We start from the raw sequence: 141,610 nt of genomic DNA, 5'->3' as shown, positions 1-141,610 counted from the left end.
TCCCCTTATTCTAAGAATTTGATATCTCACATATCAAAGTACAATACCTAAATTGAGCAGCTAGATCGATACTATTCAACTTCAATCTCTTTCACACATGCATGTATGCTAATTTCTAGAAAATCCGCATATCATCAATTAGAGGATAAGGCATATCAAAGTTAACTAACATATCTCTTAAAAAATATATGATAAAATGATGGTTTGACATAAAAAAAATGTGTAAACTCACCTGATCCTTTAGCTCTTCTTCAAAACGAAGTTGTGTGGTAGAAAGAAAAAACATCACCAAGTGAAATTCTTCCATTCGAAAAAAATGAAATTAGGACATTTATCTGAACAAAACGCACATCAATTGGGGGAAATACAGAAATTAATTCATGTATCTAATCAAATCACGCAAATATTAGATTTAAATAAAGAAATTAGGTCATGTATCTGGTTAATGCTCTGACTCGCCATGGTGAAATAACGAAGTAATTGTCGTACCTGTGACTTCAAGAAGATAGCCATGGATGCTCTGGCTAGCCATGGATGCAGATTAGATTTGTTAACGAATCAATTTTGAGAACCCTTTTGATGGTGTGAGAACCTTAATTTCGGTGTTTGTGAATTCTGGCCAGATCTGCACCACCGCCGCCCCACGTTTCCTTCATCGATTATGATTGCCAGTGTGTGTTCAGTAGAAGATGGTGATGGATTGGAGGATAAGATGAATCATAGAATAAGATGAATAGTGTTGGAGAAGTTTTTTTTAAGAAACGGTTTTAAAATCGGATCTGTCTTGAAATAAGGAGAAGAAAGATAATGAGGAGAGAGGGGAAATGATTTTGCCGCCCATGTACCAATTATCTCCTCAAAGAGAGATGCCACATCAAATAAAAATGGTTTAAGAAAAGGACATGTGGCATTAAGAAAAGGACACCATGTTTGAGTGTTCCTTCCATATCGAGTTCCTCCTCATTCGCATGAATTCTGAACTCATAGTTTTGTTATGTTAAGTTATGTTAGTGGGTCAAATCAACCGACCCGTATTGAAAAGAAATCGATTCCAACACAAACCCCTTACCAATCTAGTACATCTAATATCTAGTCTTTATGTCCTAAAGTAACAATGTTTACATCTAATAATCCATTCCAGGCTTAAAGCCAAAAGTAGACTCCTTACGATGCGTGAGTACCATAAAGATAAAGAAAAAGCCGAAAACCGTACCTCCAAGTGAACATTTTGGTTTGGTTACTGGTGCTCGACTGAATTTGAGAGACCCCCCTTCTTCCCCTCTTGCCTTATTTCGACAAACCATGTGTACAATTGCTCCTCTGGTATCATATTCAAAACAATAAAAAAATGAAACATTTGAGAATCCATGCAAAATACTGTATGTCCAAGAAAATTAATCGAACATTATACTCTCAAATTCAAACATAATACTCTCTTGTCAGTGTTATTAAAAATCCTTTTTTGTCAATTATAGATTATTAAGAAAAATTACAACTTTTTTAATAAGATAAAATACCTCGATGCAAGACCTTACACAGTGGCATAACTGATTCCAGAATTAGCTCCGGTAACTATGCAATTCTTTCCATCTATCCGTCTAACCATATCTTCTGGATTAAAATTCATCTAGCCAATTCTTTCCATCTACATCAACAAATATCCCCTTATTCTAAGAATTTGATATCTCACATATCAAAGTACAATACCTAAATTGAGCCTCTAGATCGATACTATTCAACTTCAATCTCTTTCACACATGCATGTATGCTAATTTCTAGAAAATCCGCATATCATCAATTAGAGGATAAGGCATATCAAAGTTAACTAACATATCTCTTAAAAAATATATGATAAAATGATGGTTTGACATAAAAAAAAATGTGTAAACTCACCTGATCCTTTAGCTCTTCTTCAAAACGAAGTTGTGTGGTAGAAAGAAAAAACATCACCAAGTGAAATTCTTCCATTCGAAAAAAATGAAATTAGGACATTTATCTGAACAAAACGCACATCAATTGGGGGAAATACAGAAATTAATTCATGTATCTGATCAAATCACGCAAATATTAGATTTAAATAAAGAAATTAGGTCATGTATCTGGTTAATGCTCTGACTCGCCATGGAGAAATAACGAGGTAATTGTCGTACCTGTGACTTCAAGAAGATAGCCATGGATGCTCTGGCTAGCCATGGATGCAGATTAGATTTGTTAACGAATCAATTTTGAGAACCCTTTTGATGGTGTGAGAACTTTAATTTCGGTTTGTGAATTCTGGCCAGATCTGCACCACCGCCGCCCCACGTTTCCTTCATCGATTATGATTGCCAATGTGTGTTCAGTAGAAGATGGTGATGGATTGGAGGATAAGATGAATCATAGAATAAGATGAATAGTGTTGGAGAAGTTTTTTTTTTAAGAAACGACTTCAAAATCGGATCTGTCTTGAAATAAGGAGAAGAAAGATAATGAGGAGAGAGGGGAAATGATTTTGCCGCCCATGTACCAATTATCTCCTCAAAGAGAGATGCCACATCAAATAAAAATGGTTTAAGAAAAGGACATGTGGCATTAAGAAAAGGACACCATGTTTGAGTGTTCCTTCCATATCGAGTTCCTCCTCATTCGCATGAATTCTGAACTCATAGTTTTGTTATGTTAAGTTATGTTAGTGGGTCAAATCAACCGACCCGTATTGAAAAGAAGTCGATTCCAACACAAACCCCTTACCAATCTAGTCACATCTAATATCTAGTCTTTATGTCCTAAAGTAACAATGTTTACATCTAATAATCCATTCCAGGCTTAAAGCCAAAAGTAGACTCCTTACGATGCGTGAGTACCATAAAGATAAAGAAAAAGCCGAAAACCGTACCTCCAAGTGAACATTTTGGTTTGGTTACTGGTGCTCGACTGAATTTGAGAGACCCCCCTTCTTCCCCTCTTGCCTTATTTCGACAAACCATGTATACAATTGCTCCTCTGGTATCATATTCAAAACAATAAAAAAAATGAAACATTTGAGAATCCATGCAAAATACTGTATGTCCAAGAAAATTAATCGAACATTAGACTCTCAAATTCAAACATAATACTCTCTTGTCAGTGTTATTAAAAATCCTTTTTTGTCAATTATAGATTATTAAGAAAAATTGCAACTTTTTTAATAAGATAAAATACCTCGATGCAAGACCTTACACAGTGGCATAACTGATTCCAGAATTAGCTCCGGTAACTATGCAATTCTTTCCATCTATTCGTCTAACCATATCTTCTGGAGTAAAATTCATCTAGCCAATTCTTTCCATCTACATCAACAAATATCCCTTTATTCTAAGAATTTGATATCTCACATATCAAAGTACAATACCTAAATTGAGCAGCTAGATCGATACTATTCAACTTCAATCTCTTTCACACATGCATGTATGCTAATTTCTAGAAAATCCGCATATCATCAATTAGAGGATAAGGCATATCAAAGTTAACTAACATATCTCTTAAAAAATATATGATAAAATGATGGTTTGACAAAAAAAAATGTGTAAATTCACCTGATCCTTTAGCTCTTCTTCAAAACGAAGTTGTGTGGTAGAAAGAAAAAACATCACCAAGTGAAATTCTTCCATTCGAAAAAAATGAAATTAGGACATTTATCTGAACAAAACGCACATCAATTGGGGGAAATACAGAAATTAATTCATGTATCTGATCAAATCACGCAAATATTAGATTTAAATAAAGAAATTAGGTCATGTATCTGGTTAATGCTCTGACTCGCCATGGTGAAATAACGAAGTAATTGTCGTACCTGTGACTTCAAGAAGATAGCCATGGATGCTCTGGCTAGCCATGGATGCAGATTAGATTTGTTAACGAATCAATTTTGAGAACCCTTTTGATGGTGTGAGAACCTTAATTTCGGTGTTTGTGAATTCTGGCCAGATCTGCACCACCGCCGCCCCACGTTTCCTTCATCGATTATGATTGCCAATGTGTGTTCAGTAGAAGATGGTGATGGATTGGAGGATAAGATGAATCATAGAATAAGATGAATAGTGTTGGAGAAGTTTTTTTTTTAAGAAACGGTTTCAAAATCGGATCTGTCTTGAAATAAGGAGAAGAAAGATAATGAGGAGAGAGGGGAAATGATTTTGCCGCCCATGTACCAATTATCTCCTCAAAGAGAGATGCCACATCAAATAAAAATGGTTTAAGAAAAGGACATGTGGCATTAAGAAAAGGACACCATGTTTGAGTGTTCCTTCCATATCGAGTTCCTCCTCATTCGCATGAATTCTGAACTCATAGTTTTGTTATGTTAAGTTATGTTAGTGGGTCAAATCAACCGACCCGTATTGAAAAGAAATCGATTCCAACACAAACCCCTTACCAATCTAGTCACATCTAATATCTAGTCTTTATGTCCTAAAGTAACAATGTTTACATCTAATAATCCATTCCAGGCTTAAAGCCAAAAGTAGACTCCTTACGATGCGTGAGTACCATAAAGATAAAGAAAAAGCCGAAAACCGTACCTCCAAGTGAACATTTTGGTTTGGTTACTGGTGCTCGACTGAATTTGAGAGACCCCCCTTCTTCCCCTCTTGCCTTATTTCGACAAACCATGTATACAATTGCTCCTCTGGTATCATATTCAAAACAATAAAAAAATGAAACATTTGAGAATCCATGCAAAATACTGTATGTCCAAGAAAATTAATCGAACATTAGACTCTCAAATTCAAACATAATACTCTCTTGTCAGTGTTATTAAAAATCCTTTTTTGTCAATTATAGATTATTAAGAAAAATTACAACTTTTTTAATAAGATAAAATACCTCGATGCAAGACCTTACACAGTGGCATAACTGATTCCAGAATTAGCTTCAGTAACTATGCAATTCTTTCCATCTATTCGTCTAACCATATCTTCTGGATTAAAATTCATCTAGCCAATTCTTTCCATCTACATCAACAAATATCCCCTTATTCTAAGAATTTGATATCTCACATATCAAAGTACAATACCTAAATTGAGCAGCTAGATCGATACTATTCAACTTCAATCTCTTTCACACATGCATGTATGCTAATTTCTAGAAAATCCGCATATCATCAATTAGAGGATAAGGCATATCAAAGTTAACTAACATATCTCTTAAAAAATATATGATAAAATGATGGTTTGACATAAAAAAAAATGTGTAAACTCACCTGATCCTTTAGCTCTTCTTCAAAACGAAGTTGTGTGGTAGAAAGAAAAAACATCACCAAGTGAAATTCTTCCATTCGAAAAAAATGAAATTAAGACATTTATCTGAACAAAACGCACATCAATTGGGGGAAATACAGAAATTAATTCATGTATCTGATCAAATCACGCAAATATTAGATTTAAATAAAGAAATTAGGTCATGTATCTGGTTAATGCTCTGACTCGCCATGGAGAAATAACGAGGTAATTGTCGTACCTGTGACTTCAAGAAGATAGCCATGGATGCTCTGGCTAGCCATGGATGCAGATTAGATTTGTTAACGAATCAATTTTGAGAACCCTTTTGATGGTGTGAGAACTTTAATTTCGGTTTGTGAATTCTGGCCAGATCTGCACCACCGCCGCCCCACGTTTCCTTCATCGATTATGATTGCCAATGTGTGTTCAGTAGAAGATGGTGATGGATTGGAGGATAAGATGAATCATAGAATAAGATGAATAGTGTTGGAGAAGTTTTTTTTTAAGAAACGACTTCAAAATCGGATCTGTCTTGAAATAAGGAGAAGAAAGATAATGAGGAGAGAGGGGAAATGATTTTGCCGCCCAGGTACCAATTATCTCCTCAAAGAGAGATGCCACATCAAATAAAAATGGTTTAAGAAAAGGACATGTGGCATTAAGAAAAGGACACCATGTTTGAGTGTTCCTTCCATATCGAGTTCCTCCTCATTCGCATGAATTCTGAACTCATAGTTTTGTTATGTTAAGTTATGTTAGTGGGTCAAATCAACCGACCCGTATTGAAAAGAAATCGATTCCAACACAAACCCCTTACCAATCTAGTCACATCTAATATCTAGTCTTTATGTCCTAAAGTAACAATGTTTACATCTAATAATCCATTCGAGGCTTAAAGCCAAAAGTAGACTCCTTACGATGCGTGAGTACCATAAAGATAAAGAAAAAGCCGAAAACCGTACCTCCAAGTGAACATTTTGGTTTGGTTACTGGTGCTCGACTGAATTTGAGAGACCCCCCTTCTTCCCCTCTTGCCTTATTTCGACAAACCATGTATACAATTGCTCCTCTGGTATCATATTCAAAACAATAAAAAAAATGAAACATTTGAGAATCCATGCAAAATACTGTATGTCCAAGAAAATTAATCGAACATTAGACTCTCAAATTCAAACATAATACTCTCTTGTCAGTGTTATTAAAAATCCTTTTTTGTCAATTATAGATTATTAAGAAAAATTACAACTTTTTTAATAAGATAAAATACCTCGATGCAAGACCTTACACAGTGGCATAACTGATTCCAGAATTAGCTTCGGTAACTATGCAATTCTTTCCATCTATTCGTCTAACCATATCTTCTGGATTAAAATTCATCTAGCCAATTCTTTCCATCTACATCAACAAATATCCCCTTATTCTAAGAATTTGATATCTCACATATCAAAGTACAATACCTAAATTGAGCAGCTAGATCGATACTATTCAACTTCAATCTCTTTCACACATGCATGTATGCTAATTTCTAGAAAATCCGCATATCATCAATTAGAGGATAAGGCATATCAAAGTTAACTAACATATCTCTTAAAAAATATATGATAAAATGATGGTTTGACATAAAAAAAAATGTGTAAACTCACCTGATCCTTTAGCTCTTCTTCAAAACGAAGTTGTGTGGTAGAAAGAAAAAACATCACCAAGTGAAATTCTTCCATTCGAAAAAAATGAAATTAAGACATTTATCTGAACAAAACGCACATCAATTGGGGGAAATACAAAAATTAATTCATGTATCTGATCAAATCACGCAAATATTAGATTTAAATAAAGAAATTAGGTCATGTATCTGGTTAATGCTCTGACTCGCCATGGAGAAATAACGAGGTAATTGTCGTACCTGTGACTTCAAGAAGATAGCCATGGATGCTCTGGCTAGCCATGGATGCAGATTAGATTTGTTAACGAATCAATTTTGAGAACCCTTTTGATGGTGTGAGAACTTTAATTTCGGTTTGTGAATTCTGGCCAGATCTGCACCACCGCCGCCCCACGTTTCCTTCATCGATTATGATTGCCAATGTGTGTTCAGTAGAAGTAGAAGATGGTGATGGATTGGAGGATAAGATGAATCATAGAATAAGATGAATAGTGTTGGAGAAGTTTTTTTTTTAAGAAACGACTTCAAAATCGGATCTGTCTTGAAATAAGGAGAAGAAAGATAATGAGGAGAGAGGGGAAATGATTTTGCCGCCCATGTACCAATTATCTCCTCAAAGAGAGATGCCACATCAAATAAAAATGGTTTAAGAAAAGGACATGTGGCATTAAGAAAAGGACACCATGTTTGAGTGTTCCTTCCATATCGAGTTCCTCCTCATTCGCATGAATTCTGAACTCATAGTTTTGTTATGTTAAGTTATGTTAGTGGGTCAAATCAACCGACCCGTATTGAAAAGAAATCGATTCCAACACAAACCCCTTACCAATCTAGTCACATCTAATATCTAGTCTTTATGTCCTAAAGTAACAATGTTTACATCTAATAATCCATTCCAGGCTTAAAGCCAAAAGTAGACTCCTTACGATGCGTGAGTACCATAAAGATAAAGAAAAAGCCGAAAACCGTACCTCCAAGTGAACATTTTGGTTTGGTTACTGGTGCTCGACTGAATTTGAGAGACCCCCCTTCTTCCCCTCTTGCCTTATTTCGACAAACCATGTATACAATTGCTCCTCTGGTATCATATTCAAAACAATAAAAAAAATGAAACATTTGAGAATCCATGCAAAATACTGTATGTCCAAGAAAATTAATCGAACATTAGACTCTCAAATTCAAACATAATACTCTCTTGTCAGTGTTATTAAAAATCCTTTTTTGTCAATTATAGATTATTAAGAAAAATTACAACTTTTTTAATAAGATAAAATACCTCGATGCAAGACCTTACACAGTGGCATAACTGATTCCAGAATTAGCTTCGGTAACTATACAATTCTTTCCATCTATTCGTCTAACCATATCTTCTGGATTAAAATTCATCTAGCCAATTCTTTCCATCTACATCAACAAATATCCCCTTATTCTAAGAATTTGATATCTCACATATCAAAGTACAATACCTAAATTGAGCAGCTAGATCGATACTATTCAACTTCAATCTCTTTCACACATGCATGTATGCTAATTTCTAGAAAATCCGCATATCATCAATTAGAGGATAAGGCATATCAAAGTTAACTAACATATCTCTTAAAAAATATATGATAAAATGATGGTTTGACATAAAAAAAAATGTGTAAACTCACCTGATCCTTTAGCTCTTCTTCAAAACGAAGTTGTGTGGTAGAAAGAAAAAACATCACCAAGTGAAATTCTTCCATTCGAAAAAAATGAAATTAAGACATTTATCTGAACAAAACGCACATCAATTGGGGGAAATACAGAAATTAATTCATGTATCTGATCAAATCACGCAAATATTAGATTTAAATAAAGAAATTAGGTCATGTATCTGGTTAATGCTCTGACTCGCCATGGAGAAATAACGAGGTAATTGTCGTACCTGTGACTTCAAGAAGATAGCCATGGATGCTCTGGCTAGCCATGGATGCAGATTAGATTTGTTAACGAATCAATTTTGAGAACCCTTTTGATGGTGTGAGAACTTTAATTTCGGTTTGTGAATTCTGGCCAGATCTGCACCACCGCCGCCCCACGTTTCCTTCATCGATTATGATTGCCAATGTGTGTTCAGTAGAAGATGGTGATGGATTGGAGGATAAGATGAATCATAGAATAAGATGAATAGTGTTGGAGAAGTTTTTTTTTTAAGAAACGACTTCAAAATCGGATCTGTCTTGAAACAAGGAGAAGAAAGATAATGAGGAGAGAGGGGAAATGATTTTGCCGCCCATGTACCAATTATCTCCTCAAAGAGAGATGCCACATCAAATAAAAATGGTTTAAGAAAAGGACATGTGGCATTAAGAAAAGGACACCATGTTTGAGTGTTCCTTCCATATCGAGTTCCTCCTCATTCGCATGAATTCTGAACTCATAGTTTTGTTATGTTAAGTTATGTTAGTGGGTCAAATCAACCGACCCGTATTGAAAAGAAGTCGATTCCAACACAAACCCCTTACCAATCTAGTCACATCTAATATCTAGTCTTTATGTCCTAAAGTAACAATGTTTACATCTAATAATCCATTCGAGGCTTAAAGCCAAAAGTAGACTCCTTACGATGCGTGAGTACCATAAAGATAAAGAAAAAGCCGAAAACCGTACCTCCAAGTGAACATTTTGGTTTGGTTACTGGTGCTCGACTGAATTTGAGAGACCCCCCTTCTTCCCCTCTTGCCTTATTTCGACAAACCATGTATACAATTGCTCCTCTGGTATCATATTCAAAACAATAAAAAAAATGAAACATTTGAGAATCCATGCAAAATACTGTATGTCCAAGAAAATTAATCGAACATTAGACTCTCAAATTCAAACATAATACTCTCTTGTCAGTGTTATTAAAAATCCTTTTTTTGTCAATTATAGATTATTAAGAAAAATTACAACTTTTTTAATAAGATAAAATACCTCGATGCAAGACCTTACACAGTGGCATAACTGATTCCAGAATTAGCTTCGGTAACTATGCAATTCTTTCCATCTATTCGTCTAACCATATCTTCTGGATTAAAATTCATCTAGCCAATTCTTTCCATCTACATCAACAAATATCCCCTTATTCTAAGAATTTGATATCTCACATATCAAAGTACAATACCTAAATTGAGCAGCTAGATCGATACTATTCAACTTCAATCTCTTTCACACATGCATGTATGCTAATTTCTAGAAAATCCGCATATCATCAATTAGAGGATAAGGCATATCAAAGTTAACTAACATATCTCTTAAAAAATATATGATAAAATGATGGTTTGACATAAAAAAAAATGTGTAAACTCACCTGATCCTTTAGCTCTTCTTCAAAACGAAGTTGTGTGGTAGAAAGAAAAAACATCACCAAGTGAAATTCTTCCATTCGAAAAAAATGAAATTAAGACATTTATCTGAACAAAACGCACATCAATTGGGGGAAATACAGAAATTAATTCATGTATCTGATCAAATCACGCAAATATTAGATTTAAATAAAGAAATTAGGTCATGTATCTGGTTAATGCTCTGACTCGCCATGGAGAAATAACGAGGTAATTGTCGTACCTGTGACTTCAAGAAGATAGCCATGGATGCTCTGGCTAGCCATGGATGCAGATTAGATTTGTTAACGAATCAATTTTGAGAACCCTTTTGATGGTGTGAGAACTTTAATTTCGGTTTGTGAATTCTGGCCAGATCTGCACCACCGCCGCCCCACGTTTCCTTCATCGATTATGATTGCCAATGTGTGTTCAGTAGAAGATGGTGATGGATTGGAGGATAAGATGAATCATAGAATAAGATGAATAGTGTTGGAGAAGTTTTTTTTTAAGAAACGACTTCAAAATCGGATCTGTCTTGAAACAAGGAGAAGAAAGATAATGAGGAGAGAGGGGAAATGATTTTGCCGCCCATGTACCAATTATCTCCTCAAAGAGAGATGCCACATCAAATAAAAATGGTTTAAGAAAAGGACATGTGGCATTAAGAAAAGGACACCATGTTTGAGTGTTCCTTCCATATCGAGTTCCTCCTCATTCGCATGAATTCTGAACTCATAGTTTTGTTATGTTAAGTTATGTTAGTGGGTCAAATCAACCGACCCGTATTGAAAAGAAGTCGATTCCAACACAAACCCCTTACCAATCTAGTCACATCTAATATCTAGTCTTTATGTCCTAAAGTAACAATGTTTACATCTAATAATCCATTCGAGGCTTAAAGCCAAAAGTAGACTCCTTACGATGCGTGAGTACCATAAAGATAAAGAAAAAGCCGAAAACCGTACCTCCAAGTGAACATTTTGGTTTGGTTACTGGTGCTCGACTGAATTTGAGAGACCCCCCTTCTTCCCCTCTTGCCTTATTTCGACAAACCATGTATACAATTGCTCCTCTGGTATCATATTCAAAACAATAAAAAAAATGAAACATTTGAGAATCCATGCAAAATACTGTATGTCCAAGAAAATTAATCGAACATTAGACTCTCAAATTCAAACATAATACTCTCTTGTCAGTGTTATTAAAAATCCTTTTTTTGTCAATTATAGATTATTAAGAAAAATTACAACTTTTTTAATAAGATAAAATACCTCGATGCAAGACCTTACACAGTGGCATAACTGATTCCAGAATTAGCTTCGGTAACTATGCAATTCTTTCCATCTATTCGTCTAACCATATCTTCTGGATTAAAATTCATCTAGCCAATTCTTTCCATCTACATCAACAAATATCCCCTTATTCTAAGAATTTGATATCTCACATATCAAAGTACAATACCTAAATTGAGCAGCTAGATCGATACTATTCAACTTCAATCTCTTTCACACATGCATGTATGCTAATTTCTAGAAAATCCGCATATCATCAATTAGAGGATAAGGCATATCAAAGTTAACTAACATATCTCTTAAAAAATATATGATAAAATGATGGTTTGACATAAAAAAAAATGTGTAAACTCACCTGATCCTTTAGCTCTTCTTCAAAACGAAGTTGTGTGGTAGAAAGAAAAAACATCACCAAGTGAAATTCTTCCATTCGAAAAAAATGAAATTAAGACATTTATCTGAACAAAACGCACATCAATTGGGGGAAATACAGAAATTAATTCATGTATCTGATCAAATCACGCAAATATTAGATTTAAATAAAGAAATTAGGTCATGTATCTGGTTAATGCTCTGACTCGCCATGGAGAAATAACGAGGTAATTGTCGTACCTGTGACTTCAAGAAGATAGCCATGGATGCTCTGGCTAGCCATGGATGCAGATTAGATTTGTTAACGAATCAATTTTGAGAACCCTTTTGATGGTGTGAGAACTTTAATTTCGGTTTGTGAATTCTGGCCAGATCTGCACCACCGCCGCCCCACGTTTCCTTCATCGATTATGATTGCCAATGTGTGTTCAGTAGAAGATGGTGATGGATTGGAGGATAAGATGAATCATAGAATAAGATGAATAGTGTTGGAGAAGTTTTTTTTTAAGAAACGACTTCAAAATCGGATCTGTCTTGAAATAAGGAGAAGAAAGATAATGAGGAGAGAGGGGAAATGATTTTGCCGCCCATGTACCAATTATCTCCTCAAAGAGAGATGCCACATCAAATAAAAATGGTTTAAGAAAAGGACATGTGGCATTAAGAAAAGGACACCATGTTTGAGTGTTCCTTCCATATCGAGTTCCTCCTCATTCGCATGAATTCTGAACTCATAGTTTTGTTATGTTAAGTTATGTTAGTGGGTCAAATCAACCGACCCGTATTGAAAAGAAGTCGATTCCAACACAAACCCCTTACCAATCTAGTCACATCTAATATCTAGTCTTTATGTCCTAAAGTAACAATGTTTACATCTAATAATCCATTCCAGGCTTAAAGCCAAAAGTAGACTCCTTACGATGCGTGAGTACCATAAAGATAAAGAAAAAGCCGAAAACCGTACCTCCAAGTGAACATTTTGGTTTGGTTACTAGTGCTCGACTGAATTTGAGAGACCCCCTTCTTCCCTCTTGCCTTATTTCGACAAACCATGTATACAATTGCTCCTCTGGTATCATATTCAAAACAATAAAAAAATGAAACATTTGAGAATCCATGCAAAATACTGTATGTCCAAGAAAATTAATCGAACATTAGACTCTCAAATTCAAACATAATACTCTCTTGTCAGTGTTATTAAAAATCCTTTTTTGTCAATTATAGATTATTAAGAAAAATTACAAATTTTTTAATAAGATAAAATACCTCGATGCAAGACCTTACACAGTGGCATAACTGATTCCAGAATTAGCTTCGGTAACTATGCAATTCTTTCCATCTATTCGTCTAACCATATCTTCTGGATTAAAATTCATCTAGCCAATTCTTTCCATCTACATCAACAAATATCCCCTTATTCTAAGAATTTGATATCTCACATATCAAAGTACAATACCTAAATTGAGCAGCTAGATCGATACTATTCAACTTCAATCTCTTTCACACATGCATGTATGCTAATTTCTAGAAAATCCGCATATCATCAATTAGAGGATAAGGCATATCAAAGTTAACTAACATATCTCTTAAAAAATATATGATAAAATGATGGTTGACATAAAAAAAATGTGTAAACTCACCTGATCCTTTAGCTCTTCTTCAAAACGAAGTTGTGTGGTAGAAAGAAAAAACATCACCAAGTTAAATTCTTCCATTCGAAAAAAATGAAATTAAGACATTTATCTGAACAAAACGCACATCAATTGGGGGAAATACAGAAATTAATTCATGTATCTGATCAAATCACGCAAATATTAGATTTAAATAAAGAAATTAGGTCATGTATCTGGTTAATGCTCTGACTCGCCATGGAGAAATAACGAGGTAATTGTCGTACCTGTGACTTCAAGAAGATAGCCATGGATGCTCTGGCTAGCCATGGATGCAGATTAGATTTGTTAACGAATCAATTTTGAGAACCCTTTTGATGGTGTGAGAACTTTAATTTCGGTTTGTGAATTCTGGCCAGATCTGCACCACCGCCGCCCCATGTTTCCTTCATCGATTATGATTGCCAATGTGTGTTCAGTAGAAGATGGTGATGGATTGGAGGATAAGATGAATCATAGAATAAGATGAATAGTGTTGGAGAAGTTTTTTTTTAAGGAACGACTTCAAAATCGGATCTGTCTTGAAATAAGGAGAAGAAAGATAAAGAGGAGAGAGGGGAAATGATTTTGCCGCCCATGTACCAATTATCTCCTCAAAGAGAGATGCCACATCAAATAAAAATGGTTTAAGAAAAGGACATGTGGCATTAAGAAAAGGACACCATGTTTGAGTGTTCCTTCCATATCGAGTTCCTCCTCATTCGCATGAATTCTGAACTCATAGTTTTGTTATGTTAAGTTATGTTAGTGGGTCAAATCAACCGACCCGTATTGAAAAGAAATCGATTCCAACACAAACCCTTACCAATCTAGTCACATCTAATATCTAGTCTTTATGTCCTAAAGTAACAATGTTTACATCTAATAATCCATTCCAGGCTTAAAGCCAAAAGTAGACTCCTTACGATGCGTGAGTACCATAAAGATAAAGAAAAAGCCGAAAACCGTACCTCCAAGTGAACATTTTGGTTTGGTTACTGGTGCTCGACTGAATTTGAGAGACCCCCCTTCTTCCCCTCTTGCCTTATTTCGACAAACCATGTATACAACTGCTCCTCTGGTATCATATTCAAAACAATAAAAAAAATGAAACATTTGAGAATCCATGCAAAATACTGTATGTCCAAGAAAATTAATCGAACATTAGACTCTCAAATTCAAACATAATACTCTCTTGTCAGTGTTATTAAAAATCCTTTTTTGTCAATTATAGATTATTAAGAAAAATTACAACTTTTTAATAAGATAAAATACCTCGATGCAAGACCTTACACAGTGGCATAACTGATTCCAGAATTAGCTTCGGTAACTATGCAATTCTTTCCATCTATTCGTCTAACCATATCTTCTGGATTAAAATTCATCTAGCCAATTCTTTCCATCTACATCAACAAATATCCCCTTATTCTAAGAATTTGATATCTCACATATCAAAGTACAATACCTAAATTGAGCAGCTAGATCGATACTATTCAACTTCAATCTCTTTCACACATGCATGTATGCTAATTTCTAGAAAATCCGCATATCATCAATTAGAGGATAAGGCATATCAAAGTTAACTAACATATCTCTTAAAAAATATATGATAAAATGATGGTTTGACATAAAAAAAAAATGTGTAAACTCACCTGATCCTTTAGCTCTTCTTCAAAACGAAGTTGTGTGGTAGAAAGAAAAAACATCACCAAGTGAAATTCTTCCATTCGAAAAAAATGAAATTAAGACATTTATCTGAACAAAACGCACATCAATTGGGGGAAATACAGAAATTAATTCATGTATCTGATCAAATCACGCAAATATTAGATTTAAATAAAGAAATTAGGTCATGTATCTGGTTAATGCTCTGACTCGCCATGGAGAAATAACGAGGTAATTGTCGTACCTGTGACTTCAAGAAGATAGCCATGGATGCTCTGGCTAGCCATGGATGCAGATTAGATTTGTTAACGAATCAATTTTGAGAACCCTTTTGATGGTGTGAGAACTTTAATTTCGGTTTGTGAATTCTGGCCAGATCTGCACCACCGCCGCCCCACGTTTCCTTCATCGATTATGATTGCCAATGTGTGTTCAGTAGAAGATGGTGATGGATTGGAGGATAAGATGAATCATAGAATAAGATGAATAGTGTTGGAGAAGTTTTTTTTTAAGAAACGACTTCAAAATCGGATCTGTCTTGAAATAAGGAGAAGAAAGATAATGAGGAGAGAGGGGAAATGATTTTGCCGCCCATGTACCAATTATCTCCTCAAAGAGAGATGCCACATCAAATAAAAATGGTTTAAGAAAAGGACATGTGGCATTAAGAAAAGGACACCATGTTTGAGTGTTCCTTCCATATCGAGTTCCTCCTCATTCGCATGAATTCTGAACTCATAGTTTTGTTATGTTAAGTTATGTTAGTGGGTCAAATCAACCGACCCGTATTGAAAAGAAATCGATTCCAACACAAACCCCTTACCAATCTAGTCACATCTAATATCTAGTCTTTATGTCCTAAAGTAACAATGTTTACATCTAATAATCCATTCCAGGCTTAAAGCCAAAAGTAGACTCCTTACGATGCGTGAGTACCATAAAGATAAAGAAAAAGCCGAAAACCGTACCTCCAAGTGAACATTTTGGTTTGGTTACTGGTGCTCGACTGAATTTGAGAGACCCCCCTTCTTCCCCTCTTGCCTTATTTCGACAAACCATGTATACAATTGCTCCTCTGGTATCATATTCAAAACAATAAAAAAATGAAACATTTGAGAATCCATGCAAAATACTGTATGTCCAAGAAAATTAATCGAACATTAGACTCTCAAATTCAAACATAATACTCTCTTGTCAGTGTTATTAAAAATCCTTTTTTGTCAATTATAGATTATTAAGAAAAATTACAACTTTTTTAATAAGATAAAATACCTCGATGCAAGACCTTACACAGTGGCATAACTGATTCCAGAATTAGCTTCGGTAACTATGCAATTCTTTCCATCTATTCGTCTAACCATATCTTCTGGATTAAAATTCATCTAGCCAATTCTTTCCATCTACATCAACAAATATCCCCTTATTCTAAGAATTTGATATCTCACATATCAAAGTACAATACCTAAATTGAGCAGCTAGATCGATACTATTCAACTTCAATCTCTTTCACACATGCATGTATGCTAATTTCTAGAAAATCCGCATATCATCAATTAGAGGATAAGGCATATCAAAGTTAACTAACATATCTCTTAAAAAATATATGATAAAATGATGGTTTGACATAAAAAAAAATGTGTAAACTCACCTGATCCTTTAGCTCTTCTTCAAAACGAAGTTGTGTGGTAGAAAGAAAAAACATCACCAAGTGAAATTCTTCCATTCGAAAAAATGAAATTAAGACATTTATCTGAACAAAACGCACATCAATTGGGGGAAATACAGAAATTAATTCATGTATCTGATCAAATCACGCAAATATTAGATTTAAATAAAGAAATTAGGTCATGTATCTGGTTAATGCTCTGACTCGCCATGGAGAAATAACGAGGTAATTGTCGTACCTGTGACTTCAAGAAGATAGCCATGGATGCTCTGGCTAGCCATGGATGCAGATTAGATTTGTTAACGAATCAATTTTGAGAACCCTTTTGATGGTGTGAGAACTTTAATTTCGGTTTGTGAATTCTGGCCAGATCTGCACCACCGCCGCCCCACGTTTCCTTCATCGATTATGATTGCCAATGTGTGTTCAGTAGAAGATGGTGATGGATTGGAGGATAAGATGAATCATAGAATAAGATGAATAGTGTTGGAGAAGTTTTTTTTTAAGAAACGACTTCAAAATCGGATCTGTCTTGAAATAAGGAGAAGAAAGATAATGAGGAGAGAGGGGAAATGATTTTGCCGCCCAGGTACCAATTATCTCCTCAAAGAGAGATGCCACATCAAATAAAAATGGTTTAAGAAAAGGACATGTGGCATTAAGAAAAGGACACCATGTTTGAGTGTTCCTTCCATATCGAGTTCCTCCTCATTCGCATGAATTCTGAACTCATAGTTTTGTTATGTTAAGTTATGTTAGTGGGTCAAATCAACCGACCCGTATTGAAAAGAAATCGATTCCAACACAAACCCCTTACCAATCTAGTCACATCTAATATCTAGTCTTTATGTCCTAAAGTAACAATGTTTACATCTAATAATCCATTCGAGGCTTAAAGCCAAAAGTAGACTCCTTACGATGCGTGAGTACCATAAAGATAAAGAAAAAGCCGAAAACCGTACCTCCAAGTGAACATTTGGTTTGGTTACTGGTGCTCGACTGAATTTGAGAGACCCCCCTTCTTCCCCTCTTGCCTTATTTCGACAAACCATGTATACAATTGCTCCTCTGGTATCATATTCAAAACAATAAAAAAAATGAAACATTTGAGAATCCATGCAAAATACTGTATGTCCAAGAAAATTAATCGAACATTAGACTCTCAAATTCAAACATAATACTCTCTTGTCAGTGTTATTAAAAATCCTTTTTTGTCAATTATAGATTATTAAGAAAAATTACAACTTTTTTAATAAGATAAAATACCTCGATGCAAGACCTTACACAGTGGCATAACTGATTCCAGAATTAGCTTCGGTAACTATGCAATTCTTTCCATCTATTCGTCTAACCATATCTTCTGGATTAAAATTCATCTAGCCAATTCTTTCCATCTACATCAACAAATATCCCCTTATTCTAAGAATTTGATATCTCACATATCAAAGTACAATACCTAAATTGAGCAGCTAGATCGATACTATTCAACTTCAATCTCTTTCACACATGCATGTATGCTAATTTCTAGAAAATCCGCATATCATCAATTAGAGGATAAGGCATATCAAAGTTAACTAACATATCTCTTAAAAAATATATGATAAAATGATGGTTTGACATAAAAAAAAATGTGTAAACTCACCTGATCCTTTAGCTCTTCTTCAAAACGAAGTTGTGTGGTAGAAAGAAAAAACATCACCAAGTGAAATTCTTCCATTCGAAAAAAATGAAATTAAGACATTTATCTGAACAAAACGCACATCAATTGGGGGAAATACAAAAATTAATTCATGTATCTGATCAAATCACGCAAATATTAGATTTAAATAAAGAAATTAGGTCATGTATCTGGTTAATGCTCTGACTCGCCATGGAGAAATAACGAGGTAATTGTCGTACCTGTGACTTCAAGAAGATAGCCATGGATGCTCTGGCTAGCCATGGATGCAGATTAGATTTGTTAACGAATCAATTTTGAGAACCCTTTTGATGGTGTGAGAACTTTAATTTCGGTTTGTGAATTCTGGCCAGATCTGCACCACCGCCGCCCCACGTTTCCTTCATCGATTATGATTGCCAATGTGTGTTCAGTAGAAGTAGAAGATGGTGATGGATTGGAGGATAAGATGAATCATAGAATAAGATGAATAGTGTTGGAGAAGTTTTTTTTTTAAGAAACGACTTCAAAATCGGATCTGTCTTGAAATAAGGAGAAGAAAGATAATGAGGAGAGAGGGGAAATGATTTTGCCGCCCATGTACCAATTATCTCCTCAAAGAGAGATGCCACATCAAATAAAAATGGTTTAAGAAAAGGACATGTGGCATTAAGAAAAGGACACCATGTTTGAGTGTTCCTTCCATATCGAGTTCCTCCTCATTCGCATGAATTCTGAACTCATAGTTTTGTTATGTTAAGTTATGTTAGTGGGTCAAATCAACCGACCCGTATTGAAAAGAAATCGATTCCAACACAAACCCCTTACCAATCTAGTCACATCTAATATCTAGTCTTTATGTCCTAAAGTAACAATGTTTACATCTAATAATCCATTCCAGGCTTAAAGCCAAAAGTAGACTCCTTACGATGCGTGAGTACCATAAAGATAAAGAAAAAGCCGAAAACCGTACCTCCAAGTGAACATTTTGGTTTGGTTACTGGTGCTCGACTGAATTTGAGAGACCCCCCTTCTTCCCCTCTTGCCTTATTTCGACAAACCATGTATACAATTGCTCCTCTGGTATCATATTCAAAACAATAAAAAAAATGAAACATTTGAGAATCCATGCAAAATACTGTATGTCCAAGAAAATTAATCGAACATTAGACTCTCAAATTCAAACATAATACTCTCTTGTCAGTGTTATTAAAAATCCTTTTTTGTCAATTATAGATTATTAAGAAAAATTACAACTTTTTTAATAAGATAAAATACCTCGATGCAAGACCTTACACAGTGGCATAACTGATTCCAGAATTAGCTTCGGTAACTATACAATTCTTTCCATCTATTCGTCTAACCATATCTTCTGGATTAAAATTCATCTAGCCAATTCTTTCCATCTACATCAACAAATATCCCCTTATTCTAAGAATTTGATATCTCACATATCAAAGTACAATACCTAAATTGAGCAGCTAGATCGATACTATTCAACTTCAATCTCTTTCACACATGCATGTATGCTAATTTCTAGAAAATCCGCATATCATCAATTAGAGGATAAGGCATATCAAAGTTAACTAACATATCTCTTAAAAAATATATGATAAAATGATGGTTTGACATAAAAAAAAATGTGTAAACTCACCTGATCCTTTAGCTCTTCTTCAAAACGAAGTTGTGTGGTAGAAAGAAAAAACATCACCAAGTGAAATTCTTCCATTCGAAAAAAATGAAATTAAGACATTTATCTGAACAAAACGCACATCAATTGGGGGAAATACAGAAATTAATTCATGTATCTGATCAAATCACGCAAATATTAGATTTAAATAAAGAAATTAGGTCATGTATCTGGTTAATGCTCTGACTCGCCATGGAGAAATAACGAGGTAATTGTCGTACCTGTGACTTCAAGAAGATAGCCATGGATGCTCTGGCTAGCCATGGATGCAGATTAGATTTGTTAACGAATCAATTTTGAGAACCCTTTTGATGGTGTGAGAACTTTAATTTCGGTTTGTGAATTCTGGCCAGATCTGCACCACCGCCGCCCCACGTTTCCTTCATCGATTATGATTGCCAATGTGTGTTCAGTAGAAGATGGTGATGGATTGGAGGATAAGATGAATCATAGAATAAGATGAATAGTGTTGGAGAAGTTTTTTTTTTAAGAAACGACTTCAAAATCGGATCTGTCTTGAAACAAGGAGAAGAAAGATAATGAGGAGAGAGGGGAAATGATTTTGCCGCCCATGTACCAATTATCTCCTCAAAGAGAGATGCCACATCAAATAAAAATGGTTTAAGAAAAGGACATGTGGCATTAAGAAAAGGACACCATGTTTGAGTGTTCCTTCCATATCGAGTTCCTCCTCATTCGCATGAATTCTGAACTCATAGTTTTGTTATGTTAAGTTATGTTAGTGGGTCAAATCAACCGACCCGTATTGAAAAGAAGTCGATTCCAACACAAACCCCTTACCAATCTAGTCACATCTAATATCTAGTCTTTATGTCCTAAAGTAACAATGTTTACATCTAATAATCCATTCGAGGCTTAAAGCCAAAAGTAGACTCCTTACGATGCGTGAGTACCATAAAGATAAAGAAAAAGCCGAAAACCGTACCTCCAAGTGAACATTTTGGTTTGGTTACTGGTGCTCGACTGAATTTGAGAGACCCCCCTTCTTCCCCTCTTGCCTTATTTCGACAAACCATGTATACAATTGCTCCTCTGGTATCATATTCAAAACAATAAAAAAAATGAAACATTTGAGAATCCATGCAAAATACTGTATGTCCAAGAAAATTAATCGAACATTAGACTCTCAAATTCAAACATAATACTCTCTTGTCAGTGTTATTAAAAATCCTTTTTTTGTCAATTATAGATTATTAAGAAAAATTACAACTTTTTTAATAAGATAAAATACCTCGATGCAAGACCTTACACAGTGGCATAACTGATTCCAGAATTAGCTTCGGTAACTATGCAATTCTTTCCATCTATTCGTCTAACCATATCTTCTGGATTAAAATTCATCTAGCCAATTCTTTCCATCTACATCAACAAATATCCCCTTATTCTAAGAATTTGATATCTCACATATCAAAGTACAATACCTAAATTGAGCAGCTAGATCGATACTATTCAACTTCAATCTCTTTCACACATGCATGTATGCTAATTTCTAGAAAATCCGCATATCATCAATTAGAGGATAAGGCATATCAAAGTTAACTAACATATCTCTTAAAAAATATATGATAAAATGATGGTTTGACATAAAAAAAAATGTGTAAACTCACCTGATCCTTTAGCTCTTCTTCAAAACGAAGTTGTGTGGTAGAAAGAAAAAACATCACCAAGTGAAATTCTTCCATTCGAAAAAAATGAAATTAAGACATTTATCTGAACAAAACGCACATCAATTGGGGGAAATACAGAAATTAATTCATGTATCTGATCAAATCACGCAAATATTAGATTTAAATAAAGAAATTAGGTCATGTATCTGGTTAATGCTCTGACTCGCCATGGAGAAATAACGAGGTAATTGTCGTACCTGTGACTTCAAGAAGATAGCCATGGATGCTCTGGCTAGCCATGGATGCAGATTAGATTTGTTAACGAATCAATTTTGAGAACCCTTTTGATGGTGTGAGAACTTTAATTTCGGTTTGTGAATTCTGGCCAGATCTGCACCACCGCCGCCCCACGTTTCCTTCATCGATTATGATTGCCAATGTGTGTTCAGTAGAAGATGGTGATGGATTGGAGGATAAGATGAATCATAGAATAAGATGAATAGTGTTGGAGAAGTTTTTTTTTAAGAAACGACTTCAAAATCGGATCTGTCTTGAAACAAGGAGAAGAAAGATAATGAGGAGAGAGGGGAAATGATTTTGCCGCCCATGTACCAATTATCTCCTCAAAGAGAGATGCCACATCAAATAAAAATGGTTTAAGAAAAGGACATGTGGCATTAAGAAAAGGACACCATGTTTGAGTGTTCCTTCCATATCGAGTTCCTCCTCATTCGCATGAATTCTGAACTCATAGTTTTGTTATGTTAAGTTATGTTAGTGGGTCAAATCAACCGACCCGTATTGAAAAGAAGTCGATTCCAACACAAACCCCTTACCAATCTAGTCACATCTAATATCTAGTCTTTATGTCCTAAAGTAACAATGTTTACATCTAATAATCCATTCGAGGCTTAAAGCCAAAAGTAGACTCCTTACGATGCGTGAGTACCATAAAGATAAAGAAAAAGCCGAAAACCGTACCTCCAAGTGAACATTTTGGTTTGGTTACTGGTGCTCGACTGAATTTGAGAGACCCCCCTTCTTCCCCTCTTGCCTTATTTCGACAAACCATGTATACAATTGCTCCTCTGGTATCATATTCAAAACAATAAAAAAAATGAAACATTTGAGAATCCATGCAAAATACTGTATGTCCAAGAAAATTAATCGAACATTAGACTCTCAAATTCAAACATAATACTCTCTTGTCAGTGTTATTAAAAATCCTTTTTTTGTCAATTATAGATTATTAAGAAAAATTACAACTTTTTTAATAAGATAAAATACCTCGATGCAAGACCTTACACAGTGGCATAACTGATTCCAGAATTAGCTTCGGTAACTATGCAATTCTTTCCATCTATTCGTCTAACCATATCTTCTGGATTAAAATTCATCTAGCCAATTCTTTCCATCTACATCAACAAATATCCCCTTATTCTAAGAATTTGATATCTCACATATCAAAGTACAATACCTAAATTGAGCAGCTAGATCGATACTATTCAACTTCAATCTCTTTCACACATGCATGTATGCTAATTTCTAGAAAATCCGCATATCATCAATTAGAGGATAAGGCATATCAAAGTTAACTAACATATCTCTTAAAAAATATATGATAAAATGATGGTTTGACATAAAAAAAAATGTGTAAACTCACCTGATCCTTTAGCTCTTCTTCAAAACGAAGTTGTGTGGTAGAAAGAAAAAACATCACCAAGTGAAATTCTTCCATTCGAAAAAAATGAAATTAAGACATTTATCTGAACAAAACGCACATCAATTGGGGGAAATACAGAAATTAATTCATGTATCTGATCAAATCACGCAAATATTAGATTTAAATAAAGAAATTAGGTCATGTATCTGGTTAATGCTCTGACTCGCCATGGAGAAATAACGAGGTAATTGTCGTACCTGTGACTTCAAGAAGATAGCCATGGATGCTCTGGCTAGCCATGGATGCAGATTAGATTTGTTAACGAATCAATTTTGAGAACCCTTTTGATGGTGTGAGAACTTTAATTTCGGTTTGTGAATTCTGGCCAGATCTGCACCACCGCCGCCCCACGTTTCCTTCATCGATTATGATTGCCAATGTGTGTTCAGTAGAAGATGGTGATGGATTGGAGGATAAGATGAATCATAGAATAAGATGAATAGTGTTGGAGAAGTTTTTTTTTTAAGAAACGACTTCAAAATCGGATCTGTCTTGAAATAAGGAGAAGAAAGATAATGAGGAGAGAGGGGAAATGATTTTGCCGCCCATGTACCAATTATCTCCTCAAAGAGAGATGCCACATCAAATAAAAATGGTTTAAGAAAAGGACATGTGGCATTAAGAAAAGGACACCATGTTTGAGTGTTCCTTCCATATCGAGTTCCTCCTCATTCGCATGAATTCTGAACTCATAGTTTTGTTATGTTAAGTTATGTTAGTGGGTCAAATCAACCGACCCGTATTGAAAAGAAGTCGATTCCAACACAAACCCCTTACCAATCTAGTCACATCTAATATCTAGTCTTTATGTCCTAAAGTAACAATGTTTACATCTAATAATCCATTCCAGGCTTAAAGCCAAAAGTAGACTCCTTACGATGCGTGAGTACCATAAAGATAAAGAAAAAGCCGAAAACCGTACCTCCAAGTGAACATTTTGGTTTGGTTACTAGTGCTCGACTGAATTTGAGAGACCCCCTTCTTCCCCTCTTGCCTTATTTCGACAAACCATGTATACAATTGCTCCTCTGGTATCATATTCAAAACAATAAAAAAATGAAACATTTGAGAATCCATGCAAAATACTGTATGTCCAAGAAAATTAATCGAACATTAGACTCTCAAATTCAAACATAATACTCTCTTGTCAGTGTTATTAAAAATCCTTTTTTGTCAATTATAGATTATTAAGAAAAATTACAAATTTTTTAATAAGATAAAATACCTCGATGCAAGACCTTACACAGTGGCATAACTGATTCCAGAATTAGCTTCGGTAACTATGCAATTCTTTCCATCTATTCGTCTAACCATATCTTCTGGATTAAAATTCATCTAGCCAATTCTTTCCATCTACATCAACAAATATCCCCTTATTCTAAGAATTTGATATCTCACATATCAAAGTACAATACCTAAATTGAGCAGCTAGATCGATACTATTCAACTTCAATCTCTTTCACACATGCATGTATGCTAATTTCTAGAAAATCCGCATATCATCAATTAGAGGATAAGGCATATCAAAGTTAACTAACATATCTCTTAAAAAATATATGATAAAATGATGGGTTGACATAAAAAAAAATGTGTAAACTCACCTGATCCTTTAGCTCTTCTTCAAAACGAAGTTGTGTGGTAGAAAGAAAAAACATCACCAAGTTAAATTCTTCCATTCGAAAAAAATGAAATTAAGACATTTATCTGAACAAAACGCACATCAATTGGGGGAAATACAGAAATTAATTCATGTATCTGATCAAATCACGCAAATATTAGATTTAAATAAAGAAATTAGGTCATGTATCTGGTTAATGCTCTGACTCGCCATGGAGAAATAACGAGGTAATTGTCGTACCTGTGACTTCAAGAAGATAGCCATGGATGCTCTGGCTAGCCATGGATGCAGATTAGATTTGTTAACGAATCAATTTTGAGAACCCTTTTGATGGTGTGAGAACTTTAATTTCGGTTTGTGAATTCTGGCCAGATCTGCACCACCGCCGCCCCATGTTTCCTTCATCGATTATGATTGCCAATGTGTGTTCAGTAGAAGATGGTGATGGATTGGAGGATAAGATGAATCATAGAATAAGATGAATAGTGTTGGAGAAGTTTTTTTTTAAGGAACGACTTCAAAATCGGATCTGTCTTGAAATAAGGAGAAGAAAGATAAAGAGGAGAGAGGGGAAATGATTTTGCCGCCCATGTACCAATTATCTCCTCAAAGAGAGATGCCACATCAAATAAAAATGGTTTAAGAAAAGGACATGTGGCATTAAGAAAAGGACACCATGTTTGAGTGTTCCTTCCATATCGAGTTCCTCCTCATTCGCATGAATTCTGAACTCATAGTTTTGTTATGTTAAGTTATGTTAGTGGGTCAAATCAACCGACCCGTATTGAAAAGAAATCGATTCCAACACAAACCCCTTACCAATCTAGTCACATCTAATATCTAGTCTTTATGTCCTAAAGTAACAATGTTTACATCTAATAATCCATTCCAGGCTTAAAGCCAAAAGTAGACTCCTTACGATGCGTGAGTACCATAAAGATAAAGAAAAAGCCGAAAACCGTACCTCCAAGTGAACATTTTGGTTTGGTTACTGGTGCTCGACTGAATTTGAGAGACCCCCCTTCTTCCCCTCTTGCCTTATTTCGACAAACCATGTATACAACTGCTCCTCTGGTATCATATTCAAAACAATAAAAAAAATGAAACATTTGAGAATCCATGCAAAATACTGTATGTCCAAGAAAATTAATCGAACATTAGACTCTCAAATTCAAACATAATACTCTCTTGTCAGTGTTATTAAAAATCCTTTTTTGTCAATTATAGATTATTAAGAAAAATTACAACTTTTTAATAAGATAAAATACCTCGATGCAAGACCTTACACAGTGGCATAACTGATTCCAGAATTAGCTTCGGTAACTATGCAATTCTTTCCATCTATTCGTCTAACCATATCTTCTGGATTAAAATTCATCTAGCCAATTCTTTCCATCTACATCAACAAATATCCCCTTATTCTAAGAATTTGATATCTCACATATCAAAGTACAATACCTAAATTGAGCAGCTAGATCGATACTATTCAACTTCAATCTCTTTCACACATGCATGTATGCTAATTTCTAGAAAATCCGCATATCATCAATTAGAGGATAAGGCATATCAAAGTTAACTAACATATCTCTTAAAAAATATATGATAAAATGATGGTTTGACATAAAAAAAAATGTGTTAACTCACCTGATCCTTTAGCTCTTCTTCAAAACGAAGTTGTGTGGTAGAAAGAAAAAACATCACCAAGTGAAATTCTTCCATTCGAAAAAAATGAAATTAAGACATTTATCTGAACAAAACGCACATCAATTGGGGGAAATACAGAAATTAATTCATGTATCTGATCAAATCACGCAAATATTAGATTTAAATAAAGAAATTAGGTCATGTATCTGGTTAATGCTCTGACTCGCCATGGAGAAATAACGAGGTAATTGTCGTACCTGTGACTTCAAGAAGATAGCCATGGATGCTCTGGCTAGCCATGGATGCAGATTAGATTTGTTAACGAATCAATTTTGAGAACCCTTTTGATGGTGTGAGAACTTTAATTTCGGTTTGTGAATTCTGGCCAGATCTGCACCACCGCCGCCCCACGTTTCCTTCATCGATTATGATTGCCAATGTGTGTTCAGTAGAAGATGGTGATGGATTGGAGGATAAGATGAATCATAGAATAAGATGAATAGTGTTGGAGAAGTTTTTTTTTAAGAAACGACTTCAAAATCGGATCTGTCTTGAAATAAGGAGAAGAAAGATAATGAGGAGAGAGGGGAAATGATTTTGCCGCCCATGTACCAATTATCTCCTCAAAGAGAGATGCCACATCAAATAAAAATGGTTTAAGAAAAGGACATGTGGCATTAAGAAAAGGACACCATGTTTGAGTGTTCCTTCCATATCGAGTTCCTCCTCATTCGCATGAATTCTGAACTCATAGTTTTGTTATGTTAAGTTATGTTAGTGGGTCAAATCAACCGACCCGTATTGAAAAGAAATCGATTCCAACACAAACCCCTTACCAATCTAGTCACATCTAATATCTAGTCTTTATGTCCTAAAGTAACAATGTTTACATCTAATAATCCATTCCAGGCTTAAAGCCAAAAGTAGACTCCTTACGATGCGTGAGTACCATAAAGATAAAGAAAAAGCCGAAAACCGTACCTCCAAGTGAACATTTTGGTTTGGTTACTGGTGCTCGACTGAATTTGAGAGACCCCCCTTCTTCCCCTCTTGCCTTATTTCGACAAACCATGTATACAACTGCTCCTCTGGTATCATATTCAAAACAATAAAAAAATGAAACATTTGAGAATCCATGCAAAATACTGTATGTCCAAGAAAATTAATCGAACATTAGACTCTCAAATTCAAACATAATACTCTCTTGTCAGTGTTATTAAAAATCCTTTTTTGTCAATTATAGATTATTAAGAAAAATTACAACTTTTTTAATAAGATAAAATACCTCGATGCAAGACCTTACACAGTGGCATAACTGATTCCAGAATTAGCTCCGGTAACTATGCAATTCTTTCCATCTATTCGTCTAACCATATCTTCTGGATTAAAATTCATCTAGCCAATTCTTTCCATCTACATCAACAAATATCCCCTTATTCTAAGAATTTGATATCTCACATATCAAAGTACAATACCTAAATTGAGCAGCTAGATCGATACTATTCAACTTCAATCTCTTTCACACATGCAAGTATGCTAATTTCTAGAAAATCCGCATATCATCAATTAGAGGATAAGGCATATCAAAGTTAACTAACATATCTCTTAAAAAATATATGATAAAATGATGGTTTGACATAAAAAAAATGTGTAAACTCACCTGATCCTTTAGCTCTTCTTCAAAACGAAGTTGTGTGGTAGAAAGAAAAAACATCACCAAGTGAAATTCTTCCATTCGAAAAAAATGAAATTAGGACATTTATCTGAACAAAACGCACATCAATTGGGGGAAATACAGAAATTAATTCATGTATCTGATCAAATCACGCAAATATTAGATTTAAATAAAGAAATTAGGTCATGTATATGGTTAATGCTCTGACTCGCCATGGAGAAATAACGAAGTAATTGTCGTACCTGTGACTTCAAGAAGATAGCCATGGATGCTCTGGCTAGCCATGGATGCAGATTAGATTTGTTAACGAATCAATTTTGAGAACCCTTTTGATGGGGTGAGAACCTTAATTTCGGTTTGTGAATTCTGGCTAGATCTGCACCACCGTTGCCCCACGTTTCCTTCATCGATTATGATTGCCAGTGTGTGTTCAGTAGAAGATGGTGATGGATTGGAGGATGTAACGCCCCAAAAACCGAATTATTAAATTTCGAGCATGTTTTGTTTTACACGATGTGACATGGTAACTAAGTTAGTTAACTTAGTTATAGTTACAAGTTAAATATAAGGGATGGAAAAATTTGTGACTAACAATTAACAAATTACAAGGGTTAAAAGAGGATAAATAAGAAAGTGTTTTATTTAAAGAAATGAAGTTGTGGCAAGTATGGGAATATGGTGAATCTTGAGGGGCCAAACTTGGGCAACTTGAAAGATGAAATTACATAAACTTAAAAAAATAAAACACACACATTAGAGAGGTGTGTGTGGGCGATGGATTGAGCAGGGGAGAAGACAAAGGGAGAAGACAAACCCTAAAAACCACAAAATTCCCCAAATTGGAAGAGAAAAATGAAGGTTTGATGGATGCATGAGCTATATTCCCAACCATCTACACAAGATAAACACATGGTAAGTTGTATTTTGTGATTTGGTGATTTTGTAAGAAGTGGGTTTTTGATCAATCCACGAATTTGTATGAAATTAAGCGTTATTATGTGTTAGAATCACCATACGAAACATGTGCTATGCATAATTTTGATTAATTAGGTGTTTGGAGATGAAACCCATCATAGGTTGATGGAAACGGCGACATGGGTATGTCACCCATGTCTAGTCTTTGTTCGATCCTAGATATGTTATGTTGTATGTGACCATCTTGCTAGTTAGATTGAGCATGGTATGAAATTGATTTGGCATTTTGCTTTGCTAATGTTTGAAAGTAAATAACTAGGAAGAAAAAGAATGAAAATGCTTGTACATTATGCTTAGATATTAGTACGCACGCCAAGTGTTCGATGAAATGCCTAAGAAAACAAAATTGTGAAATCGTATGAAAGTTGTGGGTAAGTATGTATAGAAGGTGTTTATGGTGTAGTCGTTAGCAAAATAATATGTTAAGTGTGCTTAAGGTGGAGTCCATATGAGAATTCGGATTGAATGTATGGTTTGGTAAAATTATGCATTAGGAGCTTGTACCTTGTGCTTGAATGGTGTAATGCTCGCCTTGTATTAGATGTGCTTGAATCATGGTAATTAAGAGCGAAGGTGTATGATATGTGAAAGTATATGTAAGCAAATGTGTATGCGAGTATGATTATGTGATCATGTGGTTGTAAGTACTTTAGCATCATAAGTACGAAATGTACATAGTGTCGTATGGTATGTGCTAAATTAATATGTGTTTTATGCGTTAACATGATGGATTTCATGAGTCTAAAAAGATGTGATTTTGGATGTATGCTTTATGTTTATTAGACTTGACCATGAAAGTCAAATGTGAGTTATGCTTTTGATATGATCATTTATATGTGTAATCGTGTACACTAACAAGGATGTGATTGCGGTAACACGAAAGCATTAGGGATCATGTGGAAGTGGACTCAAGCACGAAAGACTAACGGGTCAAGAGGGGACAAGGAAGCCAATGCGAAAATGGACGCTCAAGGTAAGTGATTCCGTAATCACTTCTTAGTTGTTTATGTAATGTTATATGCAATTTAATTATATGTGATAATTGAGGTCGAATAGGAATGAATTATATGATGTCAATGAAGTATTAAACGGATTTTAGTTTTGATCCGAGCAAGGTAGGTGTGATTAAGAAATTGTAGCTAAGTAGTGGAATTGGTTACTTATGTAAGGAATTCCTTTGTTATTAAGGATAGAGCATAGTTGACTAAAATGCCCTTGATAGGTATATCGGGCAAACGACCTTAGAAGTCGTTTGGAAACGAGCTATTCGATTAGAGTAATGTCTTGGACAAGTATGAAAGCGAAGTATAGGGTTTGGTATGTCATAGTCCACTTAATGCGCAAATACCCATAACGAGTCAAAAATAAGCTTTTGAGCGAAAATGGGTTAAGAGGATGCAAGACGTCCGAGAATTTAATCTTTTATGATAGGTGCCAATGAAATTATTAAAGTTCTTATGAGATTGAGGTCAAATAAACTGATTATGTTGATAAATGCACGAACGGGTCAAATAGTTAGAAAATGATAATATGTCGAACGCACGTAAGTTAAGAATTTCCTTAAACCGAACGTGGGATTTCAAGTCCATATGATAGATGATTAAATTACGATCACGTAGGAAAAAGAATCGGGTAAAACGGACAAGAAATGAGAAAGTTATGACCAAAACTGTAAAAATTCGTCATGCTGAAAGTTGCAGGTCTGAACCAGGCGCAAGGTTGCGCCCCCCTGGCACAAGGTTGCGCCCCTGACTGATGTCATCTGTATTGCGCCAGAACTGGCACAAGGTTGCGCCAGATTGGTTCCTTCTTGCGCCAATTGCTGGTTCTTTCATATTTTTCGCATTCTTCAACTCTAAACTTGTGTGAAGGCTATCTAAATACGTTATATGCATTATATAACTATATGTAAGAATGTACGTGTAGATGTGTTTATGTTTGCATGTATGTTTTCGGGTGTATTTAAATAGATGTATGACTATACATATATGAAAGTATGTACATATGTATTAAATGGGATTGAATGTACACAAAGGAATAAAGCTTGTATGTATGTATGTATGTAAATAAGTATGTATGTACATAAGTATGTATGCATGTATGTATGTATGTATGAAATGTGTATGAACATACGTGTGTAGGTACTTATCCATGAAGTAGGATTTGTTGTGCATGAAAAAAGGATCTTGTATATATGCTTATATATATGGCTCTAACATATTTGAATGGTCATGTTACTAATGGCGTGCCATGGTGAATGAAGTGTAACGCAGGAATAGCAAAGAAGTCTCACCGCGGGTCGTATGATCAGATGGAAAGCCGGAATGTAAAGAGTTAACGGAACGAAAAATAAACGTGAATGAATTTTACATGTTTACGATGCGTACTGATGTTTATGAATTTTATGTGGTGAGCGCAGGTAGTACGATATACGAAGGATCTTCAAGGGATAGAGATCAAGGACCGAGTCACAAGACAGATTGTACGGGAACGTTGGTGTTGAAATTTAGAAAACCCATGTCATGTATTTAATTGTAAATGAGTCGGTTGATGACTTCATGTGAAAAAGTTGTGTTAAAATGAAATTTTAAATAAGTTAAGGTATTTATAATGAAAGAAATTTTATAGCTTAAACTTCCGCTGCGACTTTTTGTCAATTACGAGTTACGGCGTAACAGAGGATAAGATGAATCATAGAATAAGATGAATAGTGTTGGAGAAGTTTTTTTTTTTAAGAAACGATTTCAAAATCGGATCTGTCTTGAAATAAGGAGAAGAAAGATAATGAGGAGAGAGGGGAAATGATTTTGCCGCCCATGTACCAATTATCTCCTCAAAGAGAGATACCACATCAAATAAAAATGGTTTAAGAAAAGGACATGTGGCATTAAGTGTATTTTTTTAGTATAATAGGTAGATTTAGCTCCTAGATTTCAGTTGTAAACTCTGTATATATATTTTCAGCATTATTCAATAAAGGGTAAGGAATTCAGTAACGTTTAGAAGCAAGAAATTATATCATATGTGTTATTATGTAAATTTTATAAGATTATGGATTAGGTTTACTATGAAACAGTATATTGTATCATGTACATGAAAACTTATTTTTATTGATTTCTGGCTTTTTGTGTCAACAAAAAAATATTTGGCTCCTTATCAAGTCATTGTTGGATTGTTGGGCATCTTGGAGTAACTATTTGGATTAAACCGAAAATGTATAAAACAATTAGATTTCAAGGGACATCATCATCATCATCGTCATAGTAAATCCCACCATAAGGACTTTACGGACCGTAAGGGAAAGTTCTCTTTAGAGTGTGTGTGCGCACGTGATGCTATGGCAAAGTTTGTGCATGGTGGTTTTGCAACCGGTTCCTGTGAAGACCAGTGATCAAGAAGGTAAACCCTTGACCTTATTTTAACCAGTCATCAAAAAACTAATTGAGTTAACATTCACTTAGGGGGATCGGGGCACCTGCGGTGACCCCTTGCGGGAAGCTGCTTGCCGATTAGGGGGGTGCCGCCATCAAGGCGGTGAGGTAGGAGAGAGGGAGGAAATCGGTGGGAAGTCACCGAAGAGCGAGGGAGGAGAGAGGGAGGAGTGGACCAATGAAATTTTTTTTTTTTTAATAAAAACCAAGTCACCTAAGAGGGGAGTGCCGCCATCAATTTAGGGTGTTAGGGGAGTTTAAGAGGGGAGTTGACGTGGCACACGAGGATTGGTTATGCGTAAGAGAGGGGACTCCCCTCTTCGAGGAGTGCCTCTTACACCCTTAGTATAAGATCGTTGAAGGGAAATACATTCAAAGTTATGACTGTGTATAAATATTTCTTTAGTGGGAATTAATCTCGACCAATAGATGAAAGCCAGGATCATTATTAAAATTCAATAACCTTATTTAATTCTTAAAGATAAAATATTAATTAAACATTTTGTGTTTACCAAGACCATTTCCAACCAATTGACTCAGTCAATTTACACGAGTTTTATGCAAACAAGGTTCGATGGTTGCGGAGAAGGTTACGACTGACATTGATTTCTAATATTTTATTAGAGAAATACAAGTGTTTGAATTAGATATCATTTGACAGTTTCTTATTGAAGTGGTTTAACGTTTTTAAAATCATTCAAATTTCTTTGCACGGCAATTTTACAGTAAAATATTGTATTAGTAGACTATAAGATTGCAAATGGGCGTCCTCGATCATAAAAGGTGTTAAAATAGTAAATACAATTTTATACATAAAAGGTGACAAAATGGATGAAACAGTGAGTTGGATAACATGTTAAAATAGATGATTTAGATTATTGTAACCCGTTCATAATTTATGATTCATCTTTTATAGGTAGTCAAAATAGTAAATACAATTAGAGATTATATATAATATAGTATTTTTTCAAATAAAAAAAATGTCAAGAGATCATAAGGGTGTGAATATACTTGTAGACAATTTCCAATATATTTGTCATATTATTTAAACATAGGTGTTTGAATACAATCCTTTTGTTTTATTATGTAACTTAAGATTGAGACCCTTTTATATGTTAGACTGTTTTGAGAAAAGAATCACAAAATGATCTTTTATTTTAAAATACACCATGGCCTATTTTTAATTAAATAACCGAACTTTTGTTATGTTCTAGTAAGACTAGTTACTATAACACATGTATATTTTAAATATTGAATGAAAGTCACATACGTATTTAATGAAAAAATGAAGGTAGGTGATTTTGTTTTATGAAAATAGAGTTAAATGCATGGGAATGCAATTTTTTATTGAAACACAAATTAACAAACAACAGAAAAAAAATGTGAAAAGAAGAAGAGCAAAAGTGTGAGGTGGGGTGAGTTACCTTTAAAAAAGAAATTATTCGTAAAAAATGTGAGAATACATAGAAATTGACATATAGGCATCATGTTTTGAATTTAGACATGATGTTTTGGGTTGTTTTGGCACGAAAAACAACAAACATAACAATTTAAAACACAATGTAATGTATTATGGGCGTGAAATTTAAAACACACTTCTTAACGTTCATGGCATGATGTTTTAAGTTTTAAACCTAAAATTCATTACACTGTGTCCTAAATTGTTATGTTTGATATTTTTCTTGCCAAAATAAGCCAAAACATTATGACCAAGTCTAAAACATACTGTCTACATGTAAATGGTTATGCCTTCTCACACTTCTCACGAAAAGTGTTCTTTTTACTGGACCCCAACCAGGGGCGTACCCACCCTAAGCCAAGGATGGGCAGGCGCACCCCATGAAAAAAATGTTTTTTAGTGTTATTTTTTGCCGGAAATCCCGACCGCACCCCTTGGAATTTTTCACCCGCACCCCTTGAAAATTTTCAACCACCCCAATTAGAAAAAAAATAATTATTAACCACTTATTCACTTAATTATTTAATCCAATCAAAACCCAATCTGCAATCAGTTTTTATTAACACAATCTCAAACCCAACCTAAAGAAATTTGAACTAAATAAAATATCCCAAACCCATCCACCCATTCCATTTCCAAATCCCGCCCCAAAAAAAAAAATTCCCAGCGACTGGACGCCACTGCTCACGACCTGGTGTCTTTTTTTTACCAGAAAAACCAAAATTCCGTTTGGACCGACCCATATTGCGTTAGAATTCCAATATAGAACTAGTATGGTTTATTTATTTCTTTATTTTGTTTTATGTGATGATAAAGGAGAAAATATAGATGTGTAAGGGTTTAATCTTTTTATATTTTTTTTTTATTTTTTTGTTGTTCTAGACTTGTAGTTAAATGATTTTGTTGTTTTATTTATAGCTTTGTTTGTTTAAATAATTAGTTACAAGTAATCAACATTTAATATTAGGGTTTGAATGTTTAAAAATATAATTGAAAGTTATGGGCTATGGTTGAACATGATTGTTTATTTTGTTTAAGTGTTTAGTGTTGTTTTATGAACTTATGGAGCAAATTATATGTGTTAGGAACAATGAGTAAAAATGTAATGAACTTATAGCGTGTTTAGTATTTTGGATGATATTTTGGATATATTTCAAAAAAAAAAAAAAAACTGTAGGGCACAGTTTTAAATACGTTTTTAATTTGTAATGACGTTTGACGTGTTTTTGATGATTTATAAATTTTAGTTTGATGTTCTTTTGTCTTACATGATCCGACCCGACCCGCTATGAACCGATATTTTTATACAGCTAGGGGCCTAAAATCTTTGTAAATATTCCGCACCCCCAGAAAAAAATTCCTGGGTCCGCCACTGACCCCAACACTGGTGGAGTTAACGCGTATTTGTGTGTGGGGGGGGGGAGTCATATGCATTATCAAACCAATTATATATCATGATTGATTTGGTTAACCTTTATTTTTTTTAATAAAAAATGTACACATATTATTTATATTGATAAATTTAGAAGATTTATTTGACGTACGTTATTAGTATCTGGTAAACATTTTAACATATAGAACAATAATATTGGATAAATGATGATCATAAACTTTATGTTATTTAGTCTTTTAATCAGAGGACGATTTAAAACTATAACTGAACAATATATTCAGACTTCTAATCTTGATATGTAGATAAAGTAATATGGAAATGTTATTGTTGACAATGTCAAAGCTCTTGAGTTTACTTTCCATATTAAAACTATAACCACTTTCATTTTATTATTAACTAAGAACGAACGCCCATGGCCTTATAGCCTAGTGGCATCTTGGTGGTGGAATAATGCTTATTACCATTAGGTCATGGGTTCGATTCCCATAAGGGGATTTTTCCCAAATATATTGGGTTTCCTCCTGAATTGGTGTATAGGCATTATTGCCTAGTGAAGATGGATATGATCGGGTGGTTTCCCTAGTGGCACAAGGATACTCTAGTGATCCGTCAGTGATCCAAATTTGCTATTAAAAAAAAAAAAAAAAACTAAGAACGAATTTTCAGAGCAGGATGGGTTTTCGTATTAAAAGTATTAAAATATAGTTTTTGTGGTATAGACTATAGTGAGTAAATAATAAACTTCTTTTATTAAAGAAAAAAAGTAATGTAAAAGAGGAAAGTAATTACTTAACAATAATAATTTTAAAAAGATATATTAGACCATATGTAATGGGGCTTTATAAGGGCATGAAAGATTTTGATAATGCCCTTACACCATTACTTATGGGCATTATAGGGGCATGAAGAGTGAGGGGCATTTCTATAATAATGCCCAAAGAGAAGAAAAATAATGAAAAGTAATAAATGAAATGGGCATTAACCATTACACCTTTTTTAAAAGGGCATTATGATGATGATGTGGTGAAAAATGCCCCTTAGTGGGCATTAACCATTACCTATGGTCTTACAAGGTTTCGAGTATTACCTACTTTCATGTCTATTCATAACAATCTATCTACTATACTAAAAGAATACACTTAATGCCACATGTCCTTTTCTTAAACAATCATTTATTGATGTGGCATGTCTCTTTGAGCAGATAATTGATACATGGGCGGGAATTTGTTTTCCCCTCTCTCCAGTGCCATCCCCTTTGTTCTCTCTATTAAAAAACCTCTGATCTTCTCAAATCTTCTCCTGTACTCCTCCTATATATCTCTACTACTACTGCGCTTCCTCATATCATATTTGATCTTCAACAATTTCTCTTCATCTCAATCCACTTCGTGCTTCCTTCATTCTTGAAGATCAATTGCATCAATACTTTATATTTGATCTTCAGATCTTCAGATACAGGTGGGATCTAGGGTTTTTACGGTCAACAATTTCATTTCTACCGTTGCTGCAGTTCAGATACAGGTGGGATCTAGGGTTTCTATACCTGAATTCTTCCTCTCTTACTCCATTATACCTTTTCATTGCCCTATGCTCTATCAATTGACCTATTTCTGTTCTTTTTTTTTTCAGTTCAAATGGAGGCTCTGCTCCTCACAACTGTTGATACTGAATGAAGATGTGCATCTGATTGTAATGAAAAAACAGGTTTGTTTTCGATTATCTGTATTATGAGTTGAAATCTTCTATTCTTTGTAACGTGATTTGGTTTGTAACTATGTTGCTTTGATGAGCAGAGCCGAGAGTTAGGGAAAACTTAAAGAGAGATCGAGCAGGTAAATCGTGCCAGAAGTCACCATATGCCCCTTCCTTTGATGTAAAATTTGTTACAAAATTAGGGTTAATTTTGATACTACCAAGTTTAGGGTTACACACCAAATCGTGGTTTAGAATTTGAAAGAAAGAAAAATAGGTGAAACAACTAGGTGATGGTCAAAACGGGTCGGGTATGGGTTAAAACGGTTGGGTTGGGCAAGGTTGGGTATGGGTCAAAACAGGTCGAATTGGTCTGCTGAAGTTTCCTCTTTTTACTCACAAATTTATAGGTTTTTTTTATAATAATTATTAAATAAAATAGTTATTTTTTTAATTATCAAGGATTTCAAAGTGCTCTATTTTTTGATTCTTTAACTGTTCAAGAAATAGTTGGTTTTCTTTAGTAAGTTCTCGGTGCTAATGAATATCTTTGTGCATGTTGTTATTCCTTTTTAGATCTTTTTTTGTAGGTATGAGCATTCAAAAATCGCACAATGATATCAGGCTACGCTCCATCACAGGGGCGCAAAGGATTCAAGCGTTTGTCAACAGACAATATAACATTTGGACCAATTGATTCAAGCACATGTCAACAGACAAAGTCCCGTTCCCATTGACCAGGAGCACTGCCAGGATGAGCCGACTTACATCTGGAGGATGCGATTGGTAATAGACTTTCATTGGTTCTTCCACCGCCACATTTATCCTCACCACGACCAATTTGGCATCACTTGCCTCATTCTACTTGGTCCCATCACACAATGCCTCGCTCTAAACTGGTAAGTTGTAATGGGGTGTGTTTGCAATATTAAGAGTTTATTTGAACAGACAGATTCTGAATTTGATTATGATTGCTTCTATATCACATCACTGTTTCCAAAACACACAACCAAACACCACCCAATGTCTTAGATAGAATTCTGATTGTTTGTTTGTGCAACTATGCTTAATGGTTGAAAATTAATGGAACATGTGTGGGAGATAATTAACAATTTGATAGCAGATACGACGAGACTGCAACAAGGATTGAGCCACATGACCTGGTTTCTAGAGGCATGTATGGACATCTAACACGAGCTGCAATGGTCTGTCAGACAGGAAGTTTCTGCTGCTTTGTATCTATCACGGGGTGGACAAGGTACTTTAACCCTGTTGGTGCTCCTGAGAGCAGGAAACTTGGTGAAGATCCAATTGGCATCCCGAATAATCTCATGCCTTACATACAACAAGTGGCTGTTGGTAGATTACCGGAGTTGAATGTTTATGGTCACGATTATCCCACAAAAGATGGTACTGCGGTATGTAAAAGTTAATTGAAATATCTCAGTTGGAATTTTAGTTATGTAAAATTTTATTAATAACGTTATATGATTCGTTATGATTGATAACAGGTTCGAGACTACATCCATGTGATGGATTTAGCTGATGGTCATGTTACTGCACTTCAAAAGCTGTTCACAAAAGAAGATATAGGTCAGCAACAACTGTTTATATTAACATGGTTATCATTCATTATCCAACCTTTTTTATGCTGAAATAGTATTAAAATGTTTATGAATTTAAAGGTCAGTACTTGCAAGTTTGCTTGAAGTGAACTAACAGGTCAAAATGATGAAGTAATAAATAATTGGATAAGAGGTTGATTTGAAATATCACTTACATAATGAGTTATTTTTATAATTTAAAATGTTTATGAATTTAAAGGTGAAACTTTTGAACGATTCCAATACTACAGATCGCTTAAAATTGTTTTTAAAAGTTCAAACTTGCTGAAAGCGTTTTATCATGTTCAAAAAATGGTTATCGGAAATTGTTTTGACTAATTTTCAGATCTGAATCGAATATGCGGCTTATGCGCATCATTGTTATGGTGTTTTGGATTTAATTGCACTGAGTTAACATAGTCTTATATGAAACGCATCAGTTCTACAAGTTTTCGATAGAGTTACGGGTGAAATTAGAACTTCTCGAACATTGTACATTGAATACAGACTGACTCGGTTGAATTTTTCTGACTAATTTGTGTTTTGTGATAAGTACAGATCTATAAAAATACAAAACTGAATCGGATCGATTTCGGATTGATTTAGTGTGTTTCGGTGAGGTTTTTGAAACGTTTCAGACATTATACATTGTTTTTAGTTTACATCATATTTCGATGAAAATTTCGATCATTTCGGATATTTCAGAATTATTATGAATTGTTTCGAGCAATTTTCTAAAGTTTTCGGACATCGTTTTCATAACGTCAGTAAAAAATAACATGATTAAAATCATAAAAGCTGATAGTATGACACGAAATTGTTTGAAACCTTTTTGGCAGCAATTTTGCTTAGCATAATATATATTGAGATTTGTCAAAGACTAAAGTTGACCATTGTCGGGTCTCGGGTAGGTGAAGACTTCTTGATTTGGCCCAAAACAGGGAACCTAGAGGTACATTTGGCTTTAGAGTGATATATATTGTAACATAACAATGACATGAATATATAATCAAATAATTTACATAATGAAATATGAACAATGAATACTTTTTGTGTCACAGGTGCTTTTTAAGGTAAATTCGGGACATAGCTTATTTGGGATTGTTAACGGATGGTGTGTTGAGGACCTGAAATCAATGGCGTCTGACTTAACCTGCAATTCACTTCCGAGTCTTGACATTGCTACAATCCGGGACATAATAGGGATATATCTTGCTAATTTGATTGTAAGTTAAACTACGTAAATTATGTGATAAACTTCATTTATTTGTCATTTTTCTTAATTTTCTAAAAAATTTTGTAGCGGCTTCATTGGAAATGCGGATCAAGAATTAACCATGGATTGATGTTGACTTCTCCTCTCAGACGAGTGCATGATGATAACGGGAAATGGAGTAAGATCAATGGTTCTAATATGCACTGGTTATGTGTCATGGGTTAACGGGTCATAGAGATAGATAGATATATAGTCGGGTCGTGGGTTTGAACAGGTCAAAGTAGCATGTGATTTTTAACTGTAAGGTTTGTATTGTTTTTAAAAGCAAGTAAGTTGCTGATTAAATATAAAGCAAGTAGGTTGCTCAAGAATTTTACAACAATCACCAAAATTTGATGTATGACCTTTCACAGCTACCTTTGGCTACGTTTGGTTGGTGGTTTTTTAAGATGATTATATATGGATCTAATAATTATTCATGAAATAATTGTAATCTCAGTTCACTTTAATGTCATTATAGGTTGAAGTTTATCTATTTAGTTTACTCGAGAGGGAGGGTGAGTTAATACAAGAAAAAGGCTTCCGGTTAAAAAAAAAACCTTTGCAATTTTATTTTTCTACAGCAAGGTTTGTGGAGTTAGGTAAGTGGGACATCTGATTCTATTTTTTTCAGTTAGCCTATCAAATTTTTGGCAACTTTTTTTTCTTTCTTTCATATACCATTCTTCACTTTAACAGTGTGGTTTCAATCAAGGTTTATACACATTTTTTGTTCCTATATTTAATATTTCAGTTCTAATTTGGGTTTTGGTTCTGATTAGGTCCTGCTTATCGCAATCTCACTGTGCTTCCAAAAAAAATATGTTTTGCTTTCGTTTCTGATTCAGGCGTCTCAATTTGCTTCTCAACTACAGGTTCGTTTTGCCGTTAAAATTAGATACATATGCTTTATTTATTCTTAAGTTTTAAATTGTTTTTTGCATATAACATTGATGTGTTTATTTACTAATCACTGAATTATTAATCATTAAATTTTGGGATAGGTTAGAATGATGCTCAAGGTGTATTTGGGTTTATGGTTTGACAATGGGATGTGTAATGTGTAATATGTTGGGCCTGTTGATATCTAAAATTTTGTGATGACTATAGAATTTGCTTCCCATGTTTTTTATCAAACACCATCTTTGAGATTAAATTTCTTATTATTAGTTTTGATGACTCGTGTCATGATGAAAGTTTAATCCAAAATATGTTGTTGGTGCTTTAACTCAAAAAAATTGGATTATACGTATCTCAAGTAAGACTTGGCATGAGTTAGTAACCGGACCGAACCAAAAACACAAAAAAGGAAAAAGAAATGGACCGGAGATCAGACCTAATGTGATCGGTCAGTTTTAGTTCTGTGCGGGGTGGTAGGACCGTTCTTACATGGGTTTGGGCATGCAATTTTCAGTTATTTGGGTTAAACGAGTTATTAGTTTTGGGCTAAATAGTTTCATTAACTTTGGGCTAGATTTTTGTTCCTTTGGTTTTGGACTTTTGGCTACAAGTTTTTATCATTTTTGCTAAACAAATTTGATTATTTTGACTACATATTTATTTGAAAAAACAATTTTATATGTGTTAAAAAATGACAATTATAAAAACCAATAATTCTAATCCTTATTCATAAAAAAAAATAATTCAAATATTCATTCGACAAACTAACAATCCATAAAAAACAAAATATGTGTGATATTTGTCGTGCAATAATGGGAACTGAGTGTTAAGTGGTTTTGTTGGAGTTCAAATTTTTCATTAGAGTTGTTAGACTCAAGGTTTGAGTGAAGATGCAATAAAGTTATGCTTTTTGGCTGCTCAACAAATTCATTAGTTAATAAAAACAGGCACCTTTAGTCATTTGCAGATGGTGGGATTCAATTTCCATGTTGAAGTGAGTTGTCCTGTTTTGACCACCGCAATTAATGTCCTCTATGCACTTTTAAATAAAACGAGTCCGAGTAATCATGATATAGAGCAAGAAGATCCAAGACACATGGATAAGACAAACGTAGCCTATAAAGAAAATCTTTTAAGAACTTGTGATTTTTTTTCGTATTTTCTTTTTTAGTTCATTATAATTAATATTTACCTAAGTAATGGAAGGGTTTTTTTCATTTAAAAGTTTATGTGAACACTGTTTAATAATATAATTAATTTGAGACTACCCGTGTAATACACGGGTTCTTAAACTAGTTTAGCTTATATGAATTCATGCTCGTCATTACGGAGGTAATTAAGGGTCCAAATTTCTCGAGCTAGTTCCGGCGAATCACTTTCTTTGATATGGTGATAAAATATCGATAAAGTGTATGGTAAACCTATAGTTAGTCACTAAATTATTTTTTATTTATCTTTATCAGATCAGTTTTGATTCAACTCATTTTCTTCCAAATAATGAATTTCTTTTACCCGTTTTTGATAAGAGGCTACAAGTTCAGAAATGGCTAATGGGTCAAAACTAGGGGTGGCAAAATGGGTGGGTTGGGTAGGTTTGAGTAATAGGTTAGGATGGGTATGGGTTAGAATGGGTTTGGGTTAAGATGGGTTTATTAAGAGATGGGTTAGAATGGGTTTAGGTCAAGATGGGTTTTTGTCAAAAAATTAAAAAAAATTAAAAAAAAAATCAAAAAAATTTAAAAAAATCAAAAAAATTAAAAAAAAAATAAAAAAAATAAAAATGAATCAAAAAAATTCAAAAAAATCAAAAAAATCAAAAAAAAAAAAATAAAAAAAATAAAAAAAATAAAAATAAATAAAAAAAACTTTGTGATTGCAGGGCCATCATCAGAAAATTAAAAAAAATTAAAAAAATCAGTGTGTAAATGTGTAATAGTTCCAAGACTGAACTGGACTGTACCAAGACTGGAAAATTTGATAACATTAAGTCGGTGTGTATTTTTGGCACTTTTTATGCAGTGAAATAACATTTATTTCACTTGTTTGTATATGGACTATATATCTACAGTCTACTGATTTGTTCATACAGAAATCTAGGGTGATGGAAATGGTCCCTGATATAACATCATTTAATATATCATACAGTGTGTAATAGTCTCATGTAGCCTGATGTACTAAATAGTGTACTCATATAGAAAGTAAAACTAAATAGAGCACTAAATAGCCAAAACAGGGGCAACCGGTAGAACACAGACCCCATATAATCTCATGTAGCCTGATGTACTAAATAGAACACAGACGCCATATATACACATAATCTTGGTACATGCCAGCAATAACTTCAATTGTTGGATCAGATCCAACCACACTGTATCTACCCTGCAAATTAACATCAACTGCCAAGGGTGGAAGAAGCTCGAAAAAGGAATGATCCAAACAATGTGATTCACTGTATGGAGATTCGTCTGTAGACGAATCGCACCAAAATAACCACTGGACGCAGCAGAAACGAATTTTAGATTATCGTCTGTAATCTGTATGAAGATTCGTTTGAAGACTTGAAGTTGATGATGCGTATTTTAGGTTTAGGGAGTAAAAACCCATCTTGACCCATGTGAAAATTTAGATGGGTATTTTAAAACCCATTCTAACCCATCTTGATTAAATTCCCAGCCCAATCTAACTTATTTTCTTTTTTAAAGAGGCCCAAAATAACCCAAAATATCATGGTTGGGTTTTGTTTACCACCTCTAGTCAAAACAATTTTTTTTATGTAATTTATACTAATTTGACCCTGTTATCTACAACTAATCATTCAAAAATATACCTATAACTTTTTAATTTTTTATAGGCTATTTGCTGCAATAGTTAGTTTTTTAACCATCCAAAACCAAAACAATAAAATTTTAAGAAACACGAGACAACGGAATTTTCATTGCAAACCTAAAATGATATAACCTCTGAACTTTTACAAATTATTCCTGGATATAGTTATTCATAATATCTTATTATGAAGTAAACGTTTAGAAAAATGTCCCAAAATAACAAAAGGAAAATGAAAATTATATTGGCTATTATTTATTAAATTAAAACCTTATTAATAAGCAATTACTTTGTGCATATGGTAGTTGTCCCATTGACTTTGGGAGTTTTTCAAAAAAAAATTAGATTTTTTCTTTCTAACCTCCAAAGTTTCACTATTTGACAAGTTAAGTTTAAAGTTTTAATATTTGTTTCCTTTTTAACCCTAAAGTTTTAATCTTTGACAATTTGAGTTTAAAATTTTAATCTTTGATAATTTAACCCCTTTGATTAATTTGATTTTTCACTTCTAATTCAAAAGTTTCAATCTTTTGCGATTTAACCACTTTGATTTATGTGTTTAATCTTGGCTTGGGGGATTTTCAAAGAAAAAATGGTTATGCATATGGTTGTTGTAACATTCGCTTTGGGGGTTTTACAAAAAAAATTGATCTTTATACTTTTCACCCAAAAGTATTTTATAAATTACTTTTAACCCAAATCTATTTGTTTTTTTTTACTTTTAACACAAAACTTTTTATCTTTTGCAATCTATCATCACAACGTTTTTTACCTTCAACTTTGGTCATTTATAGTTTTCATTTTCCGCAAATTTTTCGCTTTACGCTTCGTTCTAAATTTTGTGACTTAACACATCGCAAAACATCATTATAAACATGTTTTAAATTGTGCCCTATAGGTTTTCATTTTTGAAATCTATGCAAAACATCATTTAGAGTTACTTTTCTAATGGTTCCTCATGAGAAATCTGGCAATAAAGATGAAACCACAGGGACCCATATTTAAAAAGTTTGAGATTTGGACTAAAATGGCAAAAATGCCCAAACCACAGGGACCAAAATGGCAGTTTACTCCAAAAATAATAAATTGACAAACCACCACCACAACCGTCAACACTGCCACCCATATAAGCAAATATAGCGGGTAAACCTGCTATCACCCAACCTCTTTTAACAAAGCCATTTGACACATTATATTTCGACATGTTACACAATCCGACTTGATTAGCTCATTTTGCCATTCATATCAAGATAACGATGATTTCCTCATATTTGCTCAACTAGCATGAAATGAGATGAGATGCTATTGCGTTCCATTTTGAACAAGTGATTGCATCCTGAACAACCAAAATCATGCAAAAACATCCATATTTCAAAAATAACAAAAAAATATTCAAAGCGAAAAATTCCGGGCAGTAGAGAACACTGCATAAACTACAGTTTGTACACGGGTCGGTATACTTATAAGCTTTCCATAAACATCTTCTTTGATGCCACCCTTGAAAATCATCATTTGCTTCTTCCTCAGTTTCACCACCCCCATTTTTTATCAGATAAAGATATAAGCTGCATTTCAAAGAAAGAAAAAAAAAGCTCAAAGATGTCATCATTACTCATTATAACAAAACTATGAGAACTTACTTATTAGCACAATCTATCTTAGGAAAAAGAGCTGAAACTCAAGGACATATATAGAATATCCATCTAACAGAAATATTAAAAGTGGCAAAACTGGAGGTTGGGTAACGGGTCAAAACGGATTGGGCCGGGCCAACCCAGACACCTTTGTATTTGCTTTTCTTGAACAAATAAAAATACTTTCAATTTGACAAGAAAACTATATAATTAGAATGATGATGTAAGTTCAGTTACCTACCTAACAATGAAATAAGCCTAGTTTCCTGAGTGGCTTCATTAAAATGTAAGCCTGCTTTTCAACTCAGCTTTTATGAGATAACATCCAGATAAATTGATTAAATGTATTTAGAAGTTTAAATGCAAGTATAACGACCTGAATGAACAGGAAAGAAGAAGAATGCTACTATAAGTGGCCAAATTTAGAAACTAGGTTAGATGCAAGATATAAAAGAGGAGTGAATTCTTTCTTTTTGCCAAATTTTCATGGTGTAGTGTTAATGAACCCATCTCATTCGTCAACTCTATGTAATCTAATATTTCTTTCATGCGTCAATTCTATTACAAGTTATCCAACCTATGAATGTATTCACTATTTTTTATTTGTGATTTTGTGGTTAGGCTTTGAATGAAGAAAAAAATTCAGAAATAGATGAAAAATTAAACGAATAAATAATCAAAAAAGTGTTGTTTCCCTAAAGTCAAATTTGAAGCAGTCAAGGTATAAACCCTAATGACGTATCAAAATCTTCCCCTAGCTATGTTTATACACCAATCTAAGAATAATTATAATTTAAATGTTTACACGAACAACTTTATTTTGTTGTTTAAGCAACCTTAAACCTTTTCTAGTTGAGGATGAGTCACATTATGATAAAGCTTAAAGCTAATTCTCAATTTTCATTCAAATAAACTGGAGACAAGGCTAGCCATAGGAATGAAAAATAATCAGAAAATGGATTTAAATCTAATCATTAACTTGTCCTAAAATTAAGGAACCTCAAGCTATGTATGCAGGTCAGTTCCAACATATCCAGCTTGCTTGTAATCTTAACAGACTTATTCTTTGTGAGCACATTAATGAGAATATTGGCTAGTTAAACACTTAAACATCCGTTAACACATTAGACAGTTACAGGGACTTTTCTTTCAATCTAGAAGATGGCATATACATCCAACGTGGTTTGAGGGACAACCCTGAACGACACATTTGCACGATATTTTGGTGCAGCAAGCATAATCAAACACTTTTGGAGGTACATGGAGGATGATTCTAATATGAGAAAAGGTGGTTTAGAACGCAATCGGTTCATTGGTATGCAATAGTCATAACCATTTCCCCCAATAAGTGTTTTGGCACATGAAGAAGAAGGAAATGGGTTCCTTATAGGAGGTGTCGATTTTTCTTCTAGCTTCCCCCTTTTGTACTTTAGGTAAGATGAACAAACCATTGTTGATTAAGAAGATTTTTCTACTTCATAGGGAAAGTAATTCTGGACAATTTATCGTATACTTGTATCTTCTTCTTCACAGTTCACTTTTGAGTCTGACTTTACAGTTCCTGGTGCTGCTAGTCTGCTACAGTCAGTCCTACTCTCTTTCACTTCACAGATAGATAAATTACAGATTTGCAGGTATGTTCTTCAATCTTCACTTCTTTCTCCTCCTCACGGAACCATATTTGATTTCTATTTGAAATGTCTGTTGGATTAGTATATATATGTTTTCAGTTGCTGTTTATTTCAAATATTAGAATGGTTTATGTTAATCAGTTTCCTGTTACATATAGACTATGTTAATAACTTTAACGTTATTTTACTAATTTCGTGAAAATAACGTTAAAAGCGGCGGATGGTTAATCATGCATCATGTGGTGACGTTGATAGCTGAAAGATACGGGGGTACATGCACCAATCAGTCTCTGTCCCGATTGTTTGATTGTTATGTGTCTTAGGTCCAAGGCTTGATACAAAACTACAATCGAGCCAGGGGTCTCACTGGAAGCAGCCTCTCTATTCCTACGGGGTAGAGGTAAGGCTGTCTACATCTACCCTCCTCAGACCCTACCTTAGCTTTGCTATTGGTGGGATTTACCGAGTATGATGTTGATCAAAAAACAGGTTTTCTGTTGCATTGGTATAGAACTATATATATATATATGTGTGTGTGTGTGTGTGTGTGTGTGTGTGTGTGTGTCAACGTTTTCTGTTTAAGATGAACTTGTTTCTGTTGACATTTGCTATACACACACGCACAAATGTTTTCATTTGCCATCGATTTCAGAAACTAGAATGGATTCTGTTAATCTGTTTACTGTTTTCACTGGTTCTATTTTCTGTTTTCACTTATTAAATTCTGGTTCTGTTTTCAAGCATCCACTCTTCTGCATCCATATCATCTGACGTGGCTAGAAAGTATGGAACCCAAGATCCTACTAACAATACTAATATTGCTTGTAAATATTATGGGGAAATAGTCAAAGGAGAAGTTTACCAGCTCAAACAACATTTTGTAGGAGGCTTTAGGATAATAACTGATTGCTCGAGATGCCCGGAACATGTACGAGAGATAAAGACATTAATGCAAAAAAAAAAAAAAAAAAAAGAAATGACAAAGGTGGAAAGATGTTATAAACTCATGGATTCAAGTTGATGATTATGATCTTGATGACAATGAGGAAGATTGTCATGAGGTAGATAACTAGAGTTCTAGATTAGAGACTATTATTTGATCACTTTATATAAATTTATAGGATTAGGATCAAATACAAAGGATCCTAATTGTAAGAAGTGTAAGAAGGATTTATAGAGTGACAAGTGTCCAATAACCTAAAAAAACTCACTACACAAAAAAACTCCACTACAAAAAAAAAAAAAAAAAACCCTTAAACATCCACCACCACCAAAAACCTAACCCCCCCCCCCCCCGGGTGGGGGGTGGGGGTTTAAGTTTTTGGGTGGTGGTGGTGGTGGGGGTGTGTGTTTAGTTTTTTTTAGGTTTTTTTTTTTTTTTTTTTTTTTTTTTTTTTTTTTTTTGGGGGGGGGGGGGGGGTTAGGGTTTTTTTTAGGTTTTTGGGGGGTGGAGGGGGGGGGGGGTTAGGTTTTTGGGTGGTGGTGGGGTGGGTGTTTAGGTTTTTGGTGGTGAAGTAGTGGGTTTAGTTTTAGGTTATTGGACACTTGTCACTCTATAAATCCTTCTTACACTTCTTACAATTAGAAGCCTTTGTAGAATAACTTGACCCAAATTTATAAGTAGTTTTTATGTTCAAGTATTAAAAAGGTAAAATTGTCATGTAACAAACTACTTTAGACAAAAGCTCTAAATACCAAATCACGCAGAATAAAACCATTATCCTAGTTCTTATTTATGTAGACTTTGTGACAATAGTCCCTATACTACTAATACTCTTAGGGGCTGTTTGGCAACTTCTGAATGGTTAAGTGCTGAATCAGTAAGAGGTCTAAACCATTAAGTGCTGAACCAGTAAGAGGTCTGAAGCATTAAGAGCCAGTATAATGCTTAACCGTTCAGAGGCAAATGTCTGACCAATTCAGATTAGATGTTTTAACCATTCAGACTCAGTATAAAACTTAACCATTCAGAGGCAAATGTCTGAACCATTAAGACATCTGCTCGCGAAACAAACAGTCTGAACCATTAAGTGCTGAATCAGTGAGAGGTCTGAACCATTAAGAGCTAAACAAACAACCCCTTACCCATTATCTTGATCTAAGCCAATACAATACCTATCTAATAAATATAACTAACATTTAGGGTGTATGTTGGATTTAACCAACAAAGTTTCAAAATGACATTGATCAACTCCCCTACCTTTTACTATATTGATTAAATCCAAGACTTTTTTTCAAGCCACGTTCGATGACTAATTACTTAATAAGAGAAAATTACCAATGACTAATTACTTTAACCAATGGGTAGGCCCACTCTACCGGCAACAACTAAGCTCTAGTGGATTTTCCATCATGCTCTAGAAAGCATCTACCTAATGTTAACCACATACTATGATCCAAAGTACGATTGAAGTTAACAAAAATAAAATCATAGGTTTGCTAAGATAAATGACCAACCTGGTGAGCAACCTGTTCCAGACGTATCTTTTCTGGAGTTGATTCTCCAATCAAGTTCACCTTCACAGGTCCCACATGAGCCGTTTGGTTCTCGTGGCTCCGTTCACTAGATCCGCTTCCATCAATCAAAGCACCCCGTTTCCTCTTCCTCTGGAACGTGTACTTTATCACTCTATCAGTCAAAGATTGACTTGGAACCTCGCCGATCTTACCAACGTTCGACACCGTACTCACTGAGGGCACATCTGCCTCTCCTTTTTCTTGTCCCACGAGCATAACTTCCTCTCCACTTGTGCTTTGACTATTGCATGTTCTTGTTATATTTTCATCGATGGCTGTATCATTTGTATGTCTGACTGAACTTGGAGAAGTCAAACAAGAATCATCAACTGCTAACTCCGTCTCCTTCACTTGCTCCAAAACTATTTCTTTCTTTAGCACTTCACCCTCTTTAGAAATCGACTCCGGTTTTATGTTTCTGTTTAAATCATTTGCTTTCCCTAGTACTTCACACGCACGGATTCTTTGAGTACACCCATTTCTATATAGCTCTGTTTCTTTGCTTCTCAGTATTATAGAAGGCAAATCCCCGATTAAAGATTTCTTTAAAGGCAATAAAGAATTATACAGTCTCTGGCTTTTGTCTGTTTGATCTATATAGGAATTGTGTTGTACTCTTGAGGGAGGGAATGTAACGGATTCACAAATCGGTGCGCTATCTACTTGTACTGCATGCTTTACTTCTTTCCTTTGTGAAAAATTCTCAAGTTCTGCTTCAACTGCTCTCAATTCCTCCCTGAGGTCTTTTACTATGTCTTCGGCTTCCTGAAGCTGCGCTTCAAGCTCGTCAATTTTCTTTTGTTGGGTACAGGATACCATTGCTGCTTCCTTAATCTGCAAACGTTATTAAACAGGTAGGCGTTATTTTTACTTGAGAAACTACTTAATGGTAGGTACAAAGCTACAAGAGATTGTGAAATTAAACTCGCATCAAAGTTGAGATAAGCTGAAACGATGATTATATGATAAACATAATAGAAGAGAAACAGGAGTAGGACTGTAGGAGATTTAGTTGTTCCAACTAGTTTTTAGCCGAAGGAATATAAATTTGTTCCAACCCTGCACTTTCGCAAAGTAGTGACACAATTATTGTGCCGGTACTTTCTTTACCGTGTTCCAATGAATTGCACAAGGTGTAAACATGTGTCAAGTTTTCTTACGCTAAGAATAATGTTTAGTTTGTTTGAGTGAATGTTTGTAAGTTTCATCCGAACTTTATTTTCTCCACCAAGTTACCAGGGTTCTCCTATGTACCCAAAAGCAAGGTTCTACAGTCATGATATTCATCCCCATATCCTACTCTACGAGTGAGATATTATTTGATATGTTTGTTTATTTGTGTCATATAATTTTGGAATTCCAATCCAAAGAAACGGATATCTAAATACCAAAGTTACAAATCTAGACATTTATAACCTATCAACTTCCATAACCAAGTTTAAGAGGCGATGCACGTGAAAATGATATTCGGTAACTATCATCCAACATGATCTCAAGCTCAAACATGCTTAATGTTCTCAGTGTGGTCACTAGCAAAGGTCATCGCTATACAATAACCCCAATCACAACTAAAAGGATATGTTCAGTTCCATATGAATCACCCAGCATTGAACATAGACCTATGAAAAGAAACGATACTTTAGTCCCCATTCTCCAACATGAATCAAACTACATCCAACCTATAAAAATGCATAATATAAGCTACAACTAGTATACACAGTCACTAGTTACAAATTAGCTACCTATATAACAATGACAAAGACAACAATAGTTGAAGTAACAAAAGACAAAGCAAACATTGGTCTCCAACTAATCAAGAAACCTTTGTCATACATTAGGAAACCCCCAAAACACACGCATTCGTTAACCAAACTCAAAAGACTCGAACCACAAGATTCATTATAACACAAAATTACAATTTAGCATTCTCATTCTTTAACCCTAAACAGAGCAATTCAACCAATCCCTTTCTATGCAAACACCCCTCCAAACAACACCCCTCTCTAAACACCATCAATAAACCAACAACAACACACAAACCCTAATTCCAATTCAAAATCAAAATCAAAATCAAAATCAAGTAATCAAAACTCTAACCTTTAACAACAATGTTCATTCATACCTGAAAATCCATCATCTGCTTCACTCTCAAAAGCATCCGAACCGCATCTTCTTTAGCATTCTTTAACTCGTATTCGAACCGACTAGCTTTCCGCTCAGACACCATAATTCTTGCGGCTGCTTCTTTCGCAGTATTCAATATAATATCCGCATACGCCTTCTTCAAAGCCGTTAATTTCTGTAACAAACAATCAAATGCACAACAACACAATAATCAAACACCAAACAAATGTAAACAATAAAGATCAAACTCGATCCCTTAATAAATAATTCAAGAAACCCAAATCAAGAACATTAAAAAAACGGTTAAACAAAATATAAAAAAATATTGTTTTATATTATCGAACGAGTTGATGTGGCAACCGTTATTGAAAACGGCGGAATATTACCTCGTCGGAGTCCATGGTTGTTGAATCGAAGAAAATGATTTGAGGTTTTGCGGAAGTTAAGGTTAGAGAGAGAGAGAGAGAGAGAAAAGGGTTAGTTGTTGCCTCTCTGCGTAAGCAGCTGTCTGTTACGAACTGAAAGTTCTGTTGCCCTTGTTACGGTTTTACCCCTCGTTGTGGTTTGGATTTACTGGATTGCCATTATTTGGTTAAATTAACGGATCGTAACACCGTTGGACCGGTTTCTTCGATTATCCGGATTCTGATGTGTGATATCGTTCCAATGGGCGCGCCCACGAGGTGGTTTTTCATGACGTGTCAATGTTTTTTCTTTAATTAAATTAAATACCATAAAAAAGTTAACAATTACATACATTTCCTTTTTCTCTCATACATTGACTAATAGAAAATCAAGATATTAACTTTGATTAAATTTTAGTTGTTAGACCCGTTACCCTAGTTGTTTATAATCAAATAAGATGTTTATATTTTATATCATCATCCTAAGACTTTAATGAGTTAATCATAATGTCTTGAAAAACATAGAGTAAATTGTCAAAATCGTCCATGAGGTTTGGACATGTTTATCAGTTTTACCGAAAACAATTTTTTTGTACTATATTATCCTTTACTATTAGTATTTTTTTTATCATTTTCATCTAAATGTTTAATTTTAGTTATTTTTTCTGGCAGATATTTAGATGAAAATGACAAAATATCCTAAACCTCAGGGTTTATTTTAGCAACAAAGTTAAACATTTGAATGAAAATGGCAAATAAGCCCAAAAGTGAAGGGCAATATGGTACAAAAAAATTTGTTTTTGATGAAACTGACAAACATACTCAAATTTCAGGGACGATTTTGACAATTTACTCAAAAAGATAACTAACAATTAAATTTGACATTTTTAATGAGTAAGTCCCGTATAAAACACAACACAGACATCCAGATAACGAGTTAATCATAATGTCTTGCTAGGTCTCCTAATTTAGTGTTTTAAGTGTATTCATAATATATATATCATAATTACGAATATGGTTAATTTCCCTTAAACAAGTTCATATATGTTCATGTCAATTTAAAATTTTGAAGTGGTTTGTTTGGTAACAACACAGTACCCAACCATAGAGTTTACAAAATAGTTAAAATCAAATAGAATACTTTGATTGTTTGACTTAGATCATTCACATCCATTTCACTAAATTACACTAAAATACACTATATTTTCTCTCTTATTTTTCGTTAAATAATATTTTTTATACCTTTATCATTAACTTTTCTCTCTCATCCACTCACAACCATTTTCAAAATATATTAAAAAATTATAGGGGGTGAACACTATCCCCTAAAATATACAGATGAACAGTAACATTTTTTTTCTCCTCCACTCACAATCTATACTCTATAATAAAAGAAATCAATGAAAGGACACGTGTCATTAATTGGAGCCATCAATTTTTTAGTTTTCTAATCTCTATCTCCTATTTAATTATAATTGATATTAATTGAAAGATAATTATAAAATAAAATTTAATCTAAATTTAAACAATTCGTGTAGGTGATAATATAGTTTTTTGAAATATTTATTAGATTTCAAAATTAATAATTAAAACCTATATAAGTTTGCAAACTTTTTGTGCATTATTAGTTGTAAGTTATGCTTTATGAGTTTTTCAAAAAAAAACTTGATTTTTTAGTTTTAACCCAAAGGTTTGTACCTTTTTAAATTTTAACCCTACATAATTTGTTTTTTTTAATTTTAACCCAAAACTTTTCATTATTTGCAATTTAACTTCACAACTTTTGTCACTTATACTTTTCATCTTTCGCAAATTTTCGTTTTACGTATAGTTCTAATTTTTTCGAGTTAATACGACGCAACGTGCATGTGTGGTTCAACGTTTTTACCTCTATTTTTCCATGTTTGACAGGTTCGTCGCAATACGCATATTATAGATCAAGTCAGTGTTGGTTGTCGATGATGGTTGTGTGACATTAATACTATTTGACACCGTTTTACGCCCCGCCGCAACGCGGGGTATGATTTGGGGGTTTTCAAAGAAAAAATTGTTATGCATATTGTTGTCGTAACATTGGCTTTGGGGGGTTTCAAAAAAAATGTTTTTTTTTTACTTTTCACCCAAAAGTATTTCATAAATTACTTTTAACCTAAAACTATTTGTTTTTTTTACTTTTAACCCAAAACTTTTTATCTTTTGCAGTCTATCATCATAACTTTTTTTACTTTCAACTTTGGTCATTTATAGTTTCCATTTTTCGCAAATTTTTCGCTCTATGCTTGGTTCTAAATTTTGTGACTTAACACATCACAGCTGTGTCTTTGGCTTAACGTTTTTACGTTTCGTTCTAAATTTTGCAAGCTAACTCGACGCAACGTGCGTGTGTGGGTGAACGTTTTTACATCGTCTATTTTTACCCCGTTTGACACGTTTAACATAACGTGTGGGTCGTAGATCGACTTAGTTATAAATAAAGAATCTCCGCCGCATTGCGGCGGGTCGTAATCCTAGTTAATATTAATTGAAAGATAATTATAAAATAAAATTTAATATAAATTCGTTTAGGAGATAATATAGTTTTTTAAAGTAGTTATTAAATTTCAAAATTATTTATCTTGAAATTAACAAAAGACGTACACTAAATATAAATTAATATAATGTAAAGAGTTAAATGTCATTTTAGTCCCTATGGTTCGGGTCATTTTGTCAGTTTAGTGCAAAAGTTTTATAATATACAGGGTTTATAAAGATATAACAATATATAACTTTTTATTGATTGGTATATAAAGTTACATGTGCTCAACTCATACAATACATGTGGTTCTTAAAAATGTAACTTTTTTCATTATTTAATATATAAAATTAAATTTACTTAACCCATACAATACATGGGGTTCTTAAATATATAAATTTTTTATGAGTAGGAGTTGGGTGGAAAGTCTATTTTTCCTAGAAAGTCTAGGAAGGAATAAGAATTGGACATGTGTCATTGAGGGATTTTAAGTAGAAGGGCTATCATGTAATTTCACATTTTAATTTTATTTTTTGAATGTATCTTCATTAACTAAAATTCCATGATTTTCGGAATTTTTATTATTTTCGAATTCAAATCTGGAAGTCAATGTGTTCATTAACTAAAATTCCATGTCACATTACATGTCATATTCCATTGTTCAGAAGATTACTGGAATTTATCAGCATGTTCTTAGTGCTGTGTTTTAACAATTTACAGGGCTAAAGCCAATTTTTTCTATAGATCCCACAATATAAAGATGGTAAAACACAGGGTATGAATCTGATTGCTGTTTAAAACACAACTGTATGAATCTGATTGCTGTTAAAACACAACTGTATGAATCTGAATGCTAAAACACAAGTTATGAATCTGCTTGCTGTTAAAACACAACTGTATGAATCTGTTTGCTGTTAAAACACAACTGTATGAATCTGAATGCTAAAACACAAGCTGTATGAATCTGCTTGCTGTTAAACACATCTGTATGAATCTGCTTGCTGTTAAAACACAACTGTATGGAATCTGGATGCTAAAACACAACTGTATGAATCTGAATGCTAAAAAACAAGAGAATATATGGAGAATTGAAGTTATTGTTTTGAACATTAATGGAATATATATTAATATGGGTACAAATCAAAATATAATCATCGATCAGGTTATGTATGTGTTACATACCGATGATGTCCCCAAGTCATCTGCAAGTCGTACAAGCATCCCTACGTGGTGAACTATATCATAAGACTCTTCAAACCACTGGAGGATCTCTTCTGTTGAAGTAATCGATGTTGATAACTTAATATGTATGAGTATTATAGGACCTGTTATTGATACCCAACCATTGTCCAAGTACTCTTTGAGAGTTGGCGTATATCCATTATGGTACCACCTTGCTTCTACAAGGTATGACGTGCATAAATCTGCCCACTAACAACCATCCATGCATGCATAATTAATAAGGAAATAATCATAATAATAATAATAATTAAAGAAGATGGATTAATTACAGCTTTCTTTATGTACGGAAGGGTGACGATTCCTGATTCTATCAATATGTCATACGCGATCTCATTTATTGTGCTGTACAATCCAAGGAAACACATCTGCATATAATCTGGGAGCTCTTGGATCGCATTCACATCCCATCTAAGAAGGAGAAACATTCTCAGTTATCAAGAATTTTATTTTAATTATATATATATGTGTGTGTGTGTGTGTGTTTACCTGGTGACAACATCAGTAAATTGTTCAACTTCATCTAAAGTGCCATAAACATCATAGACATCATCAATAGTAGTAATCATGGCGACGGCCTTTGTTAGATTTCTCCTTCCCAAACTAAACTGAGGTTTGTAAGTAAAACCTACACTCCACATAAAACACTCCACCAATCTGTCACGAGCAAAGGGTAACTTCGTATCCCAGCTTATATTGCTCCACCACCTATCATCAATTTCATATTTACCACTTACGTTACTGTATTTAATTTATCACCTACGTAACAAGCAGGTAGAAATGATACCTCGACGAGTGTTTTAGATCTTCCATATAAATAGCCTGAACCATATTGAAATCCAATTTTGCAAGCTCGATCAATGTGGGATTCATGCCACTTCTTTTCTCATATAATTCCATAAACCACTTTGCCTCTACCCTTGGCATTGTCCAGTGCAGTGGAGTATCCAAAGCATGACTTACTAATGCTGATATACTCTCATCCATCTTGTCTTGATTTTCTTTCAGATATTTTGTTGCGAAGTCTCTAGCATCGTCCAATATGCTTTCGCCCTCAAATGAAATATAAGAAGCCTCATACAAATTTAACACTCCCATCATATCCCCGATTTCGTCCTTAAAGTTTTGAAATATATCTATACGTACGTATATAAATTAGCAATGTCAGTGTCCTCATTTTAATATTAATCAAACTTCATGCATTCATTATAATAAATGTTGTACCTTGAGGAACCGGATAACCACGTTGTCTCAGCAGACGAAATCCAAGTGCTTTAAGGTTCAAATCCATTTTGTGCCACTCATCATGACTTTTGTAGTGCTTGCAGTAAATCATCTCTAAGAGATTACTTATTTCAGCCTCAAAATGATATGATATTCCGAGTCTCTGCAGATCATCAACCAGCTCTAGGACACTCAATGGATTTCCCACTTTGGGTATCATTAATATCTTCACCGCCTCCTTTAACGTATCGGCTCTTGCTTTGTAGGCTTCTCCCTAAATGCATGGTTAATCGTTAGCAAAACTGTTCATCATATTATAAACAAGTGCAACTGTTAGTAAATAATGAAAATAAATTTGCAACCATACTGTGTATTCACTAGAAAGTGATTGAAGAAAATCAAATGACCATATTGATGGCGCATAGTTTCCTGATCGTCTAGCGACGGGTTTAGCCCCCTTCGCATTGGCAGGCGCCTTTGGTGTGGACTGTGATGCATGTATTATTGATGCCATCTTAATTCAAAGAGATGCAAGAGATTAATAAATTGTTTTATGGGTTGTGTAGCCCTCTTATCATGCAAGAGTATATATAGAGGAAGACACTACTTTCCATGGATCCTTTGAATATATTATTACGCCCCCCCCCCCCCCCCCCCTAGAAATATAAAATATCATGTGACGCATGCATGATTTAATAAAATACTTAATTATTTATAAATGAATGCTATATTTCCTGATGACTACACAGAAATTAGATAAACCATATATACATCTTATATAATTAGTTAGAAGAATTATATTTTTAGAATAAAAAGAGCCCGATAGGTCAGTGCCAACCCAATCTTTTTGATGACCAAAGCAAAATAAAATTTTGAGGCCTTTGGTCATGTTGTACCTTTTCACCATGTAGGTGTAACTGACTTCAAGTCTACTCATCCGGAGTCCGCTAGGTCAGACATAGTCTTGTGGACAGTGAGGCGAAATCGGGTCATACCTTTCACCTTATAACCAAAAAACTTGATAATATCTTAAATAGTTATAAGACTGTTATATTTTTGGAATAAAAAGAGACTAATGAGGTATAGGTCCTAGAATTCATGATCCAGTGGATGGTTTTTGCTGCTTATAAAAGTGATTGTATGTTTAAATTCTTAAAAGTGTAAGGTAATTAGGTGGAATTTAGAGGTATACAAGTTGTTAAGAAAGGTATATATCTAGGTTTTGATAAAACTTGTAAAATTAATGGTTGGATGATACCTTTGAATGCCACTAGAAAACACCCAAACTATTTTAAAACCCAGCCTCTAAAAAATACAAGTTAAATTACATCACTCATATTTTTTTCTTTTACTTTGTTTTCTCCCCCATCCGTATCCGATCGTAGTTATGCATTGAAACTAAAGTGCAGATCATGACATTTATTCCCGTCATTTATGTACACTACAAATACAATGAGCGGAAATAGTGCCAGACAACAATAAATACAATGAGGGAGAATGGTGATAGACAGCTGCCTGACACTTCCCTATTGGTCTAGCCAAATTACGATTTTGCCCCGTTTAAATTTACAGTTTTGCCATTGGTTTTGTTTTTTTTCTTCTGGCTAAATTACGATTTTGCCCTCAGTTCAAATTACAGTTTTGCCATTTTTTGTTTCTTTTTTTGTTAAATTACGATGTTGCCCTTAGTGTTAAATTATAGTCATGCCATAGCTTTAATATTTTTTTTAACAAAACTATGATAGTGTTTTGTTTAAGTGGTTGACTTGGTGTAGTTTTTATTCGTGCCAGACGGCTGCTTGGCACACTCTCATTTGTCCTGAAAGATTACAATTTTGCTCACAATTTAAAATTATAGTTTTTCCATTGTCTTAGTTTTTTTAGCAAAAATATAGTAGTGTTTTGTTTTAATTGGTTGACCCGATATAAATTTTTTTTTGAGATCATGTTATGGGTAGTAGTAGTATGTACAAGTAACCAAAACACGAACGTAATTTTATAAGAGAGAACTATTTGGCCTTGTGCTCCGCAACGCGGGTGAGGCAAAAACTCGTGACCAAAAGAGAGTGGCATATTAAAAACATAACTAATGTTATTATTTTATAGATATTCGTTACATATATGTCCATTCAATTGAGTTATATTTAATATTGTTATATTTATGTTTACAAACTTTTTTTTTTTTTTCCTTTCAAAAAAAAATAACTAATTTAAATGCCATAAAGTTTAAAGCAATTATTAAAAATTAAAAAAAAAAAACCTACTTCTTTGTACCTTTTAGAAACCACTACGTTTTCTAGTATTATCTTTATAAGTAATCAATACTTGAATATTTTAAGTAGGTGATACTGTACTAGATGATACATTGAAGAGCAAGGCCATATGGTGGCATTTTGGCCGGTAAATGTTGACCAAAAAATCAATTATGAGTTTAAAATATTTTTTTTATAATAAAGTTAAAACATTATTAATGTTGATATTATTTTGTATATCAAGTGACTTTATTCCTTAAACATAAAAAAATCTCCATGATTTTATCGACTTTATTCGCTTAATAAATACATCTTCTATTAAACTAGTGGATATGGAGAGCCTCATCTCCAAGGGGATGGGTCGCCACGTCGGCGCCACGTAGGAGTGGCTTGGAGGGAATGGACCTAGAGGGTGGAGGATGAACCCCTTTATGTATATATATGTATGTATGTATGTATTGTCACACCCCCAAAAATCCACACGCGGAGTACCACCGCTTGGAGGCGTGACATGACCAGGATCAAGCCATCAATCATATTAAACATAGCATAATATAAATAAGATAGTTCGTAAAACCCAATTCAATACAATTGATGTTCTAAACCAAACATAGTATCAATAGCGGAAGCGTAATAATGAAAATCCAAAGTATGTGAATGTAAACCCAAAGTAATGTTAAGTTTGATTGTTTAAACGTTTTAACATGGCATCCATGATCCATGTTCCACAACGACCTGCTCCTTCCTAGTGCAAGCTCCATAAGTACCTAAGGTCCTGCAAGGCATGCAGCAGAGAGTCAACAACTAGTTGAGCGAGTTCACAGTTGATAGTTCAGTAATAGTATAGTGTGAGTAGTAGTATGTTCGTTCGTTATGTCATGCATCGTACTAGTTTCCATCGCGGCCTCCCAGGCAGGTATGCGAAGTTTAGGGGATGTTCTTCCCAAGTATTCTAGACTAGGTTTATTTGTATCGCGGCCTCCCAGGCAGGTGTGCGAAGATTAGTAAATTGAGTTCGCGGCCCTCCTAAGGCAGGTGTGCGAAGTCAATCATAATATCGCGGCCAACCCTTGGCAGGTGTGCGAAGATCAGTTCAATAAGTGTTACTAGTCTAGCTGTATCTTGTCGTTAGGTTCTATCATCTGAGTATATACAATAAGTCATCCAATCCCATTCCCACCCGGGAACCCCATGCCTTGGCTGTGTGAACTCACCTTGGTTTGCTCGGCAGATACACAAAGTTCGGTTAAGCTATATAGTGATCAACCACGTCCTAGCATGGTTATTATACAAGTCAGGTTCGCATTCAAGTATAGCACGTATATTCTACACGTATTGTACACAAGTATAATCATGGCATGCACAAGTATGTCATAGCAGTTCCAATAGCAGACACGTAAATAAGTCCAAGTATCCGGCCCAGTCAGTTGGGCTCGTGACAGTGCAAGTCCAAGAATAATGTGCAAGTGTTCACGGTCTCGAGTCGAGACTAACAATCTCGAGTCGAGACTAAGCAGTCTCGAGTTGTACCGGTTTCGAAGTCTCGAGTCGCAACAAGGAGATCTCGAGTCTACATGGTCTAGTCGAGACTTCACGGTCCCGAGTCGCAACCAGACCCGCAACCGTGGTCTCGGTTTGTGCTGTCTGTGTTGGTAAAGTGGTCTCGAGTTGAGACTGTGGGTTCCCGACTCGCAACCCTGGTCGAGACTAGCAGATTGTAACAACTTTACCGGGTTGCCCTCTTGGTCTCGAGTCGGCCAAACATACATGGGCCGATTGGGTTTGTGTAGTTGGATCATGCAACCATATAAACATAGCATATCCTTCACTTATTCAACAAAGTTCACATAATCACATATAGTTCATACAGTTAACACGTAATACAAACAAGAGTTCAAAATACGAGTTGTCACATTTGCACTCACTGAGGAAGCTAGGTAAGTTGTATCGTTCACTGGTTTTCCTGGGGTGTCACATCCTCCCCCCGTTGATCTGGAATTTCGTCCCGAAATTCCGAAGTAGTAGCTTCAGCCTCAGTAGTGGTTGCATTGGTTCCGAATAGCTGGGGATACTTTTCTGTCATCTGGTCTTCGCGTTCCCAGGTGTACTCTGGGCCACGTTTGGAGTTCCAACGAACTCGGACAAGAGGGATTCTCTTGTGTTTGAGGACCTTAACATCCCGGTCCGTGATTTCAACTGGCTCCTCGACGAACTGCAACTGCTCGTCGATAGTGAGTTCCTTAAAAGGAACTATGAGGGTTTCATCTGACAGGCACTTTTTCAGATTTGACACGTGAAAAACATTGTGAACTGCACCGAGTTCAGCTGGTAGGTTTAGCTTGTAGGCACTTTGCCTATTTTCTCAATGATTTCAAAAGGTCCGACGTACCGCGGATTTAGTTTGCCCCGTTTGCCAAAACGTACCACACCCTTCCAGGGTGAGACTTTAAGTACCCGGTCCCCGACCTGAAATTCCAAAGGCTTCCTACGCTTGTCCGCGTAGGCTTTCCGACGGTCGCGTGCTGCCACCATGCGTTGTCGTATCTGCGCAATCTTTTCCGTGGCGTCCACTACAATCTCTGGACCCGTGATCTGACTATCCCCCACCTCTGCCCAACAGAGAGGTGACCGACATTTACGCCCGTACAATGCCTCGAATGGAGCGGCTTGTATGCTGGTGTGATAGCTGTTATTGTATGAGAACTCCACCAAAGGGAGGTGCTTTTCCCAGCCGTTGCCGAAATCAATAACACATGCCCGAAGCATGTCTTCAAGAGTTTGGATCGTTCGCTCAGACTGCCCATCCGTCTGAGGGTGATACGCTGTGCTCATGTCTAACCGTGAGCCGAAAGATTTATGCATCGCTTGCCATAGCTTTGACGTGAATCGTGCATCTCGATCCGAAATGATGGAGGTGGGCACCCCGTGCCTCGAAACAACTTCTTTAAGATAAACGTCTGCGAGAGTGGAGAACTTATCCGTTTCCTTAATAGCCAGGAAGTGTGCAGACTTGGTGAGTCGATCCACAATCACCCATATGGTATCATTCCCACGCTGGGATCTGGGTAGGCCTGTAACAAAATCCATGGAAATTTCTTCCCATTTCCATTGCGGTATCTTGGGTTGCTGAAGTAGGCCCGCTGGTTTCTGATACTCCACTTTGACTTTTGCACATGTCAAACACTTGCCAACGTAGGTCGCTATGTGGGCTTTCATGCTAGGCCACCAATATGTTGTTTTGAGATCGTGGTACATTTTATCCGACCCTGGATGTACCGAGTAGCGAGACTTGTGAGCTTCATCCATCACAAGCTCTCGTAAACCGCCATAAAGTGGGACCCAAATACGCCCTGTTACATAGTAGGCGCCGTCTTCCTTTTGTTCCATTTGTTGCCTTGAGCCGCGTAAGGCTTCAGCCTTGACGTTTTCGGGTTTCAATGCTTCTATCTGAGCGGTTCGTATCTGTGCAGGAAGACTGGACTGAATGGTGAGTTGCAAAGCTCGTACACACCTAGGTAAAGTGTCTTTCCGACTGAGGGCATCAGCCACAACATTGGCCTTGCCTGGATGGTGCTTGATGGCGCATTCGTAATCATTCAGAAGTTCAACCCATCTTCGTTGACGCATGTTCAAATCCTTTTGCCTAAGGATATGCTCGAGACTCCTGTGATCGGTGTAAATTGTGCACTTGGTACCGTACAGATTGTGTCGCCATATCTTAAGCGCGAAAACAACAGCTCCCAGCTCTAAATCGTGCGTCGTGTAATTCCGCTCATGAACCTTGAGTTGACGAGAAGCGTAGGCAATAACTTTATCCCGTTGCATCAATACACACCCAAGACCCTGTATCGACGCGTCACAATAAACCACAAAGTCGTCCGTGCCCTCTGGCAATGAGAGAATAGGTGCGTTGCAAAGCCTATCCTTTAGGTACTGAAAAGCGGTTTCCTGGGAATCTTCCCAACGGTAGGTGACACCCTTCTGTGTCAGTAGTGTAAGCGGCTGTGCGATCTTGGAGAAGTCTTTGATGAGTCGTCTGTAATAACCCGCCAAACCTAAGAATTGGCGTATTTCCGTTGGTGTACGCGGTGCAGGCCAGTTCCTGATCGAATCTACCTTGGATGGATCAACATGAATCCCATCCTGGTTTACCACGTGGTCTAGAAAGTGGACTTCACGAAGCCAGAAGTCACATTTCGAAAAATTGGCGTATAGCTGTTCCTTTCGTAGGAGTTCCAAAATAAGTCGTAGATGCTGCTCGTGTTCCTCTTGACTCTTGGAGTAGATCAGAATGTCGTCAATAAACACTATCACAAACTTGTCTAAGTAGGGTTTGCACACCCTGTTCATAAGGTCCATAAATACGGCAGGCACGTTCGTTAACCCGAACGGCATGACAAGAAACTCGTAGTGGCCGTAGCGAGTTCTGAATGCGGTTTTGGAGACGTCCTCATCCCGGACTCTCAGCTGATGATACCCTGACCTCAAGGCTATCTTGGAGTAGTAACTCGACCCCTGCAACTGGTCGAATAAGTCGTCTATACGCGGAAGAGGATAACGGTTCTTCACCGTCACCTTGTTCAGTTCACGGTAGTCGATGCACATCCTGAAAGTGCCATCCTTCTTTTTCACGAAAAGTACTGGAGCTCCCCAAGGCGATGAGCTTGGACGAATAAAGCCCTTTTCCAAGAGCTCTTGTAGCTGCTTCGACAGTTCTTCCAGTTCGGTTGGAGCTAAACGATACAGTGCGCGAGCTATCGGTGCTGCTCCAGGAGCTAACTCAATCTGGAATTCGACTTGGCGGTGAGGCGGTAAACCGGGTAAATCTTCAGGAAACACCTGAGGAAAGTCACGTACAACTGGAATATCCTCCAGCTTCTTTTCCTTTGCTGATGCGTCAGTGACAAGTGCCAGAATTGCAGTGTGCCCCTTTCATAAACATTTCTGAGCCTTCAAGAAAGAGATGATGCCAACCACAGCACCACTCTTGTCGCCTTGAACTTCGAGAGGTTCTTGACCAGAACGGGGAATACGAATGATCTTCTCGCTGCATAAGATTTCTGCCTGATGTTGGGATAACCAATCCATCCCTATAACGATATCGAAACTACCCAAAACTATGGGAATAAGGTCGATGGAGAAAGCTTGACCAGCTAAGACAATACTACAACCCTTGACTACCTGCGTGGCTTCTAGGCTCTTACCATTAGCTAGTTCTACTACATGCTTGGTGTTTAGGGGTGTTGGTGCACGTTTTAACAATTTACTGGCTTTCACAGATATATAACTTGTATCCGCACCTGAATCAAATAAAACAGTAACATAAATATCGTCGAGGAGAAACTTACCCATAACCACATTGGGATCGTTCATTGCGTCTCCTCGCCCCAGCACGAAAGCTCGACCCCTTGCCTCGTTGCCATTGTTGTTGTTGTTTCCCCCGTTGTTGTTGTTGTTCCCGTTGCCCTGATTATTGTTGTTGTTGCGATTCTGGTTCTGGTTCACTTGAGGGCAATCGCGTTTGAAATGACCTTCAGCCCCACACTAGAAACATCCCTGGTTTCCACGCTGTGGCTGCTGCTGCTGGTTCTGTGGAGCTGGCGGTGAGAGTTGCTGGTTCTGATTTGCTGGCCATGAGCTTCTACAATCCTTAGCCTCATGACCCATCTTGAGGCATCTTTGACAACGTTCCCTGCGACATCTTCCACTGTGGTGTTTGTTGCACCTACTACACCATGGGTGAATTCCCCGATATCCACCCTGTCCCTGACTGCCTGATGATTGCTGATTCGGACTCTGGTAGTCATTTGTCTTGCGCTGTTGTGCTTGAGACTGAACAGAAACTGATCCCTTGCTGGAATCCCCCTCCCATTTTCTCTTGTTGTCACTGGGAGTAGCAGAAATAGTGACAGCAGTAGTGGTAGCACTGATGCGTTTTGGCAGCTTGTTCTGTTCCACTGCCTGGTTGGTGAGTCGATGAGCAAGACGCTGAATGTCTTGGATGTTGTTGAGGTTAGCCGACGTCACGTGGCTCTGAATCTCTGGCGCAAGTCCCTTGAGATACAACTCAATGCGCTTAACTGGAGGGTCCACCATCGTTGGACACAAGATGGCCAGTTCGTTTGACCGTTTCGTGTAAGCCTCGATTTCTGACCCCGTCATCTTCAGATGGTAAAGCTCATCTTCCAACTTGTGGATGTCATCACGCGTACAGTATTCTCGCTTGATGAGTTCCTTAAAATCGTTCCAAGGTGTGGCGTTAGCAGCCGCCAACCCTAGAATCTGTACTTGCGCGTTCCACCAGGTTAGCGCTATTCCTTCGAGAGTGCCAGTGGCGTACTTCACCATGCGAGCCTCAGGGCACTCGCACATTTCAAATACTGACTCTAGCTTCTCAAACCAATGGAGTAGTCCCACTGCCCCTTCCGTGCCACTGAACGTGTTTGGACGACAGTCCATGAAGTTCTTGAAAGTGCAAACAGGTTGCTGTGCGTGTTGACCTATTGTGTACGAATAGGGCAAAGTTAAACACGAGAGTTGGTTTAGGAGTGTAGGATCTAATGATCCTAGTGTGAATTATAACTATAGGATATACCTCCTGCTTGTGCGGCTGCAAGTGCCGCAGCAACTTGTTCGTTAATAAGAGTCGTCAACTGGGCTTGAGTCATGTTAATACGTCCAGACATGATCTTCATAGTAAAAGTAGCATAAGTGAGAATGGTTCGCGAGTAGTGCGATGACAGAAGAGTGTAAGCACGTAAGTGTTCTCAGGCAATAGTGTCATGTGTATCTATACATACTACGAGCAAAGTTCTATGTAATTCTAGCATGCAGGTAATATATAAACATAAGCCATATTACCTAGTATGTCGAGTCTTGCACGTGGAGCGAAGCGTCGTTGTGGATCGTTGAGAGCACTGTTATGGTTATAGTCTGGTTTTAATAAAAACGTTTTTCCCATATTAAAACCAAGTTCTCTAAAACCAATGGCTCTGATACCAATCTGTCACACCCCCAAAATCCACACGCGGAGTACCACCGCTTGGAGGCGTGGCATGACCAGGATCAAGCCATCAATCATATTGAACATAGCATAATATAAATAAGATAGTTCGTAAAACCCAATTCAATACAATTGATGTTCTAAACCAAACATAGTATCAATAGCGGAAGCGTAATAATGAAAATCCAAAGTATGTGAATGTAAACCCAAAGTAATGTTAAGTTTGATTGTTTAAACGTTTTAACATGGCATCCATGATCCATGTTCCACAACGACCTGCTCCTTCCTAGTGCAAGCTCCATAAGTACCTAAGGTCCTGCAAGGCATGCAGCAGAGAGTCAACAACTAGTTGAGCGAGTTCACAGTTGATAGTTCAGTAATAGTATAGTGTGAGTAGTAGTATGTTCGTTCGTTATGTCATGCATCGTACTAGTTTCCATCGCGGCCTCCCAGGCAGGTATGCGAAGTTTAGGGGATGTTCTTCCCAAGTATTCTAGACTAGGTTTATTTGTATCGCGGCCTCCCAGGCAGGTGTGCGAAGATTAGTAAATTGAGTTCGCGGCCCTCCTAAGGCAGGTGTGCGAAGTCAGTCATAATATCGCGACCAACCCTTGGCAGGTGTGCGAAGATCAGTTCAATAGGTGTTACTAGTCTAGCTGTATCTTGTCGTTAGGTTCTATCATCTGAGTATATACAATAAGTCATCCAATCCCATTCCCACCCGGGAACCCCATGCCTTGGCTGTGTGAACTCACCTTGGTTTGCTCGGCAGATACACAAAGTTCGGTTAAGCTATATAGTGATCAACCACGTCCTAGCATGGTTATTATACAAGTCAGGTTCGCATTCAAGTATAGCATGTATATTCTACACGTATTGTACACAAGTATAATCATGGCATGCACAAGTATGTCATAGCAGTTCCAATAGCAGACACGTAAATAAGTCCAAGTATCCGGCCCAGTCAGTTGGGCTCGTGACAGTGCAAGTCCAAGAATAATGTGCAAGTGTTCACGGTCTCGAGTCGAGACTAACAATCTCGAGTCGAGACTAAGCAGTCTCGAGTTGTACCGGTTTCGAAGTCTCGAGTCGCAACAAGGAGATCTTGAGTCTACATGGTCTAGTCGAGACTTCACGGTCCCGAGTCGCAAGCAGACCCGCAACCGTGGTCTCGGTTTGTGCTGTCTGTGTTGGTAAAGTGGTCTCGAGTCGAGACTGTGGGTTCCCGACTCGCAACCCTGGTCGAGACTAGCAGATTGTAACAACTTTCCATAATTCCAGTTCATCAATTCCGTAATGTTAGCAAACAGATTAGGCAGTTTCACAATCAGATCAAATCAGCAGTTTATTCGATCATTATGAACATTCATATCATCATCATCAAGAACAAACAATCGGATCATCATACAAACCTAAACCGAATCATTTAACTATCATGTAACCGGATTCTAGACTAATCATGCCATCCTAACCCGAAATCATATTATCACAGCCAGTTTAACAAGCATATATTCGGACTAATTATCATATTGCCAATCATACATGCAGCCGATTTCATGAACACTAAGAATCAACAACATAATAAATCATGCTAACAAGAACCCTAGATCATGTAACAATAGCCCTAGATTATCATGCAAGAAACATCATCAAATATGAAATCATATAACAACAAACACTTAAAACACTAACCGGCTTAGAGATGAAACCCGTGAGGTCTCGAGTCCAGATGGTGTTGTCGCCGGCTTCAAGAGGAAAGGAGAGAGAGGAGGAGTTCTAGGGTTTGTGTGTGTGAGGATGTTTGGCAAGTAAATGAAAATCTAAACCCCTAATGGGTATGTGTTTGCGAATCAAGGGGAGTGGGCCGAACCCTTTACACCCTTTACCGGGTTGCCCTCTTGGTCTCGAGTCGGCTAAACATACATGGGCCGATTGGGTTTGTGTAGTTGGATCATGCAACCACATAAACATAGCATATCCTTCACTTATTCAACAAAGTTCACATAATCACATATAGTTCATACAGTTAACACGTAATACAAACAAGAGTTCAAAATACGAGTTGTCACATTATCCCCAACTTAAAAGAAATTTCGTCCCGAAATTTGGTATGCACTCACTGAGGAAGCTAGGTAAGTTGTATCGTTCACTGGTTTTCCTGGGGTGTCACAGTATAGGTATATGTGAGAGAAGGGACGCCCGGCGAGATCGGCTGGTGGGAGCCGGAAAGGACGGGACGGGGCGAGGGGGCGGTGTGGGAGACCGGGGCCGGGCCTCACCGGGCCTAAGCCGGCCCCCATACCGCTTGGTCTTAGTGTCCACGCGATGCCGAATGGAACATAAACACTTGTAATAACGTAACATGCTACTTTTATTAAATGAAAAAATTATATCAATACCATATTCAAATAAAAAAGAATAAAATGCTCTTTTTTATGATGTCGTATTTATTTTTAAAAAAGTATCAACGTATGAAAAAGTTATGGTCGTTTAAAATCGTAAGGAAATTATACCTATTTTTAAAAGCCAACCCTTATCTACAATAGCTAAAGGTATTTAGGTATTTTCAAAATTTGTTAATAAAAAATAACTTTTGTGGGGCGTAGGGCTCCGTTATTATTATTATTATTTTTTTTTTACAAAAACTATATCAATTTTTACCTAAATCAGATCCTGTGAGGTTGCATGTCACTTACAGTACATCTCGCCTAGTTCGAAATACTGATCTTCAGCTCTAATCTTTCATAATCGAAGATCCATACTGGTAACAACTTTGATTTTGCTTGTAATTGTTCAAATGTGTAGGATCGTCATGTACAGAAATTGATGATTTGAAAACTAGGTTAAGTTCAGGGTTGCATATTGAGGAAATGTGAAAGATAAAGGGATGTAAGTAGGGAGTAGGGTGAAATTACCAGTTTGCCCTTTGACCGTTTGGAGATAACGTTCCAAACTAACGGACACAAAGACCAGGGGGTAATGTTGAGAGAAATCGACAACGTGGGGGGGGGGGGCAGACAGCAATATTTTCCTGGTAGGGGGTCAGAGTGCCAATCACATAAAACCCCAGGGGGTAAAATTGCAGTTTACTCTTATTTTTATGTACGTGTCGGTATAAGTTTGAGTTGGTGTTCGACGTAGATTTCTTTTGCAAATAAGTCGGGTCATATATAATATGCTTTGTGCTTATTTTTATGTACATCTTTAGTTTATCTGTGTTTTGACGTAACTTTTGTTTAGAAACGATTCAGGTGTTGACGGTACAAAATCGAGTTACGTTACACTTGGATCCACTTTTTTTTACGTTTTCATATGATCTACCTTTTGGCATAAATTTTGTTTTACAACAAGTCGGGTCAAGTATAATATGTTTTCATTAAACAATAAATTCGACTTATTTTATGTTTCAGCGCCAACGCAACACGCGGTACCATTTTTAACTTATAAAAACATAATTTTGTACTTATTTTTATTTAGATCTTTAGTTTATCTATGTTTTGATTTTACCTTTGTTCTAAAACGATTCAGGTGTTGACGGTACAAATCCGAGTTAATTTACATTTGGACCCGTCGTAACGCGTGAGAAAATTTACTGGTTAAAAACATAACTAATGTTGGTATTATTTTATAGATATACTCGTTGCATATAAATCCATTCAATTGAGTTATATTTGAGATTATTATTATTTATGTTTAGATTTATAACTAATTTAAATACCATTGAATATAAAATATTCAACTCAATATACTAAAGTCGCCTATATACTTTTTTTCAGGTTTTTTTTTAATATAAAATATTAAATTTAATTAATATTAAAATATTTCATAAGACACATGACATAATTAATTTTAGATTTTTATTTATTGTTTGTTAGTTTAATTTAAGAAATTGTATACATAATTAGGTTCTTAGTTTTTTTTTCCATTTTCTTAAATAATAGGCTATAATCTTGTGTATTGTACAGACGAAATCAGTAATAAAAAACTGTTTATTTACGTTGTTTAAAAACAACAGATAATCATGTTTAAATTGTAAAGTAATTTAAAGATATAATCATCCATATAAATCTAATACAACACTTTCGTAAAATCTATCTTTGAAAAGGTTTAAATAAAAAATATCATTATAACTTATAAATTAAAATGTTTAAGGTAAAAGTTGATTTTGTAGGAAGGTTTAGGATACCTAATCTAACCAAAAAAATATTAGTTAGTTTAACATATATATTTAGAGGTCGAAAATTAAGGTAGCTATTCTAAAATACGAAATGTCGATAGTAACTAAATAAAATTTTATACCTTATTCTATTTTATTTTATTTCGGGTATCTAAGACTTGAAGTTTAGTTATCGGAAGAAGTTATGTCTCAAGTGAAGTCATCTGGTGGCAATCCTCGGCTCATAACAAGTAATATCGACAGTATCCATAGAAGGATAGAGATGTTCCAGAAGCAGTCTTAAGGAAAGTTAGGGGTTGTTTGGCAACTTCTGAGTGGTTAAGTGCTGAATTAGTAAGAGGTCTAAACCATTAGTAAGAGGCAAATATCAGACCAATTCAAATTAGTGGTCTTAACCATTCAGACTATGTATAATGCTTAACCATTCAGACATCTCTTCACAAAACAAACAATCTGAACCATTAAGTTATGAACCGGTAAGAGGTAAGAGGTCTGAACCATTAAGAGCCTATTAAGAGCTAAACAAACAGCCCTTTAGCCTATTTATGCCAAGGCAGGGGAGTAACTGGTTGACAATGAGTAAGAGAACGAATTCCCCGCCGAGTTAGTTGACGAGAAAGTTTCTTAACTATTTATTATTTTTCTTTATAATATTTAATTTATGAATATTTCTTTTCTTTAGTATTTCCTTTTCAGTGTTTTTATTATTTTTTTCTTATTTAATAATTTAATATTTTATTGACTTAATCCCGTGTAATACACGAGGTTCTAATCCAGTTGAGTTATATTTGAGATTATTATTATTTTTATTTAGATTGATAACTAACTAGAAGCGCATCCCGCCGCGATGCGGCGGGGGCTTGAAGATGTGTTGCGAAACCGAGTCAATATAGCGGTGTTAAAATATATTAACAAATCCTTTTTTCCGGCAAGTTAGATTAGGGTGATCTATAAAGTATATTTACTAAGCACAATCATTAAGATAGTAAATCCACTTTGAGTACAGATTATTGCACCATAAACCATCATTGTCCATTTACCCTTGACCATACCCATACGTTCGAGAATCAAAGTTTGTATACGTTTTGTTTCTAAACATGTGTATGTGGTTGTCGGCTCCCATGCAACTTCACAGATTTTAGATATATGTAACTATGTTAAATGTTTTTTCGATGGTAGACCACAACCATCACTACAAGAAAAATGACCATTTGGGACTAAATTATGAGGGACTGATCTATCAGTCTTGGATACTAGTATCGGGGACTAATTTATTAGTTACTAATTGTATTAGAGACTGATTTTTTTGTGACTGATGTCCGTGACTAATAATCAGTCATTAATACTTGGACAACTTATCTGAGACTGAATTTTAGTCACAAATATGTTTGTCTAAAAATAAATTTTGGGGGGAAACTTATTGGTTACTGAAATTCAGTCCTAAATAACAGACCCCATTAATAAAAATGGCTCCATTTTATTGGTCACTAATATTCAGTCACTAATATATTGACACCAAGGGACTAAACTATGAGGGACTAATCTATCAGTCTCGGATACGTAGTATCTGGGACTAATTTATTAGTTACTAATTGTATTATAGGTTGATTTTTTTGTGACTGATGTCCGTGACTGAATTTTAGTCACAAATATGTTTGTCTAAAAATAAATTTTGGGGGGAAACTTATTGGTAACTGAAATTCAGTCCTAAATAACTAACCCATTAATAAAAATGGCGCCATTTTATTGGTCACTAATATTCAGTCACTAATATATTGACACCGAGGGACTAAACTATGAGGGACTAATCTATCAGTCTCGGATACGTAGTATCTGGGACTAATTTATTAGTTACTAATTGTATTATAGGTTGATTTTTTTGTGACTGATGTCCGTGACTGAATTTTAGTCACAAATATGTTTGTCTAAAAATAAATTTTGGGGGGAAACTTACGTGTTACTGAAATTCAGTCCTAAATAACTAACCCATTAATAAAAATGGCGCCATTTTATTGGTCACTAATATTCAGTCACTAATATATTGACACCGAGGGACTAAACTATGAGGGACTAATCTATCAGTCTCGGATACGTAGTATCTGGGACTAATTTATTAGTTACTAATTGTATAAGAGGTTGATTTTTTTGTGACTGATGTCCGTGACTGAATTTTAGTCACAAATATGTTTGTCTAAAAATAAATTTTGGGGGGAAACTTATTGGTTACTGAAATTCAGTCCTAAATAACTGACCCATTAATAAAAATGGCGCCATTTTATTGGTCACTAATATTCAGTCACTAATATATTGACACCGAGGGACTAAACTATGAGGGACTAATCTATCAGTCTCGGATACGTAGTATCTGGGACTAATTTATTAGTTACTAATTGTATTAGATGTTGATTTTTTTGTGACTGATGTCCGTGACTGAATTTTAGTCACAAATATGTTTGTCTAAAAATAAATTTTGGGGGAAACTTATTGGTTACTGAAATTCAGTCCTAAATAACTGACCCATTAATAAAAATGGCGCCATTTTATTGGTCACTAATATTCAGTCACTAATATATTGACACCGAGGGACTAAACTATGAGGGACTAATCTATCATTCTCGGATACGTAGTATCTGGGACTAATTTATTAGTTACTAATTGTATTAGAGGTTGATTTTTCTGTAACTGATGTCCGTGACTGATTTAACTAAATAAGACTAACCCAGTTAAAAATTATAAAAGGATTTCTATTAAAAAGACTAACCTAGTTAGTCTTTTCAGTTAACTACTTCAGGGGCTGATTTGGTTATTTTTAAAAGTATTTTAACCTTATATTCTAACCGAGTTAATGGATTTGTAAAGGTTCCTTATTAAACAACTAACTTAGTTAATATACCCAGTTAACTATTACAGGGACTATTTAGGTAAATGTGTAACCACAGGGGCCAAAGTGTAAATTTTTGTTAAAATGAATAAAAAGGTTCGAATCGGTCACTAACAAGACTCGAACCCGCGCCCTTCGAACACACACACACATGCATAACCGGCTGGACTACCACCATCGTTGTTCATATCTCAGATTTATGTTATATATATAGATACACTTTAGAAATATAAAATATATATATTTAAACCTGCATATCCGCGCTGTTGACCGGACTTCGACAAACCCCGATGTTAATGGGTTATCTGATCAATGTCGTTGCACGCCTATTCTCTGCACCTCAAAAGCAACTTCCCACGCGCATTTAATTGATTCGAACGTGCCTGACTTCGATGAAACCGAAGTAGTTTTTATAAAATTAAAAGTGGAATCTACCAATAATTTCTGTTGATGTAATGTCCAAATTGAGGCGTTTTATAAAAAAAAATTAAACAAAGCGTAGAAAAAAGTTGTAGTAACATCCGTAGCAAATCTGAGGAAAAAATATAAAAAAATAACGTAGCAAAATCGGTAGCAAAAAGAAATGTTTGAAAATTAAGGAGTAAATTACAAGTTTTGTCCTTTATGTTTACATCAAATTGTAGGTGATGTCCTTTGCCTTTAAAATTGATGAGTTTTGTACTTAATGTTTTAAAATCCTACATGTTATGTCCTTTAGCCCAACCCAGTTAAATTTTTCTATTAAATCTGATCATGTGACTTGCATATGAGGACATATTTGTCTTTTCACCGTTACAGGGACTATTATGCAAATATCTAATATCTTAGGACTCTTGTTTAAAATAATAAAAAATATATATAAATCTAGTCTGTACTCTCTCTTTCACACAAACACCTCTCTCTCCTTCTCTCTATATATCACTTACCACCACCATCCACCCCACCACCACCACTTACAGCCACCTGCTGCAACCACCTCCAACCCAACCCACCCATCTCTCTCTCGCTCTCTCCTTCCCAGCCGTTGCCCCCACCATCGCCCAGAACCCACCGCCACCACCACCGGTAGAAACTCCGGCAAGATTTTCCGACCAAAAGGTGTTTAAGAAGCTCCGTCCGAGAGGTGTTAGCAACTTAGCATAGCTACCAAGATACAAAAACTCCGGCAAGATTTTTGACGCAAAGGCACTAACTTGAATGAGAGATTTCTTAAATCCGACCGAATACAATGACCATAAATCCCACAAAGTTCACCTTCTTCATCTTTATCTTTATGGTAGTGGCCGCAGATCCCACATGGGTTTTCTCTTTCCCTCATCCTCATTCTTGAACAAGGGCCAACAACCGGCAAACAAAAGTTATGATATACCTTTTGAGTAATAATCCGATATAATCCATTTCAGTCAAAAACTGAGAAAAAACGATTGCTTCTGCTTCCGAAGATCAAGCATGGAAGATGGCACCGAATCGGAGCAAATTTCTGATGATTTCACCTGCGTCGTTTGCCTGTAACGTCTACACCTTTCGATTTCATCATTTTTAATTTTAATTTCGCATAATATTTGTGATTCATGTCCGGTTTTCTTTTGAGAATTTTGCGATTGAGATGCAATTATTGTTCGTTTTTCTCAAGTTTTTTGTGATTTTTGTTGGATTTAGGGTAGCTTAACCTGATCTATTTGTACAGAAGTTTGTTATGTAGAGAATTTGGGGGAGAAGTGATGAGAGAGAGAAGGGAGAGTTTTATATTTCTTTTTTTTTTATTTTTCAGTGTTTTACATATAGTCCCTGAATAATAATTTATTGCAAAATAGCCCCTGAAAGATAAAATGACAAACATGCCCTCATGTGCAAGTCACATGATCATATTTAACAAAAAAATCTGACTGGGTTAGGGCTAAAGGACATAACGTGCATGATTTTGAAACGTTAAGGACAAAACTTGTCAATTTTAAAGGCAAAGGACAGCGGCTGCAATTTGGTACAAACATGAAGGACAAAACTTGTAATTTACTCAAAATTAAATAAAGAAGTTAAATAAACCTGGTAGCAAAATTTGTAGAAAGTTGGATGTAAATAAAACTTAAACCCCAAAATAGGGTTTTCTTATATGCAACCAGTTACTCCACCACCGTTCACGACCATCGCCGCCCACTCCACTGGAATCACGACCTTCAAATTGAGTTTCGGGCCGAGACGAGGTTCGTACACACTACAAAAGAACTACACAAACATGGATATTCTTGTTGACCAATCATATTCTTTCTTTATGACGATGTCTCAAACTGGAAGCAATGATTAGTAAGCAGCCATCTTGCATAACCCATCTAAACTGCATTTGCATAAAATTAAAATAACTAACATGACATTAAAATATAAAAATAAATAAAAAAACCTAATTTAACTATTCATCGTCGGAATCCGCTAAAAGGTGGGGTATTCCGTATTCCGTAACAACGTACGAGTACAAATAACAGTTCAAGTTAAAATACCAACTAACTTATATATCAATTATGTAATCGGTTTCAATTAATGGTCAATAACACAAATTTGTTACTCCTCAAGTCTATTTTCTTTACATATGGAATATTTATACTTAATCAAATTTGTTACCCAAACCCTTTCTTAGCAAAAATCATAAATCTCTCAAAAAAAAAAAGATTTGTTTTTTGTTAAAATAAAACGATTTAACTGCCATTTTCGTCCCTGTGGTTTGGTCACTTTGGCCATTTCAGTTCATTTTTCAAAAATGCGCCATTTTCCTCCCCGACGTTCTGGAAAGGTGCCATTTCAGTCCAAAAATCATAACCCAGTTAAGTCGGTTTGTTAATAAGGACTGATTGTGTAAATTTGTAACATAAAGGACCATTTAAGTAAAATGTATAAATATTAATATAATTATAAAATATAATATATATATATATATATATAATGTATACATATATATATATACAGATCAGACGAGAGAGGGAGAGGGTGAACCGGAGCCGGAACCGGAGCTCCGGTGGTCACCACCGCCGCCGCCGGATCCACCACCATCAACGTCATCATCGTCATCAGACGAGAGAGGGAGAAAGTCGGAGAGAGAGAGATAACGACGAGAGAGAGAGAGAGAACCGGCGACGGTGGGGGTGCCGTTTTTCCGGTGAGTTGCAGGCGGCGGCAGTGGTGATGAAGGTCTGATGATGATGATGAAGATCACGATGATGATGATGAAGGTCCGGTGAGTTGCAGGCGGCGGCGGCGGTGATGAGTATGCAGGTACGGTGAGAATGCAGGTCTGATGATGATGATGAAGGTCGATGATGATCGATGATGATGATAACAGATGATGACGATGATGGCGTTGATGGTGGTGGTTCCGGCGGCGGCGGTGGTGACTACCGGAGCTCCGGTTCCGGCTCCGGTTCACCCTCTCCCTCTCTCGTCTGATCTGTATATATATATGTATACATTATATATATATTATACATTTTATAATTATATTAATATTTATACATTTTACTTAAATGGTCCTTTATGTTACAAATTTACACAATCAGTCCTTATTTACAAACCGACTTAACTGGGTTATGATTTTTGGACTGAAATGGCACCTTTCCAGAACGTCGGGGAGGAAAATGGCGCATTTTTGAAAAATGGACTGAAATGGCCAAAGTGACCAAACTACAGGGACGAAAATGGCAGTTAACTCAAATAAAACAAAATGGGTGAATTAAAAAAAGCAATATTCTAGCACTAACTGATTGGTCTATTCAAACTCACACGGATCGCCATGCTATCACCATCATCCGTTGATCAAAACCAATCCAACGGCCACAAAACCCTACAACACTTAAAGCAGACAACACCCCCTATCTCCTCACCTCTCTCTCGCTCATCTCCCCCTCTCTCTCCAGCAGGTGGCCGACACCACTCCGGGTGGCGGCGGCGCCAGCTTCTCGGCGGCAACGACGAACACAGAAGGTCGACGAAGGTTTGAGCGGCGGTGGCGGCGGTAGATCGGAACGACGGGCGGCAGCTCGATGGTTCAGGTTCGAGTTCAGACACGTTCCTGTTTCGGGTCGCGATTAGGGTTTCGAGTTTAATCGGTTCAGGTTAGAATCCGGTTCAGGTCTTGTTTGTTTGAATTCCGATTCAGTTTTCGTTCAGTTTTGTTTTTGGTTCAGGTCATCGGAGCTCCGGCCCGGCTGACAATGGCAACGGATTCAGGTCTCGGTTCGGTTGAATCGGGTGGCTCGGGATCGAGCCTGGGTTTGATTCGGTTCCGTTTTCGTTCTCTTGAATCGGGTGGCTCGGGAAGGTTTCAAAATTCAGATGGAGGCGTTGGGAGATACAGATCCCAGAGTCGCTGAGACTTGCAGGTGAAGTTATTGATCACAATTCTCACTCTGATTTCAAGCACTTTAATGACTTTATTATATGTTATGTTATATGTTTTAAGTTCCAGTTATTGCTCTATTTATTCTTAGGCTTTGATCATGTATCTGTTGCTGACTTGCTGGCCTTTTGTTTTGTATAATTATTTGTTTATCCAGTTAATTTCGATCTAGCAGTACAATTTAATTAGGATATTCTTCAACTGTATTGAACGTTATAGAGTTTCCTTTTGTAATAATAGAACCAGCTCCCAAACAAGGTAGAACTGTAGGAGTAGAACCGTAGATGCGATAGCCAAAAACGGCTGTTTGACACCTGAAGCATGAACATGTTATGTTAATATGTGTTTTATAGGTCCATTGGAGCAGGTAACTGTTTATAGATAATAATGCAAATTCACATTGGTAGTGGTTTTGTCTGACAATGAAAAATGTTTGTGTTGAACTAGCAAATGTGTCACTGGGGCAACTTGTATTACTGAATGGGAACTGATAACTTCTACATGGCTTTAAGAATTATCTTTGCTTTATATATATACTTTTTGATCACTAGGTGATCTTATATCTTTGTATTGTCCGTCATTTCCCTATGATCCCATTTTTAGTAATCCGTATTTAAATTCATGGTTCTTCATTTCTGTAGATACTTAGCTGAGGCTCTTGTTCAAGCAATGCAATTTGATGAAGCAGATACCTTATGCAAAAGAACCCTTGAAATCCACAGAATACACAGTGCACCTGCATCACTTGAAGAAGCAGCTGATAGACGATTGATGGCCCTTATATGTTTTGTCGCTGATTGGTGACTTGCTATTGTTGTTTGTTGATGTTTGTTAATCAGGCTGCTGACATTACCGACCGACTCCAACGACATCGAAAGGTTGTAGGACTATGACGACCGACTCCAACGACATCGAAAGGTTGTAGGCTGCTGACATTATGCTTCATTAGCTGTTTTACGATGTCATTTCACAGATATTATGGCGTCAACGACTTATATTCTTTTGTTTGCTTGCATTTCACAGATCTGTGGTGGTCCCCTTGTCACGGAATTATCGACTTCAACCGTTGTATAAGCATGGGCTCTACCTTAAGGTACCTAATTACATTTCGTTGTACTTATCGTTATTCTTGTCGGACGCCGGATTTACATGAGACGCCGTCATGCTATACTTGCCTCTTTTTGGTTACATGTCAAATTGCTGTCAAAGTCGATTAAAGATTGTAGAATTGATGCGGGGGCTTATGGGTATTATTGAAAATTGAAGGTTTCTTTTAACAAAATTGGACATGTATCTCGTTTTAAAACCCCGGTTAAACCGAATGCAAGAAAATGCCCGGTTTCTTCTGATGAACTGGAGACTACAGTTTCAGATGATGACTCATCTTCTGATGAATCGGGGACTATAGTTTCAGATGATGACGCTTCTTTGTGGTTAAGTGAAGATCAAGAACATGGGATCAAGATTAAGGGTTTGTTGAAAATATACATATATGTGTGTGTGTTTTCATTTAATTAATCCTTTTTTTTAATTTGATTTGATTTTAGATGAAGGTGAATGTTCAAGTAAAGCAGGGGAGATTGAAAAGGGTAAAGCTGATTTCAAAAGTGATAAACCCTTCATGGTTTATATAAATCAATCACATCTTACTAATCGCGGAGTGGTAAGTGTAACTAACTTCATCTTTGTCAGTTATATATCAGCATCATAAAACAATCACTAATGTTACCACTAATATAATCGCTTTCATATGATGCAGTATCTACCAGCGGAGTTCAGAAAGAAGTTCTCGAGGGGTCACAAGAGCGATCACAAATGTTCGCTTCAACCTTGGAGTTTGGTGGATGTGGTAATGGTCGCAAGCTCACAACTGATGTGTATTTAACCATGTTCTTTGAAATGACAGTTCTTAATGTATTAGTTTGAGTTGGAACTAACTTTGTGGTTTAAATTTGTATTTTGTTGAAGTTATTTGTATGTTTTATTGTTAAATTCTTGAGCTTGAGTTGGATGTCTTGAATAATATGGTAAACACCCTCAACGTCACTTTTCTTTTTTGTTCCGCGACGCTCGATATTTGCTCGTCGCTCGTTCGAAAAATACTCGGATCGAAAGACGCTCGTTCGAATTTGACTCGGTTGAAAAAACACTCGGTTCGGTTCGGTTTGTAAACGAACCGAGCACGAGCAAAGGTCCAATCGGTTCGGTTAGGCTCGTGAACAGCCCTAGCATGCATACTATCGACTATCAAATGTAGTATCAAAGACAATTTTTAGTCTTCAAAAAAATCATAACAAGAAACAGTCATAGCATCGGCGACTATTATTTAGTTACGAAATTAACATATTAGGGATTGATTATCAGTCTCTAAAAAAACATATTCGGGATTGAAAAAGTTCTTAAAAGATACAAAATTTCAGTCTCTAAAAAACATATTCGAAACTAAATAAGATGACATCTAAGATTATTTTTCAGTCCCTAAAAAATATATTAAGGAATGAAATGGCATGTTATCAGGGACTAATTCTCAGTCTCTACAACGTCTATTAGAGACTGAATTGTCATGGAACCCAAATCTAAGTAAATGTATTTGGGACAAAATAGACAAGGTTCAAGTTCAGATTTTCAGTCCTGAAAGGCCTAGTATCAAGGACTGATTTTATATGTATAGGAGACTGAATATCAGTCTCTATTAGTGTCATACAATCGGGACTGAAATTTAGTTACTAATGAAAGTATCTAGGACTAGACAATTAGGACTGGCTCGGGACTGGCAAAATCAGTCCCTAATAACCATTAGGGACTGATTTAGGAGTTTTAGAGACTGATTTTTCAGTCTCAGATTGCAATCTTTTTTGTAGTGATGCATTAAAATCATCACAACAATAGCCACCACAACATCGCATTCGTCAACACCACAACCGTAAAAAATAAAACCACCACCAACCATATATAAAGATTTTTTGTTACTCATATAGGCACACCTAGAGCCGTATTTAAAAGCCCAAATACAATGGCCAGTCTTTGACTACGACCACATAAAGCATCTGCTTTTGAATGATCAAATTACGTGATTTCTTCCATCTTTTCATAAAAGCCGTTCAAAATTGAATTTATTTCTTTTCCTTAAGGATGGTACTTATCAGCAGTAAGAAATGCATGAATGCTCCCCTTCACTTCCACCCAACCACACCCAAGATCAACTATAACCCCTTTTTCTCTTATTGTCATTTTCAACTTTGCAACTTCATCCCATTTACCATTATCAACATAAAAATTACACAAAAGTGTATAATACCCGGCATTTATCCATTCATATTGATCAATCTGATTTTATAGGCATTTCTCTAATAAACATGTAAGCTTCTTCCCATGCACGCAAAAGTAAATCAACTACACAAGCATAATGTTTGAGGTCAGGGACAATACCATAATATTCTGTTATACTCTTTTCCCAAAAAAAATCTTCTGTCATAATCTTGTTATAGTCATTAAAATAGTAAATTATATAAACATCAAAGTAAAAATTGCACATTTGTCCCAACGGGTATTTTTAAGAAATTAACGGGTATACCCGATACCCGTGGGTATGCCCGATAACCGATGGGTAATTACCCGACAAATACCCGACGGTAACGGGCCGGGTATGGGACAAAGAATTACAACCGGGTACGGACTTGGGATTACCAATACCCGGCCCAAGCTCCGCCCATTGCCATTCCTAAAAAGCGTGAAGCCCTTCTAAAGTGGTACAACAAATGAAACACATGGTACAAGTGACCCATTGCCATTCCTAAAAAGCATGAAGCCCTTCTAAAGTGGTACAACAAATGAAACACATGGTACAAATTCTATTGCATAAAAATGTTACAAATTAGAGTATATATAAATTTAAATACCAGAAAGTTTAAAGCATTCATTAAAAATTTATAAGAAGTACTTCTTTGTACCTTTTAGAAACCACCGCTTTTTTGTATTTATCTTTATAAGAAACGTATGAAACCACCACTTTTTTGTATTTATCTTTATAAGAAATGTATACTTTCATTATCATAATTATTAGGTGGCATTTTGGGCCGTAAAAAATATGAGTTTAAAATATTTTTTCATAATAATGTTAAAACATAATTAATGTTGATATTATTTTGCATATCAAGTGACTTCATTCCTTTAATATAAAAAATCTGTTGATATTATTTTCATATCAAGTGACTTTATTCCCTTAGTATAAAAAATCTGCATGATTTTATTGACTTTATTCGCTTAATAAATACATCTTCTAGTAGGGTGTTCACGTGATACCGCATGAAACATACATACTTGTAATTACGTAGCATGTTAGTTTTTATTAAATTAAAAACTATATCAATACCATATTCATATAAAAAGGAATAAAATACCCGTTTTTATGATGTAGTTATTTTAAAAAAAGTATCAATGTATGAGAAAGTTATGATCGCTTAAAAATCATAGGGGAATTATACCTATTTTTAAAAGCCAACTCATATCTACCTGATTACAAGTGTGTTAGATATTTTCAAAACTTGTTAATAAAAAAAGAACTTTTAAGAGGCCTAGAGCTCCGCTTTATTTCAGATTTTTATATTTTAGACATCAAATTACATACATGGTAAGTGTATGATAAATAAATAAATAAGAGTATATAATTGCTTATATTTCATAGATGATTCATTTTATGGGTTAGATATAGTAGTAAGTTTTTTTTTTCTAGAAAGGCTTACAAGTAATTTTAACCATCAATTGATTTAATCAAGTGTTAAGATTAAATAAGTGAAATTGAAGAGGAAAAAAGAGGCGCGTGGATTTGTGTAAGGGCATTCTAGTCAATTCAGTACAATAGTTTCTCTCTCATCCAATCCCCCCATTTTTAAACGTTAATAACTTTTTCATACGACATTATTTTTTATAAAAATTGCACAAAAAACGAGCGTTTTTTATTTTTAAAACGAGTATACTATTGCTACAATTTCGAAAACCTAGTTGCGTAAAACGCAATGGACAAAAAACGTAAAAAAAATGATTTTTTTCTAAATCGCAATGCACCAAAAACACAAATAAATGTCTTATTTCTAAAACACAATGGTCAGAAAACACAAAGAAATGTCTTATTTTTAAAACGCAATGGCTTAAAGGCTAGGAAGTAATCTTGACCATCCATTGATGGGTTAGGATATAATAGGAAGTTTATTTGGCTAAGAAGGCTATGAAGTAATCTTGACCATCCATTTAGTTAATCAAGGGCTAAGATTAAATGAGGGAAATTGAAGGGAAGAAAAGAGGCGCGTAGGTTTGTTTAGGGGCATTCTAGTCAATACAAGGCAATAGTTTCTCTCTCCTCCAACGCCCCCCATTTTTTAAATGTTAATAATTCTTTCATACGACATTATTTTTTTATAAAAATTGCACCAAAAAACGGGCGTTTTTTTTAGCTTTAAAACGAGTATACTATTGCTATATTTTCGAAAAAAAAAAATTTAAAACCTAGTTGCGTAAAACGCAATGGAAAAAACCCAGTTTGTGTAAAACGCAATGAAAAAAAAAACCTAAAAAATGACATTTTTCTAATACACAATGCACAAAAAACACAAAGAAAAATGTCTTATTTGTAAAACGCAATGGCCAGAAAACACAAAGAAATGTCTTATTTGTAAAACGCAATAGTCTAAAAACACAAAAGAAAGTGTACTTTCTAAAACGCAATGGACTGAAAACACATAAAAATGTGTTTTACCTAAAACGCAATGCACCAAAAACACAAAGAAATGTCTTATTTCTAAAACACGATGGCCAGAAAACACTTAAAATGTCTGTTTTCTAAAACGCAATGGACTGAAAAAGCATAAAAATGTGTTTTACCTAAAACGCAATAACTAAAAACACTTCAAAAATGTGTTTATCTAAAACGCAATAGCCAAAAACCACATAAAAATGTCTTATTTATAAAACGAAATGACTTAAACACACAAAAGAAAGTGTATTTTCTAAAACGCAATGGACTGAAAACAAATAAAAATGTGTTTACCTAAAACGCAATGAACTAAAAACACTTCAAAAATGTGTTTTTTCTAAAACGCAATAGCCAGAAAACACATAAAACTCTCTTATTTCTATAACGCAATGGACACAAGTTGACCTGTCTGTGAATTTGTCTGAACCGGAGAGTAGCAAATCAAAAACTGTATACGAATTACTGTCTTCGAAATGAGACAATTTCTGGAAAATTAAATTTTCTGATGCATTTTTATTAAAGCAATTTAAAGAAAAAAATTCTGATGCAAATCAGACAGGGGCTTTGCCCCTTGGACCCCGCCAGGGGCAGCCGCTCCTGGGACCCCTTCAAAAAAGCTGAAGAACACGTTGATCGGGTGTTTGAATCATTGATTGGTGACGAAAATCGCACTCTAATGTAGTGATTATTGAGATAGAAAGTGAAGAAATGGCTGAAGATGGTGGGTTTTGAAAATGGTGGGTTGTTACTGTGAAGAAGAAGGAAGAAGAAAAGGATATGATTGACTAAAATACCCTTCCTCTTTATTTTAAACTTTGTCACATGTCCTAATCCTATTATTTCCTATACTTTCTAGCTAAAATAAACTTCCTATTTGATCCTCACCCTTGTCCATAACTTAATTTAATATAACTTCTAAGATGGTTATATATATTAGCGTTTAAGAGGATATTTCATTTAAGATGCTTATTTTTATAAGCATTTTGATATAATTTTTATTTATAAACGAAGCAGAATTGCGGTATGGAAAATGGTTGGTGTGGTACCGGTATTTGAAGGCAAAATTCGGTAAAATACTGTTACCGGTTCGGCACCAAAGACGCCAAAAAGTGGGTACCTATTCGATAACGAAAATAATTCGATACGAGAATTCGATACTAATACCTTGTACCAAATGCTCATCCGTACACACGACTCATTAGTCATTTCCATATGACTCAATTTACCTTTTTAGGCCTATAAAGCATTTAGATACACAAGTACACAAAATTCTCATTTTATAAAAGAAAACCGTAAAATAAAGAGATTTTAATTACACAATTTTAAATTACACTTTAGCGTAACTTTTTTATGATTTTCAAATGTACCGTCTTTTCTTAATTTTTGAATCTACCATCACGACATGTTTTTTTTATCTACGTTTTGAATTCTTTCCGCAAAGCGCATGTAACTCCATTAGTTTGGTTTAATAGTCAATAACATATTTAAAAAAATAAATCATATGTTTTAAAAGTTGTAATGAGTTAATATTCTTAAAGTTTGTAAACTATCTTTTTATACTCATTATGTGTATTACAATATAGAATAGATAATGTTGATATTAATAATCTTTTACATGTTTTCTTTTATAAATATATTATACATGACATCAAATGATCTTTAATTTAAGTATAATATAGTCATAATAAAAAAAGGATAAAATTGCAAAAATCAACCTTTATGTTATACCTAAACTGCACTTCATACATTTCATTTTAAAATCGGCAAAACACAACATTTATGTTCATATTTTCATACAGGGTACAACCTTTACCACTAACCTCATTTATTATCTTGTTTAACTACCCTAACATGGTTGCATGTGAGGGTATTATTGTCATTTCCTAAGTCTTTTTAATCAATAAATCTTTTGAACTAATAACCCACCATAAACCAAACCTACAACTTTTCCATGTCTTATTCCTTTCGCTCAACAAACTAGACCTGCAAATTTTCTAAATCCTTTCACCTTAAACCCTAATCACAATGATTCTAAATCTAAAAAAAAAATACAACATGCAAATTGGGACATGTTTTCCACCATGAAAGAAGATGACAACGAAGCTAGGGTTTGATGGCCCAGGTGGGTTTTTCTTCGATTAGGTGTTGTAAAGGTATCCAGCGACAACTCAGGCACAGGCTCCATAGACATGGTCACAAACTTACTTGATGGGGCTCGGTTTTTATTTTCTGTTTTGAATTCGCTACCATGGCCACAAACTTTTGATATGACTATAGATCTGCGATGGTGGGGCGTTGAGAAATCCAGCGATGCTCCGGTAGAGGAAGTTCTTTAGTGGTCTGATGGGGCAAAAATCAGCGGCAACGGCAAAGTCCGTCCCTGTATGTGTCGATGATGATGGCGGTACTCGTTCTTTTCCGGCTATATCTTTTTATTATTCTTTGCAACTGATTGTTGAAGTTGCTCGTATATTCTTTGTCACACCCCGATTTCCACGTGTATCACCGGTGGGCCCGGTGGGGATTACCGTGACGTAGTTGGAGACATCATAGTCAAACCACACAATATAATAATGCACAGCGGAAGCATAAAGATAATTATATTCAACTATTGTTCGTAATATCAAATGTATTACAAATAGTCGAAAGGTATCCACAGGGGATCAAATAATAATATCGAAAAGTATTGTTCAACAGACTTTGACATCTAAAGCTTGCAAGACTTGAATAATGATGCCTGGAGTAGCCAGCCTATTACGTATAGCACCTGCACTTAATCTTTTTGGAAAAATACGTCAGTTTACACTGGTAAATACACTCAACTGACTCATTTTGGAAAATGATTGAAAATTTATTTGAATGCACATGGCACAAAATATCTTTTGATTAAAATACCCAGAGGCAAGATTAATCTTTTTATAACTTGGGACAATCATAGTTATGATCTTGTATACAGTTTTACATGTTCGTTGTACGTTCAGGGCCCGATATAGAAACCGAGTCATGATTAATAGACACATCACAAGTATAGGCCCACTGAGCGTGAGATACCGTTTCCCTTATGCAACTGTCAGGTGTATGCCTACACCCCGTGCATAAGACGTGACCATTTTATAATACAATGATGTCAAGGATATCCGGGACATGGTCATTAACCCCTAAAGGCTTTTATTTCAAACAATACAGATCAAACCGGGTTACCTCAATAACTTAATCACAATCCGATTAAATATTCAATACCCGACCAAGCGGTATTATTATACCGTATCCCAAGCCCGTATAGGGAAATAAGTTAAGAGTATTTACCTGAGCTAGCTCCTGTCTTAAATAGCAAGAATAATAACTCAGCCGTATATTCTAATCAGTAGTCGCAAGTACTTTTACTGGGCTCCTAATCTGGAACGAAGGTTTTATCAACCTATTAGAATCCTAACGGGTCTTTATAATAGCCGTAGCTTAGACCGGTCAGTTCCAAAGGAATATATACGGTTTAATCGCGTGAAAGGCGAAAACCGGGAACAAGTGGTGATTTCGCCCAAACAAGTTCGAAGACTTGTTTTATATGGGTCTTACATTCACACTCTGGACTTTGGGGTCAAAACAATATGGTTTGACCCGCATCGGCTAATTCATGTAAACTAGTTACGTACGCCGAACCGTACGCGCAAAAGGCGCATCGGGTAACCGTAAGAGTCTTACGCTTGTTTCCTAAGTTAATATGCCTTAAAGAGGTTGTGGTATCAGTAGGATACCTTCCGTAATGCCCGTAACGAGTTTTTGTCCTTTATACGCCCCGTAGGGGTTTTTCGGTCATTTTAAAGATGCTTAAAGGGGTTTATGAGTTCTACAGGGAATCTGAGTTTCCCGACCAGTTTATAAAGTCTAAAATACTTTATTTATTATTTAAAATCAGTAGCAACTGGAATCGGGTCAAAAGACCTTATAGAACTCAAGTTACGGCCCAAAAGGGTATATTCGGTATTTACCGAACCGTAGCCATAACCGTAGGTTATGAGCAGGGTAAAAATGATTAAAAATTTTAAAAATCCCCAAATATTATTTTACAACAGTAGGTAAAAGTTTTGGGGACGAAATCTTGGTTTAGGTAGGCGTTATGCTAAATGCGCTATTTAATTACCAAAGTTCCGAAATTTGCGCCATTTGGCATAACTCCTATTCTGGACCTCGGATTGACATGAAATTTTAGGGACATGCTTAGAAATCAGTAACCAAGGTCATGATCCGTTCACATGTCCGAAAACCTCGTTTAAATTTATAAAGGGCGTTACGGTCAACTTTTAGGCGATTAGCGGAAATGCGTAAAAGACTCGGACAAACAATGAACCGGTCACAGAGGGTTATACCATCATGTAACCTGGTCCTAAGAGAGTCCTAAGGCATATCTATACCTCACTAAAACGGGTCAGAACTGAAGTCAATGCAAAAGTCAAACTTTTGCGACATTCGGCTCCGAACCGGTTCAATATAGCAAATGGTCGATTCAAACGAGCGCAAACAAGTTTATATACTTAATATCATGTTTTATGAGTGTCTAAACAGGTTTCATAGCATATACATTACAGATTATGCAAGATTCGCCAAAACGACATTCTGTTGACTTTTTTAGGTGCACGTTTGACTCGACATTTGACATGGTTAGAGTGGTGATCAGGGGAAACCCTTTTAGGGGTTTATTACCCACATAAATACCAACTCATAACTACTTTTGATCCGCAATAAGACTGAGCCATTACGGATTTATTTTGAAGTCAAACCGTAGTTACGACGGTTTGGTTTCTAGTAGTTATCTAAGCATAAATCAAACTACAAAGGATCTAGACGACTTACAGAAGTTGGGTCTTGCTTAGAGTATACAGAGAAATTCTTGAGAGCCTTTAGAATGACCAGAGGAGTGTGTTTTGAGTTGTGTGTTGGTTATGAACCAAACATGCCCTTTTATAGTAAGGTTTCACAACAATTTTTGACACACAAGTCCCCCAACTAACCCCAACCTTCCAACATGTGTCCCTAGTGTTTAGGAGTTGTTTAGGGGTCACTTTGAAGGTTTAAATGCAGGTCATGGCTTTTAGAAGGCTGAACAGCCAAGTTAAGCATGTTTCTGCATCTGGGCGCCTGACGCGGCCCGCATGGGGGAACCATGCACCTTGTACGCGGGTCGCCTGGTTTTTAAAATCATGCGCGTATCTTAGGGGGCTCGCGGCCCGCCTTCACTTACCCCAAATCTTAACGCGGGTCGCGAGAGGGTGGTTTTTCAAGGCTTTTAAATCTTTTAAAATGATTACGAGAATCTGGTAATTAATAACGAAATCTTTCGTAATCATTAACCTGACCTTTCGGGTTTTGAAGGGGTAACTTGAATATTTTATAATCATGACTAAATCTTGGTAATAATGATAAAATCTTTAGTAATAAATAATGAAAATCTTTAGTAATCATCAACTTGACCTTTCGGGTTTTGAAGGGGTAACTTGAATCTTTTATAATCATGATCAGAATCTTTGTAATTAATAACCTGACCTTTCGGAACCGAAGGGGCAACTTTGCGATTTGGCCCTTGGTTATTTACAACTAAGGGCCTCGTGTTATTTATGTGTATTATTCAGTCCCTTGGTTATTTTCAATATTATTAGAAAGGTTTTAACCTTTATTATTGACGCTTTTTACCCCTCGCATACGGATTTGATCATAACTTTCTCGTTTTAAAACGGAACTTCGCGAAATTTATATATTATATTCTAGTGAGCGTATTTTACTGTTACGAAGCCTCGGGTTCGTTAAATGGTCACTCAGAGGTATAATTAAACATGTTGACACGTTTAACCCCTATAGCTTGTAATCTCTCACTTTCTTTCGCGTTTCGTTTCCGTACGATCCATGATTTATCCGTTTGAAGGTACGAGCATCATTTAGGGATACTATAAAGTATATTACCCTTGATTGACATTTATAATCCTCGAATTTACATATATTCAAGGTTTGTCAATTTTAGTCCTTCAATGCCACGTGTAAACTTAGGACACGTGTCGGCACATTATTGGACGCAAAAATTTCGAGGTGTTACATCCTCACCCCCTTAAAATAAATCTCGACCCGAGATTTACTCAAATAATTTGGGGTATTTTTCTTTCATCGTGGATTCAACTTCCCACGTATTTTCGGGATCTCTCCGGGCATCCCATTTAACCTTTACTATAGGCACATGTTTTCTTCTAAGCTTCTTCACCTGTCGGTCTTTAATTGACAAGGCTTTACCACAAACTTCAAGCTCTCATTTATACGTTCATCAGTATGAGGTATCATCAATGATCCGTCGGTGAAGCATTTCTTTAGATTGCAGATGCGGAGCACATTGTGAACTCCATTGAGCTCTTCCGGTAAGTTCGACTCATAGGCGTCGGACCCGACACATTTGGTAACATTGAAAGGTCCTATGTATCTCGGGCTTAGCTTGCCTTTCTTCCAAACCGCATCACTCCAATTAATGATTATGGGTCTACGTACTCTTCTGCCTATCTCGGGCAGACTTGAGTTGGCCTCGAGTCTGGACAATCTCGTCCGTTATTTCGAAGGCTATTTCTGGTCCTGATAGTTGGACCTTTACAACATCCGTCCAACAAACAGGCGATCTATACTTACTACCGTATATGCCTCAAAAGGCGCAGCCTTTATGCCGGTACGGCAGTTATTGTTGTAGGAGAATTCGATTAGTGGTAGGTCTCATATTAATGATGCAGTCCTAAACGGGATATGCATCTTAACCCTTCTCACCTTTCGGGAGATAAACAGGATAATCTTAGAAAGAGATAATCGAGATACAGGGAGACTACAGAGACTTTCCATATTTCAGGCTCCTGTTCCTTCATTATTATTTGTGTTAATACGTGATATGTTTATGTTATAAGTCCATGAATTCCTTATTTCGGAACGCTTTACTTGGACAATATTATGGATATCTTCTTCGAATACTACTAGTCGATATTTGTATAATATGATCATTGGGGTAGTTCCGGGGTTCCATGTATTAACTTCCATACTGATCAGGCATGGAAATAATCTATGGGACACGCCAGTATACGCCAATCCTCATATGGTACTTTTATCAAACATAGTTTGGCATTCGTAGGTGATAGAAAAACAATGAGAAATAATAACATAATGTTGTCGTACTCTATTGCGAAGAAAGAGTACTTTTAGATTTTTCGGAAGGATTCTTATGAATTTTCCATCCGTAGGTTTTTACATTATGCTAAATATATAGGGTTTTATGAAACGTTTGTAAAAAGCTTGCTATATTTATTGTTTATGAGGGATTTATTGGTATCTGATTCAAAATAAAACTTTTGGCATTTAAATTTATGATAAAGGTTAGGGAAAGTACTCCAGATTTCTAATGCCGTTAAAACAATTTATTAGTTGCAAACCAACAACTGTTACTCTTTATCTAGATGGCCTTAATATATACTAACCATGGTATTTATAGACCATATAGGTTAATATAGTACTAACATTCTCAATGAACGTTATTTAATATATATATATATATATATATATATATATATATGTATTCATTATGTTTAGTCTAGGTCATGAAAGACCATAAACGGCATTTAAGGTTCGGCCGAATTCATCATTTTCTTGACAGGGGATCAAAACGTCACTTCTGTCTTTATTATATTGATGAAATTTTGGACAGCTCAAAAGTCTGCCACGAGGATATCAGAACAGAGTGATTTTTTTTTTAATAGATACAACATCGATCTAAGATTTGTTGGAGCGTTTTCTTAGGTACAAATGACAAATTCCTATCTCATATCAAATGATTGAGATCCTAAACATGCGGAGTCAATAGTTCTCAACAAATATGATCTCTTATGGAATTATATGTGCCAGTAGTAACTATTTTCTTCATAACCGTTTGATAAGAAAGGTACCCGCTGTATCCTTATAATACTGCACCATCTTCTGGCCGTTCATTCCGAAGACTCATGCGTTTGTTCTTTTGGCTTCTTCGGGTTTCTTCTGATTCTTAGGGCAGTTGGTCTTGACATGCCCCCTCTCGTTACAACCGTAACAGGTTGCATCTTTTAGCTTTTCGCAACCCAGGGTTTTATGTTCCTGTGATTTGCAAATTCCACAAGGTAGGGGCTGAGATTCGAATCTGCATTTCCCGAGGTGGTATTTCCTACAGGTTTCGCACTTGGTCTTCTCAACCGACTGCTGACTGTCTCTTTTTAACCCGGAACTCTTCCTATCGGAGCGACGAGAATTCTCATCCTCCCTTTTTCTCTTTCCATTTTCAGAGGCCTTGGCAGCCATGCCTCTGACTATATCAAGTGTAAGAGATAGCGACAGGTCTGCCGCTGACCTGAACATAGCAGGCCTTGAGGCCTTAACACTGGCCTTGATTTCTGGGGCTAAACCCCCAATGAAGCGAGCAATCCTCTTTGGTTCCGGTGTTACTAGGTAAGGAACCAGTCTGGACAGTGTATTGAAATTGGTGAGGTACGCTTGACAATCTAAATTTGTCATAACCAAGGATATAAAGTCAGCTTCAATTTTCTCAACTTCATGTTGAGGACAGTAACTCTCTTTGATAAGAGTAACGAACTGATCCCAAGTCATGTTGTACAAAGGGATTTTCCCGGTGGCTTGAATCAACGACCGCCACCAGGCTAAGGCCTCACCCTTAAATGATTGCGACACGAACTTGACCACATCCTTCTCAGCGCATCCGCTGATGTCCACAACCGTATCCATTTCATCTAACCATGTCATACAATCTACAGCTCCATTCTCCCTAGTGAAATCCCGGGGTTTACATGAAACAAAGTACTTGTAGGAGCAACCCTTATCATGGGGTCCTTGATTCAGTATGATCTGTTGAGACGGATCGCTGTGATTATTAGAAGAGTGACGCTCGTCATCTTCCTTCTTGGGTTCGTCCTTCTTGGAAGGAGGCTTCGAATGTGGTATAGATAGGGTCCTACTACGAGTCCCACTATACTCTTCGTACTGCCGCTCTAAGGCCTTCTTAACTGCGTCGTCTACCAACGCTTTTAGTTCAGCACCCGTTAAATTAATTCGGGCGTTATCATTGTTTTCCATTGGGTGGCTATTAATTTTATCTGAGCCAGCCATGTAATTGAACTGTTACATAAAACAAGGACAATAGTTTACTTGGGAGCTTATTATGGAATTGTCTTTTATGGCAATTCATTAACCATGGTAACGGAGACCATATTTGGTTAATTTATTAATCACATTTGTTTAGGATTTGTATTATAACTTAACCTAATTATAAAAACAATAAAAGTTTTACTAGTGGCACGAAAGGCCTAGTCACATGGACGGTTTAATTTATAAGTCATGATTTCAGAGAATCAAGGTATTAAGGTTTGAATCGCATTCAGTACCTTCTCTTGACAGGGAGTTGTAGACTTCAACTGTCTTTTGTCTTTTAGGACAATAGGTATAACCCGTGGGCATTTCCCTTCTGAGGGATGGTTATAATATGATCATCTTCTCAGATGCTATTAGTCGAGATCGTATGGATCCTACCGATTATTTTGCTTGGACCTGGTCCAACACTTTTAGACAGGAGGTCACAGACCACCACTGTCATTGTCTTATCGGACAACAAGTTTAGCCCTAGGCACTTCATCACTATCGGATGTTTATAATGTGATCATCTTATAGGATGACACAAGCCGTGATTTCTAAATCACTAGGCCAGATAAGAAAATTGGAAGAATCCAATATAAGGATGACTGTTGTGATTTTCCCGAATCACATTTGTCAATAGTGTTAACACGTGCTTAGGTGTTAACAAGGATCTGAATCCCTTGAGTAGGTTTCACCATCTTGGCCGTGTAGGCTAGGTCTCACCTTTAAGATTCTTTTTAAACTGCATACTGGCAGGGAAAAGAGGGATGTTAATTTTATTCAAGATTTTTATCATAAATCCTAATTTAATATTATATAATTATGGCACAAGAGACCAAGTCACAGGGACAACTTTATATTATCAACCTTGATTTTGTAGAATTAAGGTATTTAGGCCTGAACGTGTTCTTGCCTTTTCTTGACAGGGAGTTGTAAGTTACGACTGTCTTTATTAAAATTTCTGGCCTGGGGGCCTATCAATTAACATCTCGTAAGATGTTAAGACATATAGTCATTGCACTGATGATACGTTCAGCGGTCACAGTAATGACATGACGACATGATCAGTGCCATTAATTTAATCAACTGTCGTTCAGTGGTCATAATAATGACATGACGGCAGGATTAGCACTTAATTTAATCAACTAACGTTCAGTGGTCATAATAATGACATGACGACAGGATTTGCACTTAATTTGATCAACTGTCGTTCAGTGGTCATAATAATGACTTGACGACAGGATTTGCACTTAATTTGATCAACTGACGTTCAGTGGTCATAATAATGACATGACGGCAGGATTAGCACTTAATTTAATCAACTGTCGTTCATTGGTCATAATAATGACATGACGGCAGGATTAGCACTTAATTTGATCAACTGTCATTCAGTGGTCATAATAATGACATGACGACAGGATTAGTACTTTAATTTAAATCAACTGTCATTCAGTGGTCATAATAATGACATGACGACAGGATTAGTACTTTACTTTAAATCAACTGTCATTCAGTGGTCATAATAATGACATGACGACAGGATTATCGTCTAGAGGGCTTTGAGCATAGCTCATCCCCTTAGGATGGGGAATTTCAAAAGATCACAATTGTTGATGTCGCAATCGGACAGTGTATTATAGCCCGTAGCACTTCCTCCTTAAGGGATGATTATTTTAATAAGGAAGGTTTGGAATAACCCAATCTAGGGATGACTTACGTGATTTTATCGAACTACGTCTGCCAGGAGTGTTAACATTTTGCGGATGTTAACAAGGATTTGAATCTCTTGAATAGGTCCTACCATCTTGGCCTCGTCATATAGGCTAGGTTTACCCTTGAGATTTCTTTTTAAAAATGCCTACTGGCAGGGAAGGAAGGATATTTATTTTATTTAGGATCTTATCATAAATCCTAATTTATAAGTTAATAATAGCACAATTGGCCTAGTCGCGTAGACAAGTTTAATTTATAAGCCATGATCGTCTGGGATCGAGGCATTTAGTAATAGCACAAAAGGCTTAGTCACAAGGACATATATAATTTATAAGCTATGATTTCAGAGAATCACAGCATGAAGGTATTCTGGCACAATAGGCCTAGTCACTAGGACATTTATACCTTATAAGCTAGGATTTCAGAAAATCAAAGCCTTGAGGTTTGAACCTAGTTCATTACCTTTTTCTGACAGGGAGTCATAGACTACCACTGCCCTTTTGTTTTATATGACAATTTGTATGGCCTGTAGGCTCTACACCACTAATGGATGTTTTAATAAGTTTGGCCCGTAGGCACTACACCACTAATGGATGTTTTAATAAGTTTGGCCCGTAGGCACTACATCACTAATGGATGTTTTAATAAGTTTGGCCCGTAGGCACTACACCACTAATGGATGTTTTAATAAGTTTGGCCCGTAGGCACTACATCACTAATGGATGTTTTAATAAGTTTGGCCCGTAGGCACTACATCACTAATGGATGTTTTAATAAGTTTGGCCCGTAGGCACTACATCACTAATGGATGTTTTAATAAGTTTGGCCCGTAGGCACTACATCACTAATGGATGTTTTAATAAGTTTGGCCCGTAGGCACTACACCACTAATGGATGTTTTAATAAGTTTGGCCCGTAGGCACTACATCACTAATGGATGTTTTAATAAGTTTGGCCCGTAGGCACTACACCACTAATGGATGTTTTAATAAGTTTGGCCCGTAGGCACTACATCACTAATGGATGTTTTAATAAGTTTGGCCCGTAGGCACTACATCACTAATGGATGTTTTAATAAGTTTGGCCCGTAGGCACTACATCACTAATGGATGTTTTAATAAGTTTGGCCCATAGGCACTACATCACTAATGGATGTTTTAATAAGTTTGGCCCGTAGGCACTACACCACTAATGGATGTTTTAATAAGTGATCATCTTTATTGATGACTTAACCCATGATTTATGAATCATTTATTTGGGTTTTGAAATCCTTTAAAGGATTATTGTATAAGAATGACGTGTGTGATTTTAACGAATCACATCTGCCATGATTTGTTAACATGCTTACATAGGTTAACAGCGAATCTGAATCTTTTAATTAGGTCGTACCATCATGACCGGATCTTAAAAGACACCAGACTAGGTTTCACCCCCTTAAGATTCTTTATTTAGGCAGATCAAATAAAAGGAATGGTTTTGATTTATTTAATATTTCTTATTTAGAATGAAAGTCTAAACTTAATCATTCCATTATATAAAAGTGGAAGTATAAAGTTGCCCTAAGCGGGACTTGAAAGGAATAATGTTGTCCTCGCAGGGACTGAAAGATAATTATGTCCTTATAAGGACTAATAAGGAAACGATCTTCAGTATAAGGAGTTCCTTCTTCATTTTATTTCTGAATACTTTCTCCTTGGATGTTCGTTTCATTTTAACCGCGGTACGAAGCTCAGCATCTCAGGACCCCGGGTGTGGAGAACTCCTATTATGGCTTCTTCGCTTGGCGACGTATCCAATATAAAAATAATTGGAGGCAGTAAATTCTAGTTTAGAATCGGGAGTATTCCTATGTTAAGTCTAGACTCAAGTATGTGCAATTGTGTCATTGAGATTAAACACATTAGGATAGTGTTTAATTCACTCAATGTTGGCTCTGATACCAACCCGTCACACCCCGATTTCCACGTGTATCACCGGTGGGCCCGGTGGGGATTACCGTGACGTAGTTGGAGACATCATAGTCAAACCACACAATATAATAATGCACAGCGGAAGCATAAAGATAATTATATTCAACTATTGTTCGTAATATCAAATGTATTACAAATAGTCGAAAGGTATCCACAGGGGATCAAATAATAATATCGAAAAGTATTGTTCAACAGACTTTGACATCTAAAGCTTGCAAGACTTGAATAATGATGCCTGGAGTAGCCAGCCTATTACGTATAGCACCTGCACTTAATCTTTTTGGAAAAATACGTCAGTTTACACTGGTAAATACACTCAACTGACTCATTTTGGAAAATGATTGAAAATTTATTTGAATGCACATGGCACAAAATATCTTTTGATTAAAATACCCAGAGGCAAGATTAATCTTTTTATAACTTGGGACAATCATAGTTATGATCTTGTATACAGTTTTACATGTTCGTTGTACGTTCAGGGCCCGATATAGAAACCGAGTCATGATTAATAGACACATCACAAGTATAGGCCCACTGAGCGTGAGATACCGTTTCCCTTATGCAACTGTCAGGTGTATGCCTACACCCCGTGCATAAGACGTGACCATTTTATAATGCAATGATGTCAAGGATATCCGGGACATGGTCATTAACCCCTAAAGGCTTTTATTTCAAACAATACAGATCAAACCGGGTTACCTCAATAACTTAATCACAATCCGATTAAATATTCAATACCCGACCAAGCGGTATTATTATACCGTATCCCAAGCCCGTATAGGGAAATAAGTTAAGAGTATTTACCTGAGCTAGCTCCTGTCTTAAATAGCAAGAATAATAACTCAGCCGTATATTCTAATCAGTAGTCGCAAGTACTTTTACTGGGCTCCTAATCTGGAACGAAGGTTTTATCAACCTATTAGAATCCTAACGGGTCTTTATAATAGCCGTAGCTTAGACCGGTCAGTTTCAAAGGAATATATACGGTTTAATCGCGTGAAAGGCGAAAACGGGGAACAAGTGGTGATTTCGCCCAAACAAGTTCGAAGACTTGTTTTATATGGGTCTTACATTCACACTCTGGACTTTGGGGTCAAAACAATATGGTTTGACCCGCATCGGCTAATTCATGTAAACTAGTTACGTACGCCGAACCGTACGCGCAAAAGGCGCATCGGGTAACCGTAAGAGTCTTACGCTTGTTCCTAAGTTAATATGCCTTAAAGAGGTTGTGGTATCAGTAGGATACCTTCCGTAATGCCCGTAACGAGTTTTTGTCCTTTATACGCCCCGTAGGGGTTTTTCGGTCATTTTAAAGATTCTTAAAGGGGTTTATGAGTTCTACAGGGAATCTGAGTTTCCCGACCAGTTTATAAAGTCTAAAATACTTTATTTATTATTTAAAATCAGTAGCAACTGGAATCGGGTCAAAAGACCTTATAGAACTCAAGTTACGGCCCAAAAGGGTATATTCGGTATTTACCGAACCGTAGCCATAACCGTAGGTTATGAGCAGGGTAAAAATGATTAAAAATTTTAAAAATCCCCAAATATTATTTTACAACAGTAGGTAAAAGTTTTGGGGACGAAATCTTGGTTTAGGTAGGCGTTATGCTAAATGCGCTATTTAATTACCAAAGTTCCGAAATTTGCGCCATTTGGCATAACTCCTATTCTGGACCTCGGATTGACATGAAATTTTAGGGACATGCTTAGAAATCAGTAACCAAGGTCATGATCCGTTCACATGTCCGAAAACCTCGTTTAAATTTATAAAGGGCGTTACGGTCAACTTTTAGGCGATTAGCGGAAATGCGTAAAAGACTCGGACAAACAATGAACCGGTCACAGAGGGTTATACCATCATGTAACCTGGTCCTAAAAGAGTCCTAAGGCATATCTATACCTCACTAAAACGGGTCAGAACTGAAGTCAATGCAAAAGTCAAACTTTTGCGACATTCGGCTCCGAACCGGTTCAATATAGCAAATGGTCGATTCAAACGAGCGCAAACAAGTTTATATACTTAATATCATGTTTTATGAGTGTCTAAACAGGTTTCATAGCATATACATTACAGATTATGCAAGATTCGCCAAAACGACATTCTGTTGACTTTTTTAGGTGCACGTTTGACTCGACATTTGACATGGTTAGAGTGGTGATCAGGGGAAACCCTTTTAGGGGTTTATTACCCACATAAATACCAACTCATAACTACTTTTGATCCGCAATAAGACTGAGCCATTATGGATTTATTTTGAAGTCAAACCGTAGTTACGACGGTTTGGTTTCTAGTAGTTATCTAAGCATAAATCAAACTACAAAGGATCTAGACGACTTACAGAAGTTGGGTCTTGCTTAGAGTATACAGAGAAATGCTTGAGAGCCTTTAGAATGACCAGAGGAGTGTGTTTTGAGTTGTGTGTTGGTTATGAACCAAACATGCCCTTTTATAGTAAGGTTTCACAACAATTTTTGACACACAAGTCCCCCAACTAACCCCAACCTTCCAACATGTGTCCCTAGTGTTTAGGAGTTGTTTAGGGGTCACTTTGAAGGTTTAAATGCAGGTCATGGCTTTTAGAAGGCTGAACAACCAAGTTAAGCATGTTTCTGCATCTGGGCGCCTGACGCGGCCCGCATGGGGGAACCATGCACCTTGTACGCGGGTCGCCTGGTTTTTAAAATCATGCGCGTATCTTAGGGGGCTCGCGGCCCGCCTTCACTTACCCCAAATCTTAACGCGGGTCGCGAGAGGGTGGTTTTTCAAGGCTTTTAAATCTTTTAAAATGATTACGAGAATCTGGTAATTAATAACGAAATCTTTCGTAATCATTAACCTGACCTTTCGGGTTTTGAAGGGGTAACTTGAATATTTTATAATCATGACTAAATCTTGGTAATAATGATAAAATCTTTAGTAATAAATAATGAAATCTTTAGTAATCATCAACTTGACCTTTCGGGTTTTGAAGGGGTAACTTGAATCTTTTATAATCATGATCAGAATCTTTGTAATTAATAACCTGACCTTTCGGAACCGAAGGGGCAACTTTGCGATTTGGCCCTTGGTTATTTACAACTAAGGGCCTCGTGTTATTTATGTGTATTATTCAGTCCCTTGGTTATTTTCAATATTATTAGAAAGGTTTTAACCTTTATTATTGACGCTTTTTACCCCTCGCATACGGATTTGATCATAACTTTCTCGTTTTAAAACGGAACTTCGCGAAATTTATATATTATATTCTAGTGAGCGTATTTTACTGTTACGAAGCCTCGGGTTTGTTAAATGGTCACTCAGAGGTATAATTAAACATGTTGACACGTTTAACCCCTATAACTTGTAATCTCTCACTTTCTTTCGCGTTTCGTTTCCGTACGATCCATGATTTATCCGTTTGAAGGTACGAGCATCATTTAGGGATACTATAAAGTATATTACCCTTGATTGACATTTATAATCCTTGAATTTACATATATTCAAGGTTTGTCAATTTTAGTCCTTCAATGCTACGTGTAAACTTACGACACGTGTCGGCACATTATTGGACGCAAAAATTTCGAGGTGTTACATTCTTTTAAGATCTAATGAATCATATATTGATATAAAATTGTTGATGAAAAGCTTACGTCGGAATAGTAACAATTACATATTTTTAAGTTAAATAATTTGGTTGGTTTCACCAAACTATTAACAAAAAAAGCTAAATAATTTGGTAGGTTTAATAACAAGTCGAAGTGTGTGTTTGAATGTTGTATTTGCCGTTTTAGGAGTTTTTTTTAGTGTCTTTGATATTGTTTAAATTAGGGATGAGCAAATCAGACCTGGTACAGGTACTAAACCGGTATCTGTACCGAATTTACCGAACCGGGTACTTTTTCGGTACCGATTCAGTACCGACTTTTGACATTTTCGGTACCGGTCCGGTACCCACTTTTGCGGATTTTCAGTACCGGTTCTTTCGGCACCGGTACTGGACGGTACCGAGCTCATCCCTAGTTTAAATAACAGTGTTTTTAAGATGACAGGGGGTTTTCTGGTTTGAGAGTGATCAATTAGGGAAGACAATGTAGAAATGACAATAATATCCTCACATGCAACGCATGTGAGGGTAGTTAACTAAGAAAATAAACAAGGTTAGTGGTAAAGGTTGTACCCTGTATGAAAATATGAACATAAAGGCTGTGTTTTACCAATTTTAAAGTGAAAGGTATGAAATGCAGTTTAAGTATACCATAAAGGTTGATTTTTGCAATTTATTCTTAAAAAAGTTAATTGGAACCAGTTATTATACATGTATCTTATTAGACTGATTACTGATTATTACATATATGTAATTTGTTGTGATTATATCTATATATGCAATCATACATGTCTTATTACATATATTTAACCAGTTAAATTAGTGATTATTACATATATGTAATTTGATTTTTTTTTTCACATATGTAATTTTGGGGTGAGGTTACTGTAAAAAGGACCTTTTTCGTGAGAAGTGTGAGAAGACATAGAAATTCATGTCTAGGCATCATGTTTTGAAATTAGGAATGATGTTTTGGGTTGTTTTGGTAAGAAAAACACCAAACATAACAATTTAAAACACAATGCAACGTATTATGGGCTTGAAATTTAAAACACACTACATAACACTTAAAACACACTACTTAATGTTCTTGGCATGGTGTTTTAAGTTTTAAGCCTAGAATTCACTGCATTGTGTCTTAAATTGTTATGTTTGGTGTTTTTCTTGGCAAAACAACCCAAAACATTGTGCCCAAGTCCAAAATATGATGTCTACATATGAATTTTTATGTCTTCTCACACTTCTTACGAAAAATATCCTTTTTACAGGATCCTAAGGCACTAATTTTGTTTTATGTCATGTAATTTCTATGATTACATCATGCAACGCCTATAATAATTATATTATTAGTGTTTGTGATTGACCAAAGTTTTGTTTTATATAAGAGAGGGAAATGAGAAATCTTAATTATTAAAAAAAATGTTTATTAAATGACTATTTTGCCCCTGTAAAGCCCCCAGTATAGGCCTTAGTCAGGGGCAAAATGGTAATTAACCACTCCAGAAATATCTTTTTGGATTGGTTAATTACCATTTTGCCCCTGAATAATGCTTATACTGTGGGCTATACAGGGGCAAAATAGTCGTTTAACAAAAAGGCGAGACGACGCGTATAGGTCTGTACGGGTCGTCTATGCCTCGTATAAGGCTGGGGGGCCTAGACGACCCTGGTTATCACCACAAAAAAAAAAACAAACATATATACGGAGCACACACTGCTATACGCCTCGGATTAGTATTTCGACCGTATTTTCAAAGATTTGAAGCATCACTGGTACGTATTTCATCCAATAGTTTAGTATTTTTGCCTCGTTTTTGCCTTTAGACCGTAGGTTTGCCCTGAAATTTGGTTTTTGTTGGGTTTGGGGGTTTGAATCTAAGGATGAAGATGAAGCAGGTAGAATAGGACGCCGAGTATAGCCCTATACGAGAGCTATACGAGGCTCTGAAACTTTTTTTTTGTTATTAATGTTATTATTATTGTTTTTATTATTATTATTATTATTATTATTATTATTATTATTATTAATATTAATATTGTTTATTAATTATTATTAATTAATTATTATTAATATTATTATTATTATTATTATTATTATTATTATTATTATTATTGTGGAGAATTCAAATGAGAAGAAATTTTGTGTAAGAAGAAAAAAGAAGAAATTTCAACCAATAGAAATGTTTTATTTTACTTCATTTAATATAAGTATTTAATGTTACTATAAGGGTACATTGGTAAATCACATAGGTCATTAATTTGTAGTCTTTCTCCTTAATAGCTAACTACATTAATTTTTTTGTAACTTATCTTCAAAATATATAATTTTTCAAACAATAAAATAAAATAATTTAAAGTGTAGGATAAATTACGAGTTGTGTAGGATAAATTACGAGTTGTGTAGGATAAATTTTAACGTGTAGGATGAATTTCGAAATATGTAAGATAACTTTTGATGTGTGTAGGCAAAAAAAGTTAGTGTGGAGGATACTAGTCTTTATGACTAATTAATTAGTCAAAAATGATAATAAATGAGATAAATAAAAAACTATTTAATGTTTTATAAAATTACCCTTTATTCTTTTTCTTCTCAATTAAATTTTCTTCTCAAATTAACCTTCCCCTATTATTATTATCATTAATGTTATTATTATTATCATTAATTATTGTTATTAATATTATTATTATTATTATTGTTTATTAATTATTATTATTAATTAATTATTATTATTATTAATATTATGTATTATTATTATTATTATTATTGTTATTATTTTTATTGTTATTATTATTATTATTAATATTATTATTATAATTATTTTAATTATTATTATTATAAATATTATTGTTATTTATTAATTATTATTATTAATATTATTATTATTATTAATGTTATTATTATTATTGTTATTATTATTATTTATTTATTTATTTATTTATTTATTATTGTTTTTATACGTATACGGTATTTATTTACAGATTGATTATGGAGGACGATCTGATTCAGGTCGATGACATTCACGTAGAGCTTCATGGGGCACCGCCAGGGGGTCAGCCGGTTCAGCAGGGTCCACGACGGAGACGGCGGCCGCCTCTGGATACGCTGCAGGGGCATCCGTACCTAGAGTTTCCCGACGGCACCAATGCCACCCGTCATTTCCAGAAGCTTAGGAGGATGCACATTGGATCGCATGCAGCGATCGACTGGGATACGATAGATGGGATTGTTGAGACGCCGAGAGTGCGTCGGTTTATACCTGTCGATTCGCCGTGGCATCGTCTTTTTGATTTGGTGCACACGCCGACCTACAGGGAGCTGCTGGTCGAGTTCCTTTCGTCATTCACATTTCACGCTCCTGGGGTCCCAATGCCGCTTCCGCACCCAGGTGCTCCCCCTCCGCCTGAGGTTTCTTTCAGGCTCGCTGGCGTTATGCGTTCGATGACGCTAGCAGAGTTTGCGGTGCATTGTGGTTTATACATGCAGGGGGAGATCGAGACTGAGGTTTACACAGCGGGGCTAGTGGTGGTTGACAAACCCACTCTTGTAGGGTTTTGGCAGGTGATTGCGGGGGAAAATCATTGGGAGCACGACATGTCGAAGGGGAGGGTGTCGTTTGTTAGGGACCCACTGTACAGGTACGTACGTTTATTACGTCAATTATTGTGATTATGTGCATTGTTTATTAATCTCTGTTTCTGTATTTCGCTAACACTATCTGCAGGTATCTGCACCATTTGCTCGCTACTTCTATTTCAGCGCGCGACTACAGCCGTGAGTGGTGTACGACCCCACAGGTCTTTTTTTCCTTTATTGTTTGTTGTATAGGAGGCCGTGCGCGCTAGCACACGGTCTAGCCCAGTACTACGCCTCCGCCCATCACCGGCAGGAGCGCGGATTTTTGTATGGCGGGGCGTACGTGACCGACATTGCCCGTTCATTGGGCCTCGTACTGCACCAGGACCCACATCTACGGACGCCGGCAATCATGCCGACGCAGATGGGTTTTCCGTCGCTGTGGGGGATGAAGGTAATCAAGAGGTTCCCCGTTGGCCCGCGATTTAAAAACCGCGATGGGGGCATATGGACAGAGGAGCCCCTACCAGAGCATTTCGAGGTCGTTTATCCTCCTGCAGATCCTGCTGATGCAGTTCCCGTGAAGGACCCTCCGAAGGATGTAGACGGTGCAGCGGTGCCACAGCCACCGCCACCTCCCAGGGCGCCTCAGTTTCCACGTCACGTTATTCCAGGTCATGCCCCAGGAGCTGCGCTACATCCAGATGTACGAGCCGAGCTTGACAGGCTCAACGATTTGGTAGGTTGGCTGGTACGGGCCGAGCAGGATAGACGAGAGAGAGATGGATTACCCCCGATACCGCTTCCACCGGCTCGAGTACCACATCAGCAGCAGCAGCCGCAGCAGCAACATCAGGATTCGGATTTGGATTTAGATGCATAGATCTGTTGTTATTTTTATTTTTATTTTGGATGTACAAACTTATCTTATATATTTTTGTTATGGATGTACAAAGTTATCTTATATATGTCATATTTATGTTTGTTTTCAGTTATTCGGTTACTTATGGATTGTTATCTTAATTTGAGATAATACGGAAACAAAATATGTTTTGAATATAATACGAAACAATATATCCCCTGAATATAATAAGGAAACAATATTTGAAAGAGATAAAATTTTAATCGGAAGAATAATATTTTAAAAAAGTAAAATGTTAAAAACATTATAATATTTAATCGATATAATATATTTAAAGAGCCGATTTTTAAAATAGTTGATTTTTAAAAAACAAAAACTTTTTTATAGTGTAAAAAACAAAAAAAAAAACAAAACATTTTTTAAAACCAAAAAGATTTTCAACAAAAAAGACATCTTCAAAAACTATCCAAAAAACCATACAAAACCCACCAAAACACTCATCATTTCAGCAAAAAAAAAAAAAAAAAAAAAAAAACCCAAGATTAGACCCCTCGTACAGGGCTGTACCCTTCGTATAGGGTTTCTTAAACGTTGTGCCTGACACCCTCTGAGACCCCCTTGAATTCAATGCATAGACGCCTCGTATAGCCCTATACGAGGCGTCTAGGGCACAAAAAGTGTGAAAGTAGGCGCAGAGGGTGTCCGGATATTCCTTGCCTTCACATCACAAAATCCTTAGCTGATCTTGGCATAAAAACATCAAATTCACAAATTTTAACCCGATGACATCACTCCCGACTTTAACCTTGCACGAATCAATTCACTTTCGTTATCAACTTTATCTTTAACAGATGTTAATGAAGCATCATGTTTCACCGACTCTCATCAAACGAACAACAGCAGCTTTTGCAAGAAGACGAGATATCCTGTTTCATCAAACGGTGAAAATCCACTTTCGTCTAGTTTTCTACGATCGTCTGCTAAACCATGGGCTGTACATGGCGATCGGTTGCTAAATGGTATTAGAGATGGGCCTTCGTACAATGGTGATCCGGGGCATGCTTATCTAGATGACGTGCTTATTGAGCAACAAGAGAGTACTGAAGTAAACCCTCTTGAATTTTTGGCTTCTCCGTTTGCTGATTTTGCGGTTGGAAGCAAACGGTGATATCGCAACAAATATGTATTCGGAGATGCGTGGTGAAGTTCGTGATCATGCATTTCTACACAATGCTTACTTTAAACAGGTATATTCGTTTACATTTGATGCATATTTTTATCTTAATCTCCTTGTAAACGATAAAAACATAAAAATAGGTTTATGTATGCGCAAGTAAACCTGTTTAACATAATAACATCAAATTACGCATATTAAACACAGGAGTTTTACCCAACTAACAACAACCGATGTGGGATATTTGCCTAACGCGTTACAGATCTAAGTCTAGTTGATTTGAAAGTGTCTTTGCATATATGAACCGATTCAGGAATTGACAAATTCATATTTGTAGGTAAGTGATGAGTTAGAAAAAGGTCAGTTTTAATACAGGAATTGCCCTCATTTCATTTGGAGTTATAGCTCGTAATATATGGTTCAAAATGTCTCAACGAGTCAGACGCTTGAACAAACTTGCCCGGCTCCAAGGTCCAAATTCCTTCATAAATTTACATATTTTTTAAACAGTTTGATAATGCCTACTATAATAAGAGGTTGATTAAAACAATTGACAGATTCCTTTATGTCACAACCTAAAACAAAGTGAGTATGACAGGTTTCGTTGACCCTTAAGTAAAAAAAATGTTGCCACGTGGGCGCCACCTATGCACACCTGTTGTTATATACTTGATGCCAAAAAAAATCAAGCCTCATGCCTGCGGTTAACCGTAAGCCCGTGGGGAAGCACCTCTTTCGCACCCCACCGTGATGGTGTTGGTGCCCCCACTGCTGTGACCACCTCTCATCCCTTAACACATAACGTAAAATATAGTCGAATGCGTCAGAAGCAAACATTTGGACAAATTTTCCAACTCTTGGGGTCCAACTTCCTTCATCTGGAGCTTCATTTTGAACTTAAAGATTTTCTCCCAGTTTTGTATGATTTTTTTATTTCGTTTGGTCGTAAAAAAATATCCCGCGACCAAACAAAAATCGTAAATCAGTATCTCCACCTCGTCGAACTTGTGACTCGAGTCTTAGATGCCTCCGCTAAATGAAATTCAAAACTTGCATTTTCAGCAACTGCCCTTATAGGATCTACAAATATTTGAACAGATGCCGAATTCTTCATGATACATAAATATATGGTTGATTTGTATGATCGGGATCTAGAGAAGGAAGGGGTGTAGTAAAGACGCATATTGGACCATGTGTAACACAATAACGCTCCGCTCCACATGGATTTTTTATTGGCTCTGGCAGGGGTTCACAAACACTCCACATGTAATATTCAAAATTTTAATAAATAATATAGTAGATAAATACAAGTTTAGTTATTTTTATATGTATAATAATAATAATAAATTAAAAGTCTGTATGTTAATATTAAATTAGTCATAATTGTAAAGAAAAAAGAAAAAAATGAAAAGGGAATTGAAAATGCTATCCATATGGTTTTGTTGTTACTTAAGTGAAAAACAAATAGATTTAGGCATACATATTATTTGATAAAGCATAATTCAAAAGCATCTTTCAAGTTACAGTTCCAAAGTTCGAAATTTGCGGCCAACAGTTATCATCTTTGTGACTTTTCTTTTTCTATCACATTCAAACTAACCTACCGGAGAATTTCGATGATTATCTCTATGGCTACTTCTTATTTTTCATAACATTCAAACTCATCATCGTTTCTATAAACCATTCAAACCCCACCACCGTTCGAAGTTGTTTGGTTTGTTCACCGTCACACTCCGGGGTGACAGCACGCCGCACAACCTACCGCCAAGAGCCGTTTGCCACCGTAGCACCACCATCGGCCGCCGCGAATCAGTTGTGCCACCGCAATCATCTGCCATCACACCGCTACTTTGCTCCTTCGTTATAGTTTCATGGTCGTCGCCATCAGTTCTGACTCACGAGCAGCCACAACAAATCGTTAGTTACCACCACCGCGTTACGCGTATTCCGTTCAGCAATAGCGGGTTGATCGCAACCAGCGCCGCCCTTAATCTGTTTGGTTCATTCGATTATAAGAGGTATAACTGCTTGATTTGAAACTTTTTATTTTTTTTACTTATTCTGGCGATGGGTATGGAACGGAGAAGACGAAACTGGGCTGGGTTTCCGTTCGGCCGGCAAAAGTGTGCGGGGTTACACTGTGTTATGTATGAATGCATGTTGTAATGAATGTAAACTAACAATTATAACGTTCTAAATTTTGAAAGAATATATAAGCAATGGTGATAACATGGGATTCATAATAATAATCTTTTATGTCATACTAATTAAATTGCAAATGGGTTTTGGTGACACTTACATTTAGACATACAAATATTAAAAGGTTATTCACAAATTTAATTAGCGTGCTAAACTACAACAAAACTAATTTGGGTTGTAACGGGACTATAGGTTCTTGATTTTCGAGATCGAGTTGATTAATTGGTCTTGCTTGCTTGCTAAAAGGTACGGATTTTGTTTTCTTTTCATCATAATATACTTTTATTTTTCGTTACTCGTTGGTACGGTTCCTGTCCTTGTCATCGTGGTATTTTATTCATATCCGTTACTTTGTAGTACGGATGTTTCGTTAGATGTTTCGGTTCGTATTGTTATATGATTAGTATTTATTGTAGCATGCAATAGACCTTAGATTTTGTGCTCGTTATTGCATGTTCCCTTTAGACTTATGTCAAGATACTTTTATTTTTGATATGCTTTGTACTCTGTCACCCGAGCAATTATATGTTTAGACTTGTCGTTGGGGCGTCAACGACATGGCACTCATCGTGACGGTGCGTAACTAAAGTTCACGGCGTTTCTAGTTTGTGCTTGTGTAGCACATGGCCCCTAGAGGCGAATAGATCGATCTTAGCTCTGACTCCTGACTCCTGACTCCTGTTGAGATGGAATAATGTTTGTACACCTACACGCACCATCTCGGCGCGTGGATTATAGCCATGTATGCCTCTGTTTAGGCTCGTGGGTGCTTCTATATTACGTGACTTGTTTTACTGTTATATGTTGTCACGTATGTCTTGTCTCTGTTATGATATGTTTGATATGTTTATATGCATCAGATTATGTTCAGATTATGTTCAGTATCTGTTATCTGTTCAGTAAAAGGTTTGGGATTCAAGTAATAAAAGTATTTGTTTCAGTGCAAAAATTTTCAGCATTTGTCCGGTGTCCGCCTCAGTATTTGTTTTGGAACCGTTTTGTTTCCAGTATCGGTTTGCATAATCTTTACAAGTATTAGATTACTATGTTTTCAAAACTCAGGTTATCTAAACTATTTTATTATATATATATATATATATATATATATATATATATATATATATATATATATATATTCAAATTAGAAATCTAGTTGTTTTGGTTAGATAATGTTTGGCTAAGAAATTCGAGTTATCATTAGATTTTAATTTAAATCTAAATGTTTATTCATAATATAGTAATTTCGATAATTTTCTTGTTTTAAAGGAATTGGGTTTTTTTTACACAATATATTATATTATAAGTAAAACTATTTGAGAGAAGGAAAACTGTTTTAGTTTCAAATGTGGTTCAATGTCAGTCTCAGTTCAGTTTTCGTTATGTGGTGCTTCGTTCCCATTTGTTCGTCTTTACATGTACTGTTGATTTCTCCGTTACTGAGCAACTTTTTGGCTCAGTCGTAGTTTCTTCCTTGTGTTTGTCTTATTTGTTTGACAGGTAATTTGGGAAACGTGGGGAATAAGTGAAGAGTGTCCTGAAGATAAAGATTTATTTTTATTTCGGTTATGTAATGTAAATGTAATTAGGATCTTTTGTTTTTAACGTTATGGATCGGTTCTTAGTTTTGATATCTGTATGAGTGACACGTCAGCCTGTCCAGGTTGGGGTGTTACACCACAACCACACCTGTGACTCCCTTGACAATGAGCTCACTCATGCCCTTTTATGCCATCTTGGATTAGTGTTTCGCTCCCAACTTGATGATGTGGCATGGAAAGGTGTTGGTGCATGCGTCTGTCGACTTCGTCTTGTATCGAGTCTTGTACTCAGAATGTTAGAACAGGGCACGTAGTTCGAGATTTCATGTAATTCCGCTTCTAGGGGTAATTCCGCTTGAAAGTGTTTGAGTGTAATTCCGCGCGGAATTAAGATTCGCGGAATTAAGTTCCGCTTGGAATCTTAATTCCGTTTGGAACACCTTTCAAACGGAATCACAGGCCTATATATACCCCTTCATGCGATATTAGTTGTAACACTTCCGGTCAGTGTAACGAAGTGCTGCCGAAGTGTTGTCTCGCTATAATTTGTTGTCAAATCAATAATACGACAGTTTAAAGTGTATATCTTGCTGAATTGACCTCAGTTCGTCTGTTTCCGCCTTTCGAACTGAGCATAAACTCTTCTGAACGACTCGTTCGGTTCCGCAAACGATCCTACAAGTGGTATCAGAGCTCAGCAGGAAGTGTTCATACCAATTCAGCTGCAAATTCTGTTTTCTACTCCTTTTTCAAATTAAACTTGATTTTATGGTATAAATGTCTTGATTTTCACATATCATGTGCGCATTTGTGTATTAACAAACCCTAGAAAGTTTCAGAACTAAAATCGACCTATATCTTGATCAATTTGACAATTTTTACATCGAGATGATGACGTCAGCTTAATTCCGTACGGAACTAGGTGTAATTTCGCTTCAACAGATTAATTCCGTTTGAAATCTCATACGGAATTAGGTGATTCCATTTCAGACTGGTAATTACGTTTGAGAGGTTCGCGTGGAATTAGTAATCTCGCTTGAAAGTTCTGTTTCCGCTTGAAAATCCTACACGGAATTATAATTCCGTTTGAAAAGGAGTCATCTCAAACGAAATTAGGGTATTTCGTGTGAACTGTGTAATTCCGCTTCAAAGTAATCTCGTTTGGACTGTGTAATCCCGTTTGAAAGTAATCTCGTGTGAAAGTAATTCCGTTTGAACGGAACTGTTTTGTGAACTTTGAAAATCCGAAACATGGAAGAGGAATTTTATAACGCCTTTGCTACCCCGATCACGGTTACTCAGCAGGCAATGTTGGAAAATGAAACGGGGACTATGCAAAAACCGCCTAAGCTTATGAACATTGAAGAGTATAAAGGTTGGGAAGAACGGTTTGAAAACTGGGTTCAAGCAAATTATTTGGATGCTTGGGAATGCGTAGAGACGAAATATGTTAGACCGACGAATGACGACGAAGAGGAAATTGCAATTAAAGATATGAGTGTTGATGATAAGAAGAAATACAAAAATGAGAAAATGATGTTAAGTCTACTACAACAAGCTGTGAAAGAAGACATCTGGTCTTATTGCAACATAATGGAAGTGCTTATTCGATTTGGAAAGCTTTAAGATCTAAGTTTGTTGGTAGTCAAGAGATGGTTAAAAACAAAAAGTCGCTTTTGAAGAAAGAGTTTGATTTGTTTCGTGGGTTGAAAAATGAGAGCACAAAGCAAATTATTGAAAGATACTGCAACTTGTTAATGAACATGAAGAGATTGAGCATCACTAAAGATAATGAGGAGTTGATTGAAAAGCTTGTTGTTGCGTTGCCATACGAGACTTGGGGCACATATCTCATGATGCTAAGGAACAAGAAAAGGTTTAGCAATCTGACTCTGAGTAAGTTCATTGAAAAGATTGAAGCTCAGGAGATGGAACAGAGAAAGATTTCAAGAATGAAAGATTTCGATGGTGAACAAGACATTAGGCTGTATTACAAAGCAGGGTTGAATGATAAAACCACCAACATGTCACCAAAGGTTGAGACCGCTTTCAATGCCAAGAGTTCATCAGGAGGTTCAGCCAAAGGATCAAATAGTAGCACAAGTTTTTCATCATTTCCATCATTTGATTCGAACATTTCAGCAACCAAAAATGGCAAGAAGCTACAATGCAATATTGTATTGAATTTGGAGAATGATAAGGATTATTCTGAAGAAGTTGCAAAAAGTCACATGTCGTTGTTAGGAATTGTATTAGAATCATACAGTAGTTTAGTTGCAGGTCGGATCGGGAATCCAATGCTTACAAAAGAGGATTACGATCAGATCGATGCTGAGGAGATGGAATTGATGGACATAAAATGGTGTTTGGCTAGTGTGTTGAGACGAGCTGAAAAATTTAAACAAATCACAGGAAGAGATGACTTTCGTGATGCATTTGTTTCTAATTTAGGTTTTGATAAATCTAAAGTCACTTGTTTTCGTTGCAGGGAAAAAGGACACTTCAAAAGGGAGTGCACTAATCGCGAAGCAAGTGGAGCTCAAAATCCGTTCAATAACAATGATTACTACCGAAAGTCCATTTATCATCAAGTTGCTCAACATCTACAAGAACCACAAGTGGCACATGGTAGAAAAATAACAGAAGAATCTTCAAAGAGAGCATGTTTGGTGAATCAGGATGATCCAAAATCGTCAAATGGTTTCAGTTGGGATAAATATATCTCATCTGACAGTAAAGCGTGTTTGATCGACCAAGATGATGAAAGGTTACCTGAAGGTTTTAGTTGGGAAAATTTCAGTTGGGATGATTACTGTCCAGATAAAGAAATGATAAAAGCCAAAGCTTTTGTTGCTCGAATTGAAGAAGAAAGTAATGAGTATTATGCAAGAAGAATGGCTAAGCATTTTAAAATGATGGCAGAAAGTGACAGTGAAGATGAAAAAGCTAAAAAGAAAAATAAGAAAATCAAAACACCGGTCAGCAGTGATGATGAAGATGTTCCGGTAATCAGAAGAAAAGTTAAAGAAGTTCCAGCTTTCAAGATTGATGAAGAAGCTGATGCAAGAAAGATTCCAGCAAATTGTGAAACCTATGAAATCATAAAGAAGAAAAACAGTGAATTGATTAACAATCTGAACATGTTGAAAGAATCTTATGATGTACTGAACAAAGCCATGAATATGTACAATGAAACGAGCGAAGAACAAGCTACAACAATGAAGACACTTCAAGGAGCTTTCATGACAAAGCAGAAAGTAGTGAATAATTATATTGAGAAGTGTGTTGTGCTAGAACAAAAACTGGAAACACAAAGAATTGAAACAGAAAGAGTTATAATCGTTTGTTAAAAAGTTACTCATGTACCTCTTATGTTATTGACAGGATTTATCCAGCTGTAGAAGGCATGAAGGCATTTGAGGATGATGAGGTAACTGAAGAAAAGAAGGCATCAGAAGAAAAGACTTCTGAAAAGAAGTGTCACACCCCGATTTCCACGTGTCTCACCGGTGGGCCGGTGGGGGATTACCGTGACGATGTTGGCAACAATATAGTCAAACCACACAATATTATAATGCACAGCGGAAGCTTAAGATAAATATATAAACTTCAACCTCTGGTTGTAATATCAAATGTATTACAGAAGTTGAATATATCCACAGCGGATCAAAAAGTAATAAATATTGTTCATTTAGATGCAGCATCGAGTTTGCGAGACTATGTACGATGCTTAGGACGCCTATACCAGCCCATTTCGTATAGTACCTGCACTTAATCTTTTTGGGGAAAATACGTTAGTTTACACTGGTAAATACATTCAACTGACACATTTGAAAATGTTTATTAAAATTGATTTGAATGCACAAGGCACAAACTCTTTTATAACTTGGGAAAATTATTAAAATCTTGTGAACGTTTTACATGTTCTTTTATGCGTTCAGTAGCCCGGGTCGTGCCGAGTTAAAGATTTATAGACACACCACATTGCGTAAAACCGTAGTATAAAAACCAACGGCTACGTCTTTTAATTTAATGTCGACAATATATACCGGGTGTACGCCTACACCGGGATGTCGATGGTCGTGGCCATTTCGTAAAATGATGCCAAGGATATCCGGGACAACGGTCATTAAACCCCCCAAAGGCTTTTAAGAAACAAAACTGTTTAAATGAGCCGATCATATTATTTAATTAACCACCTAAGCGATGGAAGAATATAATGCTCAATCAAGCGGTATTAATATACCGTAACCCAAGCCCATATAGGGGAAATAAGTTAAAGTATTTACCTTTGCAAGTATATTTCCTTAATTTGGATTAAATCACCGATAGCTTTTACTGGGGCTCCTAATCTGGAACGAAGGTTTTAATTAACCTCTTAGAATCCTAACGAGTCGTTATAATGGCCGTAGCCTAGACCGGTTGGTTCCGATATGTGAATACGGTTTAATCGCGTGAAAAGGCGAAAACCGAGAATGGAGTGCGATTCTGACCCAACAAGTTCAGAGACTTGTTTTATATGGGTTTATGGTTCACACTCTGGATTTTGGGGTCCAAATAATATAATTTGACCCGTATCGGCTAATTTATGAAAACTAGTTTCATAAGCCGAACCGTGCGCGCAATAGGCGAAACGGTTAACCATGAGAGTCGTACGCTTATTTCCTAAGTCAATATGCCTTAAAGAGGTTGTGGTATCAGTATGATACCTTCCGTGATGCCCGTAACGAGTTTAAGTTAATATTACGCCCCGTAGGGGCTTTCCGGTCATTTTAAAGACTTTAAAAGGGCTTTTCGAGTTCTACAGGAAATCTGAGTTTCCCGATCAGTTTGTAAAGTCTAAAATACTTTACTCATTATTTAAAATCAGTAGCAACTGGAATCGGGTCAAAAGACTTTGTAGAACTCATGTTTTGGCCGAAAAGGGCATATTCGGTATTTACCGAACCGTAGCCATAACCGCAGGTTATGAGCGAGGTAAAAATTATTAAAAATCTTTAAAATTCCCAAAATATTATTTTAATACAGTGGGTAAAAGCTTTGGTGACGAAATCTTGGTTTAGATGGTCGTTATGCTAATTGCGCCGTTAATTACTAAAGTTTACTTAAATTGCGCTTTTTAGCATAAATCTCATTCTAGACCTCGGATTGACGTGAAACTTTAAGGACATGCTTATAATTTAATAAGCAAGGTTCTGGTCCGTTCACGTGTCCGAAATACTCGTTTTATTTTCAAAATGGCGTTACGGCCAACTTTTAGGCGATTAACGGAAATGTGCAAAAGACTCGGATAACTCATGAACCGATCACAGAGGTTTATACCAATATGTGACCTGGTCCTAAGAGGGTCCTAAGGCATATCTATACCTCACTAAAACGGGTCAGAACTGAAGTCAAAGCAAAAGTCAAACTTTTGCGACATTCGGCTCCGAACCGGTTCAATATAGCAAATGGTCGATTCAAACGAGCGCAAACAAGTTTATATACTTAATATCATATTTTATGAGTGTCAAAACAGGTTTCTTAGTATGTACATTACAGATTATGCATAAATTGCTAAAATAGCTTTCTGTTGACTTTTTAAGTGCGCGTTTGACTCGATATTTGACATAGTTAGAGTGGTGATCAGGGGGAACCCTTTTAGAGGTTTATTACCCACATAAGTACCAACTCAAAACCACTTTTGATTCGTCATAAGACTGAACCATTTGCAAGTTATTGTAATGACAACCGTTAGTTACGACGGTTGTGTTTATAAGCTATAACTATGGAAATGTATGACCAAAATGGTTATGAACGACTTACAGAAGTGGTATCTTGCTTAGAGAGCAGAAGGGAATGCTAGAGAGCTCTTAGAATGATCAGATAGAAGTGTTTGTGTTGTGGTGAATGTTATGAACCAAATGTGCTTATTTATAGTGTTCACAAGACCTCAAGATCATCACAACTCAGTCTACATTTGATCATGGATCATGGGCAGGTGTCCCTAAGTGATATGGGTCGAGTAGGGGGCGCCCATGTCTCATTGATTGAGGTTTTGATCATTCACAAGCTCAAAAGGCAAGTAGTTACAAGCTTTCTGCATCTGGGAGTTTTACGCGGCCCGCATGGGAGTTCCATGCTTGTTTAATGCGGGTCGCCTGGGATTCAAATAACAGGCGCGTAAAACTGGAGGCTCGCGGCCCGCCTCAACTTAACCTTAACCATCACGCGGGTCGCGAGAGGCTTGGTTTCCAGAAATTTTAAATCTTTTGAAATGATTACGAAATCCTGGTAATTAATAACGAAATCTTTCGTAATTATTAACCTGCCCTTTCGGGTTTGAAGGGGTAACTTTGCGGTTTGGCCCTCGGTTATTTACCGATAGGGGCCTCGTGTTATTTACCCGCATTATTAAGTCCCTGGTTAGTTTATTAATTATCCAGAAAGCCTTAACTTTCATTGTTGACGCTTTTAACCCTTCTCATACGAATTTGAGTATAACTCTCTCGTTTTAAGACGGAACTTCGCGGAATTTGTACAGTATATTCTAGTGAGCGTATAATACTGTTACGAAGCCTTGGGAACGTTAAAGGGTCACTCAGAGGTATAATTAAACATGTTGACACAGTTAACCCCTGTAGCTCGTAATCTCTTACTTTCTTCCGCGTTTCGCTTCCGTACGATCTATGATTTATTCGTTTGAAGGTACAAGCATTATTTAGGGTTACTATACAGTATATTTACCCTTGTTGACATTTATAACCCTCGAATTTACATACTTTCAAGGTTTGTCAAAATTAGTCCTTTATTTAATATCAATGCTACGTGTAAACAAATGACACGTGTTAACACATTATTGGACACAAAAATTCGAGGTGTTACATCCTCACCCCCTTAAAATAAATCTCGACCCGAGATTTACTCAAATAAATAGGGGTATTTTTCTTTCATTGTGTCTTCGACTTCCCACGTATATTCGGGACCTCTACGAGCATCCCATTTGACCTTTACAATCGGTACGTGCTTTCTTCGAAGCTTCTTCACCTGTCGATCTTCAATCGACAAAGGTTTTTCTATAAATTTTAAGCTCTCATCTATATGCACATCTGTGTGTGGAATCACCAATGACTCATCGGCGAAGCACTTTTTGAGATTGCAGATGTGGAACACATTGTGAATTCCATTGAGCTCTTCAGGCAAGTTCAACTTATAGGCGACTGACCCGACCCGTTCAATGACCTCAAAAGGTCCTATGTATCTCGGACTCAGTTTGCCTTTCTTGCCGAAACGCATCACCCCCTTCCAGGGTGATACCTTAAGCAACACTTTCTCACTTACCTCGAAGTGAAGATCCTTACGTTTTGGATCAGCGTAGCTTTTCTGCCTATCGCGGGCAGCCTTGAGACGTTCCCGTATCTGGACAATCTTGTCCGTTGTCTGGAAAACAATCTCTGGTCCTGATAATTGGACCTCTCCTACTTCCGCCCAACAAACAGGCGATCTACATTTCCTACCGTATAATGCCTCGAAAGGCACAGCCTTTATGCTGGTGTGGTAGCTATTATTGTAGGAGAATTCGATCAGGGGTAGATTCTTATCCCAGTTACCGCCTAAATCGATTGCACATGCACGAAGCATGTCTTCTAGCGTTTGGATGGTACGCTCACTTTGACCATCCGTCTGTGGATGGTAAGCCGTACTGAAGTTCAAACGCGTGCCCAAAGATTGCTGGAAACTCTTCCAGAAGTGAGACGTGTATCTAGTATCCCTATCGGAGATAATAGACACAGGTATGCCGTGTAAGGCTACAATCTTATCCACATAAAGTTGGGCTAACATATCGGAGCTATACGTCTCCTTGATGGGTAGAAAATGAGCTGATTTAGTCAGCCTATCGACTATGACCCATATTGTATCGTTTCCTTTCCTGGTTTTGGGTAACTTGGTTATGAAATCCATAGTTACGCATTCCCACTTCCACTCGGGAAGTTCAGTCTGTTGTAGCAAGCCGGACGACTTTTGGTGCTCGGCTTTGACTTGAGCACAAGTCAAGCACTTTGCTACGTGGGCGGCCACAGACTTTTTCAAGCCTATCCACCAATAATTTGCCTTTAAATCTTGATACATCTTGTCAGCACCAGGATGGACTGAGTATTTGGAACTATGGGCTTCCTGGAGAACAACATCTCGTAGTCCTCCATAAATCGAAACCCATATACGTCCGTTCAGCCTCAAGATTCCATCCTTGCTAAGAGTCAACTGCTCCTCAGTTACTCCTAGCTTTTCATTTGGATAGTTAGCTTCCAACACAGCCTCTCGCTGTGCAGCTAATATCCTTTCAATTAGATTTGTGACACTTCGGACTTTCCCGAACAATCCTTCGATGTAACTTACGTGTGTATATTTATTAAATGAAAACCCGTGAACTTCGTGTTACATGTTATGTGTATCTACGTGTTGGTGTATTTAGATATGTATATATATATATGTGTGCGTGTAATACACATGAGCCGAAACCACAAGCAACCCGACTCGAGACCACGGTCTCGAGTGAACATTAGTAATGGGCCGGCTAGGCCTTGGCCTTGTAGGAATTGAACCCAACCCGGAAACCCCCTAAGCCCATTCGGAACCTTATATAAACCAACCCACCCCTCCCTTATCCATTTTTACAACACTCACTACACTCTAACACCCTCCTCTCATCTCTCTCACTAAAACCCTAAAACCCTAAGCAACCAAGATCACCTCTTCTCATCTCCTTCTTCTCGGATCAAATCGGTGACCACTAGGAGCTCTCGGATCAACACACACACCCGTTAGAAGTTTCATACTCACCCTTGAACCTCACCAACCGGTTAGTGTCTTTAAAATATTTGTTGATTGTTAGATGATAGCATGAAGGACATAATTTAGCTAGTGTAGTTGTATACTTGGTGATGTGGTTTTGTGTGTAAAATGAATAATCGGCTAACATGTTTCTAGTTTCGGATAAGTTGCTAATGTGTTCATGACATTTTTGTGGCTAAAAATGACGCAAACCATTGACGTATGATGCTCATGAAAATCGGTTTGCATATGTGTGACACCATATGAATCGGTTTGGTTTAGAATTGATTCTTAGGATTTTCATGATAAAATGTTGTTTTGATAACTTGTTTGTGTGTTTTGATGTTGTCCGAGAAATATAAGATTTTGGTTAGTGGGTTTTAGGCATAGTATTTGGGTTAATGATGATGAGTGTTGTTGAATGTTGCTTGAATAATGATGAACAAGATGAATGTCTCATGAATATTTGAAAATGCCTTGTTTGATCCATTTTAGACAAAGGTTAGACAAGAAAACATGTTTTAGTGGCATAGTACAACCTGATTTCATGAAATTGCAATATCATTGGATAGTACGGTTTGCAGGTTCTAGAAGGTCTTCTTGTGCACGTAATCACGGTTGCGAGTCGCAACCTTTGGTTGCTACTCGAGACCGCACCAAGATTTGTCGAGACCGCCCGGTTGCGAGTCGTAATCAACGCGTATCGATCCGATTGCGAGTCGTAACCACAACTACTTTGTCGGAACTGCCGGTTGCGAGTCGGAATCTCTGATTGCGAGTCGCAACCAAAGCATGACGAACCGAGACCTCGGTTGCGAGTCGCAACCTTGGTTGCGAGACACCTCCGTCTCGACTGGACTGTTATTGGGCCGATATACTTGCTGGATTGTCTGTTAACTGGATTGCTTGTGTAACTGTTTAGGCCCAATACCCCACTGTTTGTATATTGCATGTTATACGTGACTGCTTTCTGTATTGTCATAAGTGTTTTATACGTGTTTACTTGTACCCAACTTGACCCATACTTGGTAACCATGCTAGGACGTGGTGACCAACATATTTAACCAAGTAACGTGTCATACCGAGCAACCCAAGGTGAGTTCACAACTTAAAAGCATGCGTCCCGGTGGTTTGGGACACGAGACTAAAACAACCCTATCCCCTTGTAAAGGGGATACCGTCTACACTCCTTCCCTAGTTATTGGGAAACAACTTACTTTATCTTCCCTTGTATTGGGAAACCTTTTTAGTTAATTACTGTTTATACGGATTGCAACTAACGGCACTAAACGCAACTCTATCACTCAAGTCCCTACTACATAATACCGATTAGTCGCCGGTGCCAGGCGAACGGGTTATTAGTTGATAGCGCTATTTAGGTTTTACCAGCCTCACACCGTGCCATGGTATGGGATCGGTCGTGAACTAATGTACTCAGGCATCCGTCAATGATGATAGAACATTGACATCGGGGCATCCTGCGGAAACGCAAACGGTTACCTAGTGTTCGGTATTGGAAAAACAGTTTAGTCGCTAACTTTTGGGGTAGCTCCCCATGGCATGTATAAACGGATAAATTAACTAGTGAAACAAGTTTTTGGTAATTAAAACTGGACAACTAGTGAACTCACTCAGCATTATTGTTGACCCCTTTACTGCATGCTTTGCAGGTGGCCAGTGACAGGAGCAGCTACTTGGGATGTGTAGTGGTCGTCTGCCCGTGTGTTGGGCATTTATTATGCTTACCTTATGAACACTGTTTAAAACTATTTAATTATGCTTCCGCTACTTGTTACTGTTTTAAACTTGAAACCTTAAACTCTGAACTTGATGTTTGCTAACCTTATGGTTAGTAAGTATTACTTTAATATTAACCAATGCTTAGTATAATTGGTGGCTGGATCCTGGTCAGTCACGCCCTCGAAGCGGGTGTTATCCGCGGGTGGATTTTGGGGGTGTGACAGATTGGTATCAGAGCCATTGGTTATAGTGAACTTGGTTTTAAAAAGGGGAAGAATCTTTTTGAGAAAAACCAGACTATAACCCGTGACTCGTGACGACACTACACTCCAAGTACAAGGCTCGACTTATCTGACCTCATAGCTCGGACCCATAGTTACTTGCTTACTTGTCTTATGCTCTCTGCTTTACTATACGTACTAGTTGCCTGATTAGATAGATACATCTTCTCTCTTCTATCTTATTCTCGCTATCACGCACTCATACTATGTTTTCTGGTTATGAAGACAATGAGTGGACGCGGACGAGGAAACGTCAACATGACCCCGGCTCAGTTCACTAGCCTGCTCAACACTGTGGCTGCAGCTTTCGCAGCTCACCCTATAGGTAAACTCGTTGTCTTAGGATGTTTAGATCCTACCGCCACATCGTCTTTTCGCCTCTAAACCTATTTCGCTTCACTCCTCACGACAGGTCAGCCTGCACCTGTGCAACCACGTGTTTGTACCTTCAAGACCTTTATGGATTGCAAGCCTCTTCCTTTCAATGGCACGGAGGGTGCCATAGGCCTTCTGCACTGGATTGAGAAGGTCGAAGCTGTTTTTGCTGTCTGTGAATGCCCAACTGCTAATTGGGTGAAGTTTGCTACTGGTACTCTAGAGGGAAGCGCACTTTCATGGTGGAAGGCGCAAATTCAAATGCTTGGTTTGGAGACTGCAAACGCTACTGCATGGGAAGATTTCAAGGATATGATCAAGGAAGAGTACTGTCACAGGGACGACATCCACAAGCTGGAGAACGAGTACTATGAACTCAAGATGGTTGGGTCAGAGATTGAGACCTACACCAAGCTGTCCAACGACTATGCTGCTCTTTGTCCAAACATGTCTCGACCTATGTATCGAAGAATCGAACTGTACATCAAGGGTCTGGCTCCAGAAATTCGAAGCCATGTAACTTCAGCTAACCACACTACCATTCAGCCGATCGTTCGACTTGCTCACAAACTCACGGATCAGGCTGTGGAAGAGGGCAGGTTGCCCAAAAGGATCAGTGCTGCGGAAGGAAGTTCTAGTGATGGCAAACGAAAGTGGGATGGAAATCAGGGCAAGGATGCTAACCCTACTCAAGCCCCAGCTCAGCAAAGGAAAACTGACAACAACAAGGGCGCTCAGCAACAGGGTGGCTACCGGGGAAACTACCCTAAGTGCAACAAGTGTAACAGGCACCACAATGGGGCATGTAACAAGGGTCAGTGTCAGCGATGCCACAAGATGGGGCACGAAGCCAAGGATTGTAGAAGTCAGTTCCCGGCAAGGCAAAATCAGCAACAACCCCAACAGCAACAGCAGCAGGGAAACAACAGAGTATGTTTTAAATGCGGGGCAACGGGGCACATGCGAAAGGATTGCCCTGAACTGAATCAGAATCGCAACAATCAGGGAGCTGGGAACAATGAGCAAAACAACAATGCTGGAAATGCAAGGGGCAGAGCTTTTGTGATTGGAGCTGGAGAAGCAAGGAACGACCCTAACGTCGTGGCGGGTAAGTTCCTACTTGATGATCGTTATGTTTCTGTGTTATTTGATTCCGGTGCCGATGCCAGTTATGTATCCCTTCGCATTAGTAAGAAACTTAAGCACTCGCCTGCATTATTAAGTTCTAAGCACATCGTCGAGATAGCTAATGGTACGAACATCGAGGCCACGCATGTAATCCACGACTGCACCCTAGAATTGTCTGGCAATACGTTTAGTATCGATCTTTTCCCTGTTAAACTTGGAAGCTTCGACGTCGTCATTGGTATGGATTGGTTATCCAAACATCGCGCTGAGATCCTCTGTCAAGAGAAAGCAGTTCGTATACCTCGTCGTTCTGGTCAGCCCCTCATCGTTCAAGGCAACAAAGGTGGAGAAGTCACAGGCATTATCTCGCTTCTAAAAGCCCAGAAGTGTTTGCAAAAAGGGCACACCGCCATCCTAGCACTCGTCGCCAATACTCATGAAAAGGAAAAGGGGATTGAAGATTTTCCTGTAGTACGCGACTATCCCGAGGTATTCCCTGAGGAACTACCTGGACTCCCACCCCATCGTCAGGTCGAATTCCAAATCGAGCTAGCTCCTGGAGCAGCACCCATAGCTCGTACACCGTACCGTCTAGCTCCTGCAGAACTGAAGGAACTCTCCACGCAACTGCAAGAACTATTGGATAAAGGATTTATCCGTCCCAGTTCATCACCCTGGGGAGCACCAGTACTCTTTGTCAAGAAGAAGGATGGCACATTCCGAATGTGCATCGACTATCGTGAGCTGAACAAGGTTACCATCAAGAATCGTTACCCTCTCCCGCGCATCGACGACCTATTCGATCAGTTGCAAGGATCGAGCTACTATTCAAAGATTGACCTGCGATCAGGCTATCATCAGCTGAGAGTTCGTAACGAAGATATTTCCAAGACTGCGTTCAGGACTCGTTATGGTCATTACGAGTTCCTCGTTATGCCTTTTGGAATGACTAACGCACCTGCAGTGTTCATGGATCTTATGAACCGCGTATGTAAGCCTTACCTCGACAAATTCGTGATTGTGTTTATCGACGACATCTTGATTTATTCAAAAAGTCAAGAAGAGCATGAACAGCACCTACGCCTTATCCTCGAACTCCTTCGCAACGAGCAACTGTACGCCAAATTCTCTAAATGTGACTTCTGGCTTCGAGAAGTCCATTTCCTCGGCCATGTAGTCAATAAGAACGGAATTCATGTCGACCCAGCTAAGATCGAATCGATAAAGAACTGGCCTACACCTAAGACCCCCACTGAAGTTCGTCAATTCTTGGGTTTAGCAGGCTACTACCGCAGATTCATTCAGGGATTCTCAAAGATTGCACAACCTCTCACAACACTCACTCAGAAAGGCGTCGCCTACAAGTGGAATGCAGCACAGGAATCTGCTTTTCAGAGGCTTAAGGATAACCTCTGTAGCGCTCCTATTCTCTCGTTACCTGAAGGCACTGACGACTTTGTGGTTTACTGCGATGCGTCTATTCATGGGCTCGGTTGCGTGCTAATGCAACGCGAGAAAGTCATTGCCTATGCCTCTCGACAACTCAAGACGCATGAAAAGAACTACACGACGCACGACTTGGAACTGGGAGCAGTGATCTTTGCTCTTAAGATATGGAGACATTACCTGTACGGTACCAAGTGCACTATTTACACCGATCACAGGAGTCTCGAGCATATCTTTAGGCAAAAGGAATTGAACATGCGACAACGTCGATGGGTCGAACTCTTGAATGACTACGAATGCGCCATCAAATACCATCCGGGCAAGGCCAATGTCGTGGCAGACGCCCTCAGCCGAAAGGACACTATACCAAAGCGCGTGCGAGCACTGCAACTTACCATCCAGTCTAACCTCCCTACTCAGATTCGAAATGCTCAGGTTGAAGCATTGAAGCCGGATAACATCAGGGCTGAGTCTCTGCGAGGGTCGAGACAGCAACTAGAACAGAAAGAAGATGGTGCTTACTATGTAACAGGACGCATCTGGGTTCCACTCCTTGGAGGTTTACGTGAACTCGTGATGGACGAAGCCCACAAGTCCCGCTACTCAGTACATCCTGGTTCGGACAAGATGTACCACGATTTGAGGACTACATATTGGTGGCCTGGTATGAAGGCCCACATAGCGACGTACGTCGGCAAATGTTTGACTTGCGCGAGAGTCAAGACAGAATACCAGAAGCCAGCAGGTCTACTCCAACAACCAGAAATCCCGAAATGGAAATGGGAGCAAATTTCCATGGATTTTGTTACAGGGCTACCTAGATCTCAACGCGGAAATGATGCTATTTGGGTAATAGTGGATCGACTAACCAAGTCCGCACACTTTCTGGCTATTAAGGAAACAGACAAGTTTTCTACCCTGGCAGAGATTTACTTAAAGGAAGTAGTTTCGAGGCACGGAGTGCCAACCTCGATTATTTCAGACCGAGACGCTCGATTTACTTCAGAATTGTGGCAAGCTATGCACAAATGCTTTGGCTCACGTTTGGATATGAGCACTGCTTATCACCCGCAAACGGATGGACAGTCCGAACGCACCATCCAAACTCTAGAAGACATGCTTAGAGCGTGTGTGATCGATTTTGGTAAGAACTGGGAGAAGCATCTACCGTTAGTAGAATTCTCATACAACAACAGCTATCACACCAGTATTCAGGCAGCACCTTTTGAGGCATTGTACGGTCGTAAATGCCGGTCACCCCTCTGCTGGGCGGAAATCGGTGATAGTCAAATCACGGGCCCAGAGATGGTGGTAGATACAACGGAAAAGATTGCCCAGATCAGACAACGCATGGCGGCAGCTCGTGACCGTCAGAAGAGCTACGCTGATAAGCGTAGGAAACCATTGGAATTCCAGGTCGGTGACCGGGTTCTACTTAAAGTCTCACCCTGGAAGGGTGTGGTTCGCTTTGGTAAACGGGGCAAGCTTAATCCGCGATATATCGGACCATTCGAAATTACCGAGAAGATCGGTAAGGTCGCTTACAGATTGAACCTGCCTGAAGAGCTGAGTGCGGTACATAACGTCTTTCATGTATCCAACCTGAAGAAGTGTTTGTCGGATGAAACACTTGTGATTCCTTTTAAGGAACTGACGATTGACGAACAGCTACACTTTACTGAGGAACCAATCGAGATCACGGATCGAGTGATCAAAACCCTCAAACGTAGCCAGATACCTCTTGTACGAGTTCGTTGGAACTCGCGACGTGGCCCAGAGTATACCTGGGAGCGGGAAGACCAGATGAAGCACAAGTATCCCCAGTTGTTCCCAAACGAAAACCCCAGCACTGAAGCTACGAACGAATTTCGGGACGAAATTCCAAACTAACGGGGGGATGATGTGACACCCCGTTGAAACGCTTTCACTTACACTGGCTTGACAGTGGCTGCCTTAACTTTCGGGACGAAAGTTCCTAAAACTTGGGGATAATGTGACACTTCGGACTTTCCCGAACAATCCTTCGATGTAACTTACGTGTGTATATTTATTAAATGAAAACCCGTGAACTTCGTGTTACATGTTATGTGTATCTACGTGTTGGTGTATTTAGATATGTATATATATATATGTGTGCGTGTAATACACATGAGCCGAAACCACAAGCAACCCGACTCGAGACCACGGTCTCGAGTGAACATTAGTAATGGGCCGGCTAGGCCTTGGCCTTGTAGGAATTGAACCCAACCCGGAAACCCCCTAAGCCCATTCGGAACCTTATATAAACCAACCCACCCCTCCCTTATCCATTTTTACAACACTCACTACACTCTAACACCCTCCTCTCATCTCTCTCACTAAAACCCTAAAACCCTAAGCAACCAAGATCACCTCTTCTCATCTCCTTCTTCTCGGATCAAATCGGTGACCACTAGGAGCTCTCGGATCAACACACACACCCGTTAGAAGTTTCATACTCACCCTTGAACCTCACCAACCGGTTAGTGTCTTTAAAATATTTGTTGATTGTTAGATGATAGCATGAAGGACATAATTTAGCTAGTGTAGTTGTATACTTGGTGATGTGGTTTTGTGTGTAAAATGAATAATCGGCTAACATGTTTCTAGTTTCGGATAAGTTGCTAATGTGTTCATGACATTTTTGTGGCTAAAAATGACGCAAACCATTGACGTATGATGCTCATGAAAATCGGTTTGCATATGTGTGACACCATATGAATCGGTTTGGTTTAGAATTGATTCTTAGGATTTTCATGATAAAATGTTGTTTTGATAACTTGTTTGTGTGTTTTGATGTTGTCCGAGAAATATAAGATTTTGGTTAGTGGGTTTTAGGCATAGTATTTGGGTTAATGATGATGAGTGTTGTTGAATGTTGCTTGAATAATGATGAACAAGATGAATGTCTCATGAATATTTGAAAATGCCTTGTTTGATCCATTTTAGACAAAGGTTAGACAAGAAAACATGTTTTAGTGGCATAGTACAACCTGATTTCATGAAATTGCAATATCATTGGATAGTACGGTTTGCAGGTTCTAGAAGGTCTTCTTGTGCACGTAATCACGGTTGCGAGTCGCAACCTTTGGTTGCTACTCGAGACCGCACCAAGATTTGTCGAGACCGCCCGGTTGCGAGTCGTAATCAACGCGTATCGATCCGATTGCGAGTCGTAACCACAACTACTTTGTCGGAACTGCCGGTTGCGAGTCGGAATCTCTGATTGCGAGTCGCAACCAAAGCATGACGAACCGAGACCTCGGTTGCGAGTCGCAACCTTGGTTGCGAGACACCTCCGTCTCGACTGGACTGTTATTGGGCCGATATACTTGCTGGATTGTCTGTTAACTGGATTGCTTGTGTAACTGTTTAGGCCCAATACCCCACTGTTTGTATATTGCATGTTATACGTGACTGCTTTCTGTATTGTCATAAGTGTTTTATACGTGTTTACTTGTACCCAACTTGACCCATACTTGGTAACCATGCTAGGACGTGGTGACCAACATATTTAACCAAGTAACGTGTCATACCGAGCAACCCAAGGTGAGTTCACAACTTAAAAGCATGCGTCCCGGTGGTTTGGGACACGAGACTAAAACAACCCTATCCCCTTGTAAAGGGGATACCGTCTACACTCCTTCCCTAGTTATTGGGAAACAACTTACTTTATCTTCCCTTGTATTGGGAAACCTTTTTAGTTAATTACTGTTTATACGGATTGCAACTAACGGCACTAAACGCAACTCTATCACTCAAGTCCCTACTACATAATACCGATTAGTCGCCGGTGCCAGGCGAACGGGTTATTAGTTGATAGCGCTATTTAGGTTTTACCAGCCTCACACCGTGCCATGGTATGGGATCGGTCGTGAACTAATGTACTCAGGCATCCGTCAATGATGATAGAACATTGACATCGGGGCATCCTGCGGAAACGCAAACGGTTACCTAGTGTTCGGTATTGGAAAAACAGTTTAGTCGCTAACTTTTGGGGTAGCTCCCCATGGCATGTATAAACGGATAAATTAACTAGTGAAACAAGTTTTTGGTAATTAAAACTGGACAACTAGTGAACTCACTCAGCATTATTGTTGACCCCTTTACTGCATGCTTTGCAGGTGGCCAGTGACAGGAGCAGCTACTTGGGATGTGTAGTGGTCGTCTGCCCGTGTGTTGGGCATTTATTATGCTTACCTTATGAACACTGTTTAAAACTATTTAATTATGCTTCCGCTACTTGTTACTGTTTTAAACTTGAAACCTTAAACTCTGAACTTGATGTTTGCTAACCTTATGGTTAGTAAGTATTACTTTAATATTAACCAATGCTTAGTATAATTGGTGGCTGGATCCTGGTCAGTCACGCCCTCGAAGCGGGTGTTATCCGCGGGTGGATTTTGGGGGTGTGACAAGATTGTTCTTGACTTCAATGCTCTTGGCATTGATTCGAATGGGTTTTACCCTTTCCTTTCTGCTCAAGGCATCGGCGACTACATTCGCCTTGCCGGGATGGTACCTGATCTCACAGTCATAATCATTCAGGGTCTCCATCCAACGGCGTTGCCTCATGTTTAACTCTTTCTGGTTGAACAAGTGATGGAGGCTTTTGTGATCTGAATAAATCACAAATTTAATGCCATAAAGGTAATGCCTCCATAATTTTAGTGCAAATACAACGGCACCCAACTCCAAGTCATGGGTGGTGTAATTCTTTTCGTGCACCTTTAATTGCCTTGAAGCATAGGCAATCACCTTGCCCTTCTGCATAAGCACACATCCCATGCCCGTGTGTGATGCATCGCAGTAAACTACGAATTCATCTATACCTTCCGGTAATGTCAGCACAGGTGCATTGCTTAGCTTCTGCTTTAGAACTTCGAAGGACTCTTGCTGCTTTGGGCCCCAAATAAATTTTTCTTTCTTCTTGGTTAAGGAAGTCAAGGGCGCAGCAATCCTCGAAAAATTTTCAATAAACCTCCGGTAGTATCCTGCTAATCCTAGGAAACTACGAATTTCGGTAGGCGTCTTTGGCTCTTGCCAGTTCATGACCGCCTCTACCTTAGCGGGATCCACTTGGATACCACGCTCACTCACAACGTGACCTAAAAATTGAACCTCTCGTAGCCAGAATTCACATTTCGAGAATTTGGCGTAGAGTTTCTCACGCTGTAGTAATTCGAGAATGCAACGGAGGTGCTTCTCGTGGTCAGCTTGGTTTTTGGAATATATAAGGATATCGTCGATGAAGACTATGACAAATTTGTCCAAATATGGCTTGCAGACGCGATTCATGAGATCCATGAACGCAGCCGGTGCATTTGTGAGCCCAAAAGGCATCACTAGGAACTCGTAATGACCATAGCGAGTCCTAAATGCTGTCTTATGTACATCCTCATCTCTGACCCTTAGTTGATGATAGCCCGACCTTAAGTCGATCTTTGAGAAGTAGCTCGCTCCTTGCAGCTGATCGAACAGATCATCGATCCTCGGCAAAGGATATCTGTTCTTTATGGTAACTTTATTTAGCTCTCGGTAGTCGATGCACAACCGCATCGATCCGTCCTTCTTCTTTACAAATAGGACTGGTGCTCCCCAGGGAGATGAACTAGGTCTGATAAAACCTTTCGCCAGCAGTTCATCCAACTGGGTCCTCAGTTCTTTCATTTCCGTTGGAGCTAGCCTGTAAGGTACTCTTGCTATCGGAGCTGCTCCAGGAATGATGTCTATTCTGAACTCCACTTGTCTATCTGGTGGCAAACCAGGTAGTTCTTCAGGAAAAACCTCGGGGTATTCAGAAATGACAGGAAGATCCTCTATCTTCGGCTTAGGTTCTTCAATTATAACCTGAGCCATGTAAATTACACAGCCTCTGTTCAAGCACCTAGAAGCTTTCAGCATAGATACGTCTTCGGGCAATCCGTACTGCGTATCTCCTCGAATGGTAAGCGATTCACCACTCGGAGTCTTTAGCACTATATGCCTCTTGCCGCAAATGATTTGGGCCTGATTACGGGATAACCAGTCCATGCCTAGGACTATGTCGAAACCCGCTAGTTTGAAGGGAAGTAGAGATAGAGGAAAAGAATGCTTCTTAATGGATATTTCACATCCCTCTAAGACAGTGGAGACGGTTTCTATCGTGCCGTCTGCTAACTCTACTTCGTATTTCGCATCAAGGGTTTTGATAGGCATATTTAGTAGTTGGCAAAATTTCTGGTCTACAAAGGATTTATCAGCGCCAGAATCGAATAGTACTCTTGCAAATATATTATTTACGAGAAAAGTACCTGTAAGCACGTTGTCGTTCTGGACCGCTTCCTTTGCATCCATGCGAAAAACTCTCGCATTTGACTTCTTTGTCTCTTCCGCCTTCTTGGCATACTTAGGGCAGTTACTCTTGATGTGCCCCTTTTCGTTACAACCATAGCAGGTTGCATCCTTGATCTTTTTGCACTCCACAGTCTTATGATCCTTGGACTTGCATAGTCCACAGGAAGGAGTCTTTGATTGCGACTGTGAGTTCGATGCAAATGTACATTTCCCAGAGTGGGGTTTCTTGCAGATTTTGCAGTTGGGCCTTTCACCAGCTTGCCCATATTTCTTTGTCTCAGCCCCTCTCTTGCCGTCACCGTTTCCACGGTGCTTCTTTCCAGATTTTCGTGAGGTATCATCCTCACGTTTCCTCTTCTCAGCCTCCTTGCTCCTTAGGGTCCTCAGACGGACAGCGTCTAAGGTGAGAGACAAGGAGAGGTCAGTAACTGACCTGAAGGTCGTCGGCTGATGTGTGTAAAATGCAACATATAAAACACATCAATTAAGGCATAAAACTCACCCTTTTTAAGTACTAATGTTGGAAAAAGAGTGTTTTTGTCTTCCTTTTGTATTTTCAGGATGAAATGAGCTCAAAATCACAAAAGAAGCAAAAGACCACTAATTCTACCATAAATACAAGAAAAGGAACAAAAGTGGACTGCCCGGACCCTCAACGGCACCTCCCAAGACAAAGAGAAGAAAACAGAGTCTGAACACGCCCCGTGTCCAGCGAACACGGGGGCGTGCCCAGGAAGCAGCAGAAAAGACAAACCAGTAGAAGCTTCCATTGCTCACCACGGGGCCGTGTCCAGCGTTCTGTCCAGCCTATAAATAGAGGAGCTTGGTTTCATTCTCTCTCATCCCTTGGCACACCACCTCTCTCACACTTCATCCACCACCCACCACCACCATAACACCATCATCCACCACCATCATCCATTGTCCATCGTAGAGTGTGTGAGTCGTCTCGGGATCCAAGATTGATCGTAAGAGTTCTTGACAATCAAGGCCATGTTTGCCTAAGTCTCTTACATCACTTGGTGAAGACAAGTGTTTAATATAATACTTTTTATTTTTAATCTTTTGCACTTTTTATTTGGTTTTGTATTAATGACTTTAATAACTAGTTACTTATGTTGAAGGTGATCTTTCCTTATCGTTTGTCCGTGGTGTCTTGGCATTATTTTACTGTCTATATAAAATAAAAGATTTTCACCATTCATATCTCCACGGTCTATATGGAGGTATGTTGGCTACCTGGTCGGGGGTTAAGGGAACGGTTTGGTAAGGGTCTTGCCTTTGTTCAGCGTTTAGAGGTCCTGCTTGGGACCTGGGTCAAATTTAGTAGGATCTCCTTCAATGCCCATAGGTATTGGATGGCGGGGATCCAAACTCTTTGACCCCCTCATAAGTTAACTACTATTAATACTATAACCCGGCTATTTAGGACTGTATCCCTGCTGACTCAGACTACTTAGCCGAGGGTAACGTCACCGCCAAAAGCGGGGCCTACCATAATTTGCATTAATAACTTAATTCATTATCTTTCAATAATCCGACCCTTTAGGATTGTATCCTTGCTGACTCAAACTACTGGGTTGAGGGTAACGTCGCCTTCAAAAGAGGGGCCTACTACAATAACTAAGATAATCTCTTAAACAAGTGCAAAAGTGCGAAAATAATCAAAGGTTATACTAATACACGTGTCGGATCCAAGTGATTCATCTTGTCTATCTGTTTTTACTTTTATTTTATTTTCAGCATTTAGATAGTTTTTATTTTTCTTAGTTTAAATCATTTTTCTAACTTTTTGATTTGGTTAGACGTTGAGGATAAACCGGTATTAAAAGCTCTTGTGTCCTTGGACGACCTCGGTATCTTACCAACACTATACTACGTCCACGATGGGTGCACTTGCCCATATGTGTGTTTAGTGTTAGTAAATATCGTGCTTTATAAATTTAAAACTTGGCTAAAAGTGTAAAAAGAGCTTAATTAAACATCTAAAACATATACACACTGACACGCATCAAGTTTTTGGCGCCGTTGCCGGGGACACAAGGATTTTAAGAAAGTTAGGAATCAACGGCCTAATCATCTTTTTATTTTTCTTTAATTTTTAGGATTTTTTTTTAAATTTTCAGCTTCTGCAGAGCTCAGCACGGGGCCGTGCCCGCTGAACACGCCCCGTGCTCAATCATTGGAACTGGCAATCCTGTTTTATATCAGACAGTAGGCTGAACACGGGGCCGTGTCCACTCAACACGCCCCCGTGCCCAAGATTCAGTTGCTGAAAACAGAACCGTTCGATCCCGGCGGTTGGTAATTTCTGATACAAACATGAGTGATAGTGATTCTTTTTACTTTCGGCACTCTTATGGTTTGTGGTGTCGAATATGTGGAGGCGAACACGAGGAATTAAAATGTTTCTTCCTCACTTATAGGCCCCACTATATAGACCCACCGATTCCCTGTAACCTTAAGAGGGGCGAAAGTAAAAATAAGCACTATTTCTCCCTCGAATGCGCCCAGCCAGATATTCTAGGAGAAATGCTCCTTGACGAGCTATTTCAACTAGAAGAACTACTTCTAAATTGGTCAAAAGAACTTAGGAAGGATTTTTTAGATCCATCCCAAGAAGATGACCATGAGGAAATGTTGGAACCGCATTCTGACAACCTCGTTGCTCCCGAAAATACCTTTTTACCTAGACAAGACATGGGCGATAGTCGTCCCTGTGCCGATTGTGCCGTGAAGGACTCCCCATCGACTTCGTTCGGTGCATACATAGACCTGAGCGATTCGGCATACACCTTCTTTAACGAGAGCCCGGAAAAGGGTTGGACTTGTCCACCTAGAATAAAAATAGGAATTACCCTCACCGACAACCTCTTGCGTTCTCGCCTTAGTATAAAACAATTAAGGTATCTTAGGCACTTTGGGGTTGTTCCAACAAGTCAGGAGCCACCCGATACAAATTAGCTCCTTAATAAAGACAAAACTTCATAAGTCAGCTTTCCGACACGGGGCCGTGCTCGGCCAACACGCCCCCGTGTCCACCAAAAGATTCCCCTCTGATCAGAACGTCAGAATACGGACAAACTGTGTCAGAATTTCATCTGCACACGGGGCCGTGTCCAGCGGACACGGGGCCGTGTCCAGCAGGCTGTCATTTTCTATAAATGCAGCCAAAAATCCTGCACATTTGGACCAACTTGGGGACAGAGATTTGAATGAATCTTCTCTCAAACAATCCTAGGTAAGTCTAAAAGAAGTTTCCAACAACCCATCTTGTCCTTTCCTCTTCTAGACATTTCCTTCTTCTTCATCTTTCTTCAAAAACTACCATAAAAAGTTTGAATTTTCAACCTTTGTGGTAGGAAATAATGAGTTTTGATCATAGAATCTTGGTAAAAACATGTTATGTAACATTGTTTGAAGTTATTCACTGTCAAAGAGCTTGCATAAACTCAGAAAATAACTTAAAAACCCAAGATTCCATGCTCCAAAATTCTGCAGAAAGATGAACACGGGGCCGTGCTCACTGAGCACGGGGCCGTGTCCAGAAACTGTTTCATCCTATAAACTATTTTTGGTTTATTTTTCGTAGAATGGCGAGTGAAAACAGCGAAACATCATCCGTTCATTCCTCAAACAGCCGAAGGGGAAGGAGGCCCTCCGTTGAAGCTACACTTGTGCACTACGTGATAGCGCTAAGGGAAGCTCTCGACGAGATGACGTCTGTAGAGGAGGTCCTCATTGACCGTATTAACGATCTTACAATGGGACTGGAAAGCAGCTTCCAAGAGATTAACCTTTTGCACCAAAGGTTAAACATTTTGGTAGCACCCCCCATGGAACCAGTTCTTCCACAACAAGACTGGAACTTGGCACTCGGTGTTAACAACCCTACCGGGTGGGGAGACTTCCCCGCAGAACCTCCTATGGAAAACCCACAAGAAGTTCCGGCGGAAGTTGAAACTCCTCAAACAAATGCAAACGAGCCCTCTTTCCTCCTTCCAAGGGAGGTAGAGGAGTGGCTTGCCGACATATGAGGAGAACCGCACCCGAAAGGTGGAGCTCTACAAAGCCTTATCTAACCAAGATCAATAGATTCTTGGAAATTTTGCTAAATTAAAATAAAACATAGGGCTAGAACTCCATAAGCTTAATATCTATGTAATTTTTATCTTTATGTAATGTCTCTCTATTAGCAATGTTATGATGGTTTTTATGGATTATGGACTCATGGTGGTAATGGATGAAAAGGGGAACGAGAAAAATGGAACTATGCAAGAAGAACAGAACAAACCGACAAAAATCTCCATAACAGAAGGCTCAACACGGGCCGTGCCCAACCAACACGGCCCCGTGCTGAGCCCCCTGCAGGAAATCACCCAGTTCAGGTAACTGGACACGGGCCGTGTTCAGCGGACACGCCCCCGTGTCCAGGCTTCTGTTTCAATTCTATAATTTTTGTTACTGGCACTTGACCACGGGGCCGTGCCCGGTCAACACGGGGCCGTGTCCAGAGTGCCAGTAACACAAATCTTTGTTTTTAAACACACTTTTACATATTCAAATCAACCAAAAACTTTATTTTTGGACACATTGAGGACAATGTGTAATTTAAGTGTGGGGGGGATGCTAAAAGCTTGAAATTTTGCAAAATCCTAAAACAAGCCTTACACAAAACTCTATTGGAACCGCTAAACACCCCAATTTTTTTTCAAAAACTTTTTCATTTTTTTTTATTTACTTGTCTTAGTTTAAGTTGGGAATAACAAGTTCTAAAAAAGGTTATATTTTTTTTTACAAATTTACAACCGATAGCGTCGTGATAAAAAGAACTAACATAAGAAAATTATGAAACGGTATAACAAGTCTAGTTAAAAATTCGATTATATATGCTTGGTCACATTAAAAACCCATTCCCACAAAAGTGAGTTTTGAGCCTTTATTGAGCATAAAAATACACATATTCAGATTAAATGCTCATTTTTCGTTTCTTGTGTGAATAGCCGCTCGGTCCTTACAAATCTAGAACTTGCCACGACGATACATTCCCAGTCCTTACCAACTTAAACCCAAGTAAGTAAATGATGGAGGCATTAGGACTAACTATTTTTCTTTCAAAACCATTATTTTTCATTTTTTTTACCTACCCAAAAATCCCCCTAGAAAACCCCTTTGAGCCTAAACCTTTCATTTCATTACCCCCAAAACATTTTTTTACCCACCAAAAAAAAAAACCTTTTTCATTTTTCACCTTTATTTTAGTAACAAGCTCGGTTTTTCATAAACGTACCATTTATGTGACGAAAAAAAAAATGAATGATGAAGTCAAAAACAAACAAAAGCTACAAAAGCTTGTTTGGAGAAATACTTCAAAGAAATAATATGTCACTAAAAACAAGGTATTTTACCAAAACCGACACTTGTTACGATTTTCGCCCTTTTTACTAACCACTAACCAACCACCTTTAAACCCAAGCCTTAACCCCAAAAGTCCTCTTGATATTTACAAAGGTAAAAAGTTAAAAAGGAGGAGGATTGATCGCTTGGCAAGCCTATGGAAAACGTAAGTTCCGTGCCGCTCTCGAGCGATTCACTTAAATATACACCTTCGGCCAAGTGTTGAGTGATCTCCCGTGAGGTATGTGAACTTGTATATAAATGGAATTTTAATAAGGCATGTTATGCCCAAATAAGTAGTTTATCTTATGAAAAGTTCAAAATAAATCATAACGAATAAGATTGTAAATAAAATAAAAATAAAACCTATAAAAACCTTGGATTCCCGACACTCTAGGACAAACTAAAAACTTCTCTTCTACCTATTCCATTTGGGAGTGTAAGCCATATTAAAAGAGTTTTGCTTGAGGACAAGCAAAAGTTCAAGTGTGGGGGTATTTGATGTGTGTAAAATGCAACATATAAAACACATCAATTAAGGCATAAAACTAACCCTTTTTAAGTACTAATGTTGGAAAAAGAGTGTTTTTGTTTTCCTTTTGTATTTTCAGGATGAAATGAGCTCAAAATCACAAAAGAAGCAAAAAGACCACTAATTCTACCATAAATACAAGAAAAGGAACAAAAGTGGACTGCCCGGACCCTCAACGGCACCTCCCAAGACAAAGAGAAGAAAACAGAGTCTGAACACGCCCCGTGTCCAGCGAACACGGGGGCGTGCCCAGGAAGCAGCAGAAAAGACAAACCAGTAGAAGCTTCCATTGCTCACCACGGGGCCGTGTCCAGCGTTCTGTCCAGCCTATAAATAGAGGAGCTTGGTTTCATTCTCTCTCATCCCTTGGCACACCACCTCTCTCACACTTCATCCACCACCCACCACCACCATAACACCATCATCCACCACCATCATCCATTGTCCATCGTAGAGTGTGTGAGTCGTCTCGGGATCCAAGATTGATCGTAAGAGTTCTTGACAATCAAGGCCATGTTTGCCTAAGTCTCTTACATCACTTGGTGAAGACAAGTGTTTAGTATGATACTTTTTATTTTTAATCTTTTGCACTTTTTATTTGGTTTTGTATTAATGACTTTAATAACTAGTTACTTATGTTGAAGGTGATCTTTCCTTATCGTTTGTCCGTGGTGTCTTGGCATTATTTTACTGTCTATATAAAATAAAAGATTTTCACCATTCATATCTCCACGGTCTATATGGAGGTATGTTGGCTACCTGGTCGGGGGTTAAGGGAACGGTTTGGTAAGGGTCTTGCCCTTGTTCAGCGTTTAGAGGTCCTGCTTGGGACCTGGGTCAAATTTAGTAGGATCTCCTTCAATGCCCATAGGTATTGGATGGCGGGGATCCAAACTCTTTGACCCCCTCATAAGTTAACTACTATTAATACTATAACCCGGCTATTTAGGACTGTATCCCTGCTGACTCAGACTACTTAGCCGAGGGTAACGTCACCGCCAAAAGCGGGGCCTACCATAATTTGCATTAATAACTTAATTCATTATCTTTCAATAATCCGACCCTTTAGGATTGTATCCTTGCTGACTCAAACTACTGGGTTGAGGGTAACGTCGCCTTCAAAAGAGGGGCCTACTACAATAACTAAGATAATCTCTTAAACAAGTGCAAAAGTGCGAAAATAATCAAAGGTTATACTAATACACGTCTCGGATCCAAGTGATTCATCTTGTCTATCTGTTTTTACTTTTATTTTATTTTCAGCATTTAGATAGTTTTTATTTTTCTTAGTTTAAATCATTTTTCTAACTTTTTGATTTGGTTAGACGTTGAGGATAAACCGGTATTAAAAGCTCTTGTGTCCTTGGACGACCTCGGTATCTTACCAACACTATACTACGTCCACGATGGGTGCACTTGCCCATATGTGTGTTTAGTGTTAGTAAATATCGTGCTTTATAAATTTAAAACTTGGCTAAAAGTGTAAAAAGGGCTTAATTAAACATCTAAAACATATACACACTGACACGCATCATCGGCCGAGAGGCCTTTACACTCGCCTTTATCGCGGGCTCCAAGCCCCCAATGAAACGGGCGATTCTTCGGGGTTCTGGGGTCACAAGGTATGGGACTAGGCGAGACATCGTATTGAAGCTCGTCAAATATGCCTGGCAGTCCAGGTTCGTCATCACCAGTGACACAAAGTCAGCCTCGATCTTCTCAACCTCATGCTGAGGGCAGTAGTTTTCCTTAATGAGAGCAATAAATTCCTCCCATGTCATCTTGTACAAAGCAGACTTACCAGACGCCTGCACCAACGCCCTCCACCATGCCAGGGCCTCGCCCTTAAATGACTGTGACACATACTTCACCACACCCCTCTCTGCACACCCGCTGATGTCCACAATAGTGTCCATCTCATCTAGCCAGGTGATACAATCCACATCACCTTTCTCCCCTGTAAATTCCCGGGGCTTACAAGATACAAAATACTTGTAAGTGCAACCCTTAGCATTTGATGCATCAGTATATTCCCTATCGCGATGAACGCTGTTCTCGGTGGACGAGTGTTTGTCGTCATCTTTCTTGGGTTGAGAGGGTGGTTTGGAGTGTGTCTTTGGTTTAGAGGGTGGTTTTGATACGGTTCTGCCTTGGGACTCAGTATATTGACGATCAAGAGCTGCCTGAACAGCATTGTCAATCAGAGCCTTCAGTTGTGCGCCTGTCAAATTCACTGGCGTATTGTCGTAGTCATCTTCATTAGTATGGCTATTCTCTCCGTTGGGATCCGCCATTGTAACTTGAATCTGTTACAGAAGATAACAAAATTTTATTCAAGAGATTATTATATAATTGTCTTTTATGACAATTTGTCAACCATGGTACAGAGACCATATTTGGTTAACTTATTATTTCATTACATATTAGGATTTGAATATATCCTATTTCAGCTATATAAATAGTATTGGCGGCATAAAGCCTAATCACGAGGATGTTTTATAATTTTAGCCGAGATTTCAGAGAATCAAAGGCATAGAGATTTGAACCGTAGTTCTTTTATCTCTTTCTGACAGGGAGTCATAGACCACCACTGCCTTTTGTCGTTATAAGACAATTATTACGGCCCATAGGCACTACACCTCTAATGGATGTTTTAATATGGTTGGCCCGTAGGCACTACATCTCTAATGGATGTCTTAATATGGTTGGCCCGTAGGCACTACATCACTAATGGATGTTTTTAATAATACTGGCCCGTAGGTACTACATCACTAATGGATGTTTTAATAATACTGGCCCGTAGGCACTACATCACTAATGGATGTTTTAATAAGATTGATCACCTTCATTGGTGATTTAACCCACGATTTATAAATCATTTAGTGGGGTGTTGAAATCCTTAAAGGATTATTGTATAAGAATGACGTGCGTGATTTTAACGAATCACATCTGCCATGATTGTTAACATGCGTACAGAGGTTAACAGGGAATCAGAATCTTTTCAATTAGGTCGTACCATCTTGACTGGATCTTAAAAGACACCAAGCTAGGTTTCACCTTTTAAGATTCTTTATCTAGGCAGATCAATATAAAAGGAATGGTTTTGATTTATTTTATACATATTAAAACAAAACTCATAACATACGTTCCATAATCTCAAATACAATTACATATTGCCCTAAACGGGTCTTTCAAATAGTACATACCTCCTTAGAGGTATAAAATAAGTGACAAGTCCACGCAGGGACTAACATAAGATAAATGTCCATGCAAGGATTTAAAAGATAAGTCCACGTAGGGACTGAAATACGATAAGTGTCCACGCAGGGACTTATTTCAAAGTAGAAATTACATTAGTACAACTATTAAGGGCTAATGGTCACGTTTCTTCTTTTTGCCCTTTAGTAGGTTTGCCAAGCCTTTGAGAAATCCTCGGTGGCTCTTTTTCTCTTCCTCGAACTCTCTCTCCACACGATCTAGTCGATGGAGTATTTCTTCCTGTTCAGGAGGAGAGAAACGTGGTTGTGGCGCTTGATGCGGAACTGGAGGTCTGGGAGGTATTGGATACCCATGAGCTGAGTAGTCCGGTGGTCCCATGTTTCCATGTGCTCCGTCAGGGTAGCGCGCATTATATCTTGCCGACACCACATATGGGTCGCGCTCATAGGCGTAGTTGTATTGTGCTTGTGACGGTTCGAACGGGTTGTAAGCCGTTGGACCCGTGTAAGCAGGTATGGGTTGGTCATACCCAAATGGTGGCGAATTTTGTGCAGCTGGTGCGGAGTTCGCCTCCTGTATAGGACTTGAAGGTCCTTCTTCTTGTAGTGGCGGATAGTGGCTACTACTAGAATGTCGAGGAGTGCTGAAGTGGATACCCCCTCCTCCTCGTGTAGACATACGAGCATTTGTCCTCCTACGCCTTGGCGGATCAGGTATTACTGGTTGCGCCGGTGGCGGAGGTGGTGGCGTAGCTGCCACAAAGCGTGAATCCTCAGAGGGATCCTGTGGATGTCGCGATTGTTGTGATGTCTGTTGAGGTGGCGTGTAGTACCACTCATGTCGGTCAAACAACGCTTGGAAGCTGTCTGGTCCCTGATAGGGTGTGCCATGGAAGGATGACCCATCAGAGACTTCTATCGGATGCGTGGGCGTACCACGCGCAGGTTCAGTTGGATCAGTATCTTCATCCATATGGTCCTCGGAGAAATGATCTTGTGGCCCTAGTGGAACAAAACCTGAAGGTTCCTGTATGTAGTCAGCTGGATTAAACTGACCTATGTAGTAGGGAGTAGGGTCGTCGTAATTTCGGTGCGATACCGAACGTTGTAGAGGTATGAAGGAAGGTTGTGGGTTGTTGGGATCATTCTCTGAGTTTGGTCCAAAGGAGTGCCGATAAGATGGCGTCGAGCTGTGCGAGGTGGAATGCCTCGCGGGTTCGTAGAGATCTCTTCGTCGTTGTGGTTCTTCGCTCCTTGTCATTGAAGGATGTCTTGTACCTGATGGTCCAGCTTCGTTATCGTGATGTGTCACGATATCTCCTCTGCCTCTTCTTCCCCTTCCTCTTCCTCGGAATATAACAGGTGGCATTTTCCTGCTTTATAAATCTTTAAATTCTAATAATAAAAGAGAAGACAAAATTGGAATAAAAATTCGAATTTGTCCTAAGTTCTTGTCTAGACTCAAGTATGTGCAATTGTGTCATTGAGATTAAGCACAATAGGATAGTGTTTAATTCACTCAATGTTGGCTCTGATACCAACCTGTCACACCCCGATTTCCACGTGTCTCACCGGTGGGCCCGGTGGGGGATTACCGTGACGATGTTGGCAACAATATAGTCAAACCACACAATATTATAATGCACAGCGGAAGCTTAAGATAAATATATAAACTTCAACCTCTGGTTGTAATATCAAATGTATTACAGAAGTTGAATATATCCACAGCGGATCAAAAAGTAATAAATATTGTTCATTCAGATGCAGCATCGAGTTTGCGAGACTATGTACGATGCTTAGGACGCCTATACCAGCCCATTTCGTATAGTACCTGCACTTAATCTTTTTGGGGAAAATACGTCAGTTTACACTGGTAAATACATTCAACTGACACATTTGAAAATGTTTATTAAAATTGATTTGAATGCACAGGGCACAAACTCTTTTATAACTTGGGAAAATTATTAAAATCTTGTGAACGTTTTACATGTTCTTTTATGCGTTCAGTAGCCCGGGTCGTGCCGGGTTAAAGATTTATAGACACACCACATTGCGTAAAACCGTAGTATAAAAACCAACGGCTACGTCTTTTAATTTAATGTCGACAATATATACCGGGTGTACGCCTACACCGGGATGTCGATGGTCGTGGCCATTTCGTAAAATGATGCCAAGGATATCCGGGACAACGGTCATTAAACCCCCCCAAAGGCTTTTAAGAAACAAAAATGTTTAAATGAGCCGATCATATTATTTAATTAACCACCTAAGCGATGGAAGAATATAATGCTCAATCAAGCGGTATTAATATACCGTAACCCAAGCCCATATAGGGGAAATAAGTTAAAGTATTTACCTTTGTAAGTATATTTCCTTAATTTGGATTAAATCACCGATAGCTTTTACTGGGGCTCCTAATCTGGAACGAAGGTTTTAATTAACCTCTTAGAATCCTAACGAGTCGTTATAATGGCCGTAGCCTAGACCGGTTGGTTCCGATATGTGAATACGGTTTAATCGCGTGAAAAGGCGAAAACCGAGAATGGAGTGCGATTCTGACCCAACAAGTTCAGAGACTTGTTTTATATGGGTTTATGGTTCACACTCTGGATTTTGGGGTCCAAATAATATAATTTGACCCGTATCGGCTAATTTATGAAAACTAGTTTCATAAGCCGAACCGTGCGCGCAATAGGCGAAACGGTTAACCATGAGAGTCGTACGCTTATTTCCTAAGTCAATATGCCTTAAAGAGGT

The 141,610-nt window shown here is 37.3% G+C and overlaps 4 protein-coding genes and 3 long non-coding RNA genes across 24 annotated transcripts; 5 read left to right on the top strand and 2 right to left on the bottom strand.

Annotated features, from left to right (window-relative positions):
- The first annotated feature begins 29,283 nt into the window (after nt 1–29,283).
- LOC110875015 lies at nt 29,284–32,078 on the top strand. Of its 2 annotated transcripts, none has more exons than XR_002556443.1 (3): nt 29,284–29,420; nt 30,367–30,456; nt 31,903–32,078. It is a non-coding gene; the product is annotated as an uncharacterized LOC110875015 (long non-coding RNA). The 2 variants fall into 2 exon arrangements; XR_002556442.2 differs by lacking the exon at nt 31,903–32,078 and adding an exon at nt 31,747–31,832.
- Nucleotides 32,079–36,973: 4,895 nt separating this feature from the next.
- Nucleotides 36,974–41,493, top strand: LOC110879761. Of its 17 annotated transcripts, XR_004868042.1 has the most exons (12): nt 36,977–37,287; nt 37,396–37,470; nt 37,560–37,598; nt 38,035–38,357; nt 38,579–38,876; nt 38,970–39,051; nt 39,902–40,014; nt 40,124–40,288; nt 40,366–40,456; nt 40,799–40,919; nt 41,100–41,192; nt 41,322–41,454. XR_004868042.1 is itself a non-coding variant. In XM_022128285.2 (11 exons), exons 4-11 carry the CDS (start codon nt 38,236–38,238, stop codon nt 41,324–41,326), a joined length of 969 nt encoding a protein of 322 aa, XP_021983977.1. In that variant the 5' UTR covers nt 36,978–37,287; nt 37,396–37,470; nt 37,560–37,598; nt 38,035–38,235; the 3' UTR covers nt 41,327–41,493. The 17 variants fall into 17 exon arrangements, 9 of the variants coding, with proteins under 9 accessions (XP_021983977.1, XP_021983978.1, XP_035833808.1 ...); XR_004868041.1 differs by having other exon boundaries at nt 36,974–37,287; nt 41,100–41,454; XR_004868040.1 differs by having other exon boundaries at nt 36,978–37,287; nt 40,366–40,919; nt 41,327–41,454.
- A 3,792-nt stretch (nt 41,494–45,285) lies between these two features.
- On the bottom strand, nt 45,286–52,475 carry LOC110879760. Its single transcript, XM_022128280.2, has 4 exons — nt 52,333–52,475; nt 51,945–52,121; nt 49,763–50,656; nt 45,286–45,605 (listed from the first exon to the last, which is right to left on the bottom strand). Exons 1-4 carry the CDS (start codon nt 52,345–52,347, stop codon nt 45,570–45,572), a joined length of 1,122 nt encoding a protein of 373 aa, XP_021983972.1. The 5' UTR covers nt 52,348–52,475; the 3' UTR covers nt 45,286–45,569.
- Nucleotides 52,476–56,005: 3,530 nt separating this feature from the next.
- Nucleotides 56,006–57,876, bottom strand: LOC110879759 (R-linalool synthase QH1, chloroplastic). Its single transcript, XM_035977912.1, has 6 exons — nt 57,693–57,876; nt 57,326–57,599; nt 56,889–57,237; nt 56,591–56,809; nt 56,374–56,512; nt 56,006–56,293 (listed from the first exon to the last, which is right to left on the bottom strand). Exons 1-6 carry the CDS (start codon nt 57,837–57,839, stop codon nt 56,021–56,023), a joined length of 1,401 nt encoding a protein of 466 aa, XP_035833805.1. The 5' UTR covers nt 57,840–57,876; the 3' UTR covers nt 56,006–56,020.
- Nucleotides 57,877–77,490: 19,614 nt separating this feature from the next.
- Nucleotides 77,491–79,252, top strand: LOC110879758. Its single transcript, XR_002558974.2, has 4 exons — nt 77,491–77,735; nt 77,808–78,002; nt 78,661–78,937; nt 79,043–79,252. It is a non-coding gene; the product is annotated as an uncharacterized LOC110879758 (long non-coding RNA).
- LOC110876832 lies at nt 79,251–80,044 on the top strand. The gene is made up of 4 exons (XM_035977143.1): nt 79,251–79,258; nt 79,348–79,490; nt 79,567–79,682; nt 79,779–80,044. The coding sequence occupies exons 1-4, from the start codon at nt 79,251–79,253 to the stop codon at nt 79,902–79,904; spliced, it is 393 nt and encodes a 130-aa protein (XP_035833036.1). The 3' UTR covers nt 79,905–80,044.
- Nucleotides 80,045–107,363: 27,319 nt separating this feature from the next.
- On the top strand, nt 107,364–109,785 carry LOC110875014. The gene is made up of 3 exons (XR_002556441.2): nt 107,364–107,852; nt 108,226–108,279; nt 109,531–109,785. It is a non-coding gene; the product is annotated as an uncharacterized LOC110875014 (long non-coding RNA).
- Nucleotides 109,786–141,610: the final 31,825 nt, after the last annotated feature.

The sequence above is a fragment of the Helianthus annuus genome, chromosome 9 (assembly GCF_002127325.2).
Source record: "Helianthus annuus cultivar XRQ/B chromosome 9, HanXRQr2.0-SUNRISE, whole genome shotgun sequence".
In the NCBI taxonomy this organism is placed as follows: Eukaryota; Viridiplantae; Streptophyta; class Magnoliopsida; order Asterales; family Asteraceae; genus Helianthus; species Helianthus annuus.
Note: the sequence above shows the minus strand (reverse complement) of the source record. Positions and strands in the feature narration are given on the sequence as shown.

Coding starts and splice junctions, on each gene's coding strand:
- LOC110879761 (XM_022128281.2), top strand. CDS start 38,236: ATGCGATTGGTAATAGACTTTCATTGGTTCTTCCACCGCCACATTTAT. Junction 38,358..38,578: donor CAATGCCTCGCTCTAAACTG/GTAAGTTGTAAT, acceptor ACAATTTGATAG/CAGATACGACGAGACTGCAA. Junction 39,052..39,901: donor GTTCACAAAAGAAGATATAG/GTCAGCAACAAC, acceptor CCTTTTTGGCAG/CAATTTTGCTTAGCATAATA.
- LOC110879760 (XM_022128280.2), bottom strand. Junction 50,657..51,944: donor AGCAGATGATGGATTTTCAG/GTATGAATGAAC, acceptor TAACGTTTGCAG/ATTAAGGAAGCAGCAATGGT. Junction 45,606..49,762: donor TGGAACAGGTTGCTCACCAG/GTTGGTCATTTA, acceptor TTTGAAATGCAG/CTTATATCTTTATCTGATAA.
- LOC110879759 (XM_035977912.1), bottom strand. CDS start 57,839: ATGGCATCAATAATACATGCATCACAGTCCACACCAAAGGCGCCTGCC. Junction 56,810..56,888: donor GATCTAAAACACTCGTCGAG/GTATCATTTCTA, acceptor AATTGATGATAG/GTGGTGGAGCAATATAAGCT. Junction 56,513..56,590: donor TTTACTGATGTTGTCACCAG/GTAAACACACAC, acceptor TCTCCTTCTTAG/ATGGGATGTGAATGCGATCC.
- LOC110876832 (XM_035977143.1), top strand. Junction 79,491..79,566: donor ACATGGGATCAAGATTAAGG/GTTTGTTGAAAA, acceptor ATTTGATTTTAG/ATGAAGGTGAATGTTCAAGT. Junction 79,683..79,778: donor ATCTTACTAATCGCGGAGTG/GTAAGTGTAACT, acceptor CATATGATGCAG/TATCTACCAGCGGAGTTCAG.